This window comes from Plectropomus leopardus, chromosome 5 (genome assembly GCF_008729295.1).
Source record: "Plectropomus leopardus isolate mb chromosome 5, YSFRI_Pleo_2.0, whole genome shotgun sequence".
NCBI classification, from domain to species: Eukaryota; Metazoa; Chordata; class Actinopteri; order Perciformes; family Serranidae; genus Plectropomus; species Plectropomus leopardus.
In genome coordinates, this window is record NC_056467.1 from 24,200,389 (window position 1) to 24,343,421 (window position 143,033).

At 38.7% G+C, this 143,033-nt stretch overlaps 12 protein-coding genes and 2 pseudogenes across 19 annotated transcripts in view; 3 read left to right on the forward strand and 11 right to left on the reverse strand.

The window, feature by feature from the left end:
* Window positions 1-268: 268 nt before the first annotated feature.
* Window positions 269-8,313, reverse strand: LOC121943535 (mitochondrial uncoupling protein 2-like). Of its 2 annotated transcripts, XM_042487075.1 has the most exons (7): window positions 7,801-7,884; window positions 6,804-6,919; window positions 5,751-5,955; window positions 3,688-3,891; window positions 2,724-2,825; window positions 2,209-2,389; window positions 269-2,109 (listed from the first exon to the last, which is right to left on the reverse strand). In XM_042487075.1, exons 3-7 carry the CDS (start codon window positions 5,932-5,934, stop codon window positions 1,986-1,988), a joined length of 795 nt encoding a protein of 264 aa, XP_042343009.1. In that variant the 5' UTR covers window positions 5,935-5,955; window positions 6,804-6,919; window positions 7,801-7,884; the 3' UTR covers window positions 269-1,985. The 2 variants fall into 2 exon arrangements, with proteins under 2 accessions (XP_042343009.1, XP_042343008.1); XM_042487074.1 differs by lacking the exon at window positions 6,804-6,919 and having other exon boundaries at window positions 7,801-8,313.
* Window positions 8,314-8,843: 530 nt separating this feature from the next.
* On the reverse strand, window positions 8,844-29,967 carry c2cd3 (C2 domain containing 3 centriole elongation regulator). The gene is made up of 34 exons (XM_042486723.1): window positions 29,782-29,967; window positions 27,773-28,042; window positions 27,538-27,695; window positions 26,504-26,682; window positions 26,243-26,388; window positions 26,026-26,158; window positions 25,784-25,936; window positions 25,528-25,675; window positions 25,329-25,429; window positions 24,334-24,537; window positions 24,132-24,247; window positions 23,899-24,017; window positions 23,354-23,485; window positions 22,866-23,255; window positions 22,606-22,757; window positions 21,543-21,786; window positions 20,831-21,014; window positions 20,557-20,740; window positions 19,684-19,856; window positions 19,468-19,603; window positions 18,948-19,216; window positions 18,531-18,611; window positions 17,849-18,445; window positions 17,417-17,746; window positions 16,703-16,841; window positions 16,378-16,442; window positions 16,085-16,290; window positions 15,864-15,994; window positions 15,607-15,756; window positions 15,331-15,521; window positions 13,303-14,071; window positions 11,962-12,070; window positions 9,061-9,262; window positions 8,844-8,964 (listed from the first exon to the last, which is right to left on the reverse strand). The coding sequence occupies exons 1-33, from the start codon at window positions 29,831-29,833 to the stop codon at window positions 9,125-9,127; spliced, it is 6,549 nt and encodes a 2,182-aa protein (XP_042342657.1). The 5' UTR covers window positions 29,834-29,967; the 3' UTR covers window positions 8,844-8,964; window positions 9,061-9,124.
* A 2,846-nt stretch (window positions 29,968-32,813) lies between these two features.
* On the reverse strand, window positions 32,814-48,787 carry p4ha3 (prolyl 4-hydroxylase, alpha polypeptide III). 2 transcript variants are annotated; one of them, XM_042487126.1, is made up of 13 exons: window positions 48,560-48,787; window positions 45,639-45,793; window positions 45,295-45,518; window positions 41,900-42,049; window positions 41,770-41,821; window positions 41,477-41,640; window positions 39,448-39,624; window positions 36,841-36,905; window positions 35,457-35,616; window positions 35,309-35,371; window positions 34,723-34,791; window positions 33,922-34,018; window positions 32,814-33,402 (listed from the first exon to the last, which is right to left on the reverse strand). In XM_042487126.1, exons 1-13 carry the CDS (start codon window positions 48,745-48,747, stop codon window positions 33,332-33,334), a joined length of 1,635 nt encoding a protein of 544 aa, XP_042343060.1. In that variant the 5' UTR covers window positions 48,748-48,787; the 3' UTR covers window positions 32,814-33,331. The 2 variants fall into 2 exon arrangements, with proteins under 2 accessions (XP_042343060.1, XP_042343059.1); XM_042487125.1 differs by having other exon boundaries at window positions 39,448-39,627.
* A 2,824-nt stretch (window positions 48,788-51,611) lies between these two features.
* On the reverse strand, window positions 51,612-52,575 carry LOC121943459 (olfactory receptor 13C8-like). Its single transcript, XM_042486979.1, is given in 3 exon segments — window positions 51,612-51,727; window positions 51,730-51,916; window positions 51,919-52,575. Coding segments are annotated over 3 exon segments (960 nt in total).
* Window positions 52,576-55,880: 3,305 nt separating this feature from the next.
* On the reverse strand, window positions 55,881-56,847 carry LOC121943460 (annotated as a pseudogene).
* Window positions 56,848-65,694: 8,847 nt separating this feature from the next.
* Window positions 65,695-66,633, reverse strand: LOC121943461 (odorant receptor 131-2-like). Its single transcript, XM_042486980.1, has one exon. The coding sequence runs from the start codon at window positions 66,631-66,633 to the stop codon at window positions 65,695-65,697; it is 939 nt and encodes a 312-aa protein (XP_042342914.1).
* Window positions 66,634-70,108: 3,475 nt separating this feature from the next.
* LOC121943667 (odorant receptor 131-2-like) lies at window positions 70,109-71,026 on the reverse strand. The gene has a single exon (XM_042487243.1). The coding sequence runs from the start codon at window positions 71,021-71,023 to the stop codon at window positions 70,109-70,111; it is 915 nt and encodes a 304-aa protein (XP_042343177.1). The 5' UTR covers window positions 71,024-71,026.
* A 1,904-nt stretch (window positions 71,027-72,930) lies between these two features.
* Window positions 72,931-75,373, forward strand: LOC121943367 (diablo homolog, mitochondrial-like). Of its 2 annotated transcripts, none has more exons than XM_042486888.1 (6): window positions 72,931-73,237; window positions 73,553-73,685; window positions 73,831-73,956; window positions 74,206-74,316; window positions 74,454-74,550; window positions 74,832-75,373. In XM_042486888.1, the coding sequence occupies exons 1-6, from the start codon at window positions 73,101-73,103 to the stop codon at window positions 75,035-75,037; spliced, it is 810 nt and encodes a 269-aa protein (XP_042342822.1). In that variant the 5' UTR covers window positions 72,931-73,100; the 3' UTR covers window positions 75,038-75,373. The 2 variants fall into 2 exon arrangements, with proteins under 2 accessions (XP_042342822.1, XP_042342824.1); XM_042486890.1 differs by having other exon boundaries at window positions 73,556-73,685.
* Window positions 75,374-81,023: 5,650 nt separating this feature from the next.
* On the reverse strand, window positions 81,024-81,950 carry LOC121943653 (odorant receptor 131-2-like). Its single transcript, XM_042487229.1, has one exon. It carries the CDS (start codon window positions 81,942-81,944, stop codon window positions 81,024-81,026), a length of 921 nt encoding a protein of 306 aa, XP_042343163.1. The 5' UTR covers window positions 81,945-81,950.
* Window positions 81,951-85,355: 3,405 nt separating this feature from the next.
* Window positions 85,356-86,230, reverse strand: LOC121943462 (odorant receptor 131-2-like). Its single transcript, XM_042486981.1, is given in 2 exon segments — window positions 85,356-85,501; window positions 85,504-86,230. Coding segments are annotated over 2 exon segments (873 nt in total).
* Window positions 86,231-93,676: 7,446 nt separating this feature from the next.
* Window positions 93,677-96,209, reverse strand: LOC121943463 (odorant receptor 131-2-like). Its single transcript, XM_042486982.1, has 2 exons — window positions 96,135-96,209; window positions 93,677-94,540 (listed from the first exon to the last, which is right to left on the reverse strand). The coding sequence occupies exons 1-2, from the start codon at window positions 96,207-96,209 to the stop codon at window positions 93,677-93,679; spliced, it is 939 nt and encodes a 312-aa protein (XP_042342916.1).
* An 8,316-nt stretch (window positions 96,210-104,525) lies between these two features.
* Window positions 104,526-105,464, reverse strand: LOC121943464 (annotated as a pseudogene).
* A 3,561-nt stretch (window positions 105,465-109,025) lies between these two features.
* Window positions 109,026-116,828, forward strand: LOC121943816 (diablo homolog, mitochondrial-like). Of its 4 annotated transcripts, XR_006105870.1 has the most exons (8): window positions 109,026-109,105; window positions 109,576-109,702; window positions 109,814-109,936; window positions 112,190-112,300; window positions 112,480-112,576; window positions 112,956-113,179; window positions 115,109-115,162; window positions 116,647-116,828. XR_006105870.1 is itself a non-coding variant. In XM_042487436.1 (7 exons), the coding sequence occupies exons 1-6, from the start codon at window positions 109,062-109,064 to the stop codon at window positions 113,162-113,164; spliced, it is 711 nt and encodes a 236-aa protein (XP_042343370.1). In that variant the 5' UTR covers window positions 109,026-109,061; the 3' UTR covers window positions 113,165-113,179; window positions 113,302-113,566. The 4 variants fall into 4 exon arrangements, 3 of the variants coding, with proteins under 3 accessions (XP_042343370.1, XP_042343371.1, XP_042343369.1); XM_042487436.1 differs by lacking the exons at window positions 115,109-115,162; window positions 116,647-116,828 and adding an exon at window positions 113,302-113,566; XM_042487437.1 differs by lacking the exons at window positions 115,109-115,162; window positions 116,647-116,828 and adding an exon at window positions 113,317-113,566.
* Window positions 116,829-122,043: 5,215 nt separating this feature from the next.
* The window catches only part of LOC121942796 (nectin-3-like protein), a 42,381-nt gene continuing 21,391 nt past the window's right edge, over window positions 122,044-143,033 (forward strand). For both annotated transcript variants that reach the window (XM_042486054.1, XM_042486055.1), the window contains exon 1: window positions 122,044-122,175. In XM_042486054.1, the coding sequence (XP_042341988.1) occupies window positions 122,097-122,175 (79 nt within the window). In that variant the 5' untranslated portion in view covers window positions 122,044-122,096. The remainder of the gene's footprint in view (window positions 122,176-143,033) is intronic.

The window sequence follows — 143,033 nt, forward strand, 5'->3', positions numbered from 1 at the left end:
TGATGAAAAATAGGCAATGCAGTGAAAGAATCTGGATTCATATTTGATCAGCACTGCTCAGTTTGACTGCACCTCACGAGCCGTGATTGAGATGATTAACAGCTGTGTGAGAGACTCCCCTGCTCTGATTGGTTGTTTTCATTAACGACCAGTAAAACTATTAGAAATGCTACAAGGCAATTGAATTTAGAGCTGTGTGAATATAGTGACAATTTCAGTCATTTTTTAAAATACCAATTGCATGTATGATTCACTGCCACACACATGATTTCACATTTTAAAGAGATAAAAAGATATAATATGTAACATATTCGAAGAACATTTTGAGGACTAAGAGACTAACTGATTCATGGTTAAAATAATTGGAATTGGAATTGGAAAAATAAATCCTTAACCTTAACCCATTCATTTTCACCTTAATTCCTAAAGATTCATATGAAACAATGCAAGAAAATTATAAAGTTTCACCTGAAACCAGACATGAAATACAAAACCAAAGGGAACCAGGAAACCAATAAATTACAGCACTTGAAAGACAGCTCTGTAACTAACCCTGCATCCACACCCACACTTTACTTTGTAAACAGGTCCTTTTCTCAGTGGACATTTGAACTTCTCATTGACGGAAAAACACAGGTGTTACTCATATCATTAACAATGGTTCTGTTCTATTCAGGTGTCTCAGTAAGGCCAGATCTACACAGGTACAGATATATTTGCAAAGTGATATTTTCCTCTACATTTTGGCCTCTCGTCCACATGCAAACACATTTTTAGGTAACTAAAATGGAGATATTTTACCTTCCGGGGTGCCCACTAGCTCACCTGGTAGAGTGGGCGCCCCATGTACACAGGTTATGTCCTTGCTGCAGTGGCGGCAGGCTCAATTCTAATCTCAGCTCTTTGCTGCATGTCATCGCCTCTCTCTCACTCTTTCACACTTAAGCTGTCTTATCAAAATTAAGGCCAAAAGCCCCCCCAAAATAATCTTGACAAAAAGAAGGAAAAAAAAACTTTTAAGTTGCAGACTTTTTCATAACCTCAGTTACAGTGTATCTGAGTGGATGTGTAAAATGGAGCATCGAGGACATAATGACTTAATGTCATCAATTTTGTGCATGTCCACTGTTGCTTTGTGCAATAAGCATACACCAGAAACAACAACAACCGCGGGCTGCTGATTTGGTAATGTTTTGTAAGCACTGCTTGGGCCAATGACTACTTTACGCTTAAGTATTGCTGCAACACTTAACCACTAATGTTTTTTGTTCCGCTTGAGCGTCCGTAGTTTAAAGCCAAGAAATGACCATTTTGGATAAGGCCCAGTCAAACCAGACACTTGTCATTATTCTTCAACAGAACATGAATCATCGGTATTGATATCTTCAGTCGTTGTTTTGAAAAAGTTTACATTAGCCAGAAAACCTATTACCTTTATGACAAGGGTAGACTTTGAGAGAGCTAACACTGGCTAACGTTCTGAGTTGTTTTTTGCATTCTCGTTTGAACAGAAATATTTTGTAAAACAAATGTCGTGGAGAGAGCTAATTTTTTTAAACATAGGAAAAATATCAATTTTCAAAAATACCTGTATCCATGTTGACAGCGATGACAGCACACATAATACCAGGACCCTAAAACTGAAGCAGCTAAATGGAATTCAGCCATCACTGATTTTGTTATTTACACCTGTGATTCTCTCACTTAATGTGTCCTTTGTGAAAAAGGCCAATTGAAAACACTATTAGAAACATGACTAGAAAAAAACTAAAAGTGTGCGTAAGTCATTAACAATTCATTGTATAACATCCCTGCAGTTTTTCTTTGAGGTGCAGCTTCATTAAAAAGATGCGGTTTAATCCCTGAGGGAGAGCAGGTCTGAACCAGCAGCAGTCCTCACCACACTGTCTCTCTTCAGCGCATACTGATACAGACACTCCTGGTTTTGCCACACCAATAACATCAATCCAGTGCTAAACCAGCCGTCAGATAGGTCGGGGCGGAGACTCCCAGTACTGTTGAAATCTCGCGACACCTCTCTTGATCTGCTCGTAGCTCACAAACATCACAATGTTCCAGGAACCCAGACGAAGAAACGAGGGAATGAATCTATAAAAAGAGTCAAGAAAAATGTCATTTTCCTTTACTTTGCTAAACCTCTGTGTTAGTGATTCTGACATGCTCGTTTTTGATAGCTACTCCACATACCCCTTGTAGAAAGCTGTGGGTCCCTCTTTCATCAGCATGGTTAAGGCACAGTTAATAGCGCCGCTGTACTTCCCAGGAGGTGAATTCATGTAGCGTGTTTTCACCACATCCACCGGAGACGCTACAATGGTGGTGCAGAAACCTGCTGCAAAGCCTGCTGCAAAGTGACACGGCATGTTGTCTGTTGGGATGAGAAAATATTTGCTTTAGTATTTAAAAAAAAAAACCCGACATAACATAGAAAAAAAACCTTTTATCTACTTCCTTTGGCTTAGGCAAAGAAAGTATGTGGTTTAGTTTAGAAAAAAACAGAAATGTTTTGGCTCTGTTTCAAACATTATATAACATCACTTGACATACCTCACATGCAAAGTCAACATGCAACAACACTGTTGTTAAAACGAACTTTTGCCTTTTGGTTTCAACCGGTATTTTACCAACACTGGATTTTTAGTTGGGAGCTGTGAGACCGGCTTGTAAATTTTGAAGACTTTAAGTAAAGAGTTAGTACTTACCTGTCATCAGGTTGTACTTCAGGATGAGCTCTTTGATGATGTCATAGGTCACCAGCTCGGAGCAGTTTACGATGGCATTGCGAGCTATGTTTGGCAGACAACCTGAAAAGACAGTTTGACAGTTTATACAACAAAAGGATAAAAAAAAAAAAAACAGTGCAGCAAAATCAGATTTTTTTTAATATGCATTCTTCTTTCTTGTCAAAACCTGGTTTCTACATTACCCATAACACAACTCTGACTTCCTACATTTTTAAGAGAGTTGTGTAAATAGCCCCTAATGTAATCTCAAACTGTTAGTCTCAAACAGAGATGAGGAGCAGGTTAACGAGGTCAGGTAAACTTACTTCCTAACAACATCGCCTTGGTTTTATTTCATTTTCAACTTGTAGTCGTCAGCACTAACCTACTGAAAACATAGATGTGTTAAATCGGTGGATATCCCCTTTAAAAAGGTTAATGTTGTGGATAAAAATGTAATAAATATATGTCAAGTCACAGTTCTGTAAAAATCACTTCATTTTTGCTTACTATTTTGAGATAATTACTAATGTAATCTGACGAAATAGTTCATTGAAAACCAACAATGTCAGCATTGATTTTAGGTTAATTTTACCAAATTTAAAAGTGACTGTACTCATACTGTGCCTGCATTATCTGCTATTTGGATTTTTTCCGCTGAGATTGTGTTGTATATTCTTGACTTGTACATGTTTGACTACATTGTGTGCCTTTTATTTTAATGTCGTTTGTCTTAAATTATTATTTTAGGATGCCTTCTGACATCTGGCAAGGGACTACCGATGAAAATTACCTCCACAGCAAACTCGGGTGCATTTGCGTTTGTTTGAATGTGGATTAATGTACATGATCCCTTTTTAAATAAATAAATAACAAATTACTGACATTGCAACAGTAACATTTATTGTATTGTAAAATAACAAATGTCCCAATTTTAATTTACCCTTCCAAAGACCTCTAACACCTTCCTCCCTGGCGATGGTCCTGTAGGCATCAATCGTGCTGTTGTATCTCTTCACAGAGCCACTGTCAGGCAGCCGGGCCTGAGCCTGGAACCTGATTTTCACCACATCGGTGGGCTGAGCAAAGGAAACGGCCATCGCGCCTGTGGTGCTGCCTGCCAGCAGCCGAGCACCAAGTCCTGCATCTGTGGTGAATGCAAATACACTTGTTTTCCTCTGATGCAACGAGCATGTTAAAACAGTCCTTAGAGATTGAACAGGGTGCAGTTTCCATAATGATGATGTTAAACTGTAGACACAAAGGTAAAAGTTTGGCTGTGAAGTTCCCTGTTCAAAATACCTGTTAGGCTTTTACTGTGCCTGTCAATAAAATATTCTAACAACATGTTACATTTGAGATTTTTTCCCCTCAATTCTGAAGCTTCATTTGAAGCTTTTGCATTATTAACTCAAAGAAGTAAGACTGCTGCAGGAGAGAAGCATATTATTTACTTTGAGGACGCACTGCAGAGCAAACTACTCTGCTTGTTAGACTTCTAACTGGTTTAAGTGGTTGTCTGCAGACGTGCACTGAGATGAAAATGGGACCTTGTCTGCAGAAGTCTTTCTAGCTAAAAATGTCTAGTTACACAGATAGATATGGAACAGGTACAGCCTCGGGCATGAACATGAATCTGTTCCCTGAAAGAGGAATCTGACCTGTGTCCTACATCCTGGAACTGGTTTTCTGCAAAACCTTTGGAGCGCACCTTGTGACTTTGTGGAATACAGTCGTTTCCCCACATTATTAATTTTTCGGTCATGCATATTTTATTTTATTTTTTTACAAATATCACCATAAAAACAAGCTGAGAGAATGTGAATCGTTGTATGTACAGTGTCAGTAATTTTCCCTGACATTTGGGGGCAGTGTTTGAACAGTCTCATTTTCTTCTGTAAACTCTGTATAATTTGGTCAAACTGCTTGTTGTTGGAGCAAGCAACAGACATGTTTCTATGTTATGAACATATGTATCTTAATGCAAATTGATTTTACTTTTTTTTTGAGATGACAGTCTGGCTTGCAACATTTGCATTTCAGCATCTTAAAAAGTTGAAAATCTGACAATACCTGAAATATGAGCTATCATTTAGTTACAAAGGCCTGCAGGTAAATATAAGTGATGATTAGAGCTGCAGCAAATAGTTGATTAATTGATGAGTCAATTGACTAAAAATTCATTGGCTATTTGATAATCAATTAATTATTTGAAAGAGCAGTGTGTAAGATTTTGAAGGATTTTGTTGCATCCAGGAGTGAGGATTGCAAACATAAAACATCCATAAACTTTGGCTAGTGAAGATTCTTTCAGTGTTTATTGTTTTGTAGTGGGAGCCGAATCATCTGCAGTGGTCTCTTCCTCTCCAAAAAAACACAAACAAACAACAAAGAAAAGTACCAGGGGTTTTAACTGCTAAAAACACAAAATAAATAAGTTTCATGTTTTAAAAAAAAGAAAGAAAAAAGTCAGTGTTTTTCCAATAGTCTAATCGTCAAAGGGCTGTTAACTACAGTGACCACCAGAAAAACGCAAAAACACGAATGGCCCGATCTAGAGCCAGTGTTTAAAACCAACCATTCCTGTTTTCAGGTGATTAAAGAAAATATAATTATTTTATTTCATTTCTGCCAATATATCCCCCTAAATTATACACACTGGACATTTAAGTCATTTTTTCAAGCAAAAATGCCAAAACATGTGATTATATTATTATAGACATATATTATTTTTATATATATTATTATTATATGTAATATAATAATTATATATTTCTCAAATATTATTGCTTTAATTCATTATCTTACATTCTGTAAACTGAATATATATTTGGGTTAAAAATGATCATGAATTGCAGCCCTATAGCCCCTCTGAATGAATGTGGTCAATGACTTGAACAACATCCCAACTTTGTCTGCTGTAATAGAATTTGCAAAACTACAATTTAACTTTATGCTCAGAAGGGAAAGATTTAATTTGCTCTGTTGAACCATTCTTATACATACTGTCTGACCCTCTGGTGTAGAACTGCTTCATGGTGTCGTACAGGCCGATGCGGACTGAGGCGAAGCCCATCTGTCTCTGCAGCCCGGCCACCAGCCCACTGTACAGACTCCTCGGGCCCTCAGTCTTCACCATGGTGAAGATGGTACCGAACACACCTCTGTATCTGATCTTCTGGCCTTCCATTGGCTTGTTTTCACCTTGAATCTAAAAATGCAAAACAACCAAATGTCAAGCAGAAGTCCCCCACTGCTGCAAGTAACAAAAATGTGCCTTTAGGGTCGCTCTAATGACTACATCAGTCTCTTGTGAAGCTTACATGCCAGTCATAAGGTTTTTTTTCCACTTGTTATGAGTGTTCTGTCATTGGTTTGACATGCAGCAGCATGCAACAAGATTTCCCTCCTGTTCAGTGCCTGCTGAACTCTCTGTGACAGCTACAAGTCCTGCATTCATGCCGAATGACCCATTTAAGAAAATTGTTTATAACTATAATATATTTACGGTTTTATTTGTGTACATCATTTAGAAGTTGCAGCTAGTAAAGCTCAGTGTGATGGATTTATAGACTGCTTGGGAGCTTGAAACTTGATTTGTTATTGTAGCTAAGTAAGTAATTTATTATTTGTATTAATAATCTGAATCTTAAAGGTAAAGATAGGTTTTAGGTAAATTTTGTGGAGTTAAATGCATATTTGCATCCAAAATGAAGCAGAGTAGAAGTTAAAAAGTTCGTTCCATTAAAGCACAAGCACCTCTGGAGACTGGGGGCAATTGTGACATTTTGGGGGTTTTGATGTTATTACTTAAAAACCTCCTCAGAAATCTGGATTCAGTGTTTATCTAAGTAACTTGTATGTGCGTTATGTATATGTTTATTGTGTTCTACTTGTTAACAGTATATATATAATATACATATATGGTTAAAAATACAACTATCAATTAAAAGTTAATTTCAGTTGATCAAAACAGCATTATTAACCATATCAAGTATGAGACATCTGTTTGTCCTTTCGCAAACATTAGTAATATGTAGTTACCTTACATTGCCTTACCACAGAGCATACGCAGAGTTTAATGGTTCTGTCTCATTTCTGATCATCACCTTGCGCATGTCATGCTGAACACAGCTTTAAGCCTGGTTGTGGTGGGGGCCTTAACCCTTTGAAACCTGAAACAAATTGGTTTAATTTCTTTTAAAATTGTGAAGAAGACAATGAGCAATGAATAAATAAATGTCCCCCAAAAATTGAAATGATCTGAAAATTAATTAACAAAATAAGAAGGTATTATTATAATTAAACATTTCCCTAGCTGTTTTTCTTTTTTCCCCTAGACATTTTTTTTCGGTTTTTGGTGGACTTTTTTTCCCTAGCTTTTTTCCTAGTTTCCCTAGCTTTTTAAAAATAATTTTCTAAATCTACTAATGTCTTGCAATTTGTGAAACATGCTTTACATACGTGCTCATTGCCTCTTTCACATTTTTGAAAGAAATCAAACCAATTTGCGCAGGGTTCAAAGGTATGAATACCTATGAAAGGCGTCTAAAAGCAGCACAAGGAGAGTGACGGTTTCAAAGGGTTACAACATGTACTCGTAATGTAGTTCGTTTATACTCAAATGTTAGCTTTTTAGGTCTGACGATTGCATTCAGGCTTCAAAAATCTTAAAATTGGTGTTCATCTGTGAAGATACAAAACACGTATCATAAACATTTGTTTGCCACAGAGTTTACTTTCTGCTGCAATCCTAAACGTCTCTAACGTCATCCCCGGGGCACTCTATCGCCTGCTGTTTCAATTGTCCCCGCTCTCCACTATTTAAGTACAGTACTTGAGTAAATACACTCAGTTACATTCACAAATCGGAAATTAAATTTACAGAAAATATAGCCCTTATTAAGCAGATAACATGTGCAGACATGTATTTATTTTTTTAATACCGCCTTCAGGTGTTTTAGATGGCCATGACAAAGACCTTGGGATGATTATTTGGGGCTTTAATATTGTCAGTATTTCACCACTGTCTCTGTGAACAGGTGATGGTGCTCACCTGCAGTCTGACTTTGGCTGTGTCCAGGGGGAAAGTGACCAGGTCGGCCACACAGCCAGCTGTTCCCGCTGAAAAGATCTTGACAAGGGCTGATGGGGCCAGATCAGCAGCTCCTCCACCCACCATGATTAATGATTGAAACACAAAGTTATAAACAAAATAAAGTGAGCGCAGACAGCAGCTTCTGTCCGCATTTAGGACTTATATCCTACAATTTAAGTATTTGAACAAGTGAATCCTCTGTCCCTGCATGACAGATCGAGGTGGGTTGCAGCCGACGTCAAGATTCAGATAATGACGTTAGTTTGTCCTATGAAAGCGAAGTCCTCCTGTTGCGCCATGAGCCCCAAAACAAGCCCCAAACTCTGGTGTACGTTTTAAAAGCTATAACAGCCCATCTCCGCAAATACCCGCAAAGCAACGCAAATACAAGACCGCAATATCAGCGCACTGGCTGACAGACTGAACCCGCAGGATCCTCTGAGTGCAGCCCTCTCTGCTCCAGTTGCTGACTTTTAAAGAAGCTGCTGCACCGCCCTGCGACAAAACCAGACACGCCTCATGCAAACACGTCGCTCCACGCCTATTTAGAGCCAAAGAGGTGAAAACATGGGTAGAAAGCAACAAACAAACAACTTAAGACATGGTCAAAAAATTGCATGGAATTAGTGAAAAGATAACAAGAAAGTTACATGAAAAAAAGCAAAAAAAAAAAGAAAAAAAGAGTAAAAAACAAAAAAATAATAATTAATTTTTGTAATGTGTGCTAATAATAATAATTATAAAAAGAGTAAGTTAGTTATAAATATAGTTTTTCTGGACATTTTCCCTATGTATTTTTTGTATTTTCCCCCTTTTTAAACCAACTTTCAGGTCATTTTTTGTCACCTTTCTAATTCCATACATTTTGCTGGACATATCTCCAGGTTTCAAAGGGTTAAAATCAGCATTTTACAACCTACCAATATACTGTATATACCAGTTATATCACCAAACTGAAAACCAAACCACTTGTACAGTATATATAGGTACAAATGTGACTCCAGATGAAAGTTTTGTGTATTTCTGAGCTATTTGGCCTTCAGTGAAACAGAAATGTGCAAGTTTGAACAGTCAGGACAGTAAATCTTCATGTAACCTGAGGCTTCTTCCAGAAAGCATGTTCTGTTATAGCAAACAAAAGAATATGTTAAGAAAATTGTCAAAACTGTCAAGTATTGAAAACAGTCAATATTTATTTATAAAAATACAAAATTTTACCTTGATTTACATGATCTGAAACCACTGAGCTGTACAAATGTCTTGCCATCAGAGCCACCACGTGCTAGTGATTGTCATTGAAGTGAGCTGCAAATATTTTTGCTATTCTTTCAGTCTCTTTCTTCATGGATGACGGCGACATGTTGGGACGCTGTCGAGGACCTCTGTGATGTGGAATGCTCTGAGCTGCAGAGCTCGGCCCCTGGAAAGATCAAAACAGAAACACACCTGCAGTGAGAGTGCTGCAGCAAATAAAGAGCCTAAGAATACTATTTTTCACTATTGTACTACTGTACTGTACAAACTGCACGCGTATAGATTCATCAAAGGATAATTCATTGGGTGACTGAGGTGTGTGGTAACACTGACCGCTCAAACAGAACAAGCCTTTCTTTGGTTAATGTTCATGTTAATGGTTTTGAGGCTTGTCGCATGTCACTCTGTATACACTGTGTATACGGTCATCTCCAACTTCCCTTTTGTATATAAACAAACGGTTGCATTTATTAATCTATATGCATCAAAGTGCACCATTTGCACTTTGCAACATGACACTACTGTCTGTTTACAAACTCACTGTATTGTTAATATAAAATGTAATATAAAATGTAGATGATATAACATTTAAATAATTCCCATTTTTTTCACAAGGACAAGTTGAAGATCTCAGACTTTTTATATCCTCACTGTAGATATATTTCTCTCAAATGTTGGTTTCCAATTGTTAAAATACCCCTCACAAATGAGTTTCCCTGAGACAGTTTCTGATGGTTTGTGCAGAAGTTCTTTGGTTGTGCACGATTGTTATTGCATCAACTATCGAGGTAGCTAGTCTGTTGATCTTGCAGGTGAAGACGGTGGATGTGGAGATCCTGAGCTACTGTGGCAACATGTAGTCTGTGGTTATGTGACGAGTTTAATGTACTGTTAAATTCACGGGAACTACACTGAAGAAGTCTTATGGTATCGTGAAATGAAAATCCAGTTCATGCTCAGCACATTTGGTGACAGTCCTGCAGTCAGCATGTCAATGACACACTTCCTCAACACTAAACTGCATATTTTAGAGTGGCCTTTCACTGTGACAATCCCATGGCGTCCCGTGTCGTAATGATGCTGTTTAATCAGCATCTTGATATGCCACACCTGTCAGGTGGTTGCAACACCATTTTAAGCAAAAAATATCTATTGACTGCATGAAAAAAAAGTCTTAGATCTTAAACTTAAATCTGTGAAAAATGGGAGCAAATGTGAAAGTGCTGCATCTAAATTTTTGTTCAGTAAACACACACACAAATACATTTTTTTCTGCTGTGTACATTGAGAAAGCTAATTTGGATCAGCAACAGGTGACTATCTTAAAGCGGCTCTTTAAAAGGTCCTTCCTGCAAACACAGGTACATCAAGTCCCTCCCCAAACATCAGCACCTACTCACATCTGACATCACCACACCCTCCCTGAAACTGCACTTGTACTATATATGAATAGAAAGAAGTATACTATAACAGGGCTCCTGCATCTTAAGGCAAGTGTGATTTAACACTTTTTAAAGACTTTTTTAAAGCTTCTTGGAATTAAATTTAAGGCAAATTTTAAAGAAGCCTGTATTTAAGAAAAAAGTACCCACATCAATAACTTAAGGTTAGGGGGAAATTTAATTTATTTTTCAAGTATTTCTTTTAACATAAAACATGAAACTTTGGTGATGCTAATGCAAAAGGCATTCCCTAAATTATTATTATTATTATTATTATTTAAGTTACCCATTATTTTGTGCTTTTGAAATGCAATGTAGGAAAAAAAAGATTTATAAATTTCCTCTCTCTAAAGTCTAAGCATTTTTAAGACTTCTGAAAGACTGATTTAAGACATTTTAATGCCAATCAAGGCATGGACTTAATTCGTTTTAAGACGTTTTAAGGATCCCAGGGTACCCTGTATAACATCCAACATCAAGTTCAGAGTAAAATTTGAGCATAACTTGGTGGGCTCTTCATAGCAACAGACGAGACTCATTTATATTATGTTGCATACATGCCTGAAAAAATGTTAAAACCTGTTTATGTGATTTTATATGTGTTTTGTTTGTTATTTATTCAGAAAACTAACCAACAAATGGACAACATTAAGTTTAACTCTTGGTGTGACATTCCAAAAACAAAACCACCTGTTACCAGTCTGGTTTTGTTGTGTAGCAATTTTTGTTGAGCACAGATGCCTGAGCCCTGACTGCTGATGGGGTTAACACTCAGGGCGTGAGGCCGTGTTTTGTTCTTGCAATGAAAACACCCACCGCATACCTCTGGTTACGTCATAGCAGTGTCCTTAAATAGAGTGTCCTGGAGGTGAACGGTGGATACAAACACATTATTCTGGTGATCTTACGTACGAGAACATGTGAGGGGGTAAAAACGTAAGCACTGCAACCAATGTTGGATGAGGGCAGATAGATGACACATTTTCCTCTGTAGTGTAAAAAATGGGTGGAACAATGAACACTAAATGTACTCAATATCATCTGACAATGTGTACAGTATCTTTTTAAAATATTTGCACAAATCAGATCATAAAATGCTGGGCGGACCCCAAGCTGCAATTACACTGAACTTCAGTTGGAACACTGGTCTCTGTTCTGTATGCGTCATATGAAGTGTTACCTGATCTATAAATGACACCCTGCTTTTGGTAGTTGGGTCATAATGTCACCTGACTACCAATTCTACTTAAATGACCAAAAAAATCTCTAAAAGTGGGAACAAGTAATAAATTGACATCATAAAACTGTTGGTAATAAAACAAAACGGCTTAAACTGAGACATATTTAAACTGAGATATTCGGGTACTCAATAAGAGGGGAGGAGAGCGAGTGAGTGGAAGTCGAGTTGGTGACAAATACTTACCGGGTCACTGGCTGTCTGGGAGAAAGAAGGAGCCAAACGAATGACTCTCATAGACGCCTCCAGTTGGTGAGAGGGGAGAAAGAAATTAGGGACCTCCACAGGGATTGAGCTTAATGTAGGATGTTAAAAAAAATAAAGAAGTACTGTGCGATGATATCCTGTGTGAGAATCATTAAAGGAAGCTGGTAAAAGTCAAAAAGGCCATTTATAAACTCACCTAACAACATCAAAGTAATAAGCAAAGACACTGTTGGTGATTTTTATGGAGCTCTGCAGTGTCACTGTTTGGTCACCAAAAGGTCACCTTAAATTTCTGTGTTAAAACTGTACAGACATCAGCTGTGAACTAATGCTGTGTTTATACTACAGGCGACACATAAACAGGTGACAATTCATTTTCAAAGGAAGCTGCAAACAGGCATGACATGCTACAAACAAAAGTCGAGCTGTCCTCAACTTTTCTCAGTGCTCAGATAACGGGATGAAGCGTCAACGAATCACAAGTTTTTGTTTTTAGCTGTGGTACCAGGTTATTTATCTTACGCAGCTGATGCTATGCTAACTTAATGTGCACTGCGGTGCACTTGTGGATACAACAGGGGGGTGAAATGTGATGTTAAAATGGGGCTTAGACATTGATCAAAAGCACTTGATTTTTTTTGAGCAAATACAAACTTAACGTCGAGGTGCTTTGTGGCAAGTAACAGACACACACCACCCCACATGACTGCATAACTACTTAACGAGCCCTAAAGCGGCAACTTGGCAACACTAAAGCGGCAACTTGGCAAAAATGTAGCTTTTGGTGTTGTGTTGTTGTCAACTCAGCATAAGACTATATAATAGGAGTGTGTCTGTGTATGTGGTTCTTTCCATCTTTTCCTTCTAGTCTCTCTACTTTCCCACTCTTTCAAAATTAATTCCTAAAGCCGAGAGATATGTGCAAATTCTTTGCTCAAGTTGAAACATTTACAACTCCCTTCACCTCAATCTTCACTTCAATTCACGCCACTCCCTGCAAATTTGCATCTTTCCATTGCCTTCACATGCAAAATTTGCCTTCTGTTAAGTCTGAACAAACAGTTACACCAAACAGTTTCAATCTAAGTCAGAGGGTGACTGCCTGCATCTGTTCATGTGATTACACTGAAGCAAAAAACTACGCGGTGCAAACTATGAGTGTCACAATAGGCAAGACAGGACACTCAAAATTCTCTGCTTGCTGAAGGACAATTGACTCCCCAAACTGGTTTTACAATGACTGACCTTTAAACGCAAACGGTAACAGCGAGAAGCAATCTGACAGCCAGACAAACAACAGCAAATACATGTAAAGGATACGGCTGAAGCTGAATGTCTTCATTGTCCAGACAGCATGAAGCATCATGGGTATCTGTGGCATACTGTGTGCTGGGTGATCTGTCAGCTGACCGCTTGTTGAGGCTGTTGGGCTCTGCTGCTTGTTTCTCATCTACAGCTTGTAGTGTCCTTTCACCGTCTCTTTCTGTATCTGACTCTGAAGTGTCTGATCCTTTCATTCTGTCACTTTCATCTCGTCTGACACATTTGCGTTTCTCGCTGCAGAAGTGAGTTTGCAGATTTACCGTCTGCGTCTTCTCGTCCTCGTCTTCTCTCAGATCCGGCTCCTCCGGTAGCTCCGGGCTCTCCAGAGAAACCAGGTCAGGGTCTGACAGGATGCTGGTCCAAGGGCTGGTTTTGTCTGTTAAAGAGGTCACCTCATTTAGAGCCCTCGGCTTCACAACAACCTCCTCGTAATCTTCGTCTTCCTCTTCATCATCTTCCTCATCCCGTATGCAACCTGTCCCATCTTCATCATCGATTTCGTCTTCAGCTTCGTCCTCAGACACAGTAACTTTGTGGTTTCTTCTGTGCTTTTCTTCATCAGGCTCAGAGTCTTTGTGGTCTTCAGACGTCTTTGGCAATGGCGAGTGCGGAGGAGACACTTCTTCTTCCTGAGAAGAATTTGAAGCTCTGCGTGAACCGAAGATTCTTTCAGGTATAGTTTCATGGTTGTTGTCACCAACGGGGGAACTTGTTGAGCTGCTCTGGTGATCTGAGGGAATTGTTTCCAGGGGGGTTCCTCGTAAACCTTGGTGAAGAGGACAGTGAGGACTTTAGCAACAGTGCTCCTGAGAAAGATAAGGCCCTTTTTTTAAAAAAATTATACTCTTTTTTGTTCAGCTATTATTAAGTGTTTTTTTTCTTTTATTCCAGCAATCAAAGTCAAAATTTTAAAAGTCTAGTGTCTAAATTTTAGTGGCATCTCGCAGTAAGAGAATTACAGGGGTCAACACCAAAATGTGACTGGCCTTATCTAGAGCCAGTGTTTGGTTTGTCGTTCTGGGCAACTGTAGGACAACATGGCGGACTGCGTGGAAAGGGAAACACTCCCTATGAAAATATAAACGGCTCATTCTGAGTTAATGAAAACACAACAATTCTTATTTTCAGATAATCATACTCTAAAACAACATAATGATAAATGTTATATTCCATTTACGCCAATGGATGCTCCTAAATCCGACACGCTAGACTTTTAAAAAACTTTGTTTTCCATGTTAGTAACGTTTAAATCTGGAACTTGGCAGTGGTCTTTATGGATTGTTCACATCTTAAAATTTTAAATTTAAAATCATAAAACCATGCTGTCTGTGTCCACAATTGACAGCAATGATCTAACAAGCACTGTAGAGCTGCAACAATAAGCTGATTAACTGAAAATAAAGCTTTTTTCCCCCAAATAACAGTAATTTTCAAGCAAAAAATAAAATTCAAATGTTAGAATTGAATGCTTTTCCTGAACTTTTATCTTTGAGTTTTTGAGTGGTGGTCAGATAAAATGAGCAATATGACTGCATCACCTTGAAAATTTTACTGACAAATAATAAATAAATCGATTAATCAAGAAAATAATCTACACATTCAGCAATAATAACAATAACTGTTGTTTGCAGCCCTCAAGTACCATATAATACCCTGACTTAAATAGCATTGGCACTTTTAGAGTGAAAGCGATGCAGTGTTGACTTTATTCCTCTGGCTGGCATTTCAACACCACTGGTCCTTCTTCAGAGGACTGAAGAAGTCGAAGGTACAGTGACACCTCCATTTATGGTTAAAGTGTGAAAGCTACACAGTAGACTGTGTCTGCAATGAACTGTGGGTCAAGTGCCAAGGCTGGGTAAACCAGAACAAAGTTTACCTGCCAAGAACAATCTTTAAATGGTAAAATGACTCTTGGACATTTGTAAAAGAAATGCCTCATCCATTGTTCGATGTTTAAATGCTCAAATGTTATATTCATTAAATACTATTGATGGCTGAAATAAAAATGGACAAGAATCTCACCACTAATGATATCGTTGACTTGTCCAACTAACTGGTTGGACTTGAGAAGAAGCTGACATGTGTCTGTCTCTGTGTCCCTCTGCTCTTCATGCTGGGTGTGACAGTCCTGCTCACTCATGGACGGGAATGTGGGAGTTGAAAGTTTACGGCTGAAGTATCTCTGGATGTTGTCCAGCTCGCTTAGTTTTTTCCTGTAAAAGCAAAGAGTTGGAGTCAAAGCTCTGGTTTAAAAATGCAAATAATCAGTGTGTGGACTGTCTATCTGAGGAGTGATACCTGAGTGCTGAAAACAAAAGCGAGCTGGAAGGATGGATATCACCAACACTGCTGCTGCTAACAGAATGAGCCGCTGTTTGCTCCTGCAGACTCTGATGGTAAAGACGTATTTTGTCTACGTGCTCAAAGTGACGGTCTCCCTCACTGAACCTACACAGATGCAAAGACAGGGAATTAATACAATGGTAGACCGTGGAAGCTTTTTCAGCATGTGGGAATAAACTTTAAGTAATTTCTGAATAAAATTGTTCTAAAACCTTTCAGAGAACAGACTGTCCGTGTGGTCAGGTGACGAGATCTTCTGCTCGGTGTGTCGGCTGATGTGAGAGGGGAAGCTGCTGTATGTGGCTGTAGTATGGTAGCTGAGAGGGAGTGCCTGGAATAAAACCTGCAAGTAAAACACATTCATCATAATTAACATAAAACATAAACAAGTTTTGTTTTTTTTTTCACTGTATGAATGAATATTTTCCCTCACCGGTGTGTTTTTGGCGGCATCTTCATTCACAGTTTTTCTCTGCCCTCGGAGGTCTTGGACCCCCTTCAGTGGAGTGATGGACACTTTGAGCTGGCCGTGACACTGACCACTGAAGTCTGTGATGTTGTACCAACCACATACTGACTGGAACCCACAGATTAAGGGAGACAGGTCTACTGAGGCAAACCCAATCACCCTCTCAGTTTCTGTGGAAGTGAAGCGACCCAACAGTGAGTGAATATATCAAACAGATTACTGTTATATACTTTTCAAAGTGAAACTGCTTCCCGTACCTCCTTTGTGCCAAACTTTGAACACGAGAGATTGCTGTGGATCAACTAGTAGCTGCTTTGAAAGCCTGTAAATTTGGAACAAATCATCAGCCTGATATTTGATAAGTAATTGTTTCAGTGTTCACATTACAGGGCTAAATGCTCAATTTCAATAACTTCTCCAGATCGAATCTTTCTGCTTATACTCTTCATCTTCATGTTTAAAGTGACCCATAAATGACATCAGTGCAAATAAATAAAAAATTTAGTCAACATTTGCTTGTAATGTGAACTTAACCATAGATATATTTAGGGATTTATCTTAATATCTGTGATATAACCTGACCTGCACTCATGTTGATGGTCCCACACAGGGCAGTCCGTGTTGGCTACAACAGCTGTGGACACTGGTTCAGCAGAGTCTGCAGTGATGTATGAAACACAGCAGCATGGTGACCCATCGCTACGCTCTACTAGAGGACACCCTGCAAGAGAAACACAACAAGTACATCATCATCAACGTACTGCACGTATAAAAGGAGAGTGGAGAAAAGAAGATTTACCCTTTAAAACCTTAGGCTAATTGGCCTGTTTTCCTTCAAACACATGGACAGAAGGCAATGAGCAACTTAAGAGGAAATTACCTATAAATAGTCAAGAAATAAGGTACAAGAAAATTACCTAAAAAACCCAAAACAATCATACTAACAAAAACAACACAAAAACAAAAAAAACAACAAAAAGCAGGAAATTACCTGAAATAAAGTGCAAAAAATTATAATAATTTTGTAAAATAAGTTTAAATATTTAATTGCGATAATTCTAAATAGAGTTCTCTTTACATTTTATCCTAGCTTATAAAAATATAATAATTTCTTTTTGTTTTTGCAATTTGCAGGACATTTCTTGCCAAGTTGATCATTACCTTTTTCCCCATGTTTCTGAAAGAAATCAGAAGTTCTCAGGGTTTACAGGTTTAAAAACTCATGAAGGGCTGTAAATGCAGCTCAAGGAAAGTAATGACGATCCAGGATTCAAAGGGTTACGGTCACAAGCTCACCTTTCAGATTCAGGTGCATAGCTCGATCCACTGCAATAGTCACAGGGAAACATTCATCTGCGCTTATTGCTGTGTGCTGCACAGATGTGATGTCTGGAGTTGCTCTAAAGGATTTACTCTTGTGTTTGCTTGGTGATTTTTTGAGTGTGGTGGGTGAGGGGGCTTGATCTGCTGCTTCCACTTCTTCTGATGAGAGCTCATCCGAGTCCACAGGAGTGTCAGCTCCAGCAGGAGCCTCCATAGGGACAACACCTGCTGTCATGGTGATGTGCACCCTCAGAGCCGCCCCTTGCAGATCAGCTGCTGAGCGTCTGAACAGCGGATACACTCCTGAAGAAAAACACAAAACTGTGATCACACTCAAGAATGCAGGCATACATTTCCTAAAGCAATAATATCAGTCAAATTATAGCACTATTATTAATTTCTTACCACTGATACTAAGCATCTGCTTGGGCGTCTTTGCAAGAGAGGACAGATCGATAAACGCTGAGCCCACCAGTCTGTCTGTGTTTCTGGGTCTTTGGGCTTTGTCCTTTGTAAAGGCGACCCACACCTGAACCTCCAGCCTTTCCTCTCGTAGATACCACATCAAGGGCTGAGTGCTCCTCAGCTCCACGGTTCTACTTCCCTGGAAAGTCACTGTGGCCTGGCCTCCCTCCTCAGCAGAGGGGTGTTTCATCTGGGAGCAGAAGGCGTCCTGGTCGTAGAACTTGTACCTGAAGTAACAGTAGGTTGAGCGCTCCAGCTCACTGAGGCCTGGCAGAAGCAAGCAGTGGAAAGGAATCCACGCTCTAGGCATCGAAAAAGTCAAAGACATTTTTTTCATGCTGTCTCCCCAAGCATCGTCATCTTGCAATTCATGCTGGGATATTTCCCAGCTCAAACCCTGAGCAGCTTTGATGACTCTTTCCCTGTCTGAGTGATGGGCAAAGTGGATGGAGATCTCGAGGCCCCCGACCAAGATGTGCTGGTGCTGAGAGGAACCTGTTTCCTGAGGTATGTACACTCCAAACCAGCCAGAAATACCTTTAAGTTTGGAGGAAGAAACAAAGTGACTGCATGTTTGTCAGAAAATCTATTTGACCCAGCAGCCAGTAAGAGCGCATTGTACCTGTTCTTTTATGGATGAGATCAGCCAGAGGGATTTTCACGGTACCCAATAAAACATCCTGAGGCTTATGAATGTGCACGGCTGCAACAAATAGCACAAAAAAAGTTGTAACTTGCAGACACATATTATTTACTAACATTAAAAATAAATACTTGCAGAAATACTGCTCCCATACCAGAGGTTTTTACACCAACTAAAAGATAAACTGTGGAACAAAATGATGTCCAAAAACTAGATGCAAAACTTATTAAACATACTTTTGTACAACTTGTGGAAGTTTCAAAGCTCTGTAAACAATAACAAACTAATTATGTGGACCTATAAAAACATCACTTGCATGTAAAGTGTTACTACTATTATAAAAAATGAAAATATGTCATTATGATGAGTAAAATCTAAAAAGAAGCTTTATAAAACCTTTGCGATTGTCTTTGTTCCAGACAGTGAAAACAGCAGAGGCTTCTTCCAGCTGCTCAGCCAGGCTGCAGGTTTCTCCGCTGCTCCCCTGAACCAGCAGATCACAGGACACCTCCATGTGGTGGTCAAACTCGGGGCAGAAGGTTCTGGCAGCTATGCGGGTGCACCTCCTCTCTCTCTCAGGTAAGAAGGAGAGCTGGACTGCGACGTATGTGTTCACTCCCACACTGGAAAAGTAGCCAAATCTTTCATCTTGTTGTGTTACAGCCCTGAAACAGAGAGACAGAAACACAATGGCAGACTGTAGAAGACACTGTAGCAGTACAAATGTTTAGAAGGAGAAACTGAACAATGGCCCTTCACAATAAATGCATTTGTCATTACACATATAGAAAGTGTCACACACATTTACCCCAGCAACTGAGGGGAGTGCGTGTTTTATCTGCATGTGTGTAAATTCCCCCTTGAACCCGTAATTGTGTAAATTTGGTTCACGATCACACGATCAGTGGTGACGTACCTTGCTGCGGCCTGCAGACCTGATGCTCTGTGCACTTGAACCACGAGTGTCACAACACGAGAGGCAGCTCCTCTACCGGTCTGACCCTCAGGTCTGACTGGTCGGTGCTTGTACCGAACGCACACATCCAGCAGGCCTGAGAAACATAAGGCATCAGTCACACCAGATGTGCCAAATGTGCCAATGCAGTACCATAATCTGTGGGTGTCTGTGTACCTGAGGGCTGAGGCTGATGTCTTGTGGGACTGTCCGCCCTGGGAATCAGGGGCAGGGAGAACATTTGAGCCTCATTAGGATGCTGTCTCTGCATGGTGACCATGGCACACAGTTTGGACAATGGAAGCATTCCTTTGGCCACAAGCTGGTCTCGAACATTTGGATAATAGTATCTGAAAAAATAGAAAAATAAAGAAACCCCCCCCCCAAAAAATACAAATGACTTGGACACTTTAGTTTTGCATCGGGCAGTCACATCTTAGATTCGTATTGTCAGGCACTGTTGCAGATTTCTACACATAGTAATGGTGGTTATATTCTTGTGTAAGAGAGTAACAATTGCTGAAAGATGTTTTAGACTTGTTGCTTTAGAAGGTCTCAAATAGGGCTGCAACTACTGATTACTTTCAATGTCAATTAATCTGTCAAGTATGTTTGACTGATTAGCTGTTTGGTCTAAAAATGTCAACCTGATGATATTTAGTTTACTGTAACAGAGGAGTAAATAAACCAGAAAATATTCACATTTAAAAAGCTTGAATCAGAGCATTTTGTCTTTTTTACTTGAAAAACTACTCAAATCAATAAATCAAATTAATTTGCAATTAATTTAATGGTTGGCCACCAATGGGTTATTTGCTGCAGCTCTAGTCAGAAAAACACAACTTTGTATCATTTCACTAAAAAGCAGACCATTTGTGTTTCTTAAAGGTGAAGTCAGTGATTCTGGAAAAAGATTGTTGATATATAAACTCAACCCTTTAAACATGTTATATTCACATGCTGTCTCCCCATAAATCCTGTAACCCTGAAATAAATTTATATTTTTTAGGCACAGGACACAAAATGAACAAAACTGTAAAAACCACAAACCTGCACCACACTTCAAACTGCACACCTCCTCCACTGCTGAGGCCGTGACTGGACAGAGAGCTGAGCAGCAGCCTCTGAACAGGAACTCCTTCAGGAGCCAGAAGCACATGTGTCTCAGTGTGGCCAAACACTGGGTCAGGGACACACAGAGTCGTGGTGGTACGAAACATCTTCAGGTTCACGCCTGTTGGAGATGAGATACGATAAGTGAGAGTGATGCAGAGGAAAGAAACACTTCTTGAGAAAATTGGCAAATACACAAAAATGGCCTTACTACTCTCTATGAGGTTCTGGTCCACTTGTGCAAAGGAGTCACCCTCCTGACAGGGGAAGCTGTACTGGACGTAGCAGTCAGCTTCACCCCACACTGTGGACTGAAGAGGTGTCAACCCATTTACTTTATCCACTCTTACCACAAACAGATGCTCTCTCATACTTCCTGCTTGTGCTGCATTTGCCTGAGGGGGAAACACAAACATGACAGAGACATGACAACTTGTCAGTACAGTCGGTATGTAGTCTTCACAAGAAACAAAGAAGAAATGCACTTAGCTGGAAGATGTGGCACATTTCTTTACTGACAAGTCTGCACACACACAAATACAGCATACAGTACAGTAACACAAGAATTCATTGGGTCTAACCTTTTTTAGATTACATTAATGTCAAACAAGAGATTCTTGATGTGTTTGCGTAACATTTTCATGACTATGCAGTATGATCTTGAATAGTCCATAAATCAAACAAAAACAGCTGGGCATGCTGACCACATACTTTCTAAATATCTAAATAAAAGTCAGCCTAGTTACCTCACAAACTTTTAGTAGTATTTTATCATTGCAGATATAATTTTCTATGGTTTCAGCACTTCAAAAAGATCTTTTGCCAAGGAACTCCCACTGCAGTTATCTATTTTACAAGAACACACACACACACACACACACACACACACACACATGCACGCACACAATAAAACACACACTGACCTTTGTTTGTGAATGAGGCTGATGATCAAGCAGATGAACTGGTCTCACAAGATGAGGCACAGAGTTACAGTCATCATCCCTCGCACGCTGGAGGGCAGATATCTGCTCTGATCGGCCCATAGCCAAAACAACCCTGAGGTGTCCTTTACAATTCCCTGAGAACACATCAACGACTGGCATGTAGCAGTCCACCCCTAAAACGGGATACTGTGCCTGGAGAAGAAGATGGGCGATCCTTGGATCCCTAATGAGGAAGAAAAAAAGAGAAGCGAGGGTTACTAGTCTGACGTGCAGCCTCACTGTGACATTATTTTATGGTGGTGGACTTTCTTGTGGAAAATTCATCAAGTTTCATTCTGAGAGTTCGAGAAATGTATGGCATGTGGGATAAAAGACAAGAACATATTTCATTTGGAGTAGTACACTAGCACCTCCCAGAGGGCAGGATAAATAACAGCGGATGTAAATGATCCCAATTAGCCTTTTGCCTGCTCTGAACCACAGTTATGTTTTTAATTCCTAGTTCTGCAAGTTATGAATATGGTTAATTATTTTCTCTATTAATAATTTGGTCCATACAATGTCAGAAAATTGGGGGGAAAAATGCTTAGAAGCCAACTTGGGTCAAAAACCCAAATTAGATTTACTATCATAGAGGATGAAGAAAACACATTTTAGGTCAGAACCTGAGAATCTCTTGTTTTTATTTTGTATTTATTTGTCTGTTTTCTATCTTGTCTGTAGTTTTGTTTTATGTTTGACCTGCATTTTAATATGCAGGACCCCAGGAAGCCTAGGGGCACATTCAAATGCCCCAAATGGTGCCCCTTGAATAAAAATTAAACAATCATCTATACTTTTGTATAACTGATAATCAAAAAGCTGCAAATAAATGTTCAAACAAATAAATGACTACTTGTTTCAGCTTTAATTTCAGCCTAAAAGTAACCAATTCCGCTTGAAATATTTAATGATCATTCTCTGTCAAATCACTCCTAAACCAAACAAATAACTTTTTTTTTGCTGATTTCTGTTCAAAATAATCAACATTTTTAAAACTTGCCTAAATGACGTGTAGAACTGGTGAAGAGGCAATTTGACAAGGCCAAGGAGTCGATCCTGCCCTGAACTTCCAGTCCTCTGCCACACCTCGATTACCATCACATTATTTTTCATCCGCTCAAGCAGTTTAGTTGTTAAGGCCACAGGAGTCACCTGAGGCAAAGAATGGAGAAAAAAAGAAGTCATACATATGTAAGAGAATCTTTGTACCCTGATTTAAAATTTCTGATCCGGTTATTAGTCTTGATCCCCTGGGCTAACCTGAACAAAGTTGAAAGAAGGATTTGTCTGACCCCAGCTGATGACGGATCTCGCCGTCTCATCACACCACAGTTTACAGTTCAAATACACATTTGGAGCCTGCGTGGGCCCAGAGCTGAAGTTCTTTCCGTCTGGCACCATGAGCAACGTATGCAGCAGAACCTCAGGGTCCTCCTCCACCTGCTGCTGCTGCTCTGTGTGTTTATAAGGAGATGTGCGGAGACCAGGACGTGGAGAGGGTTCTTTTGTGGGTTTCTGTGGACTCCAAACATTGAGTCTGGGAACTTCAAATGTGTCAGCTGGTAACGCCTCCCTGCCAGTGTCCACATGCTGAGATCTGGAACTGGTCCCTCTTTCTGTGGTGTTGTCTGTAACAAGTTCAAGTGTCACCTGGAAAAAAAAATGCTTCCATGAATATAAGAGTCAACTGGGTAACAAATACCAGGCTTGCAAACATTTATTCCTGGTTAAAAGAAGACAAACTAAACCTTGAGGGGTCCTATCTCCTGTGTTTGACTGTTTCCTTCCATGCTCTGCACAGGTAAGATGACAGACTGACTCAGCTGTTTGCTCTGCAGCAGACAGCGCAGCGGATGCATTGACTTGCCGATGGGAACAGGCTGCAACAAAAGAAGCCATGGTCATCACCAGCACTTCATTTCTTAAGGTATTTTATTTCATTAATGTTTTCCTATGTTTAAATCATTTTTTTAGACATAGGAGGCTGTTTTTATTTGTTTTATATGGCAGCTACTTCATAAAAGAGTCACATTAACAAAGAACCTTATTTTTCTCAGTGGTGCTTAGGGAAGTGCCTAGCATCATTACAAAACCATGAATGCATCCCTTAAAATATAATACATTATAAACATCCATTCAAAACCATCAGAACCATGTTGTGCAAACAGAGGAACATTCAGATTTATTATTACCAGATCATCCTACATTACAAAAACTACAAACAAGTCAATATTACACATTACAATATTACAAACAATTGGAAATGAGTAATGTTCAATCAATAGCTACTTACTTTCTTTTGGTTGCTTTTTCGTGAAAAAATCTTGAAAATCAGATCAGTTTCCCACAGTTTTTTGATCGTTGCTGTACTAAAGTGGACAGGAAACACAGAGTGCTGATGGAACTTCACCGCTAAATAACACAAAAGAGGGTATGTCGGATTGAGTCAAACAAAACCAGTGACTATCAAAAATGCTGTTTTTCACTCAGGTGGATTACATAAAAGCAGTTTCTAACAAGTCGTACCTCCCCCTGTGACTTTACAGGCGACAGCTCTGGTCACCTCTCCATTTCCACCCTTACTTCGATCATGTCGGCTTGAGGTAGAAGCCATTGGGAACATATACTCTATAAAATATGTGCTAATGGAAAGACATGGGAGATATCACAAGTTTTTGTTACAAATATTTTTAAATGAGATTAAAATAATGGTTAATGTTTTGCCTACCACTTCTTGCTGTTTAATGGTTGAGGAGGTTTCCCTTTGCTAGAGGTCTTTCTGGGTGTGGTGGTTGTACTGCCTGTAGGTACAGTCAAGGAGTCGATGGTCACTCTCACCAGCCGGATGGAACTCAGCAAAGTCAACTGCTCTGCACTTACACCAGGAGGGAAACCACCAGCATCTGCAGACCGCTGAGGCTCTGAGTTTGGACTGAAAACAGTCAGAAAAAGTATAAATAAATGTATCAAATGTAAAAATAGCTGTATGATTACATCTAGTCTGTTTTCATACTTTGTGTTTTGCCTGTGATATATTCTATCCAAAGCCCCTTTCATATATGCACTGCCAACCAACCTCCAAATCAGTTAAATCTAACATTAAATAGGACCTTACCCCGCCAGCTCCCTAGTACAAAAATCTTACATGAAAGAAACAAGATTCAGGAACTTCTGTCAGTAGGGGTTGAAGTCAGAATCGTCAGACAGATTAGAGGAATGGCAGGAGACGCTGTTTTTTATTACCAAATTATGAACCGGCTACATGATCATGGTGTTAAAATGTGTCAAGTTCTGCCTCCAGGAAGCTCTACACAGGGGGCCACTCCTTGCCTAAACCAAGTACAGTATTTGTTGTAGGTGAATCCTGAAAAAGACAAACTGCTGTTGTGGGCTACATGTGTGAAAGGCAAAACTCCAGACAACGTCCACACCTGATTCTCAAGACATTATCCAGAGTTCATATGAGAAAACATCTCTAGAGCACGTCTCATATATCTGTTGTAAATGGTTTATTAGCTGGTCAGTTACCCAGTGCATTCCTTGTTACTGGCTTATTTATAGATTTTGACCAAATAGAAACCCTTAAAGTGAAGAATTGCTGTTTTAGAGTGGCCACTTTGTAGGTAGAGGGGTAAAACACACACATACAATCCGCACTGATCTTGTTTTTACTTTTTACCGTTTCCTCTTAACACAGCTTAAAGATCATGTAAAGGACCTTACCCTCCACTAATCTTGGGTCCAGACTGTGTGAGCTCTTTTTTACTTGAGGATGCTGTTCCTTGAACTTCGGCCTCTGTGTCATTTGTTCTAACATTTGACAACTGAAACACAAGAGGACAAGTCAATCAGTAAAATGACAATGTTATCACAAAAAAATATGTGCTTAGCTCTGAGAATCATCATAAAGTTGTCTACTTACGGAAGTTTTGTAAAACAAATTTTCCAGCAGGCTTTGATCATATTGGGGATCATTGAGCTCGCTGTCTCCACACACACTACTATGACCAGACAGAGATTCAAGGATGGAGCCATCTCCATCCCAGCGAGGCAGAGGAGACGTGCTCAAGCTAAAATAATAATAATTTTAAAAAAAAAAAGATTTTTAAAAAAGGGTAAAAATCTTGGGGGAAAATGTGAACATTTTCTATGACCTTTCTAAATGTGCCCAAAAGTACCTGCCAAGAAGCAGATCCACAGCTCTGTTATCTATGTCGACATGACAGTCTAAGCTGCAGTCTGGAACTACAGCAACATCATCAGAGTGCTTGAGTGCCGAGTCAGCATGAAGAATATTTTGAAGAAAATTCCCAGAGGGAGAAGGAGAGGGCCTGCAGACAGAGAAATAAAATATTGTGAACTGTTACTTACAGGATGACGGTAAGGATTGTTATTTTTTACAAACTCTTGAGGCACTAACTTTGAAGGTGGCAGAATGTTATCCTTCGGGAGAGGCAGAGGGGTGTCTTTCAGAGCGGAGGCTGAATCCATGTCACATTTCAAAGCTGATACCACCATGGCGTTTCTGAGCTTGTTTCCACGCTCCAGAATTACTGAGATCAGAGTTTGATAAGAAATCGTCATATTTTTGCATTTGTGTTGATGTATATCTGATGTGTAGTCATGCTGCAACCAACCTGAGATGATGTCATTGGTTGTTTGGCCACATGGCTGCTGATTTGAAGGATTCACAGCCGTTTGACTGTTTGGCATCTGATTCTCCACAGACTCGTCTTTACTGCTGTCTTTCTGGGCATTCTGGAAATATAAGTGGTCTCTCCCTCTGAAATCATGACAGCAGTATATACATTAATATTATCATGCTTAGATTTAAAATTACTAGTACCGGTGGGCTCTGGGACACAAGCATTTGATTTTGAATAGCAGCATCATGAAACCTTGGAGTGTTTCCACCGCTGCTCCCTACTGATTCCTTCCCACTGCCAGCTGAGAGCGATCTGGGCTGTGAAGGCACAGTCAGTGTGGTGACTTGTGGTCCTTCGATGCTGATATCTGTGACGGGACCTGAGCTGCTGCTGTCGTAGGCTTCTGTCAGAGGCTCCAAGTTTAGGGACACCTGAGGGAGTAAAAGAAAAAGATAAGATGTGGATTTAACATTGTTTACTACTGAGGATACAAAATTATAAAACATAATTATAAAGGGTGCTTAATAAAAAAAGTCCTATATATTTAACACAGGAGTTAAATGGTTTGTTTGTCAGTGTCACAAATTTAAATGATGATGAAAGCCATAAGTGGATGATTAAGTGGGTCCCAAATTACTGTGTGCACAAGAGGCAGCCTTCAATGACAATCTTGAAAAAAAATCTTGTAAAAATTAAAAAAAAAAAAAAAAAATAAAAAAAAATTAATGTTTGGCTCCCTCTGCTGGGATGTCCTGGTGTTGTTTGCATTTCTGGATATAATTAATCACACCTTTTCTTTGTGTTATTGCCAGTGTACACGTTGAAGAAGGGCGTCTGGCCCAAAACGTCTGTGTGGCAATAATAAAAGACACTATAATTGGAGTACTGTCCTATTTTGACTGTTCTGATGACCATTTTGAGGATTCAGCACCCACTTTCAACAAGTTATTTTGTGAGTGAGTGTGTTGTATTTGGTTTCATTTGAGTGAAATCTAAACCATCACATAGCGCAGCACTGGATTATAAATTAGTAATACAAGAAACATATTTCACACAGCATTAGACATGTGTTGTGACTTTTATGAACACATTTTAAACAATATCCAAAACAGTGTACATTCCAAATGTTTTTTTAAATATAACCTTTTCCAGGCATGAAAACAGTATTACTAATTTAATAACTTTTCCAGGAATTTAATTACCATGGAAACACAACACTACAGTATGCCAAACATTATTCCACAAATGCAATTCACAGGTCGATGTAAATTTTAGTTTCCACTCACCTGTAACTCTCCCAGCTTCTCAGATGTCGGAGATACAAGTGTGTAAAATCCACTGATGGGGTGTGATAGTGAGAGACGGGAGATGCCGACAACCTGAGCTCGTGCAACTGGCAAATGATCGGGTTTTGTCAGAACTTCCAACACCAGAGAGCCCATATCTGTTCATCAGTGACAAGTTAGTGGTTGATTTTAAACATAATTTTAAATTGTGACATATCAGTACCTTCTTTGTTACCTGTAAGATATGAAGTGAACTGCTTTGGCCCACAGCGGATGGGAAAGCGAGCTGTGGTCTTGATGGTCATCTGTGACGGCTTTGATCCATCTCTCGGAAAGAAGTGTGTACCATTGGATGACTCTCCCCACCAGCGCAGCCTGATGAATGTTGCAGATGGCGGCTTGTGAACTGTCCATAATACCCGGCTAATCGTCACCTGCAGGAAGCATCTTAGCTGGCCTTCAACCAGAGGAGGGAGGCTGGTGGCGGGGGACACATCGCTGGGGACTGTAAAATGTCATTTTTGATTACAGCAAAGTCAAGAACAGTTAAGAGTGGTATTTGCTGGAGCGTTAAGCTAGATGTTAGCTGGTGTAACAGTCATAAACTAAACTGTTCATGGGGCTGTGCTTTTGTCCCGTGTAACTGATGTTAATAATAGTAATTATTTATCTGTTGATACTGTGCAACCATGATATTTTCTGATATGGTTATCACATCATAAAAGTCTCATATTGCAACCCTAATAGATGAAAACATTCGTATTTTTATTGTGATAACAGTTACAGCCAAATCACCGAGCTCCACTGTTCAGATAGCTTGCAAATGCATCACACTGCTCACAATAAATCCCCCTATGCTACAGCAATTATTCCTGTTGCAATATCTAAATTTAAAATCAATGAGACACTGACAATAATGCATCAACCCAGGAGTATGTGAAGGTCTTTGAAAGCGTGCCAACACTACTTTGTTGTCACAACACTTTAACTCAGAGCTTGAGAGGAATCAAAACAACAACTATGACTCTAATGCAGGGGCGCCAAACAAACAGCCCGCGGGCCAGAACTGGCCCATCAGATGACTTTGCACACCTAATAGTGATGCATTCAATTTTCAGGAGAACTTTCAACAGTTGGTGAGTACTTGAGTGAGTACTGCTTCAAGGCTTTTCACCCTGATTACAATAGTTCTATGAAAAAAAACCAAACAATTAATACCTACTGTGACATATTTAAACACATTGCAAGATACTGTGAATCAGCATCAGTGTCAGACTTCTATCTTAAAACAACATTGGTGTAAGCCTATCGCTCAGGCACTGCCAAAAACATTTGATTTGTAAATGGTCTGTAAGGTAGGGGATAACTTAACCTGCTTCCTCAAAACCTTTCACTTTACTTTGGTGATGAGATGCCAGCATCACTACACGTGGAAATGCTTGCACATGGGTGAGTGGCAGACTCACTGAATGTGGAAAAACAGACACATTGTTGATACTGAACATGTTTTTCTGTTCATTGTCTGTTTTGTAAAAGGATGAACATTTTTAGAATGCACTGACACTTCTTGACACTAAATATAACAAAACGTTTAAAGGTGTTTTAAATTAAAGGTTTTTCTGCAATGGTATTACAGGTCTGGTCCAGTTAAGATCAAATTGGGCTGTTACTGCCCATGAATTAAAATGGAATTGAATAGTTTGATAAAAGTGTATCCCAATGACGTGAAGCTATTAAGTTCTTTATTTTACCAATATGCTCAGCACTTATCAACAACAAATACAAGAGCGATTTTAGACTTAACGTCCGAAAAAGAATCAGAAATAAGTATTGATCCCCAAAGGGATATTGTGAACAATTAGAAATATCTTTATTATAGTATCATAATAGTAGTAAATACAACTGCAGGAACAAAACACTGTGAGAGACACATTTCCACTAAACAGCTGAGTAAACAGTAACTGTTAAAGACTGATATTTTCATTTAAGTGGAAAGGGTTTGTTGTACTTTGACGCTAGCCCATTGCAAACTCACAAACATCGTTACAAGTTAATTATCAAAAGCTTACGTCCATTTACAACATTGCCAACGCATGCAAAACAACATAAATCAAGAGAAAGTAAAATTATCAACTTAAGAAAACATTAAAAGCTAACATACGAAGCTAATGTCAGACGGACAGCTGACGCAGCTACATGACTTAGCTGTGATGCTAGCAGGTAGCTAAGCTAACAACACTTTACCTTTCTTTTTGCTGCCTCCAGCTCTGACGGACCTCTGTTTCCTGCTCTTCATGCCTCAGCTCAGTAAATACAGAGGGTAAATGACCGCCTGGCCGAAGCAGAGGCTGAACCGTTAGCATACATGATTATTATCACACTCCAGCCGACTAATAATCCGTTTAACAGAGCTGCTTGAGCTACAAACACACACCCACAGCGGCAGCGCGCTAAACTGTTTCCGAGCAACAAAGTCCGAACGTGCCGCGGCTGCCGCCTCCGCTGCCGCTGATTTTCAGAGAGGCATTCTGGGAAATTGAGTTTTTTTTGTAGCGGTGCGGTCACGTTTCTTCAGACTCGTTTCAGCTAGTGCACCAGAACAAACAACTGGTTTCAACCAGTTGTTGCTTTAAGAGATATTCTAGTGCACTAGTTTCAAGAATAGACTGTATGGTTTCAACACATTTAGTGATCTCTGCCTCTTAATAACAGTCTTCCTTTATAAATTAAATAATAAAAATACATATTTACTCTAAATATAATTTCTACATCCATGAACTAATGTGAAATTATACTATAAAAGCACCGCATTCATTTTACCAAAGTGGGAAAAAAAAAGTCACTGGTGTCATGCAGCCTTCTTTTGCATCACCAGCAGAGGGAAGCACTGATCTTTCCATCAAGGCTACAAAGCAGCTTACTGACAGGAGCACATCATACATAGTAATTTTTTTCTGTCTTTCTTGAAGTTGAGATTTAAAAAGGCATGCTGTATTCCTGCAAATTTCTCATTTTCTGTCACTGGACCTCTGTTAGTCTGATATGTATTCAAGTCTATTTTTCCATCAGTCTTGCAAATCAATGACACTGTACCAAATAATCTGTTAGTTCTCAAAATCTTACAGAAGTTAGGGCATTTCCCAACATGTTCAAAAATTATTGGAAGCTTTTGAGGTGCTTTTTGTGGTGATAATAGTAACAGTGAGGGCCACCAAGGGTGTAGCCTATAGAAAGAGTGCAGAAAAAAAACTTTTTACTGAACCTGTAAAAACATCACTTTAAACCTTTCTGCTTTCCTGGATTTCCTAGTTTATTTGTTTCTTGCTATTTTTCAATTCCAAGGGAAAATAATCAAGTCCTGCTGTTTAGCTGCACACAGGAATGTGCAATATGCATCCAGCATATAGCCCCTTCGTATATTTTCTGAGTGTCAGTATGTGCATTGAGAGCATGTCTGTTTGTGCACACTGTGGGAAGCTCAAAAGAAAATGTTTATCACTGTGAGCAAGCAGAGGTATTATTCCTCTGTCACACGCACAGATCCCTTTATTCAATCTGCAGGATGCCTCTAAAAAAAGGTCACATATAAAGGCCCCTTATTGCCTAAGCTTTCAATACTCTGTAAAGTCTACCTCACTCTGTTTTAAGATGGGTTATGACCTATTTAGACACAGAAATCTGATACATCTGGGTGGTATGCAGATAGATTGGGTGTGTGAGTTCAGACACAAAGTCTGGAGAAGACGTGTTCCCGATCACTTGGCGCGTAGAGCGTGATTAATGACGACCAGCCTCTGAAGCTCAATAAGAGGCTGACAGATCTGGTTCATCTGTTCCATTAGGCAGCCAGTTATTGAAAGAGGCAGCAATGACCACATTGTTCAGTCAGCTAGGAATAAACAAGCAAATGCACAATGACTGGCTCCTCTGACTCATAGCACCAGTCTGAAGTGCAGTCATGAGGTCTGCGATGACCCATCACAGAAGAACTTTAACTGAAAGCTCTGTTGTTAATCTGCAGTATTGACCACAGATTTACCTTTAAAGGGGAACTTTTGTATTTTCAACCTTAAATCTGTTTTCCCATGTTCTTTGTCTAATTGACAGTAGAAGACAACAATTTTTTTAAACTGATCCAGTACTGAAGCTAGCAGCGAGGTGAAACAGGATGCAGTGTAACCACTCAGGGCATTTGTGCACTGTCAGTATAGGCCAAATACAAGTGCTTGTTTTTGCCACTGACGGGCTCAAATTGTTATTTTAAGTGTTTGACAACATTATGGAGAGGATTCCTCCAGAGATATAACTTTTTTTGTTAACCCTTTAAAACCTAAGAACAAATGGGTTGATTTCTTACAAAACATGGGAAGAAGGCAATGAGCAACTTAGGAGGATATGACCTAAAAAATAATTTTCTAAATCTATTAATTTTTTGCAATGTGCTGAACATTTCTCACCAAGTTCCTCATTGCCTTTTTTTCCCCCATGTTTAAAAAAAAAAGCAAGCCAATGTCCTCAGATTTAGAGGAACTCCATCTAAACAAACAGTAATAGTATCATCGTAAAACACACTTTAAGTCGACAAAAACAAAATAAATCTCACAAAAGCTATCTTAGTTCATCTTCCCACTGTTTTAACAATCACCACTTCTGATTTGGTTAAAATAAACCCTTAATTCACCTAGCTAGATGTGAATATATGCTGGCTCTATACACACTAAAATAAATGTTGATTTAAATGGAGTCTGGTGAGGTTGGCTGTGGCAATTCTGGGGCTGGTTTCAGTTACACAAAAAAGATTTTACTCTTTAAGAAAAAGGTCTGTCTCTTTAGAGATCATTTCCATAATCCTGTCAGTGACTTAAAATAACAATCTGGGCCTGTCAGTGGCAAAAACAAGAACTTTTAGAAAACATACATTGATGATGCACAAATGCCCTGAGTGGTTACATTGCAGCCTGTGTGACTTCTGCTGTCTGAGGCGCTGGCCCAACACTGGACCAATCTAAAAAAAAAATGTTGTTACCATTAGTCACTCAGACACACAGAAAATGGCAAGATAAGGTTCAGGTGAAAAAGTTACCCTTTAAAATCATAAAACTTTTTCCCACTGTGTATGATAATGTCACTTACTCTGTATCAGCTTGTTCCAGCACTTCATGGAAGCATTATCACATTTAAATTCACTTAAATATTCAAATCCAAAACCAGAATTCTGTCTTTGGCTGCAGCATCACATCAATTAAAAAAATATTCTAGATGCCTTGTGCGTCACTTATTCACTTTTTATTGTGATTCAGGCACATTAGGTAGCTTTGTAAACTTCTTATAGTATGCCAACGTACTTCTGTGTTGATTTGTAATGACAGACCCTAGAGTGGGCCCAGTGTAGAAAAAGGACTGCAACATGTCAGTTTTTGAGCAAGCAGGAGGCAAACAGCCTCACACAGTTAACTGAAACCAGCGCAGTGCGTGAATGCAGAGGCCTCTCTCCATCTGCAGGAACTGGCCAGTAGGAGCCAGAGAGCATTTGGCCTCTGGGGGCTGATTGCCAACTGACCCAGTCCTCCTCTACCCCGCCTCTCTGCCTTGTGCTGTCCGTGTCCACTGCAGTGCTTCAGGCTCCCTGGGGCCCGGGGCTCCAATCACAGGCTGCCCTAAAACGGCTCTCACCTCCCCTGCCTGTGTGCTCACTTTCTGGCTCCCTCCTTCTCTCCGCCTGCAAGCGTGCATGTCAATTGTAGAGGCTGGCTCTTGTATTCCAAAAAGGGGCCCAGCTCTCGCTCCACCCCTCTCACTCCTCAGGATTCAGGCTGCAGCGATGTTGAAACTCCTGGCCATGCTCATGGATCCATTTGTTTGCCACTGCAACATACAGAAAAATATCTTAAATACAGAAAACAAACTACATGAATGAAGGTTTTCTTGCCTTTGCGTCTTTTAAACATTCAGATAATTGTTTTTAAGATTAGTTTCTGCTTTTGTACATGGTTGCTAAAAACAACACAGCCACCTATTGCTTCTGCAGCTGCTCTGCAATGATTAATATCGTTCCCCAACACACATTTCAGGAGTTTGACTGTCTGAGACAACCGGCAGCAGATGTTCATCTTCCAAGATGAGCGATCAGCATTTGAACTGCACTTTCTAACATCTCTAAAATGCATAATGTAGCACAGATGTTGCCTTGCTCTCTGCATTAGCTCCTGTATGACAGGAGAGCTGAACTCTGGACCATGATAAAGATGCAAAAAGCATAATCTGTTTAAAGAGAGCAAGGACGCTGATAAATGACTGTGCCTTGTTCCTATCTTTCTTATTCACATCACTTTCTGGGTCCTGTAGACAGCATCATCATATCATACTGGATCTCTTGACTCTCACCCCATTTGTCCCCGATAAGCACGGGGCAGCCAGCGTGCAGCGTGTCAACATTTCCTTGACCATTTCTGTGGAGATTCCACCAGAAAATGGCAGCTTTCTGTGAATTAAAAAACAAAATAAATCACTTTAATATTAGAAAAGTTACAAGTTTATTTTCATTATCAATTAATCTAACGGTTATTTCCCTGGTTAGCCGATTGACATTTCAATCACTAAAATGTTAGAAATGGTGAAAAATTCCCATTATTCCCACAACTGTCCAAAATATACTCTGTGTACTATAATAAAACACACAGAAAAGTATAAATATTTGGTATTATTTGCTTGTAAATTCAGCTTAATGATTTGTCAGATATCATATTACACTATTTTTCTCTCAATTGACTAATTCAACTTTAAATATCTCAGGCAAGTCGAATTTAAAGCACAAGAGCTACACTATTTTATTTGCAAGTATTTTATTGCGCAGTTTGTTAAGTTCAGTTATTTTCTGTATAAACAGCCAGGAAGTGAGATCTCAATAATATGAAAGGTGAGAGGTTAAACCCCAGGATTGGCCTGGTAAACCTTCCTCTGCTACTCATTTATCAACCAAAAAAACAGCCTCAATCTCCACTGAGACGCAGCTTTATATATAGCAGCATTATGTCATGACTGTTGTTGCTAGGATCTGACCTCTTAGCATTTTGGCAGCTGCACTGGAGACTGTGAGGCGCAGAGTGAAGTGAAAAGGATCTAGCCTGAGGCAAAAATGACATGAGGACCAAAGAGCAGCTCATTTTAGACATTTGCAGTGTTTACCTCCACGACAGGAACGCTGAAGTTGGCGTAGATGAAGGCTGTAGACCCACCTGCCTCAACAGAGCTGAGCTGTGGAAAAGGACATTCTTTCAGAGCTGTGTCTTGTGTTTATGTGCTCATGTTATGAGAAGCCGTTAAGTCTGCTGCACTGTTTTAAAAGCCTCACAAAAGACCGTTCTCAAAAATCACAACTTGGTTGTACTCAAATGTTCACATTAATGAGAATAATAAGCCAAAACACAGTTAAAAATCACTTAAAAGATTAGCTACAAGATAAAAATGAATTAAAAAAATAAATGGAACAAAAAGATAAGGGCAATAATAGATGTACGCTGTATAATGGAAGCCAAAGACAAAATTTAGAGTTTGGATTAAGTCTGTTGTGTGACAGAACATCTATAAAAGCACTGAAGTCACATCTAGTCTGTGTTTCTCCGGCAGATCGTTCCAAAGTCTTGCAGCACTCGTGGCAAAGGCCTGACCTCTGTGTTTTTAATTTAGACTTTGGAGCAGCACGAACAGGAACTTGCCCAAGAACCTCTGGCTGGGGTCATACAGGGTCACAAGATGGTTTGGCTTCACTCACATAAATCATGAAGGTTGCCACTCTGTTCCCAGTTTTCAGCCTGAACACAGGACTTGAAGGCGACTAGAAAATGTTGATTCATTGTTATTAATGGAAGTACAGAAAACATGTAAAGTTTACAGCAATATAATCAAGTGTTGCAACTTACTGTAGCATGGTCAAAGTGAGGCTCATAATGGCCACCAATCCCATAATTCACTACTTGGAGATACTCGCCGTATGGATGCTTCGCATTCAGACCTGTTAGTATGGAGATCTTCTGGTCCAGCTTCTCAACAGTGGAGTGTGCTGAGCCCTTCAGCCATGCACTGAAATAAAACACATATGAATAACAACTTAGAGTGAAAAAGAACATCATTTGCAAGCTGTCAAAAGTCCAGGGTGTAGATATAGAGGGATATATTGGCAGAAATGGAATATAATATAATAAGTGGGTTTTCTTTTGTGTAAAATCACCTTGAAAATCAGAATAGTTGTGTTTTTGTTACCTTAGAATGTCCTGTTAAGTGAGCCAAACAGCATCAGAGAAACACTGATTTGTAACATGAAACTACTTTATTTAGTTTTGCTTTTAAACACCTAGGGCGATGCTCTCAAACATTCTCATAAACTCTCAGGGAGCTCCTGACTTAGCGTAAAAATTTCAAGCAAATAGTCCTAGTTTAGGAGAGATTTAGGAAAATACTCAGAGCAAGGAAGGGACAGAAATGTGACTCTGTGGCTAGGTATGACACATTCTTTTAACAGATGTGATTGGTTGTCGTAGACATGCCCTTTCATGAGCCTGCAAAGTGCAGACACCCAGTGGAAATGAACTGTATAACACTGAGGCTGTGGAAGTCCTTTTTGTGTGATCACAGGCGCACTGTAACATTTTTACAGTTGCAAATATTTTAGGATTGTGATCACTTTATTTGTGGAGCTACAGTGTTACTGCATTGGGTGGGAGATGTTACAGTATCTCTAATGAAATCAACCACAAACATCCCTGCACTTACTTAACTGTAGTACTCATTAACTCACTGTCATTCAGAGTTTGGAGAATATTTCTTCGACCTTTCTGTCTTTCCACCATTTTGTCCTCTGCTTCAGAAACTCTTACACACCTTAAAAGTCCTCCTGTCTGCTCCAAACAGATTTTTACTTTAGGAGCTTAAGGGGCTAATACCCTTTGTGAATTAGTTTTATCTTTCCCAGGACCTAGTCATTACTTAATGGGGATGTTCTTAGAAAATGTCACAATTCTAAGAATTTTCTGAGAATTTTGTCATCAGGACAAACTCTTTTGTACTACGAATCTTTGTGAATACTGCCCTCTCTGAGGAAGAGACATCTGTGGATGATTCGCCTCCCAGTAAAAACCTCCTGAACGATGAACACAGAAGAAAACCAGGAGAAATTTCAGCTGATTGCAATCTGCAGTCCTCAGCGCAAGATGCCACTATATCTAACACTGTTCCTTTAAGTGTTTTAAATTTTATTTTTAACTCCAACAAGTGTTATAAGAAAAAATTGTTGTCAGTAATTTGTACCTCTTGCTGATGCGATACTCTGCTGTTGCTTGTTTCTCTCCAGCTGCCACCACAGATCGTTTCAACTGGTCAGCAAAGACAGAAAAACACCATTTTATGAGCATGTTGTTGTTACTGCAGCCAAGCTCTGATATCCAGCTGCAGGACATAAGGAAATGTGAGTTATAACATGCTGACATGCTACACTGATCTGCTCAAAATAACAACTGAAAGTAGATTCAAGAAAATCAAAAAATGTACATCTTAAAGGCCACAAAGATGTACTTGGATGATTTTTCTAGTCTAGCATAACCGATTTTGGGGGAAATTTCTCCTTCTTCAACTACAGGTATGAGTTTCATTTTATCTTCACCTTGCCAAAGTGCACCTCAAAAAGTCTGGAAGGGAGTCTGGGAAAAGTCAAAAGTCCATATGTTTTGGACAGAGACTGTCCTTCTTAAAACTGAGCCTCTGTGATTTATATGGAGTGCTTTACTTCATATGTGCTTTACAGTTTGCAAAATGTTCTATGCAAAAAACTGTTAACACAATATATCTGATTCACTTTGAAATTCAAACTCATGATGACTTCCAGGCACCCTATGACCAGAAGAGACATTATGTCTCTGTAAAGCACAAAAGAGGCTAAATTGGGGAAAAAACGTATTATTTCTCATATCAATTCCTCATCAAGAAAGCAACACAATGACAGATTTGTTAACTCAGAACAACATGTGCTAAAGGCTCTGGGATCCAGCATGAACAAAGTGTAAACCATGATCATCATGGTTAACAAATGCAGCTCACTGCTCCAAACTAATACCATACCCTGAGCCTGTTTTCAATAAACCCACAGGCTGACATAATGATGAAATAAGTACTGGGGTTTCCATCTGAACAAACGCTGGAAAACTCACTGAACAATGCCAAAACCTCACAGACACTATAGGGCACCAATTGAGTTAGCCCACCAAATATTCCCAAAAGTAACAGAGTCAGCTCTGAGGACCAGACACTGCAGCTTTCCATTAAATGAACCGTAAATTGATAGCTGCTTTCATATAGATACTGAGGCTCTGTGATAGTGGGCTGAATATTTACCAGTGGAGCCGAGCAGGGTTATTTGGACAGTTTGAGGCGCTTCGCCAAGTTTTTATAGTAATGTATCCCTCATTCCTTTAAGCCTTGCTAAATGTTTGGAAGCACACCAACACTTCCTCCATAGGGTTTTTCCAGGATCTTTCCAGGAGAAAAAGGTTGGCTTGCACCCCAGCAGCCAGAGAGCCCCACAGCAGAGCACATTATGTATGTTTCCAAAAATATTCTTTAAAGGCACCTTTACTCATAATACCATAAAATCATTTCAGTCTCAAGGCTGCATAATGTTGCCACTTGACTTCAAGCTAATTATCCTTTTCAAAGCACTTGACAAAGTTTAATCAGCAAAATGCACTACTTTAAGTACTCATTATACAAAATGGCGCGTTTCAGAGCATTATACTGTTATATATGTTATTTTCTTGGATTATTAGTACAAACGCATGCTGTATTTGGGCGAGGTTGAGGCAAACTTTATTGTTTATTTCAAAACAATTTGGGGTTTATTAATAGGGATGCACAAGTACATCATTACATATATCTGTATTTGTATCAATTCAATCAACTAAACTATCTGTATCCATATCTGTACTGTGAATGGGCTGGATGTAACCAGTTGTAGAGGGAACCTAACCAGAGTTAGTTGTTTTAAGCCAGAAATTGATATCAGTTGATCAGAATTTGCTATATTTTTTATTTATTAAAGAACCAGCTTCAGAACAGCCTCAGGATTGAGCTTCAGATCATTTTTGGATTGTTGGAGGAACTGAACAAAGCTACCCAAACTATGATTTTTTTGCCATGACAAGTACGGTTATTGACACACTTTACTCAAATGACACTCATAACGCAACATTTAACATAGTAACAGTGATGAATATGTGGTGGATGAACACTATTATAACATGGCATGTGACACCTTGTGAGGACTGCTCTTGTCTCAGTCAGTAGAGATCAGCTGTAGTGTCAATGCACAGCTTGTACCATGGGACCCTAAAGTGGTTGCACTACAGTCCTGCTCATTTCAGAGTGATGGAAAGCTAACATATGGCCATGTGTTGGAGAACATCCCGAAACAACAATGATACCAGCAAAGCCAGCATCAACAGAGTCTAGTTTCCTGGTGGAAGCTGCAAATAAAAGTTAATATCTGTGGTAACTATAGGTAGTTTTATCTTAATTATTTAGAAAAGACCTGATTTTTCAATGTTGGACTGATTCACAAGGCGTTCACTTGACAAAATGTTAAACTCACTCTCAAACGTGGTTCGTCTATTTGTTGATTTCAACACATTTCAAGAGACTCCCTTAAACTTTTACTTTTGCCAAGAAAAAATACTTTGCAGCTTCACTTTTTGTGAGTCCCATGTGAGAAAACTCAACAAAACATGGGATACAAAACCAATCTGAGGAACTAAAGCACCGACTGTGAAAACATGGCTCTTTTTTTTATTATTCCTAAAAATCTGACGTGTTAGAGACATGGGTTTTTTATTTTTTAACCAAAAGTGATGAGCAAGATGCACTTACTCCTGGCTGGGCCACCCTCTTGATGTCCTCAACCTCTGTGTCGGTGATGAAGTCGTGGTAAAGGACCACATACGGCTGCAGACTCAGCACTTCACGTCTGACTGGCAGCAGGAGCAGCGCAGGATTCCCGTTGGTGAAGTAGTCGCAGAATAGTCTTGGGTTTTCAAAATGCATGTGCTGCTAAGAGAAACAGGCACCTGTTAATCCATTCATCCATTAAAAAGATCAAAACAAGAATTCATGTTTTTCTATTTTTTATCTGCAAACAATTACTCTTAGCATTGTTCTCTCCCCACAAAAGAAAATATGACTTCAGGATAATTAGGGTCTTTCACTGGCGAAGGAAGCCCCAAATACAAACTTGCATCTTAATAAACTTTTGTAGAAAGGCTGAAAAGGCTGAAAAGATTTTTGTCAAATATATGACTAAAAACTTGGGGCTGTTTAAACAGCTTTAAAAAAGAGACTTGATGTGGTTATTTTAGCCAAGCTAGCAGTCGTTTCACTACCTCAGTTCTGGCTGAAACATGTCAACAGCCAGTTTTTGACACACATGGTCCCCAGAGGATGAACCCTTCTGACTTTGGTGAATCCTTGAGGTTTCCTTTATTGCTACCAACTATTGGATGATTGCCATTAAGCTTGGTACAGACATTAATGATACCTTGCCTGTGTCTCACCCAAAAAAGTTGTGTTAAACACACTGCAAAGACTACAGCCAACAGCCAAGTAGAATGTACGCTCTGTGTATGTGTAAAAGGAAATATCTCTCTCTCATACCAGCAAGCAATGGTCATCTGTAACCGTCATTTAAAAAAAGGTAACCAGAACACAGACAGGACACTAGTTAGCACATAAACAACACAATCCAGTGTTGAAAGAACAAGCGTTTTTAATGTGTGACAATGAGTTACAACTAAAACCACCAGGAAACATTTCTGCTAAAGAGTTCAATGCCTAAAATACCATATGTACTAAGTTTGTTTCCATCTCTTTCCCTCTTGAGTTTTGTTGTTATTTTAGGGCCTTAACATAAATGCTGAAGATGATCATTTTCACTCCCGCCACCTAAAAAGGGGCAAAAATGGTCTGTTTTATTACTTTTAAGTTCAATAACATAGGTTGAGTAAGGTATATGAATTTGGTGTAAACAGCATTTCTAATCTTGAAACCTATTTTTGTTATACTCTGCTCGAATAGAGTTCAGTGGATAAATGTTAACTACATATCTGCTACATGTGAATCCATACAATAATAATCTGGGCTGCTAAAATTGCGAAGGGTCCCCAACAATGTCAAGTAAATGTAAACTGAATATAAGGCAAACAGAATACCATTAACTAAATTATGATAGATTTCTTTCGGGCAGTGATACTCAACTTACTGCATGTGGGCCAAATCTGGCCTGCTATGGAGTGCCAGGTGGCCCTTAGACCATTTTCTAATTTACAATGAAAATAAAATGATTCACACTGGGATTTTTTGTGCTTTTGTTGCATTAGAGTGCATAAAAAGCTTTAAAATAGAGCTTGTTTAGCCAATAGAAGCGGTTCCTAATTTCCTGAATTTCTGGCCACCAGACTCTTGACATTTTGCAAAACTGGCATCCACACAAAGCAAGTTGAGTATCCTGCTTTAGAGAGAAGTAGAATATAAATTTGTGGATTCTGAGAAAACATTCAGGGCTGGAGAAGCCTCCCCCTTCTCCGCCCCCCTTCTCTAAACCTCTTTCTACATGTAAGTTGCATCCTTCAACATTACACATCCAGCAGGACATAACTCACTGCTGACTTTACTGAGCATTTTCTCTAAAATCTCAAATGTACAACGGCAGATGAACATCATATGGAACATTTGATTGATTGTACATCCCTAAAGGAAGAGAGTGTAAAAGCAGAATTACTATGCATGTTTGGTTAGCATAATACAATTATAAATACTCTGGTTGTTGTATTAACCATCCCTGATCCCTTCAAGATATTTTCCTAGTTTGCAGTATGTGTTTAAAATGATTAATGGTGATGAATACCTGAGAGCCTTGTGTCTGGCAGAGCCTCTCGTAAGTGTCTCTGGTGGTTAAATGATTGGAGGTGGGTCTCCTCAGCCCAGCGCCCCTCACTGATATGGGTGGACTGGTAACCAGCAACTTCTCATATTTGTCAACATTCTGCAAAACTCTTCCATTCATTGGATCTGAGAAGAAACAAGGAAATAGAGTAATGGCTTGGTGTCTTAGTTGCAGTGTAGCTTTTTAGTTTAGGGACAAGTTTAGCACCACAGACAGGATTAAAGAATAGGGAGAAGTTAAATGAAAAGAATTACCATGATGCAGTAACTCCTGAGATAAACTGAGAGCGTAGGAGATGTTTCCTGTCTAAAACAACGAGAGGAATTTAGGGCAATCCATCATTTGTCTTCCACATGTGCATTTCCAAACTGTCCTTTCACCTACTTTAAAGTGAGAGAAGGCCAGGTGGTCCAGAGCATCCTCTAAAGTGCCTTGATTCTCTGGGCTCCACTCGCCCCCTGATCCTCTGAAGAGACGCACCGACTCCTCCAACCACTGCACCGAATGGTAATAGTCTTCCTGCTCGTAGGCCACCTGCAGAATATAACTCCTAGGTTACAGACAGTCTTTTTTAAGGCAGCTAAGTGTCTGCATGTTTGGATGTGTTCAGGCACTGGCTTTGAGGAACAAATGTCATCATGGCACGGGTCCATGTGCGTGCATGGCTGCCAGATAGGTTTTAGGGTCACATCTAGGTAGCTGATCTTGTCAGGCTAGCTTTGGGTCGACGGCAGAAGCCAGAATCAGTTTCCTCAGCCAGCTCTATCTCATCATTCAGCTGACATAATGCTTTCACCCTGGCATGCTGGATCTAGGCTTTTAGGCCAAACTATTTTGGCTACTTCAACTTAATTTGAATCGAATTACAAAAAATGAGATTTTCCCCTGATGGCATCTTGAAGGAATGCATAAGTGTGATGTGAAATACAGTAGCAACACAGACAATATGAGACTTAAAAACTCTGTTGAATTAATTTAACCTTAAGGCCCTTTTTACATGTTACTGTGATTTTTTCTGATGCTTTGTGTACATGCTGTGTTTTGTTTGTATATCTCTGTACTTATTTCTTATTTCTCTCTTGCAAAACATAACGTGATTTTAATGACAAACTGATTTACTTAAGGTTATAATGTCAGCAACATTACTTGACCTAAATACTAACTTCAGGATGTGATGTAACAGTAACTTGTATTATTTTTTAGAGTACAGCAATAGTTTGATTAAATCCAATATTATTTTTTCATTTGATTTATGGTTTAATCTATAAAATGTCTAGAAAATTGTGGAAAACTGCTCATTACAGTTCACCAGAACCCCAGATTGGATGTTTTTTTCTGTCCACAGAAGATTATCACTGGTGGAAATTGTCTTTTCACAAAACTGGGCCTCCTATGCAGGAGAAAACAGGAAAAAAGTACTGGGGCATTCCATTTTCCTTAAAAGGTAGAAAATCTACAACTACCAGACCGCACTGCGCTGCACCAGACCAATAAACACTCCTGCTGACAGGTCATGTAATGCAAGCTGCTAATCTGAAAACAATTTTGCAGCCAGGTGGCAACAGTCTCATTAAATTTAAGTAAGTTAAAATTGTTTCTAAAAATATTTAAAGAGAGAAACGGGGAACGCAGTAACAGAATCTGCGTTTCTATTTGATCAGCATTGCTTAGTTTTAATGTTTGATCTCAGTTTTCATTTACACAATACAGAAAACATTGTGGTGCCCACTTCCTGTTCACAGATTATCATAATACGGCCAAACAGTGCACTGAAATATGTTTCGGAAGGCATTTTAGGTGAGAAATAGGCAGTACAGTTACCTAATCTTGGTTTATATTTGATTGCAATGCCTAGTTTTAGTTCGCTTCGTTAGATCTGAATTTGGTCCAAGTTTTAGAGAGAGAAACATAGAGAGGCGGGTCTCTCTCTTCATCCACTTTATACTCTTTGTGTCTGTGTTGGCAGGCATATCCAATTTGAGCTGGTAGATGAGCAGGGAGATCTGGACACTGGTATAGTGGAGGTAAGTTTAGCACAGTTCATTTACACATACTGCCCACACTTATGATACAAAGCTGGTTGCAGCTCTAGTCTCTGAACCTTTTAAAAATATATACACTTCTTTCTTAACCTGGTTCACTGTCATCATGCCAATCTATGAGATTACACCTGTCTGATCTCTCAAGCAAGTACACTGTGGACAGAGTCTGTTGATCAGAAACACCTCTAGTGTTGTTTTAACGGTAAGAAAATCATGAACACTAGCTACAGTCTATCTTTTTAGCTGCCATCATACAACATAGCTTTTGTATCTGATTTGAGTAAGTAGGTGCTGACTACAGGCCTGACAGCACCCACACAGACACAGGGTGACATGTGGCTCCCCCCAATCACAGATTATACCCACAACCCCTCCGACACACAAACAAAAATTCCAGTGTACTCTTTGACCCCCCCAAACACACAAACTCACCTCTTAACTGAACTAATCACACACCGACACTTGTCTACCTTATCACACGCCCAGCTCACAACTTTGCACACCATAATTTGTGAGCTGTTAGTCTTTAAAGAACCAATAAATTCTTAAAATAGTTAATATTCTGCAGATCTCAGAAAAGCCTGAATGAAGTATCAGTTGTTATTCTATTTTAAAATGGCTCCAAATTACACAGAAAAGCTACAAACTAATGTTACAGTAACAAACCTCTCTGAGTTGTGGTTGAACAGCCTTATAAAAGCATGTGCAGGCAGCACTTTTACTGAAAACACCCTAAAACTAACTGTTTATAGCGTGTGTCAGATAATCTCAGCGTCACTACAAGCAAAGGCAAGCTCGGCTCTTTGCTCCTTCTGCTGCGTGAGATAATGTCTTTTCCATACAAAAGGATGACTCTCCCACACAGCACCCTGCCCTAACACATCGCCACTGTACATAAACAGTGGCAGTCATAGAGGGGAAACCGTTTTTTTCTTTCATACTTGTATAATAGTATATTTATCTTCACATAAAACAAATTCCCAGGCACGCAATGGGAAAAAAAAATCCACTTTTCCAGGCCACGTGTCTGGATTTCCCACCACATTGACTGACAGGTTGGAGCAGAGGTATTTAGCAGACCTTTTGGAGGAGGATGTTCATCAGGGACATTTTCACATTGTCCAAATATCTGTCAGTCTCATTACTTAACACAAGCACTTTTACACTGAAAGGTGACCGAAAAGGATGGGAGACTTGTTTCAACATAACCTCATAATGTTCACTTGCTGCATTTTAGGAAATGTAGAGGTTACTAATGAGCAACACAGACCTGCACTTGAAGGTAAAGTTAAGATTTTTTGACAAGGGGTTGTTTGGGGGTAATTATCTCTAGAAAATATCTATTACAAACAGTAAATGTCTGTCAGTGTGTCCCCAGTGGGGAGAAGCAGGCTGACACTTAAGGCAACTTACTGCTGTGGAGGGGTTGGCAACAAAACATTTAAATATCAAGTGTACCCTATATTTCAAATACTTTCACTGCTTTACCTTGATGTCAGAAAGTTCATGTTTAAGACATGTCTTGTTGAATTGCTAATTGCCTTCTTTAAAAGGGTTAAATACATTCTTCTAATAATGCATCCGTTCTTCTGGGGAAGGACTTTGAATGAAAGACTTTTACTTGTAACTGAGTATTTTTAGATTGTGGTACTCATCATTTTTCTTAAGTATTTCCACCAAAGGCAAAGAGTAAAAACAACAAGAGGGAGAAATAAAGAGAATTAAGGGATTGTGTACCTTTCCAACCATGAAGCAGTCATCACCAGACAGTGGGACAGACACTGCAGGCAGGTAGATATCAACAGGCTCGCCATCAGTGACTCTCTGGAAACGACCCCTTACGAGGCTCGTGACCTGGAGAGCGTACACATCCTGCAGCCTCATCAGCCCCTTGGCGGCCCCCTGAAGGTCCTCCAGTTTGGGCAGATCAGCCTCTTCTTCCTTGTAACTGGACCTGAGGGCTGGACAGCAGAGGGCCAAAAGGTGAACTGGGGGGGGGGTTGGGTGGTGACAACAGAGAACCGTGGGGGGTGTTTAGTTATCACCACCAGATGTGTCTGTGAAGAAGGCACTGAGCAAACCTTGTATATTCTCCAGGGCCTCGTTGCTGTAGACTACATTCAGCCACTCTGACTGTAGCCGCTTGATCAGGGTGAATGCCACCAGAGGGTTCGCCATCGCAGTCGCAGGGCCTTTGTAAAACTCAGTGTGAAGGTTGGACACTCTGGCATAAAAGCTGTGGGAAAGAATGTGGACATTGGTTACAGAAAGTAGGAAAAGTGCTCAGACAGTTTCACATGTAGAGGTCCCGGGAACAAGGGTGTAGGTTTAGTTTCATCATTGTGGTGGGACACATATGAAACGGTGAAACAGTCCTGCATTGTGGTAAATTTCTATGCACCAATTTGTGTATATTATGCATCAATTTATGGTGTTTTGGACTTAGACAAAAAAAAGGAGGGGGGGGGGTAGAAATTTTCTAAATAATGAGGGAACCTTTCCCCTGCGTCCCCACTGAAGTCTACACCAATGTCACATTAGAGAACAATAAGGTGCTTTTGTGTAAGATAAAAAAAAAAATCTCAGAAAAAAATAGTCCCCCCAGCACAGACAGGCTTTTTTTAAAGTCAAATATAATGGTTTAAAGTAATATAAACAGACTGAATCAAGCTGGTAATAGATGCAGACAATAAAGTGGATATAAACAATGATGCATCACATTATAAAATGACCAGCAGATACAGAGAAAACAGCTGTGACACCAAATGCAAAGATACAGATAATCATATGGGGTTTGGACCTTTGTTGGGGGCTCGTGTGTGTGGAATTTGCATGTTCTCCCCGTGCCAGCGTGGGTTTTCTCTGGGTTCTGTCGGTCCTGTGATAGTCTGGAGACCTGTCCAGGGTGTACCACTCCTCTCGCACAATTATAGACCTTTATTCTATTTTTTAAAATTTTTTTTATGAACAATATTTTTATTTTGTGTTATTTTATTATGATTATTTTTTTTATTATGTTTTTATGTTTAACTGGTAGAAAATAGCACATGGATAAACATATTCATCAACAGTAAAACAAAACCAAAAATGATCAGAACAGCCAATAATAAATTAACAAAAACAGAGAAAAAAGGATAGATAATACCCAAAATATATGTCAAATAACGTAAAATAATTATACACAGTTACAATGTACTGCAGAGCTTAGCTGTCTACCACTGTTTAAATGCCAACACTGAACCATAGGGGCCGCATGCCCACATCGCCAGCTCACGAGTCACTCTACTCCAAATGGAATCAATATAAGATCAATATAATTCCCTCATTTAGTGTGCAGGTCTAGACGATTTACCATCCAGTATGCGAACTCCTCCTAGACTGCCACTACACTTAAATGGGTAAACTATAGACTGGACAGAGGAAGATCCACTGATTTCCATTCTCTAACAAGGAGCAGTTACAGCTGATGGATGAATTAATAAAATGAAATAAATACCATACAAATCATATGTCAGTGTGATGACAATCAGTCAGTACAGTTGAAGCTGCAGTGTGTAGGACGTAGTGGCATCTCGCGTCATTATTTTATTAGCGGCCCCTCTGCAACAAAAAACACTTGATTTTTTAACATGAAACTGCTTTATTGCAATTTCTATTTTAATAGAAATTAATTAGGTTTAAATAAAATTATATTAGATAAAATGCCATTGAATCTCCCTAAATCTTACATATTCCTTCAAAACTGTTGTTTATAAAGAGAGTTTTTAAAGTGCCATGCCATAGAATAATATGGAATTTTAGACTTGACATATTAGGGACAGAAAGCTAACATTATTTCTCTCATCATCATAGATATTGTTAAAACAGATGAATACAGCTGAAGCATGACATTACTCATTTTCCAACCTTACACCACAAAATAGCCCCTGCAATTAACCAATTTCATGGTCAAAAGAGCTCCTCCGCTACATGAGAGGCACACTGTTGAATCATGACCATAAATGAGTGGAAAGTGACTCGTTAGGTCTTGCTTCCCATCAGTCATCATGTTTTCACCATGAAAGCTTCTGAGTGGAAGAGAGCAGCTAATAAAATCTCATCCTCATAAAACACAGCCCAAAATAGAATTTAAACTGTGTTATTCACATGAGTTTGGATGATGACATCACTTTTCTTGTGCTGTGCTCAGGCACCTTTACAAGTATTTAAACTTTTGAACTAATTGAGCTAATTGGTTTGATTTTCTTTCGGAAACAACATGGGGAAAAACTTGGCACGTACTGTCCTGTCAATTGCAAGAAAAAAGTAGATTTAGTCAATTATTTTTTAAAATAAAAGCTAGGGAAAAATGTCCGGAAAACTATATTTCTAATTATAATAGATATATAATTTTTTTTATATCATTTTTTTTCTAGGTCAATTTCTTTTTTTTTTTTACTGTCTCAATGGTTTGTTATTTTTTGTTCTTGTCAATTTTCTGGTCTTTTTTTAATAATTTCTTGCAAATTTTGGGGCCATTTGTGCTCAAGTTGCTCATTGTTTTCTTTCCATTTAAAAAAAAATTAAGCCCTTCAAAAGGTTAAAATCGAAATTAGTCATGAAGTGATGTCATCAAGTGGCCTGTTTTGGTTTAGTGTAACCCTAAATTATGCATGATTTGATCCAAATAAGGTTCATTACAGCTGTGAAAAGGAAAAGCTGTGAAAGGTCTGAAAATGTGACTAGTTAAATCTCCACGTGTGCTCTCATCATCATGCCCCAAAAACTTGCTCCATTATGATTCACTGTCTGTCTGTGGAGGGGCTGCAGGATTTGTCCCAGTCTTGTATCTCTGCTATCAGGAGAAACTTATCTTAAACTGAAACTGTGAATTGAAGCGAAATTGTCCTTTAAACTCCCAGTTCACATGTGCAGTTCTCTTTCTATGGGTTTTGCACACTGAAAACTTGTGAAACAATCAGCAGTTTTCGTGGTGCATCATGCATGCATGCAGGTAACTCACCGCTTGATGTCCTCGAGTCTCTGTAACTCGTGGTCAATGTAAGTTTTCAAGTAATCGATCAGCTTCCGTTCAACACTGATCGCCTGCTTCACGTTCAGCAGCGATGTATACATTTCACCTACAGACACGGGAACCACAGCTACAGTCAGGAGACCCCAAATAAAGTGAACACATGTTGGATACTTCATCTCCGGCGCAGACAATGTTCCTTCTCCTCTGCAGCTGCAGCTTCAGTGACTGAGCTCCTCTCTCTGTCCGTCTGATGGAGCGTCAGGATCTACACACGGGCATCTCCCTCATCTGCTCTGAGATCAGCTTTCTCCGTCTGTTTAGGGGACTGACCTACAGCCTGGATTCAGTCCGGATCACAGCACTATACCGACAGGTTTATTTGCAGTCTTAATACCAGGGATACATTAAACTGAATTGAGTTTTGGATCCAGCGCCAGTTATAAAAGCTGTTTTTGATTAGCTGCACTTTCAGCCTGAGCTTTGAATCACTCGCGTAAATGATAAAAATGTATGTAAACCGTGATGTAATTTATGCATCACTGTCATTTAACTTTTTTAAAAAATTGCTTTTGGAGAGAGAGTGATTAGGGACAATTACAAGTAAGCTGAATAAATCAAGTATTGAGTTTGGAGTCAGTGCGACACCTGCAGGTGAATGTCCTGCACAACAACCAGTCTGCCACCAACGGGCTGCACAGTCAAAAATAATTTTGAGTGACGCCATTGCTATGGTGAATTAAATACATAAATAATATGGGCGGTTCTACCGAATTAGCTCAAACTGCTGTCCCACAATAAACAACAGCTGTCACAACCGGCCCAGTGTGACTCCTGTGTGTCTGCCTGCTTGAGTGTGTAATGATGATGATGATGATGATGATGATGATGATAATGATGATTATTATTATTGTAATAATTATTATTACTAAAACAAAAAACAATGAAGTATTCAGATCCTGGATATTTATTAGGATTATTACAATCTATTCCAACCCAAGGCATTATATGAAATATTAAGCTAAAAATATACAAAATCATCAAAGTGGGGCAGAGAGACTGAGAGAATAAAAACAGACATGGATGACCCAGTGAAGCTAAGGAAAGAAAAATAATAAAGAAGGACAGTTACAATGTATCATAGATTTATCTGACAGGGAGCAGAGAACTGTTAGGAAATCATGGAGGGGGGAGACCTCAATGCTAAGTCCTTTCCAGCAGCCAAGGTTCAATTCCGCCCTGCAGCCCTTTGCTGTGTTTCATTCCTGTACTCTCACCCCTTTTCCTGTCAGTTTCCAGCTATCCTGGAGTAAAGGCAAAAAGCCCTAAAAGATAAAATTTTAAAAAAGAAAGTCATGGAGGAAAAGACAGCAAAACACAGGGTGCAGGTGAAAAGACAAAAAGTTGGTATTTAATCCTCAGTTTCTTTTCAAACCTGGATATAATATAACCAATATATACCAATATAACCAACTTTGGAATTAAGAGGGATTTGCAGTAGGCCTATCAAATTCACTAAAATTTGAATATTTCAGTTCTCTTACAACACATGGTAGGCCTAGTCCATGATGGAGCATGCCCAGAACTGGAGAGACTGGTCCTGAACACTTTCCAGCATCCAGTCACATTCATTCCCGGGCTGTACCCACGCCTAATGGTCCATTTGCTCCCTTCTTTTAATGGATAATCCTACATATTCTGAATTTCATGGGCTAGTCCTGTGCCTTAAAGTATCTTTGTTAACTAATTTGATGTTTCTGTGAACAACATGTGTAACACTTTCTAGTGTCTTAAAGATTTGGAATCTTTGTTACAGACCTTTCAAGGCCTGACAACAATGGCTTAATATGAAAGTGATTGTTGACCTTTTCTTTTTTTATTTTAACTTAAACTATGTAGGTTATTAGTTTCAAGATACTTGTTTGTCCTTAGACAAAATTGAGAAATAATGTTTAGAGAATACAATCTTGCAGACAAAATACAGAGCTCACTACCTGAACAGTGCAGTTACTACTGACTCACTGGGTGTTTTGTCAAAAACAAAGTATGCTCGATTATCTTCTTAAGTGTGTTATAATAATGTCTTTTTTCATTTTATAACTCTGAAATCAATGTATTAAGTGTTGTGCATTTTTACAAGGATGTTTGCATTTAGATTTTGGTGAAAAAAACTTTTTATTGTAGAAATGTGTTAAACTGGAATCATTTCCAAATGAGCTCATATTTATGTAGCTATTTTCTATTGTCTGTATTGATAATATGTATTGTTATTTTTGTCTTCAGATTTCTGCATTTATACCATCATGTTGTCTTGTTTAATGACTTAAAATCTCCAGTATCACTGTTATATAATTTCTCAAAATGCAAACAAGTAAATACATTTTGAAAATAATTTAGTTAAATTTGTCATTTTAATTAATTTACTTGTCAAAAGCATCTAGATTGTGTTGAAATGTAGAGGAGGGATGGTTTTGGGAAGAAAACCTACAATTTTCAAACTGTTTTTAACTCTGATGTCAAACCAGTTTAGAACAGCCCATATTTTCATAATGTGATGTGCTGTAAAGTAACAAAATAAACCAGCAGTCTATAAGAGGAATTAACAGGTGACCACTTTATTATTTTCCATGAAAACAAACTTGTCATTTCTCACTCATCACTTTGAAATGAATTTAGAACAAAAATGCATAAAAACATGAATAAATTATGTGCTATATATGTAGATATCTCTTCACTTTTGTAAATATGAAATCAGTACAAAACATAATTTATATGTACTTTAATGACACATTTTGCATTATGATGGTCCAGTTTGCACTTTTGGAGTCCCCAAGGTTGCTATCTGTATTGTTATTGTCACCACCATACTAGAAGTAGCCTATCCTTCTTTTTTTTTTTGCACCCAGAATCTGCACAGAAATATCAACTAACTAATCTGCTAGAAGGGCTTGAAAAACAACAACAATAGTGTCTTTTTGTGATGAAAGATTTTTAAATATGTGAAATAGTAATAATCAAATTGGATTAAAGAAAGCCAAAAGCATTAGTTTTCCAGCAAGTTGTCCTGCCGCTGGCCTCTAACACCAGGTTTGACTTTGTCTGAGCTGCAGAGGAATGTTTTCCTGATGCAGCCCCTGAGAGTCTGATCTCTGAAGCCGTGAGAGGGCTGAGAAAGCGTGGAATAAGGATGAAACTGAAATAATTAAAAAAGGCAATGTCCGCTGGATTCCAGTCAGCATGCAGCACTATGAGAGTTTCAGTGATGGGGTAACTGAAGGCCAACACACACAGCAGCAGCTGAAAGCCATGCAGCAGCACAGTGTGCATGGCTTTGTTCACAGACACTTTATATCTTGTCTCATCCTCCTGGTTTCCAGCAGGATTCTCACGTATGTAAAAAGGATGACAACAGCCACTACTGCAAAGAAGAGAATATTTTCAGCAGCTCGGAATATGTCCTGGATTGGAGATGAGTTGATAATGCTAGAGCTGCAATACACAGGGGTAGAGAAGATATCCACAGCAGGATCAATTTCCCCAATAGAGTAGTGAATCACAGGGAAAATAGAGCTGATGAGCCACAGAGACAGAATAATGATCCAGATACGGTCTGAGCGCCAGGCAGCCGGACGCTGCAGGGGATAGAAGATGGCAACATAACGCTCCAGTGACATAGTGGCCAAAATTAAAGGTGTGTTCTGGAAAGTGGCACTGGAAACAAACAACAAAGGAATACACAGGATAAAAGCAAATTTCACTTGGCCCATGGCAAAGAGGAAGAGCAGCACAGAGAACAAGAGCTGGATGGTATCATTAATGAGCATGGAGGCAAACAGGTTGTAACGTGAGGTTTCCAGAAACTGCCTGTGAGATGCAAAGATGTGCAGCATGACCATAATGCAGCAGAGGAAGATGCAGAAGAAGGGGACAACCACACACACCTTGATGATCACAGACAGGTTTTTGTTGGAGGTTACATTGCCTGGAAATCCAGTCAGATTCTGCATTGTGCAGTGATGCACTGAAGAAAACCTGCAAAGGACAAGAAAAAGATTTTTAAAAAATCCTTATGCATTGAAATACATCCTCAAAATACTTAATAACTGAGACAAAAACAATACACATCAACTTGTCCAGGTTCTTTTAGCCACTCTTTAAAACACATTATTTTCAGTGTGAATAAATACAAATTCAATATTCAGAATAAAAGAGTAATACTCACTTAAGACTGCCTTCATCAGTCAGAAGAGTTAACAAAGGCTTTAGATATCTGTCATGAAGATCATCGCTGGGATGTCTTATCTGAAATGTTCGGTGCAGTTCAGATCTGTTTTACTTGACCTGATTTGTCCAGAGATACATTATTTACATATTGTCATACAGCATGATGTGTTTCATTACCTGGGGAGATGGGATGCTGTTGTGGAAAAAAGGTAATGAACTAGAGAAAGGATATGTGTAACACACTTGTTAAGCAGACAACCCATTTCACAGTGTAAGGCATGTAAATAACTTGTTTTGATAAAATTGTTTATTACACATATGAAAATAAACTGATAAACCAGAAAAACCTCCTTTATAATTCTCATTGTTTTGGCTAACATCCAATCATCCCATAGTCTTGTAAAATCACATATCTTGGCACCCGGGCCACAAGGTGATTTGCAGTTTCAGAGTTTACACAAAAACATCTGATGTGGTTAAAACATAAAAATTGTTTTCATTGATTGAACGTGACAAAAGTACATAAACCAGTTCTAAATTAGTTCCAAATCATAGTTGCCATTCTCCCTAATTACACTTTTACTCAAGTTTGAATATTGCAGGACTTACCCGGTATCCATGGATCAGATATGTATGAATTTTGGTTCATTACTTTTTGTAGAGAAACAAATACACAGTGCATGAGAATAGCCTGAATTGGGACCAACTAGCAGCAACACAATCTTTAAGTTGACTACAGCAAAATACAGTATTTGTCTACTGCTCCTTCATAAATGGGCCTTCTCAGGGCCCTTGGCTTGATCTTGTTGAAGTTTGATGCATATTGTCGTGTTATTTTTCTCACTGGAAAGGGCTGTATGGCTGAAGAAGAAAAGACATGACACAACCAAAAACATATGATGCACAAGATAACCGTATATTAAAGGATATATATTTATTATATAATATTGTGTAGTCATTTACAGAAATAAAATGAGACAGAAATACAAAAAGGAGCATGTTTAAATAAAATGTTAACTTAAAACTGACAAAGGAAAGGTCGAATTTTATAGTCGTGGGTAAAATGTAAACATTTTGATAGGAACCCAAAAACAAGTAAATAAGCAGTTAGTCTAGAGCACAACTAGTTTTGAAAAACTTTAGGAAAATAGTTCTGTCTTATTTGAATTAAGTGCATTTATTCTTTTATTGATCATTACTACAGTGATCTTTCATATACAAGGGTTTTAAATATGCTTTAAAACTAGTTTATGATTAAACAAGAGCACATTCAGTTTGAGCCTTAATTTATGCAAATAAATGATGGAAATGCATTAAACTATGATGCAATTCATGCACCACTTTCATTTGACTTGTTTTCTTTGCTTTAAAGTGGGTGATGTCAAACATTTGCTTGCTGAAAAAAAAAATGCATTATTGATTTGAAGGTAGTGAGTTAGTGCGACACCTGCAGGTGAATTCCCTGTACAACAACCAAACTGTCATTTTAAAGCTGCAGTTTATGTGTCTGCATTCAAACAACTGTTTTGCATCTGAGAACAGCACACAGATTTGTGAATGCAAATATCAGTGTACAAACCTGCAAGAATCTTCAAGATTTTTATGATCTTAGGCTTTTAAATATCTGCAGTCCAATAACAGTGGATTAAAGTAGGCCAGAAGCATTAGCTGGTATGCAACCCAGTCACACAGTCATCATAAATCCTGCGTGATCAGCACTGCATGCTAATTGGGAGAATGAGAGTTGGAGTCCTAGCAGCAGTTGCCAGAGTTTTTGTAAGACACCTTAAATTCTTTCATATAATTACGTAATTGTCATTGACGCTGCTGGCACAGGAATATGGTCACTGCCTGGTTTATGATTAACAGCAGTCGAGCCATGAAACTGTTGATCTTGTCTCAAAAAATGGTGCCAATGTATCTGAAGATCTAAAAGGTCATGATTGCGTTTTCCAGGGCAGCAGAGGTTACCAGTGATTTAAGCAATGCGTAATACATTTATATTTAATTCATATCAGTTCTTCTCTTATTCAAAACTGTTACTGTAAATATTTAGATTAGAACAACGGACATTGCTGGTAACTGCATTCATGTATGAAGACAGAGAATATTTTAACAGGGTTTCTGCAGGGTTGAGCCAGTTGAATTTAAGACTTTTTAATACCACATTGAGCCAACCCATCAACTATCTGTGCCTGGGCTTCCCTTATCGACAAAGTGAAAGATGCTGTGTGCACAACTACTGGGTTATAAACCCAATATCTCCAATGTAACTTTATTTACTATCAAAGTTTTTATTGATATTTTAAGTGTTCATAAAGGTTTTTTTCTTTCTTTTTCTAAAAGTTTTAAATCTTTTTGTTACTATGTCTGTTTTTTTCCTTAACAATTTCTTTATCTTCTTTTTCAGTACATTTTCTAAGGCCTTTTATAATGCGATATATGACTGGGGTACCGCTGGGGGGGGTGGGGGGACTGTTGTGTGTTATTGTGTTTGTTGTTTTTTACATGTTAAAATTTTTTTAAAATAAAGTTGAGACTAAAAAAATCACAAACATTTAGTACAAATTAATACCTCAAATATTCCCAGGATCCTCAAGCATTCATGACAAGAATTTCCAAGTAATCAATAAGATAAACCAGACTTTTACCCAGATACTGCGTGGATTTACCAATTAAAAATGATTCATCAAATTTAAGTTAATTTCTGCCAAAAATAAACATTTGCCTATTATGAAACAAAGAGCATAGTTTTGCAGGTTTGGCAGTGTTTGCTGCAGGTCTGATGCTGCTGGCTGAAACTTCACACAAAAGAATTTAATCATCTTCCTGTGTGTGCAACACACTGTCAAAATAATCCCATTTGTTTAACAGAATGACAGCTAACATCACTAACTGCAGCAGGCAAGAAAACATTTTAATAAATTGCTGTTTGTTAATTGAAGTCAAGACTTTTAAATACCTTTTAAAAGAAGAGACTGTAATCAGTGCTCTTTTAGACCTGCAGAAACCACTCCAATATCACAAATACATTTTTTGACATTTGTGCATTAGGTTTAAGAGCTCTGTCAAAACTAAATCAGCCACTTCAAGAAGCAGACAAGTTGTCCTGCCGCTGGCCTCTAACACCAGGTTTGACTTTGTCTGAGCTGCAGAGGAATGTTTTCCTGATGCAGCCCCTGAGAGTCTGATCTCTGAAGCCATAGATGAGTGGGCTGAGAAAGCGTGGAATAAGGATGAAACTGAAATAATTAAAAAAGGCAATGTCCGCTGGATTCCAGTCAGCATGCAGCACTATGAGAGTTTCAGTGATGGGGTGAGTAAAGGCCAACATACACAGCAGCAGCTGAAAGCCATGCAGCAGCACAGTGTGCATGGCTTTGTTCACAGACACTTTATCTTGTCTCATCCTCCTGGTTTTCCAGCAGGATTCTTACATATGTAAAAAGGATGACAACAGCCACTACTGCAAAGAAGAGAATATTTACAATGACCAGAAACATTTCTTGAATTGGAGATGAGTTGACAAGGGTGGATTTGCAAAGCACAGAGGTAGAGAGGATATCCATAGCTGGATCAATTTCCCCAATAGAGTAGTGAATCACAGGGAAAATAGAGCTGATGAGCCACAGAGACAGAATAATGATCCAGATACGGTCTGAGCGCCAGGCAGCCGGACGCTGCAGGGGATAGAAGATGGCAACATAACGCTCCAGTGACATAGTGGCCAAAATTAAAGGTGTGTTCTGGAAAGTAGCTGTGGAAATAAACAGTAGAGGAACACAGTAGACAAAAGCAAATTTCACTCGGCCCATGGCAAAGAAGAAGAGCAGCACAGAGAACAAGAGCTGGATGGTATCATTAATGAGCATGGAGGCAAACAGGATGTAACGTGAGGTGTCCAGAAACTGCCTGTGAGATGCAAAGATGTGCAGCATGACCATAATGCAGCAGAGGAAGATGCAGAAGAAGGGGACAACCACACACACCTTGATGATCACAGACAGGCTTTTGTTGGAAGTTGCATATTCTGGAAACTCAGTCAGATTCTGCATTTTGCAACTGTACACTGGAGCAAACCTGTAAAAGACAAAATAAGTTGAAAAGTCAAGATGCTTGATAGCTGATGAAAAAATAACAAAACATTTAAAATTTAGCTTTTCCTCATCCACTCTTTAAAACAGACAATTTACACTGTAACTGAATACAAATCCAACATTAAGACTGAAAGAGCATTACTCACCCAAGAGTCAGATGAGTTAACCAAGCTTTCGCTCTTCTTAAGGTAAATGAAGAACATCTCACAGATGCTCTCCCCCTTATCTGAAGTCTTCGGCACAATTCAGATCTGTTTGACTCGTCCTGAATCCTCCAGAGATGTATCATTTACATGATATTGTCATACAGCATGATGTTTCTCATACATTGATATTTCAGTGGGGAAATGGGATCCTGCTTCTGTACTTGTGCATAGAAACAGACTAGATACAATGTATGCAATGTATGTTTTACAAATCTGTTGAGCAGACAACAACTTCACAGTGTAAGACAGAAAAAAATAACAAGTTTTGTGTGGCCAATACAAAAAAACAGGCTACAAAGTATATATTGTTTTTTATTGATTTACAGGGCTCATGCACATTTTTATCAATAAATTTCCATGACTGAAGAAAATTTTCAAGACTATTCTCTGAAACAACCATTGACACTCCTTATGGGTTCTTTTCTATTGCTATATTAAAAAAATAGTGAATTCAGAACAGAATTTGAACTGAATATTTATATATAACGTGGGACTGTTCATTATTTTTTAAGGACTCGGGAGAGATTTATGTTTTAATTTGGCTTTAGTCAAAGAGCATACAAGTTTAAATGGCTATATTATGTTTCATGTTTCTTTTACTGCCATTTTTTAAAGATTTTTTTTTAAATCACTAAAAATTATTAAAGAAAATTTAAAATGGCAATTTCTTTTTAAAGAAAGCATGTAAGGCATGTTTTCTTTAAAAAAAAATGGAAAAAAGAAAAAATGAGCCATTTAATATTTTCTTTAAAAGTTTTGGGAGATTTTTAAAAAACAATCTTGAAAAAAACTCTGGAGGTTTGGAAGGCATACTTTCTTTTTAAAAATCAATAAAATTTACATAATTTTTTTATTATTTTCTAAAAAACAGAAGTTATCTTTTTCAAATTCCTGACAGTCCTTGAGCACATAATGTGTTATTGTACAGGTGAAACATACCTGTACAATAACAATATATGTGTTATGTATGTATATCTGTATGTATGTATAATAATACCTGCATTAACCCATGCAGTTTAATGCAATTTTGTTCACATACACATGCACATAACACGATTTTTCAAAAACTTTCAGGGTATATTTAGTTTTCCAAAACTTTTCCAGACATCACTATTTTCAAATTATGTGACTTTCCCAGTTTTTGTCATGGCTGTACAAACCCTTGATTTAACAAGCCAAAAGCATAAGTTTATTCCAATATGATCACCTACAACAGAAAACCCTTCTGTCTTTCAATCTAGGACTGACCTCAGACCAAACAGTAAAACTAGGCAGTTCTGGTCAAAAATAAACAAAAATCCTTGCACTGTAATGCCTATTTCTATCTGTAGTATAAGAGTTTGTAATCAGGAAGTGGGCAGCATGCTGATAGAATATAAACAAATATTCTGTCACTACGTTGCCTATATATCTCCTAAAATGATTTCAGAAACATTTTTTTAGCTTACCGTTTAACTGTAATTCCAGATCATTTGTGACCACAAACGTTACAATGCATTGCACTCTGGTAGTTGCAGGCTTTCTATCTCATAAAGAAGACTGCACAGCAGCACCTTTCCCTTGTTTTCTTTGGTCATATAGGCTACCACCAATTTAAAAAGTATTTGCGTCTTTGTAGTGCACAGACAGGCCAAGTTTTTTGAAAACACTATCTTTCCAGGAGTAAGATAATTCTTCAAAATATAATGTAAAGACTGCATCAGTCATGTAGAAGACAGAAATCCTCCAAGACACACCTATGGCGCATTTCCACTACATGGTACCAGCCAGCTCTACTCTACTCTACTCGCCTTTTTTGGTTTTCCATTAGGGAAAAGTACCTTGTACCTGGTGCCTGGTACCGCCTTTTTTGGTAGACTCTCCTGGTGTTCCAAAAAAAAGCCGACCGGGTATACAATGAGGTACTAAAAGATGACGTGAAACACTACAGACCACTGATTTGCACGGACAGAATCGTCACTGTGTCATTAATTTGTGCAAAGGGTAGTCTAATGCTAGTGTTGGGAGGCTAGCTAACATTATTTTGAAAGATTTGCTAGATAATATTTTAAATTATTTCAAACTAGAAGCAGCTGAATTCAGCAAAGTTACCCGAGGAAGACATCTAATTGGATTAATGAAAACTACATAGACTACTTTATTAAAAAAGATCAAATTAACATTAGAAATTGAAAAAAGTCACTCAGTTGAATTTATTGCAAGCAGATATGAATGTAAATGAACTACCCACAAGCTAATATAAGATGCACAACTTACTGCCCTTTTAAGTTTATAGATTGCCAACATGCAGTTGGTATGTTACGTGCAACAGCTGTTCTTTTTGCATGTTTAAAAGGCAAACAGAAAATGTTTATGCAGAGCTTTGCTAACAGTCATCATATAAATACACCAAACTATAAAATATTTCCAACAAAGATCAATAAAATTTATCTGCAAAATTATTTTTAAAGGGTAACCAAACCCTCAAGTTCTGCAAAAACCCTTTTGCCCAGCATATAAAAATGTATGAAAGGCAACAGTCAATGCTAAGTAGCATCACCAGTGTAGCAGTGTGACTGCTGCAGAGTTTGAGATGTGCCCTCACATAAAAAATGACACTTTCACCATAAATTGGTGCATAAAAAAAAATTCACCAGAATGCAGGAAATGAAGTATATGACACCCAAAATACATTGAGAGTACTGCTACAACACTGTGGACACCTTGCAGAAGACTCTGCTGGTTCATGTCTGTGAAAGTGAGGGTTACTGTAGTGGTTAGAGTTTGGGGAACTCCAGGACAGACTGGGCAACTACACTGGCAGCTGCAAAATGTAACTTTAAGTTTTTTCTTTTTGCTGATGCAGAGCCGCACAAAACTGAATGGTTTCCAGCTGGAAGAGGGAGCTCATATTGATTGTTGGCACTGGGTTGCTGTTGCTGAGTAGACACTTTCAGGTGAGCGGGGTCAGTTGTTCCAGCTTTGTCTTGTCCAATGCAGTTTGTGAACAGTTGAGCAAATTGTTTGGCAGTGTCCCTCAACACTTTTTTAGACTGTAGTTTGACCCTTTGAAACCTGGATAGAAATCAGTCTCTTGTGTTACGTTTGGACACCTCTCAGAAGCGTTTTAAATCTTTGAAAAACCTGGGCAAATTGGTTTAATTTCTATTGAAAACACAGGAAAAAGGCAAATGAGCAACTTAATGAGCAATGTCAAGAAAAAAGACGAAAATGAACTGAAAATTAGTAAAAAAACTATCAAAAAAAAGAAATAAATAAAAAGAAAAATATATATAGAGAGAGACAAAGAAAACTATGAGAATATATTATTATAATAATATAAATATAAAATAATATATTTATATATTTAAAGATAATAACATTTACATTTTAGAATTTTGCATGCCATTTCCTTGGTTTTTATTTATTTATTTATTCTTTTTTAAATCTATTTTTCTTTTATTTTTTATGTGCTAATTTTTTAGGCAATTGTTTTCTAACTTTCCTTTTAATTGGGTAATTTCTTGTGAAATTGTTCCTGCCTTACAAGTTTTTGGTTTGAAATCAAGCTTAGGTCAGGTTTCAAGGGGTTAAAGTTAATGGGATTGTGGAAGCTGCTGTGGATGACTGAGTTTGTGAGGTGAAGAAGTCTATCACTGCAGGACTGCCAGAATGGGTCCAGGGCCTAATTAAAGTAGTCTCTCTTGTTTATGTTAGCAGGGGATTGCTTAAAACTTAAAGTTCACCATTGACTCGTAATAAAGACATTCAAGGGTACATTGTACAGTACTTTTTTCACCAGTTACATGATAGAAATTGTGCATCTGAAATCTATTAGTTCAATCTAGGCCACATCCGAAGTCAATAGATAATAAAGACTGTACTGGCCTATAAGGCAGAACAGGCACATGACGGGTTCATGGTTTAAGTCAGGGTTACAGGACATTGCACTTGAGATCGCTGTTAAAATCTGTTTAGTGGAACATGTGTTACCAGACAGAGGAATGTAAACCTTGTTGATACCGATGCAAAGATCAGTACTGAACATTTCATGTAAGAGATAACAGTTTGTTATCCTGAAATTATGCTAATTGTGCAATAACTACAACTAGAATCAAGAAACTATGCAAAATATAAACAGCAGTCTTAGATTCATAGAAACTAATACATCTATTTGTAATAATTACAGTTCATGGTTCTGTGGTTGTAGCTTTTTAAAGAAAGCTTTAGGTTTTAATACAAAAAAACAACAACAACACAACAGTGGGTGACTTTTAATGACACATAATTGATGCTACCAGAATTAAATACAATTTCGCAGAATCTGTCAACTTATGTACATTTTATGCCTCCACACCATACATAAAGATGGAGGATGCATCCTCACTTATCCCCGCTATGCAAAAGTGACGCGAAAATATCCCTGATATGGACGCTGCCATCTTGCACTGGTCATTTAGAGCCAGAGTCGGTGCAACAGCAATCTCCACAATGGTAGATTTGCTGCCCAAACACTTGCCAGCAGCACCATTGAATGCAATCACATGGATGGCAAACACAACTGTCAATCATGGCAGCAAATCCCTTTTTTATAGCATTAAATAGCTCATAAAAACCAAACTTGAACGATTGTTGGGAAAAATGTATTTTATTTTGCATGTTAGTTTGGCCCCTGTCCTATTTATGAACATGGAGGGGGCGGGTTTCTGACATGCACAGCAGCCAGCCGCCATGGGACAACGGAGATGTTTTGGCTACATTTGTGTGGAGCCGTCATTTTGTCCCTCATGTGTGTGAAGCATCTATGTTTTAGAGTACACAGCTTCATTGCAGCGACATTTGAAGCATTCAAGGAACTGTCATGGCTACATACAGACAGACTTGGATGTAAACTAACTTGATTCGTTAATAGAGGCATACAATTGCAAGACAGTATTGCAGTTTTTTTTATTAATTCATTAATTTATCTATTTTTTATTATTTCTTTCTTTTTCAAACCATTTATTCACCATGTAGTGCGTACATAAACCAAAACCAAAACAAAAGTCAACAAAGCAATGATACTGGATTGGATATTGGATAAAAGTAAAATGGCGACAACAATAATGGACATAGAGAAACATAAAAAAATACAAATAAATAAAAAAAGAAAGCAAAAACAAGAGGAAAAACAAAGAAAAGATAATGAAAGCAAACAAAACGTTAATTACCTTGGTTTAGTTACATTTCATGTTAGAGTTTGCAGGAAAAGTCTGGTTTGACGTTATTAATTCTTTCTGCTCATGCCTGCTCACATAGACTTTTTTTTTTGAACCCTGTTTCTTGTTGCGTTTTCTGCTTTCCAGTAATTCTAGTTATGTCAGTATCAATGAAGTAGTGAATATGGTGGTTTCAGGCTTGTACATGCTGTAGGTGTGAGGCTTGGATGTTTGTGAACTGCAGTGCAGTGCAAGCAAGGTACAAAAACACCTTGAAAAACATTGTGACGCATTGCTTTATCTGTTTTGACCTTGTTTCAGTGTCACGCATTAACAAAGTTTTTGAAGTCAGTCATGACATAACTTTTAGATGCAACTCAGTTTTCAATAAGATGCTGAAACCTGTGAGGAGATGTTTAAATGACGTACCTGAGCTGCACTGTAGTGACTCAGTGCGATATCTCCAGAGCACAGTTAGAGGGTATCTTTCGTATTCCCTGCTTAGTAATTTACAGACTTGTTGATTATTAACATAAAGCCCCTGAGTCTTATTGTGCAACCTGAAGTTTTCATTTGTTTGGCAAACAAGTTGGCTCTGTTGAGAGCAGCTTCTGGGGTCTTGTCAGCTCTTTACGCAAGTTCTGCGTCAGTAATCAGGACTGCAGGGGATTGGACCATAATCTGTTTCCAAAGCAAACTTTCTGCGTCTGAACCTCAGCGGACACCACCTTTGCTGGCTGTCAGACAGAGTGAATGATAATGTCAAACTTTTGGCAACAAGAGTTTATGTGAAACATTAAACAGCATAGAGAAGTGACAAAAACAACTAAACTATTTCCAGTAAAGCTGTGTAGCAGTATAAGCATGTCATTTAAGTACTTTATTTAATGAAATTTCCCTGCTATTTATATGCTGTGTGAAGGTAAAATGTTTGTTATGTTTGTAGAAACACACACACAAAAACACACACACACACACACACACACACACACACACACACACACACACAAAACAAAAAACAACCCTTAACAAAAAAATGCTGTTTATGAGACCATCTAAATTTAAAGAGCATCCTTTAGAATGATTCAGCAAGTGTTGTCCATTGCTTGTTGTGTTCTTGTTCAGCATAATGTGGCAGTAGTCCAAAGTTAGTTCAAATATAAAACATACAAACAGGCCTCACAGCACAGGACTTTGCATGTTGTGTCCCCATGTCCTTGGTGACTAATCCATTTGTAGAGATTGTGTGGGAACTGCCTGGTCTGTTTTCCATTCATTCACCTGCTTTAATGCACATTTTCAATTTGTATATAAAAACAGCTGAATAGAAAAAAAAAAAATCCAAAAGTCGAGGTGGAAAAGTTGATTGATAAGAAAAATGCAACAAAGTCAGATAGAAACAGGCATGAAACCAACATGGTTTTCCATTGTCTGACATTTGAGGTGACTGCCACTCTGACAGTTACACCATCACGATGCATCATTTTGCTCTGCAAATGATTTAATGTGGGAACTAGAGATCTGTTGGGTTGTTTTCAGCTCACAGTGAATAAATCATTGTGTTTAAAGGGAACAGTAACTGGTAACATCCAACTGGATGTGCCTTGCCAAGTGCGTCAGTAGTCACCTTTAGTAATTTATCGTCAGGCGCCCTAGGCCCACATGCAGAGCACTTTTTACACAGTGCGGAATCAGAAAGATGCATTATTTTAGGAAGCTTCATTAAATTGGATTAACTGGATGATTTGGCGACACCTGTAGCTATGGTAGTAACAGGAAATGCAGTTACATGCTAAAGGTCAGAGAGTTCTGGGGCAGAAAAATAAAGTATTTTTGTTCTTTATATGAAAGTAAGACAATAACTGGAACTTTTCATCATTCTTTGATCTTATTGCTTCATAATAAAAGTCATCTCATGTCTCCAATGCCGCCATTGATGTGCAAAAGAAACAGTGTAGAATAATTCATCGCTTGGTACGCATAAAAGCATGGGGGCTCTGTGGTTGTTTTACAACAGTCTGGTGCTGGTTTCACAAAATGTAATGGTGGATCTGCAGTTTGTAATTGTGGCTCGACAGTGTAAAGCATCATTCCATTTATAGACTGCGGATGGAACAGATACTTGCTGCCTTTAAATGGCTGTAAAAAGAGTAACCAGTGCAAAGGAAAGGCCTTCAGTATAGCACTAAGGTGCATCAGAGAACAGTGATGATATTTACATGTTGAAATGACCCTTTCCCAGCACCTGCAAGCTGCTATAGCGATAACCACTAAAAACAGCCCAAACTCAGTTAGAGCACACGGTCTCCTCATGACGAGATGTCACCAGATGTTATCTGCATTTTTTTTTGCCTGAAATATTCATAGAAACGTGCATTTATTAAAATATTCATTTTAGAATTTCAGTAAAACAGTTTAAATTTGCACAGCATTGCAATGTAAAATCAGCATGGCTCGTGTGTGTTATGATTTCCCCACCAATTTAGCACGACGCTATATTTTTGCAAGAAAATGCTGTGGTCTTTTGGATCATTGGAGAATATGATCGTTTTTAACGTAAGTGAAAGGAAAAACAAAGCAAGTTACAAGTATTACTTTTTTTTTTTTTTTTTTTTTATCAGATTTTAAAAATATCTTGTCTTTTATTTAGTGTGTGCATTCTTTCGGAAATCTTGACCACAGTTATGAGCCAGATACCTAGAAAATTGGTGGAAGCTGAGAACCTGGAAAATGGAGTTGTGAGTCAAGTTATAGCGGTAAAACAAGGCGAGCTCGACTGGGTTACTTTTTTTTTTTTTAAAAACTGAGCCAAAAATAACCAGCTTACCTAGATGTGTTCTTTTGGAGCAGTCACAGGCACTCTTGTATCAGAAAGAAAAGAAAAGTAGAAAAGAATAGAAAAGTAGGAAAAAATGCAGACACGCTTCAGCACAGTGGTCTTTGTCAGGGGGTTGTGCTGAAACAAATTGGCGTTAGCTGGTTCTTTTTGGCTCTGTTTTTTCAACTGTAAAGTGGATTTAAAAAGAAAAGTGCGATTTCCATAGTTAACACCAAGATAAAAAAAAATAATTAAACACATATATACGTATATACACGTATATATTGGCAGAGCGATTTTCTTTTATATATGTGTATCACAATAATTTATACCTGAGATGGTTGCTGTATAGATCTATAATCAGCTTCATTTAGGGAGCGTAAAACTGATAAATCCAGTAATATAAAATACACAAATGCAAAAAAAAAAAAAAAAAAGTATGCAGTTTAAGTTATAGTTGAACCAGTTAATGCCTTAGGGTTATTGGATTGTTAACGGTGTTTTCCTAATAGCAATGTAATCATAGTCATGCTCATAACAAAAAATACAGAGTGGTCTCATATTAACAGAAATTGAACTTTGTGAGTCTTAACTATAGAGGTACTCAGCTGAGGCCTTTCTCAGTGATTCTCTTATACAGGCCAAAGAGGGCATACTTTTTTAGCTCAAGAAAAAACATTTCATCTCTGAGACCATAAATGAGAGGACTCAGACACTTTGGAGCAAGGCTAAACATAATGTAGTTAAAGTACCTAACCTTGTTAAATATCCTGAAATTGATCTGTAGTACAGCAGCTTCTATGAGAGGACACCACAAACGGAAGAGACAGAGCAGCAGCTGAAAGGCATGAAGAATTACTGTTCTGAGCCCTTTCCATGTTGACTTTTTATCCTCTCCTGATGCAGCTTTTGCCACTGTCATTATCTTAACATAGGAGAATACAATAGTAATACACATCATCAAGAAGTAAAACTGGTGCACAGCTGATCGAATATGATCCTGCCATGTGTACAAAATGAATATCTCCACAGTACATATTCTGTATTGTGTGTAAAAGCTAAGATGGGCTGATGCAAAGAAAGTTGAGAGAATAACAATACAGGGTACAGAGCTGAGGGCATGAATGATGAGGATACAGTACACAGTGCTGCGTGTGGAGCACAGCTCTCCGTGGCGCAGGGGCATGCATATGGCCACATAGCGCTCCAGGGTCATTGCTGTCAGAGTAACCGGTGTGACCATAAGATACAGAAATACTGCAACAGAGATAATGATGCATAACCAAACATCCATAGTAGTAATTTGATAATAGGTTAAGATGAGCAGGACATCAGACATGAATAAGATAAAGCTATCAGACAGTAGGGTAACAGCAAATAAGATGTAGCGCGTAGTTGTGTAGAAGTACTCCTTTTTAAAAAAAGTTATGACAAGCAAAAGGTTGATGCAAAGAAAAATTATCACCAGAAGCTGCACAATTATGACCTGCTCATTGATCTGCTGCTCTGGAGACCCACCAACTAATGAGTTATTATCATACATATCGGTTTTCTAAGTGGACACACAAGTTTTTGAAGGACAGACCAAAGTCAAATCAGTTGTCATTTTGTAATTCTTCTGTCAGTAGAAAAAAATTATTACAAAGTGCTGGTTCAAATGCAGCTATTTACCATACCCCTCATACTGTTCCAACAACGAACTTCTTCTGCTGAGCTCACTGCAGCCTTCTGAGAGACGGCAGTGCACGATGAATTTAAAGACTACACCCTCCAAGAATAACACTGAACGAAACTTAGCGCACCAGTGTCATCACAGCACTTTCCCATTCCCAGGTCACCAAATACCAACCCTTTGTCACTCAACCTCAGCATGTGATATGTCAAATCCTCCCTTTGCCTTCTGTAACTGACACACCAAACTTTCAACCAATTTCAAAGAAAACCCATCCACCCAAGACGGACACCCTAGAGTAGTGTCAACCAGGAGGCGACTGATATTGGTTTTTCAGGGCAGATACCGATTTTTAGTAGTTCATGAGACCGTTGCCGATATTTGGAATCAAAATGCATTTACAATAAAAATGAAAATCTTTCTGTCTGTATTAAGAATTTGGACTTCAACAAACTCCAACACAAAACTTTGTTTATATTTCTTGAGCAAATGTTTAATCAAAACTGAAACATTCAACATCATATACAGCAAGTTCCCAGAAACTTGAAAATTAAAAAAAAAAACGGAATAAATAAAAATGGCTCCCCAAGGTTTTACAAAATAAAAGTTCCTCCCATGCTCACACTTTCTTTGCAATTTTTAATTAATTAATTTCATCAGTGATCATTGAAATATAATGTTGATACAGATGATCTGCAAAATGTCAAATATCGGCCCCAGGCCGATACTCTGTTAACTCATAGTGTCAACAATTCAGGATCCAACCAAATGTCTCACCTTCTGTTATGTTTCTGAGATGTGATGTTGAGTAATGGCCAGAATAGTGTTTTTGCAGAAAACTATGATATCAAGGTGAAGTTGACCTTTGACTTGTTGGATATGAAATTTCATCACTTCATGATAAGTTAAAATGTTTCGTGAGGTCACAGTGACCTTTGACCACCAAATTCAAATCAGTTCATCCCTGAATTCAAGTGGATGTTTGCGCCAAATTTGAGGAAAAGTCCCTCAAGGTGTTCTGAAATAAGGTTGAAATGGTATGAGATTTTCACTGTAGGATAACTGTCTTAGAAAATATTGAGGTTTTGATGGTATTACAGTATTACAGAATGATTATTATTATCAGTCAGAATGACTCTTAAATGAATAAAAACAGAATGATTCGTTTTGGTTAAACAAATGTTTTATTACTATGATGAACACTTGAGACCATTTTTTAATGAAAGTATTTCTCAAAAGTCTCCCTTTTGAAAAAAAATAAAATAAAGGTAAGATTCTCTGTCTAGTTCCATTGTTTTTTTCATCATCAGATACACAAATGTACGTGATATGATAATTGTCAATTTTTATATGACTGTATACCTTAAAACCTGTACATCGCTGTAACCCTGTTCTGAAGATATCACATTTATGAGAATGAAACAGAAAAGTTACAATGACCTTGACCTTTGACCACCAAATTCTAATAAGTTCAATGTTGAAACCAGGTGGACAATGTGCCAAGCTTGAGAGATTGAGATATTATGCATGAGAATGAGATGGGTTCGAGGTTACAGTGAACTTGACCCTTGACCACCAAAATTTAATCAGTTCATCATTGAGGACGTTTGTGCTAATTTGAAGGAAGTCCCTCAAGGAGTTCTAGAGATATCGCGTTCACAAGAATGACATAGATTCAAGGTCACAGTGGCCTTGATTTTTGACCAAAAACATGTTTTATGAGGTCACAGTGACCTTGACCTTTGACCATGAAATTCAAATCAGTTCATCCTTGTGTCTAAGTGGACATTGATGCCAAATTTGAACAAATTTTCTCAAGGTGTTTTTGACCTATTGCACTAAGAATAATAGCACATACATTATTTCTCAGTCTACAGAGGCAGAGGCGTAAAGATTTAGCCCTAGGCCAAGGTGAAAAAGTTAGTCATTATAAGAAAAATGCAACAAAGTCCAATAGAATCAGACATGAAACCAACATGGTCTGCCAGTGTCCAATATGAGGTGACTGCGGTTCTTGTAGTTACACCATCATGTTGCATCCTCTTCCTCTGCAGTGGTTTGATGTGGGGATGTCAGTTTTGGTTCATTTTGCTTGCCATAGCCCAACACTCTCCAACTGGCTACCAAGTTGTTATTTTTTCAGAAAAGGCCTTTTTCCTTAAGTCCGGTGCTCCATTGAATCAGTGAGCATGTGCCACATTTCACGTTGCCATGCTTTTACAGGAGGCTGAATTTTAATATTTTGTGATAGAAATACTTTGTCTTCTATTCTGTTTTCTTTTTTCTTTGCTGACAGTGTTAACGTGTGGAAACATGGTGGACACCCTCTGCAGCTTCATTTTTAGCCACAAAACCCCATTTAGGATTGTTACCTATGTAAGCACCGCTAGCACTGCCTACTGCTAACTTAGTCACCCGGGGCAACCTGGGTCGAGAAGCCGGCTGGCCACTATGTTTCCACAGCAATGTTGCTGGGTCGTGGGTCTGGGGGGTTACTAACGGTTGACACAGAATGAGTGGCACTTCTAGCTAACTCCTACCAGACCCAGGGAACTCAGCAGTACCAGTTACCCTATAGAAAGACATGCCTAATTGGCCAAAATATACTCTCAGAAGTTAATATATTAATGGTTAACCTGTTATATTCAACAGTAGTGGATGGAACTGCTCATTACTTTGCATTTTCCTTTGCAGATTTTCTGTAAAAACAGTTAGAATTTCGACGACATTGTGGTGTAAAACCAGCACAGTACGTGTGTGTTTAGATTACTCCACAGATTTAACACTGCACTATAGTTTTTGCAGGAAGTGCTGTGGTGTTATTGGAAAACTGGAAATTATGATAAAAAACACTGAGAAGAAAAACAGACCAAAACTGATTGTTAGAAAGCTGATGTGTTTCATAGCTTTGTGTGAACGTTATGTCGAAATATAGACCACAGTATGACTCAGATAACCAGATAAGTGGAAACTAAAAAAAACAACAACCAGAAAACAACTAAAAAAACACGAAATGGATTCAAAAGCAACATTCTGCTTTCACTGTTTACGCCAAGTTAACCAATGCAAAATTGGTAGAACAGTTGTCCTTATAATACATGCATCACATTAATTTACAACTGGGTTATTCACTGCACAGATCTATAATCAACTGCATTTAGGAGGCAAAGACCTGTTAAATCCAGTCATGTAAAAGGCTCAAATGCAAGAAAGGAAAAGGTGTTCATTTTCAGTTACAGTTTAAGTTGTTCATGCCTCAGTGTAAACGGTTTGTTAACAGTGTGTTCTTTATAACAACATAGTAATGGTCATTACAAGAAATGAATTGTGGCAATTCTTACTGAATTTATTTATAAAGGCCAAAGAGGACATCTTTTTTCAGTGCATGAAAAAACATTTCATCCCTGAGGCCATAAATTAGAGGAGTGAGACATCTTGGAACAAGACTAAACATAATGTAGTTAAAGTACCTCACATTGATAAATAACCTGAGACTGATCTGTAGTATAGCAGCTTCTATGAGAGGACACCATAAACGGAGGAGACAGAGCAGCAGCTGAAAGGCATGAAGAATTACTGTTCTGAGCCCTTTCCATGTTGACTTTTTATCCTCTCCTGATGCAGCTTTGGCCACTTTCATTATCTTAACATAGGAGAATACAATAATAATACACATAATCAAGAAGTAAAACTGGTGTACAGCTGATCGAATATGATCCTGCCATGTGTACAAAATGAATATCTCCACAGTACATATTCTGTATTGTGTGTAAAAGTTAAGATGGGCTGATGCAAAAAAAGTTGAGAGAATTACAATACAGGGTACAGAGCTGAGGGCATGAATGATGAGGATACAGTACACAGTGCTGCGTGTGGAGCACAGCTCTCTGTGGCGCAGGGGCATGCATATGGCCACATAACGCTCTTGGGTCATTGCTGTCAGAGTAACTGGTGTGACCATAAGATACAGAAATACTGCAACAGAGATAATGATGCATAAGCAAACATCCATAGTAATTTGAAAATAGCTTAAGATGAGCAGGACATTAGACATGAATAAGATAAAGCTATCAGACAGAAGGGTAACAGCAAATAAGATGTAGCGCGTAGTTGTGTAGAAGTACTCCTTTTTAAAGAAGGTTAGGATGAGCAAAAGGTTGATGCAAAGAAAAATCATCACCAGAAGCTGCACAATTATGACCTGCTCATTGATCTGCTGCTCTGAAGACCCACCAACAACCAATGAGCTGTTATCAGCCATATATGTCAGTCAAATCAGGTTTATTTTGTAATTCATCTCTCAATAGAAATTTAGATTATCACAAAAATGACAAATGTTAAGTACAATGTCAAACTTCTCTGAAGTGCTACAATGCTGGTTCAAATGCAGCTTTTTACCATACCCCTCATACTGTTCCAAGAACAAGCGTCTTCTGCTGAGCTCACTGCAGCCTTCTGAGAGACGGCAGTGCGCGATGAATTTAAAGACTACACCCTCCAAGAATAACACTGAACGAAACTTAGTGCACCAGTGTCATCACAGCACTTTCCCATTCCCAGGTCACCAAATACCAACCCTTTGTCACTCAACCTCAGCATGTGATATGTCAAATCCTGTCATGTCCAGGAAATTATGTTGATTTGTTTTTTGTCTTGTGTCTATGTTGTCTCGTGACTTCCTGTTTTATTTTGAAATTCTAACTCTCCTCTCCTTTCAGGTGACTTTTTTCCTTCCTTTGTGTGTTTTCCCGCCAGTGTGATTGTTGGCCAGTTCATCTTGTCTGCTGAGTCAGTGAACCAGCGCTATTTCCATGCCTAGCATCTTAGTCAAGACAAGTTTTGTTTGCTGTTTGTTTCAACTCCTAAGTCAGGTCAAGTACAGTGTTTTGTTTGTTACTTTGTTAACTCTTTATTTTTCTAGTGGTAGTTGTTATTTCCTCATTTGAGTGATTTTCTGTTTTCGCCATTCCTCTGTGTGAGAGTATTTTTGTTGTACTTTGTTTAATAAATCGTTTGTTTGATACTTTTGTCTCTTGAGTCGTGCCTTTAGGTTCTTGTCCAAGTTCGGCCTTGTCAAAACCACGCTTTGCCTTCTGTAGCTGACACACCAAACTTTTAACTAATTCCAAAGAAAACCCATCCACCCAAGATGGACACCCAAAATTAGTGTCAACTAGGAATCAGTATTGTTTTTTCAGGGCAGATACTGATTTTTAGTAGTTAATGAGACCATTACTGATATTTGGAATCAATATGCATTTACAAAGAAAATGAAAATCTTCATGTCAATATATTCAGAATTTGGAAATTTAACAAACTCCAACACAAAACTTTGCTTATATTTCTATAACAAATTTTTAATCAAAACTGATGTATTTAACAACTACAACATCCAAGAATAACGCTGAATGAAACTTTGCTCACCATTGTCATCACATGCCCCTTAGCATGTGATATCAACATCGAAGATGGTGGATGTGTCAAGACACTGCTGTTTGTGTCCCATGTCATTTTAAATCATTGCTCTTTTAATGTTGCATTACATAACTTCCAAGTACGTCAATGACATTCTTAAGTCAGTCACATGTCACATATGAGATGTTTCGTGCTTATTTTAACTCAAATCATGTTTTTGGGCTGTCTGTCCATCCGTCCATCCCATTCTCGTGACTGTGATATCTCAAGAACACTTTGAGAGAATTTCTTAAAATATGGCACAATCATTCTCTCATTCTCTTTCACTCTCTTTCTATTTGCCACTTCCCTGCCATTTTAAGGAAGAAATGATAAATTATACCATTGTCGTCTTTGATTTGTAACAACTTGTACTAATTATATGTGAAAAATGTTGAAAAAATATGCCATGCTACTTTTAATGTCATGCATGATCATGCAAACTTTAACAAACCCCAATATTATTATTATCCAAATTTTTGAATAAAGGTCTATTTTTTACACTTTTACTGGTTCTCTTTCTCATGCACACGGGGGGGGGGGGGGGGGCTGCACGTAATTCCTGTCTCAGTGGGTGTGTTTCAGATAAAGTCAAATACGCACATCTGCAGGCAGAGTCAACAGATCAATGTGTTTTACGCAATGAAATGGTGCCGGGGCCTTACAAATACCCGCAGGACATGGCAGTTGGTCAATGTTAAGCATTCTGAAAGATTACAGGCATCGTACAAGATTGTTTCTCTGATTTGACAAAGACAAGTGTGTAGGTGTGCAGCAAATTAGTTTAAATTGTGGAAAACAGAAGACCGGTGGTCAGCAACTAATTTTGCATACATTATATTAAATACAATCTTCAAGTGCAGCAGATCTAAACAATCTGCAAAATGCAAGCCGTTGGTCAGTGTTCAGTGTGTGCCAGCCGTGCTGCTGCAGGACTTCTGAGAAATCAGACAGACTTTTTACTGCTCCGGACCAACAAGAGTGTCCTCAGAAGGGGAGCAGCCTGTGTCCGTTTCCTAAGGTAGGTTGTGAATAACATGCAACGCCACATTGTGTGTATTTGAAGACAAACTAGATTTCTGCCGCCAAGTACTGCCAATTGAAGCTCTTCAGCTAGCTTGTTTATTTTTCTGTTTTTCTACTGTTTAAAGATTTTAACCTTTTTAGAAGACTGGATGACTTGTTTAGATAAAGGCTTGAATGGACATCACATGTAGATTTGGCAGGCAAATTCAGACTATAAATAGATTAAGTACATCTGCCTATTTATGTGCTAATTCACAGCACGCTAGATTTACTAATAACCTGCTTATATTCTTATCTTCTTTTTCTAAAGCAGTTCTGACAGTGTCCTATTCAACAGCAAGAAACCTGGATTCCACAAAAGGGGGGAACGGACAGATATTGTGCACATGAGCATAGCAAGTTTAAGTGTTGGCCATGGGCTTTATGCTAACCCTTTTACACAGGTGGGTCAGTCTGCTACTTGAGACAAATTATGTCCACAAATCTTGTGTCCCTTTAGAAAAAGTTTGTTCTTATTCTTTGTATTCTTTAGATGGAGAAATTTTGAATGAAAAGGTTAAAACACTAAGTTTGTCCTCTTGTTTGTAGCAATTCGAAAACCTCTCTCATGACTCCCTGATCAGAAGAGCAGCATCAGTGGTTACGGACAGTTCAAGTACTTTTCTTTCCCAGACCTCCTTGGCTCTCATAAATGCCCTTACAGACTACTCAAAGGTAAGTTTCCATCCAATGTGAGACATTTTAACCACTAAGCTCAATGTGAGAATTTTAATTCCTCATTGAGAAGAAAAATGTTCTCATGCTACATTAACAGAAGCATGAGAAAGCACATCATCACAGAAATGACACTGATTACAAATAGAGAGAGAGTTTTTTTCATTTAATAAGATGTTTGCATACTTTCATTTTAAATATTGCCCTGCACTGTCCCTGACTGTTTGTCCTCCCCCTGTTTGCGAACAGGCTGTGCACACACGCATTGCCGTCCAAAGACGATATTTAGCCTCACTGGGAAAACTGACCCCAGCAGAGGTGGATTCTTTCCTGGAGGTGATCAATGGCCAGCGTGCAGAGGTTAGTTTTTGTTGTTGAAAACAAACTTAAATGTAATCTAGCATTCGGGTTTTCCAGTTAAAATCAGCCTTTTCTTTGCTAAAACAAGAAAGATAGATTCCTTATATTGATTTTGTCCCATGTCTTTGTCCCAACAGGTTAGTGACAGACTAAACGAATGCAAACGTTTTGAGTCAAACTGGATCAATGCTGTCAACTTGTGTAAAATGGCAGCTGAGGCAGCACACACTTCAGGTAGGTAAAATGTCTGTCTGAGTACAACTATAGCTCTTGATGTGCTCTCAAAAACTCTTGTTTTTATAATGATGGATCAATGATTGCATAAAAACGTTACTTTTTTGCTGCCCATGTTACACTTTAGAAAGCATACAGATCAGATGGTGTCACTGAGTAGAGCTTTAGATAAAACAAAAATGGATTATGTTGACAGAAGTGCCTTCTACTGCTGTTATCTTAACTCTTGAACTTTTTAATAAATTTGACAAATTGCATTTTGGATCTGTATGTGTTTTCAGGAGCCGAACAGGCATCAATTGCAGTAAAGACAAACATTCAGGTGGCTGAGGCGCAGGTGAAGGAGGCTCGGACACTGTCAGTAGATGCAGATAAGAAACTGGCAGAGACAAAAGTAGAAGAGATCCAAAGGATGGCGGAGTATGCTGCCTTTCTAGAGGATAGTGAGGAGCATGAGGTGCATGAGGCCTATCTACGAGAGGACTAAGCAATAGAGATATCAGAAAACCAGCAGAAAATTGGAATAAGTGCATTTTTACCTTTGAAAGCTTTAGATTTCTATGTTTGATTTCCCTATTATGTCTCTTTTGTCTTTGATGTTTACATATTTTAATTTACACAAAGAAAATTGAAAAGGAAATGATATAAATTGCTTACAATATGCAATGTTCCTTATGTCATTATTTATTTGATTTGTGGATGTCAGCTTCTTTTGGAGCTTCAGGAGAATAATTAATGAATCTCCAGTATATATTGTATAGCAGTGGGGCTTATCCAGCATTTTGTTCCAACAATGACATTTTTTATAAAGATATTGTTTGCATAATTGTGTTTTCATTGTTCACATTATTGCAAAAAATAAAATGAATTGATGAAGATTTGATTTAATATTTGTTTTCATGGGTCCCTCAGGCAGTGTAATACTGCTCACTGTCACTGTTCATCAAGAAGGCAAAAAGCCTTTTTGTCTTTGCCTTTGAAGGTTTCCTACAGATGAATAACTTGTATGACAGCAGCTTTATCAGCAGATATTTAACTGAACATAAAGCATGATCTATTGTCAAAAATGTGGATGGTACCAATAGAATTGTTTTATAGCCCTCTGTTGAGGTACCTAGTACACTGATCAGATACTAAAAGGTCGAGTGAGAGACACTACAGTCCATTGATTGGTCAATAAAGAATTTATACTCTTCCTCATCTACGGTGAACTCTAATCTCTAACACTTGTAAATTTACACACATTTGTCCACTTAAACAATAAAATGAAAGGATGTTTTTCTTCCTTTTCATTTTTTTTCAACTTAACAGTCAGTTGCTATAGACTAAGAAAAAATAACTATACCACTGTGCTGCTCTGCTTGCCAGTAGCTCTTGGCCACTGACAGCATTTGTTAACATGCTGTCCTTGGTTGCCATGTGCTTTTGTTGCCTAAACATAATCACATCCAGCAACATCCCACCATGTGCTTGTGTTGATATCATGGTAGCAGAATCTGAGAACAGCAGATGCAAAAGGATACGTGCTGCAATCTGATATGTAGACGTGATAATCCATTGCAAAGTGGTGACAGGTGATGGCTTACCCTTTGATTCCACCGGCAGTATGTCGATAGCATTACATCCGCAGCACTGTTTTGCTCCGTCCTCCATGCGGCCCCATAATCCACCAGGAGTGTCTGTGAGCATTTCAGAAGTGGAGCATCCTGCCAAATGTCACTTTCCCTTGATTTTGTTGTCATTTTCCCTTGATTTTTGTGATTCTGTCATGGCTGAGTAGGCTTCATATATAAATGCTATCCTTCTCTGTCTGTTTAACCCTTGGTTTACCATTGAACGTAATTCAGCATGGGCCAGGGCTTGCAAGTCAAGTATGGAGGCTAACTGGCTTCATTTCAGACAACTGAGTAATACTTTTATCTCTCTTCTCAGAAAATCAAAAGCTGACTTCTATCTGGCTATGACTTCAGAAAGTCTAAACAATCCAAAGAAATTTTGGAAAACCACTTAGTCATTGTCTGCTTGCTGTAACTCCATTAACTTTCCGTCTAGTATACTCATGGATGGTCTCAGGGTAACTGACAAGAATGATGTAGACAATTGATGTTTTACCCACTTTGTTGTGCTGCAGCCTACAGTCCAGCCGTAAACGATGTAGATCTGTGAATTCTGGCTGTGTTTCAGTACAAAAAAAGATGAAAAAACATCTTAATAATTTTACAGACCAGTATAAATAAATCTAGTTAAACATTGAATAAACAGAAGATTTGTGGCTTTTATTTTTGTTAAAAACATATGAATCTTATTTATTATACAAATTAATAATTATGAAATAGAAAAAAACAACTGTTTTTGTTAAAAAATACAGTGCTGTTGTAAATTCTGATCTACTTTCTGTCTATTTCATGTACAGTGGCTGTTAGCAGGAGCATTAATTCTCCCGCTGGACAGAATACAGATGGCTGCTGGACGGAGGAGGAGCAGATACTGTTGATGTAATGTTTTAGTTAAGTTGAGCATGATCCCAAGTCCATGCAAGGCACTGTATTTTGAAAATTGACTGGATACAATGCTGCTTGACTTGCAGATCTGCTCTGTTCAGCTTTACATAGTTGCTGTTTGTCAAAAAATAGACATGCTGCCTATTACATGCAGAGCAGAGCGGCAAGCTGCTTCTTGGCAGCTGCTGAGACGTTCTGGGGCACACCAGGCGGAATAACGAGCATTGACTAGAATGTCTCCAATCGGCCCCAGAGGCCATGCCGTTGATGCATCTGGTCGAATTTAGGGGTTAGGATGAGAATGTGTTGAGGAGACGCAAAGGATAAACAGAAATCCTACAGTAGATACCTACAGTACTCTGATTTATAGTTACGGATCAGATTTTACTAATTGATAGCCCCATCGCAGCAATAGATGTATGTATTGTATGTGATATTTTGTTTTTACTATATGCACCCACAGCAATTGTGCTTATAGTCTTTCATCTGCTTTGTAATATAAAGTGATGATGCGACTGATTCATAGAGCTGGAATTACATTAGCTTATCTTTGTTTTACCTGTCTCTTTGCTGGAACAGGAACTATTGCTGTGCCTTCATCCAGGCCAACTCAAGGAAAGAGGAAAGTCCAGCACCTATCCAGGTATTTGTTTCCTGAGCCAGGGTTATGCAGGTAAGCCCAATCTAGGAACCCAATGGCTGTCCGTGTACAATGATAAGCCTCAGGGGGATATGGCCAAAAGTTTGGGGGATCTGGTGTAGCCAGCAGATATCTGGGCCAAGACTTCTTCTGTGTACTGGTCATTTTGGCTAATCTATAAACAGATATCTGCATAAGCTAACTGATAACTAAATTGTCATGTGATGATAGCCACTGGGTTGTGAGATGGCATTCAGCCAGTGCATTCTGCATCCTTACATGGACTGTTTACCTTCTGAAACATGCTTGATCAGTACTACTTGGGTGACAAACAGTAACCTACAGATTCTACACACATAGTCAAAAATTTACATATAGAGGTCAAGGTTATTATTATAACCTTTATTTAACCAGGATGGTCCCATTGAGATCAGAGATCTATTTTACAAGGGGCACCTGGCCAAGATCAACAGCAACACAGAGTTTAAACAATAAATGGACATAAAATCACATAAATTAGAATACACTGACACAATCAGGTAAAGCATTTGCACAAAGCCAGGCTGGACTCAATGGATTTCACCACAGTTTTGAACTCATTGAGGGTTACTGAGTTTTGAAGCTTGAGATCAGTCTGGAGATTGTTCCACGTAGCAGGAGCAGAAAACCTGAAGGCCTTCTTTTTCATTTCTGTTCGAACTTTGGGAACTATAAAACAAGTCAGACGATAAATAATAATAATAATAATAATAATAATAATAATAATAATAATAATAATAATAATAATAATAATAATAATAATAATAATAAATGTTCTCCTCTATGGTAGCATGACTATACATTTCCTTAAAAATTTATAAGACTGTATAAGGCTGAGTGAATGCAAAGTTACTTTAAGGTTTTAGTTTTTCTCTGTCTATGCGCATGTGCTCAGAGGCGGGGCTTCCATGGTGGCACGGGGGGGCACCCGCCCCCCTGCAGTCTGATTGGCCCTCGTGTGCCCCCCCAACGGCCATTGACTCATCATAATGTCAATCATTGCGTTGCGTAAAGTTACTGACGCTGCTGCATGATAAAGACGGAAGCAAAGCCGGAACCTTGTTTGATTAGACTATGTTAAAAACTCATGAAGGCTTTTATTTTGGAAAAAGAAGGAAGTGGCTCGTCGGCTCCGCGCATGAACTGCTGTAACTTCACCAGTCACGGACTTTTTTTCGACGTGATGCTGCAGCTGGAATGAAGACGCTAACCAGTTTGCTTGAGTTTACAGGGTTCCTGGAACCTTTTAAAGAGGTCTTCTATGAACTGTTCAAGTTATGCAAAACTGCTTTGGTCCTACCTGTAAGCACAGCTGCCTGTGAGCGCAGTTTTTCTGCATTGAAACTTATCAAAAATCACTTGCGCACCACCATGAACAATGAAAGACTGAGTGATCTTGCTGTGCTAAGTGTGGAGTCCAAGAGAGCCAAGGCCTTGGATATGGACGAGTTTGTAAGGTTGTTCAGCAGCAAACACGGCAATCGCAAAATACAGTTATTTTGAAGTGTCAGCACCTTCAAATGAGTGATACATTGAGTGGTACTTACTCTGATTGTGATACAGAACACATAATTGTTTAAAATACACAGTGTAAAGAGCTGAGCACTAGTGATTTTGAATATTGTTGTTGTTGTCCATTTCACTGTGAGAATTTGAGTGGCTGTGGGGAATTATTTTTCTAAAGAGTAACATGGAGCAACCTGTTCTTTGCAGAGCACTAGTGATTTTGAATATTGTTATTATTGTCCATTTCACTGTGAAATTTGAGTGGCTGTGGGGAATTATTTTTCTAAAGAGTAACATGGAGTAACATGGAGCAACCTGTTCTTTGCAGAGCACTAGTGATTTTGAATATTGTTATTGTTGTCCATTTCACTGTGAAATTTGAGTGGCTGTGGGGAATTATTTTTCTAAAGAGTAACATGGAGCAACCTGTTCTTTGCTGAGCACTAGTGATTTTGAATATTGTTGTTGTTGCCCATTTCACTGTGAAATTTGAGTGGCTGTGGGGAATTATTTTTCTAAAGAATAACTACTACATGGAGCAACCTGTTCTTTGCTGAGCCTTTTTTCCTCTGCTTGAAAATTGCATATAATTAATAAAATGAGTACATCTGGAACCACAAGGTCTGTTTAAATAATTTTGGTGTCATAGGGACCACTTTGAGGATTTGTTGAGATGGGTAATTATTAGTATATGTGTTACTGGTGAATAGTAAATGAAGATGAAGTATACCTAGCAGATTCAATGTGGCCAAGAAAAGCAAGATGAAAACATAAGCAATGTAATATTGAAGTGGGTAGCCTTCATTTTTGTTACTTTTGGGCGGCCCCCCCAGATTTATTGTCGTCACCCCCTGTGCCCCCCACCAGAAAATTCTCTGGACCCGCCCCTGCATGTGCTATGTTGAAAGCTTCTCCAAATGGATCTCTGTTGTAATAAACTTTTACATTCAAGGACAACTAAGGCTCATAAGTTATTCTTTTACTCATCTTAGAGAAGATTGTTCTGATGTATACATTGTTCACAGCATTTTCAATGCTACAAGGGTCAAATCAATATTCAATCAATTCAAATCAATATTACATATAACTTAACATAAAGACAAAAAAACATAGTCACCTAAAAATGAAAACTGATGCAAGAATAAACAGTAGTGACAGAACAACAGTAGTGAGCTTAATTTACTGCTTAAACAGTAATGAAATCGAAAAACATACAAGTTAATTGCAGACAAGCTGGGGTGCCTTGTGGTGTTGTGTAGTGCTTGTGTGTTTTTTGGTGTATGCTTGGGGGGTTCTCTGTGTGTCCACCTTTGTTGCAGGGGCTGGGTGTGGATTTCGGTTGCTGGAGCTCTGTGCACACTTTCTCACCTGCGCCTCATGCTGCGCCTCGTGCTCTATTTGTGCACTCTCCAGTGCCTTCCTTCGCCAAGCTCCAGCGCCTCTCCGCCCAGCCCCTCCCCTCAAGCCAAGTCACTCGCCACCCTCACCACCTCGGACAACACCCGCACCCTTTCCCCGCTTCTCCTCGCCTCCTTCACCACCTCTGACAACCCCCACTCTCTGCTCACACTTCTCCTCGCCTCACCTTCGCCATCAGCACCGCCAGCCTCACCTGCTTCCCCTGCCTTCACGCTCCCTGGCTCCCATCCCCCAGCTCCACTCCCTACCTCACTACATTCACATAATCATTAAAACTTTCAGTACCAAGCAGCATAACACAAGCACAGTAGAATTTCTAGTTGATCAATTAATGCATTCATCTGTTAAAAAATAATTAATCTACCTTGTCAAATATTTCTCTTATACGAGCCAAAGAAGGCATAACTTTTCAGTGTAAGGAAAAACTTTTCATCACGAAGGCCATAAATTAGAGGACTCAGACATCTTGGAACAAGATTAAACACAATGTAGTTAAAGTACCTGACATTCCTAAATAACGTGACATTAATCTGAAGCACAGCAGCTTCTATGAATGGGCACCACAGCTGGATGAGACAGAGCAGCAGCTGGAAAGCATGAAGAATTACTGTTCTGAGCCCTTTCCAAATTGACTTTCTGTTCTCTCCTGATGCAGTTTTGGCTATTTTAATTATTTTAACATAAGAGAATACAATAGTAATACACATAATCAAGAAGTAAAACTGATGTACAGCTGACCTAAGATGACCCTGCCATCTGTGCAAAATGAATATCTCCACAGAACAGATTTGGTACTGTTTGTAAAATTTAAGATAGGCTGATGCAAAGAAGACAGCGAGGACAATAAAACAGGGTACAGAGCTGAGGGCATGAATGATGAGGATGCAGTAAACAGTCCTGCGTGTGGTGCACAGCTCTCCATGGCGCAGGGGCATGCATATGGCCACATAACGCTCTAGAGTCATTGCTGTCAGAGTAACTGGTGTGATTATAAGATACACAAGCACCACAACAGAGATAATGATGCATAACCAAACATGCATAGCAATTTGAAAATAGCTTAAGATGAGCAGGACATTAGACATAAATAACATAAAGCTATCAGACAGCAGTGTAACAGCAAATAAGATATAGCGAGTAGTTCTGTAGAAGCACTCCTTTTTAAAGACGGTTACAATAAGCAGGAAATTGATGCAAAGAAAAATCATCACCAAAATCTGTACAATAATGACCTGGCCATTGATTTGTTGCCGTGAAGAATTGCCAACAAATGAGTTGTTATTAGCCATCAATTTTCTAAGCAAATACACAAGTTCAAGCAAAGTACCCTATCTTCTCTGCAGTGGCATGTCATTGTGGCACAGATTTCTACTGGCAAATGTTGTCGGCCCTCTCTGTGCTCTGAGTGAGGGCTGTGCTGTGCATGAAGATTTTATAGAAGTGAATAGAGTATGAGCAGAGGAATTGCAAATGAAAATTTGCTCTCCACAGTTTCTGTTCCTGTAAAAATAGTGAGGTATCTGAATGATCCATTTTGCTCTTTTTTGGAAAATAGAAAGTGAGTGTGATGAACTTTTGTAGTTACCCCAAACTCTCTGCACAGTAATTTAAATATGGTAAAACTATTGAACATTAGGGAATGTGAGGTGATTTCTGATCCAGAACCTGCTTTGCTTTTATTAGTGCTGAGAAACATCTAGACAGTTTAGTAAGTACATGTTTAGTGTGTGATTTCAAGCTGGTTCTATCAACTGTTGGAAACCCAAGAAATGTATTTTCATGAACTCTTTCCATTTCAGCCCTGTCTAACTGTGTTTTTACTTGCATATTAATTCTACAGTTACCAAATCACATCATTTTTGTTTAGTTTAAGTTTAATGATAATGAGTTTCCATCAAACCATACCTTTAAATTGCTCATTTCCTTGGTTACATCCTACAATAGTTGTTTTAAATTCTCCCCAGAAATGAAAATATTTGTATCATCTACAAACAATACTAGCTTCAGTACACTGGATACTTTGCATCCATCCATGATATACTGAAATATACAACTTAAGACCCAACACTGACTCCTGGGGGACACCACAAGCAATGTCGAAAAAAATGATGAGCAGAAATTACCTTTCTAACTTCACAAACTGTTGTCTCTTACTTAAAAAAAAACTTTTAACCAAATCTAATGCTATAAACCTGATACCATACCTTTCCGGTTTATTAATTAATATCTCATAATTAATTGTGTCAAAAGCTTTTTGGAGATCAATAAATATCTCAACTGCATATTTTTTGTGATCTATAGTAACGGTGATTTCCACAACTGACTCTATTATTGCCAGTGACGTCAGTCTGTTTCATATGAATCTGTATTGGCAGTCAGAGACTAATTTGTGCTTTTCAAAGAATGTGTCCAATCTGGTGCTGAAGAGTTTTTCTAGTATTTTGAGGAACAATGGAAGTAAGTGTAACTTAAGCTATTTTTATTTTTTTTGGAGATGAACCGATTTGGAACCATAAACTAGAGATGTATGTAATTTTCAAAATCCCCTCAATTACCTTTTTCACTAATGTCAGTAAAATCAATAGACATTTTTTGACAATATCCACTATTTCTTTCTCATCTGCTGCTTTAAGAAACACTGAGCTGAGATTTCTCTCTAACAAGCCAGATTTTGTTCAGATGTTACAGGATAAGGGAGGTCAGGTCCAACATTTAAAAAGAACTGATTGAAACGATTAGCCACATCATCCATTTTCATTATCCTTATCAATAAAATACTTAGGATAGCTTGGATTTCTAGAGTTGTTTCTTATAGTACTATTTAGTATACGCCATATTCCTTTGGTATTGTTTTTTATTACCATATTTTCTTATGACATGTTTCTGACTTGTCCTTATAATATGGTTATCTTATTTTTATAAATAAGTAGGGCGGCATGGTGGCGTCGTGGTTAGCGCTCCCTAGTTCGAAACCCAGTTGGAACGGGGTTCAGTCCAGGGTCAGGGGCCCTTCTGTGCGGAGTTTGCATGTTCTCCCCGTGTCTGCGTGAGTTCTCTCCGGGGTCTCCGGCTTCCTCCCACAGTCCAAAGACATGCAGCTTACATGCAGCCCTTAGGTGTGACTGTGAGCGCGTATGGTTGTCTGTCTGTATGTGTTGGCACTGCGATAGTCTGGCGACCTGTCCAGGGTGTACCCCGCCTTCCGCCCGATGTCAGCTTGGATTGGCTCCAGCCCCCCGCCACCCTTACAAGGACAGGCGGTTACAGAAAATGACTGATGACTTATTTTTAGATTTTTTGATTTTTTTTTTTCTGCCTCTTTAGTTACCTGTCTTACTTTGCTTTTTGCAGACATTTTGTAATCCCCTTGAGATCGATGGAAAATAAGTATATTTTAGTTTTCTGCTATATTCTTTTGTGGGGTAGTGTACTAATGATGGCACTCTGGTTTGTTTTTCTCCATTGGCATCTAGATCACACATTCCAGTATGACTAATAAACCTGCAAAACTCATTAAAGCTTATGGGAGCCTGAATCATAAATTATTTATACTATACTCTGCTCAATTTCGCTGTGACTGATGACAGTTAAATCTCTTTAAACGTTGTGAAATTACCAGCAGTCCAACTGCCTTGATGTTTTATTTTGAACCATAAATAATGACTGACATGAAAGGGGAGAGGTTTTTGACCTTAGGTGCAGCCACCTTCTGGGGACTATCAAGATGTTATGGATTCACTTTTGGGGAGCTATCCTGTTGTCCATCTCTATATGCAGTCATTTATATAAACATCCATGTTCCCCTCAGGATTACTTGTAATCGCTTTGATGACCCAGTGACTTTTTATGTGCCAACAACAGTTCAAAATCTCAATTGGCCCAGTATATTCTGATTTCTAACTAAATATTTTCCTCAGCTATACTTTGTGTTGAGTGCTAATTTGAAAATGTTAGTGAATAACATATGTTCATATAGCAGCTAGCTGAAAAGGGGCATGTCATCAGCTGCTGTGGCAGAGTCGGACATACTTCTATCAATAACTGAGTTCTTTGATTCTTCTGTGCTTGTATACTGGTACAAGGACAGTCATCCAAATCAATGACCTAATTGAGCTATAACCGTAATTTGACTAAATTGTGCATGTGAACGTACTGACTGTCTTTTTTGATACAACCACTTGAAGTCTCTCCCTCATCTGAAACAACCAGGGATTCCAGAATCTAAGAAAAGACAGTATCCAACCAGTAAAAAACATACTTTTTGTGCAATCAACAAAAATTGTATTGAACAAAATACAACATTGAAAATGATACAAGTCAAAAAAGATGAACATCTGAATGAATGATTTTTTGTGCAAGTGGTTACTAGAATTTCTCAGTGACATTTTCAAAGAAAAAGAGCCATCACAAAACAAAATTATAAACAGGGGTAATAATTCATCAAAAGCCACAAGACCTAAAGAAGGAATTTCCATACCAGGTGGGATAAGGTACCACAGGATATAATCTGCATGATGGGCCATTAAATTTGCCCAAAAGATTATGTGGATTAAGTATCACTTATACAATATAAATACAGTCATGGACCAATAAAAGTGATTTTAGTTAGAATTTATGGAAACAGTAACACAATTTTAATTATTAGTTAACATTTTATGCTAAAAAGAATACATTATTAATTTCTGTAGCAAATTTGGGCCCTAATTTGTCAAATGAAAAGAATTGCTCTTCACAAAGCCACAGAAAACATAGTACTTCAGTGCCAGAAAAAACTTTTCATCTCTGAGGCCATAAATTAGAGGACTAAGACATCTTGGAGTAAGGTAAAATATAATGTAATTAAATACCTGACATTAATAAATAACCTAAAATCAATCTGAAGTACAGCAGCATCTATGAATGGGCACCACAGCTGGATGAGACAGAGCAGCAGCTGGAAAGCATGAAGAATTACTGTTCTGAGCCCTTTCCATGTTGACTTTTTATTTTCTCCTGATGCAGCTTTGGCCACTTTCATTATCTTAATATAGGAGAATACAATAGTAATACACATAATCAAGAAGTAAAGCTGTTTCATAGCTGACATCAGATAAATCAGCCAAGTCTGCGAGATGAAAAGCAGAGCTGAACATATTCTGTATTGTGTGTAAAAGCGGAGAGGAGATGATGCAAAGAAGATTAAGAGTACAATAAAAACAGGTACAGAGCTGAGACCGTGAATGATGAGGATACAGTGCATAGTGCTGCGTGTGGAGCACAGCTCTCTGTGGCGCAGGGGCATGCATATGGCCACATAACGCTCCAGGGTCATTGCTGTCAGAGTAACTGGTGTGACCACAGTGTACACAGCTAACAAAATGTAGAATATGAGACAGTGCCATATTTGCATGGTTAAATGAAAATAGTCATAAATTAGCAAGATATTTGTCATAATCAAGATTAGACAATCAGACAGGAGGGTTACAGCAAATAAGATGTAGCGCATGGTCATGTAGAAAAATTCCTTCATAAAAAAGGTTATGATCAGCAAAAAGTTGATGCAGAGGAAAAGTGCTATCAAAACCTGAACTAACATGACCCGATAATCAATCTTTTTCATTATGGATTCAGCACTATCTAATGAGTTGTTGTTAGCCATATATTTCTCTCTTTTTCTGAAAAAATTCTGATATCATATTTTTCTGTGGTGATTTGGTCAAATAAGTTCAATATGAAGGACATCCCAGCTGCAACTGGTAAAATTTGCATAGACCAAAATCAAAACAATACACACCAGCAGCATCTGACATACATGTACAATGAATTTAACAGAAACATTACAACATGTCGAATTTAAAAAGATCTTTAAGTTTACCAAACCATCCCTGCAGTAATGTGACATGTTGGTATGCAGCTCCACAGATGAAGGTCTTCTTCTGAGTTCTGAGAGAGAGAGGACTGTGCAGGAAGACTTTATATATATGTCCTTTGAACCAGCCTTTACCTATAATTCATCCAGGTGTGTTTGTGGACAGAAGGTTGTCTAAAATGTAACTAATGCCTGCCTCTGCCCCTGACTGTTGTTGAAATCCTGCAAATGTTTTTCTTAAAGAAAAATTCCTTGTTTTTCCCCAATCTGGCTCTTATTTTTAGTTGTTCTGCGGTTTGGTACATTTGCGGTTTGTCACTCGTCATTTGTCCAACTAATATCAAAAACCATTGGATGAATTGCCATAAAATGTGTGACAAACCGTAGATTTTAGATTAAGACTGACGATGCATATCGATCTCTTCTCATTGTACAAAAATGAGGCCAAAATATTCTGGACAAGGCCACTAGGATTGATTTTGAAGCAAGACTCTGTGCAGTAGAAATCCAGAAGTGGAGTTATGGTATCAGTTTGCTGCCCATACACCTTTCCGACCCAATCACGAGCAGCACCATTGATTGTTTGCACACCAAATGAGACACACAGCCGTCAGTCACGACCTCACACCCCCTTTGATAGCCTAAAATGAAAAGAAAAATTTTAAATTAACCAAAGCATTTGAAGATTCACCAGCATGATGAGAAATATAAAATTTAGTTCAGTATGAAGCCACATCTCTGCTGAATGCTCTTCATAACCATCTGCTGCAAACCTTTCCTTTGTTTAGGCCTTTGAAAGCATTGTCAGGAGGTATTCGGCCATAGAACAACACCTGGACAGTATTTTGTGTTTATTTATAAAGCCTCATTACTTTATAATAGAAAAAAATATTTTTTGTAACTTGTTGTGCATCTGACTTATTGTATTTTTTATAGTTTCACTTCTTTTCATATTGTATATGAGGGTGCGCCCAGTAAAGTGCCAGGGGCTTGGACACTATGTCCTGACTCCTGTATTCATTACATGGTTAACTGAAAATAGTCTTAAATTAGCAAGATATTTGTCACAATCAAGATCAGACAATCAGACAGGAGTGTTAGAGCAAATTAGATGTCGTGCATGGTTCTGTAGAAAAACGTGCAAAAGTTTGTGCAAAGGAAAACTGACATCAATACCTGTACTACAATAACCCAATAATTAATCTTTCACATTACACATTTACCACCATCTAATGAGATGTTGTCAGCCATATATCTCTCTGGTTTAATTTGGACACCAACTTTTCTGTGGTGAGTCTGTCAAATAAGTTTATTATCAAGGACCTCACAGCTGCAACTAATAGAATTTGGATAGACCAAAATAAAAACAATACACACCAGTGGCTTGTGTTTTTAATTTTGGCTTAGGTAAAGCAGTCCCAGCTCCCGGCGGCATGGGCGGGCATTGGGGGGCTGTGCCCCCCCACAGAGTGAGCTGTGCCCGCCTCGCCCTGGTGTCGGCTCAGTGGGCTGGAAACTGTTTATTTTTATTTGGGTTTTGTTTTTTTCCTCAGAGTGTGTGGTCAACTCTCTATTATTCCTATCTCGATTTGTCAATCATACGATACAATTCAACCAATCCAACCACCGAACGAAGGTTCTGCTAGCCAATTACAGGTAGCGGTGGGCGGGTCACTTCGCCATGCTCACGAGAAGGTATTAACGCTAGACGTCTACTGTCGCTGTCGTGTGTAGTCGCTATTTCAGCGTGGCATGGATATTCGCAATTTTTTTCCAAAACAACCCCATACAAGGACAAGAATTGATGACAGGAGCAAGCGGGAAGCAGCTACATCTTCTGTAAGCATAAGCACTGAAGACACCTGTAATACTGAGGTCAACATTCATGCTAGGAGAGGTAGCTACAGCAGCTAGGGAGCACAGGGAGCAGCACAGCATGAGAGAAACGTGACGTGAGTGAGGAGGACACCGACGACAACAACAACAACGGACTATTGCAGCCTACTGACCTTGGCACAGAAAAGCCCCAAAGACCACTCATGCAGAGCTTTCCTTCGCGCCTTTTCTCAGGGAAAAAAAGGTCATTCTGCAGTTCCTGGTATGGAAACTTTCACTGGCTGGAGTATTCTGTTCAAACAGATGCTGCATACTGCTACCCATGCAGAATGTTTAAGGGAGCCAGTCTCAGTGATAAAACTTTCAGTGTAACTGGTTTCCATGACTGGAAACATGCAATAGAAACTGGAAAGGGACTAAACAAGCATGCTGCATCCAAAGAGCACCTGATTTGTGAGGCCATGTGGAGGGACAAGGAAAGACGGATTCACACAAGTAAGGAAATCTCAACGCTAATCAACAATGATCAACTGCAGCGCAACAGATATTATCTGTCTGCAATTATTGATGTTGTGGAGTTCCTTGCTGTGAACCAACTGCCCTTCAGAGGTGACCATGATGCATACAGTGGAATGAATGATGATGGATGTGGGCTATTTTTTTGTCTCTATTTGAGTTTGCACTAAGGAAAGATGCTGAATTAGCAAAGATAGCAAAAACTATTCCTCGTAATGCAACATACACAAGTCATGACATTCAAAATAACTTAATAGATGTGATGAGTGCTTTAGTAAGAGAGCACATTGTGAAAGAAGTCAGTGAATCATTCTACACGTTAAAAGTGGATGGAACCAGAGACCCAACAGGGAGAGAGAATATATATCCATAGTTCTCCGCTTTCTGAATGAACTGTGTGAACCAACTGAGCGCCTCCTGACAATAGCCACTGCTGACCAGGGAGATGCAGTCACATTGACTGACACCATCATAGAAGAACTGACCACAGCTGGTCTGAGCCCTCAGAAAATCCTCAGTCAGGTGTATGATGGGGCCTCGCTCATGTCGGGTAAACATGGAGGGGTACAGAAACTGCTGCAGCAAAAACTGGACAGAGAGATACCATATGTCCACTGTTATAATCACCAGCTGCATTTGGTGGTCACCCATGCCCTGGCAGTTGAAACAGCTGTGATGGACTTCTTCAGTGTGTGTAACATGCTGTACAAATTCTGCAGAAAACCAACTGTTGCCATTCTCTACAAAGGAGAGACACTCAAGCGCCTATTGGACCAACGCTGGACTGGACATTTTGCTACAGGTATGTTAATTTGGATTTATTAAGCTGATAAGATGATGATGCTGCTGTATTGTGTGAATGACTCCCCCACCTGAAGATATTAAGATATTTCTTTTCTCTATTCTACAGTCTCAGTTATTCTGAAATCACTTGATGACCTATCCACACTCTCAGAGAGATCACTAGCAACCGGGCATTTGGAGCAGATCTGCGCATTGAAGCAACAGGACTGTGGCAGAGCATGTCTGAGCCCAGCTTTAATTTCATTGCTGAGATGGTGCACAAGATCCTTGCATATCTTGATCCCCCAAACAAGTTGTTGCAGTCCGAAGACATGGATCTACTTACAGGTGACTTTTTTAATGTAGATGGTGAAAAAAGTATATACCTACTTCTGAGCAAAATAGTAATACTAATACCACTAATACAACTACTAATAATAAACCATTTATTGATCCTTACAAGTAATGCAAGTTAAAGCACTTTACAAAAAAGAGTTACATGCACCAAGTGCTTCACAATGAACATAAAACATGTTTAAAAGAGATGAATAATTGTTGTGGGCATCCCAACAGAAACAATTATTTTTTGATAAAAATGTTACACAATATTTTAGAACTTAAGGATTTGTTTGTTTTGTTTCATTTCCCTGTCTTTTCATGCAATGCTGTGCTTTCAGTTGTGTTATATTCTGTGCGGTAACAAAAAGGTTTTTTTTTTCTTTTTCTTCTAGGTTTGCAGCTTATCAGCAGTGCATGTACCTGTCTTGAGAATATGCGCACTGAGACTGAATTCCAGGCAATCCTAGCACATTGTGACAGTGTCACAACAAGGCCATCAAAGAGAAGACGCTCACAAAACTCTGCCTTTGCTGACTACGTAGTTGAGGAAATCAGCACACATGTAGATTGTAATGATGAAACAGAACTACGCAGGATTTATTACAGTTGCATTGACTCAGTGTGCGGAGAAATGAAAAATCGCTTCGGGAAACATAACTGTGACCTGATGGAGGCACTAAATGCCCTGGATCCTGTGCAAGCCACATTCTTGGATGTCAGAAAGGTGAAGCCTTTACTTGACCTCACCAACACACCTGCTCTGGACTCTGAATTCGAGGTGGCCCGCAACTTCCTCAGGACACAAATGCAAGAGTCTTTTCCACCGGATGGGCAGAAGTGGACAATGAAACAGGTGATTAAGGCTAGGCAAAAGTTCAGTATTGTTTTTATTGTATTCAAATCTCAAAAAGCTACAAGACTCCTTTAGAATTATCAAATAGCCTATATTGTCATGGCCTGGTCATTTGGGACCTTTAAAACAAACTGATATTTTACAGGATCAAGGTTTCATCAAGCAGTCAAACAGATCACACATCACACCTAACATGATTTAGTTCAATGAGATGAGAATTTATTTGATTGTTCAACATGATGTTGCATACAATTTATATTGTTATCTGGGGAATAATTATGGTTGTAATGATATTGATTTCAACCTTATTTCTCCCTCAGATTTTAAACCAGTTCCAGAAGCCACTGGAAAGCAATGCCTACCGTCTTGACTGCATTTAAACATGGCCTGACTTTCGGAGCCAGTACTGCATCCTGTGAAAATTCATTTTCCACTCTGAAAAATATCTTCAGCAGATCGCCAAACCATGCTTCATCAACGCAAGGCCAACCTGATCCAATTGGCATTTGAGAAGGACTTGACTCGGAAATTTAGGAATGAGTGGAAGGACATTGTTTTAAAAAGGTTTCACACAGTCCACAGACGCCGCCTGCCACTCTACTGAAAGTGATTAAACCTTTCACTCACACACACACACACACACACACACACACACACACACACACACACTTGCAGGCAGAAGGGTAACACTGCTTTGTGATGCTCCCTGTGCTCCCTAGCTGCTGTAGTTACCTCTCCTAGCATGAATGTATACCTCAGTGTTCAGCTTGACATCATCATTATATTTCCAGAAGTTGCAGCTGTATCCCGCTTGTTCCAATCATCAATTCATGTCCTTTTATGCTTGAGTTTGCTGAAAAAAAATGGTCTTTTCATTAAACTAGGAATAAATGGACACAGCACCACACTGTTGTTTGTTTGTTTTTTAGATTTTGAGATAAACTGCCCATTTTTAGAGAGAGGAAAATATCTCTCAGCACTGTAGGAGTGGTCACAGAGCAGTTGGTCAGCCTGAAGCCAAAAAAAAAAAAAGTAGGTTGAAAAAGTTTGCCCCCCCCAAAAAAATGTAAGCCCCCCCTTAGATTTGTTTCTGCAGCCGGGTCTGGTTTAATTGTACATTATATTTGAATGTTTGCTTCTCTTAATCTTTGACAATCGCTGATCAAGGAAGCAGTAGAGCAGCAACTTTGCTGTTCAGTAAGGACTGTGTAAAGACAAGGTAAAGCAGTATAAATATTCTAAATATTGCATAAAATTAAAAGAATATTGACTTTTTTTGATTGCTCAAACTAATCACTAAAGGTAGAGTTTACTCAGCGTCGTTTGAATAGATGTAGCCTAAGTGTTGCATCATTTCTAAACCAAAATTATTAAAAAATTATGTTTATGATTGTGATTTGGTCTTTATCATAGACTGTATCAATAATATAGGTTCATATAGCAGCGAGCTGAAAAGGGGCATGTCATCAGCTGCTGTGGCAGAGTTGAACATACTTTTGTCAATGAAACCAATTTTTTGACTCTTCAGTGCTTGTATACTGGGACACGGACAGCCGTCCAATTAAATTGGCAACTAAATTGTGCATGTAGCATATTGACTGTCTTTTTTGATACAACCACTTGAAGTCTCTCCCTTATCTCAAACAACCAGAGAAGCAAGAATCAAGAAAAGAGAGTATCCAGCCAATAAAAAACATCATACTTTTTGTGCAATAAACAGTTATTAACATATAAAAAAAAAAATTAACGTTATATTGAAACAAATACAACACTGAGAATGATGAAGTTACAACTGATATTTTTTTTTTAATTTTAAAAATGTGAAAACAGGAGTAACAATGCATCAACAGCCACAAACAGACTTAAAGATGGCATTTGCATTTATAAAAAGAAATCTTCAAATCACACTCACTGAAAAGTTTTTAATTCTGTTTTTTAATGCACAGCAGCAGATACATGCATTTTTCTTAAAACATTCTTATGGAAATCAGTGGGTCTCCTACATAGTTGTTATATTTTTTTATGATATACAAGGAATTTAATATAAAGATTTAAATAATTGCTGCTTGTGAGTTAAAAAATATTCAGTGGTTCTACAGGGATGTGGCAAGTGCAGAAAACACTAAAAACATCTTCTTAATACTGATTATTTGATTAATGTTGTTATCTGCTGTTGATGTGCATATAAGTGTATTTTCCTCTGCACATCTATACATGGAATCACTTGTATTTTTCCTGCAATTAGGTTCAATAGTTTTTACTTGTCTTCATGGATTTAGCACAAAGATTATTTTCTTGTATCATTTTTTCATATTATGAATTTGTTTTCAAAGCTTATATTGTTTCTTAAGATTATTATGTTGATTTGTATCAGCTGGTGATCAATCACTGGCAGGTTTCTGGTCTTTGTTTGATAAGGGTCACACTGAAAATGACACAATAACGCTGAAGAAAAGTGTCCATTTCTGTCTGCTGCTGTGCATTAATAAACAGTATTAAACACTTATAGCTGAGTGCTGACGACTTCCTTTCACAATTGTGACTTTCGGGTCGGCACTGAAAACATTTTAAAGGATTTTTGAGTGAGCATGCCACTTCTTTTGTTTGAGGGCATTTCCATACCAGGTGGATATAATCTGCACGATGGATCATAAAGTTTGCCCAAGAGATGTAGATTATGTGCATTTAGTATCACTTGTAAATACAATGTACATATAGTCATTGACCAATAAAAGTGTTTTTAATTAGAATTTATAGAGACAATACCACATTCTTAATCATTAATTGACATTTTACAATAAAAGGAAAAGTGTGTGTGTTATTAATTTCTGTAGCAAATTTGGGCCCTAATTTGTCAAATGAAAAGAACTGTTCTCAACAAGGCCACAGAAAACATAGTACTTCAGTGCCAGAAAAAACTTTTCATCCCTGAGGCCATAAATAAGAGGACTCAGACATCTTGGAGTAAGGTAAAATATAATGTAATTAAAGTACCTGACATTAATATATAACCTAACATCAATCTGAAGTACAGCAGCTTCTATGAATGGGCACCACAGTTGGATGAGACAGAGCAGCAGCTGGAAAGCATGAAGAATTACTGTTCTGAGCCCTTTCCATGTTGACTTTTTATTTTCTCCTGATGCAGCTTTGGCCACTTTCATTATCTTAATATAGGAGAATACAATAGTGATACACATAATTAAGAAGTAAAACTGATATATCGCTGACCAGATATGACCCTGCCAACTGTACAAAATGAATATCTCAGCTGAACATACTCTGTATTGTCTGTAGAAGCTGAGAGGAGCTGATGCAAAGAAGATTAAGACATTAACAAAACAGGGTACAGAGCTGAGGCCGTGAATGATGAAGATACAGTGCACAGTGCTGCGTGTGGAGCACAGCTCTCCGTGGCGCAGGGGCATGCATATGGCCACATAGCGCTCCAGGGTCATTGCTGTCAGAGTAAGTGGTGTGACGACAGTGTACACAAATGACAAAATGCAGAAAATGAGACATAACAATATTTGCATGGTCCACTGAAAATTGTCAAAGATGGCCAAGATATTTGATAGAATCAAGATCAGACAATCAGACAGTAATGTAGTAGCAAATAAGATGTAGCGCATGTTTGTGTAGAAAAATTCCTTCATAAAAAAGGTTGTGAGCAGCAAAAAGTTGATGCATAGGAAAACTGACACTAGTACCTGTACCACAATGGCCCGATCAGTGATCTTTTGCATTACAGATTCACCGGCAACCGAGGAGTTGTTGTTAGCCATATATCTCTCTGCTGTTTAATTCTGATATGGTGCTGGTAATACAGGAAAATACGTTCGATATGAAGGACCTCACAGCTGCAACTGGTAGAATTTACATAGAACAAAACAAAAACAATACACCAGTAACATATGACATATATGTACAATTCATTTCACAGAAACAGGCCAAAGCTAAAAAGATCTTAAGGTATACCAAACCATCCCTGTAGTAACATGGACTTGTGACCGAAAGCTCCACAGACGAAGGTCTTCTGCTGAGTTCTGAGAGGACTGTGCATGAAGACTTTATACAGTATGTCCTTTGAGCCAGCCTTAGCCTATAATCATACAGCTGTGTTTGTGAGGGTTGTCTTAAATGTTACTATTAACCTCTCCCCTTTCTCGATGCTGAATTCCTACAAATGTTGCTCTTAAGAAGTATTTCAGTGCTGAAAAGATGGTCTTTTCATTAAACTAGGCTGTCTATGCAGTAGAAAGATACTAATACTTTTGAAACTGGTGCTACACGAACACAGAAAACAGGAAAAAGTCCTGTGGCCTTCACTTTTGTTCACGGGGTAGAAATCCTGCAACTACCAGAATGCAATGTGCCTCAACAAACCAATACAAACTCTGCTGTCAGCTTGCAAAAGGTGAACTCATCCGTTTAACACCGTGGTGGCCACCTCGTCACGTTTTTTAGTCCCTGTTTTCTTGGAACTAACTATGTGAAAGTACAGGATGGATAATAAAGAAATCTGGGTCAGTCAGACAGCCATTTATTTCTTAAGAATTACTGTTTGTATGAAGATAAAAGTCTGCTATTAATTCTTCGGAATTGTGATTGAATTATAATCCCGGTTTGGCTTAATTTTTGATAAAATCATGACTTTTTTTTCTCTTCCAGATTCACTGTTAAACCAACAAGATATGCTGTTTTATTTGTTGTGTTCATCCATGGTATTTTTTTGTAAGAGTGTATGAATGTATTTGTGTGAACTTCAGGAAGAATAGCTAATGCTTGTGCATTAAAAAAGTTGGTTTTGAAAAGCTAAACACCATATAATATAGATTTAAGGAAAATACATCATTAGATAACAACCTGTTATGAATTTAAAAATGATTACATCTATCTTTCTTCTCATTAATTGTGACTTTTGGACTTTACTATTCTCTTGAGTTATTGAAAATGTTTGGCATCCTCTGGTATCCTCCATCAGATGCCCCAATGACACAGTGCAGTAAACTTAAAAATGCAAGTGAAGTTTGGAGATGTAGTTAAATCTGTATATGGAAAAAAGAAATGTTTTTTTTCAGCAGGTACCTTTAAAAGGTTGAGCTAGCAAGGAAGTTTTGTGTTCATATCTGTGGTACTAATTTAGTTTGGAATACCCCACAATTTTTAGATAATATGAGCTCAAGTTGGCCAGTGGACTCAGCAAAGTCCAGAAAACGTCTCTGTTGCTAGGTTGAAACTAATGCTCGACCCACTTGCCGGAGCAAAAACTAAATTGATGCATAGGAAAACATACACCAAAACCTGTATTACAATGATCATGTCACTGTTACGCCGTGTCACAGGTTCACCACCAACTAATGAGTTGTTGTTAGCCATATATTTATCTGGTTTTGAATTCAGATACCCAAATTTTCAGAGTTGATTCGGTCAAGTAGGTTTGATATGAAGAACCTCACAGCTGTAATTGGTAGAATTTGCATAGACCAAAATAAAACCAATACACACCAGCAGCATATGTACGATGAATATAACAGAACGATATCAACAGGTCAAAGGACAGAAGATCTATAAATTCACCATGGCATAGTGACACACAGCTACACAGACAGTGGTCTTCTGCTGAAAGAGGACTGTGTGAGGACCTTTTATGGGCAACTATAACACAAGAGGAAAACCAAATGACATCAGCAAACAGTGTCGTCATCAACTGTAAACATCATTGCTTTTGTAACTATGATTATACACATTATATTCTGTACAAATTCTTAATGTCCTCAGGCTTCTCCAAATAAGTTTACCCACAAAATGAACCTAGACAGCACAAAGAAACACGCTAACTGTACAGGCTTCTGAGTAAGAGGCTTAGCTCATTCTGTTAGACCCAAAAACTCTTAAAGACCAGTACTTGTCAGGATGGTCCAATTCCTTCGTACACCCATTTTTTTCCAGCACCGTTAGTGATGCATTCACGGACCTCACCACTGGTTCAGCCCTCTCCTCTTTATGGTCCTCACACACTTCAGGCCCCTGACATGGGGGGAGGCATGTGTTGGTGAGGACAAACAACATCACCACAGTGGCCTCCATTAACAGGTAGGGTGGAGTTTGGTCTGCTGCCCTGTTGATGATGGTGAAAAGCCTTTGGCCTCCACAATCCAGCACTGCAGAACATAATTTTTGGCCTCATTTTGAGGGCCATACCCCTACCAGATGAGTGGGGGCTTCACCTTAAGCATCACTGCCTGATGTAGATATGCAGAAATGGCTCTAAAGGTGGTGGCCTAGCCCTTGACCATCCTCCAGTGGTGGGGGTCTCTGTCTGGTACAACAGACATGTTGCCCACTCTAGATTAACCTCTCCAGGCCTTGCTTCTGAGACAAACAGGCTGAAGAGGGCTGGACTGTCTGTGCAGGTTGCGTAGACTATCCTGGCAGCAAAAGCAGGATCTATTACTGTCTGCTCCAAGACAAGGCAGTTGAGGTTCCAGTGCTGGTTCAAGGAAAGGAGGCTAGATACTTTGTAGTGAGCAGGTGGTTCTATTCTTGTCTTTCTGCAGAGTTTATGGGTGGATAGAGCAGTCTCATTTCAATATTAAAGTGTATGCAGCAGCTTTCTTTTCCTTCCATGAAAAGTTTTGGTGACAGACCAGTCTTTGCCCACCATCTTGAGAAGCGGTTCTTGCACAGGGTCAGGAGACAATGCCTGGTCATGTATTTCTCCACTCAAATAGGGTCTGGCATTGGTGCTCAAGGCCTTGGTGAAGGATCCCTTTGAGCCTCTGGAGAACTCCTCTCTGAAGGCTTTGTCATTGAAGACAGCTTTGCTGCTTGCACTGATCTCAGACTGTGTGTACTGACAGCTCTTTGCACTCCAGGTGCTTGCAGCACTGGAATGTTATGTTAAAATGATCAGATGCATTTGACAGCTGTGTGTGTACTTCAGGTAGACAGGGACCCTGCCGCTGTGGTCCACACATACACCCGACCCACAGTGCTGCAGAGTTAGCTACATATGTACAGCAATGCTGTGTGTGATTATGCCGTTCTATCTCTTGGACATGTTGGGCTTCTTTTCAAGGTCTGTGTTCACTGTAATGACACAGGACTGGTGAAAATGGTTCGGTGCATTTCAGGTGTGTGCACCTGATGCCACTCTGGGCATGATACATCTACATCTTCCTGTGCTCAAGATGATCTTGAGAACATGGTTGCAGTGTGTCTATTGCTTGTGCTTTGATCCCTGCAAGGTTAGGCCATGGCACCACCAGGTTCAGTTGCATACCTGGGTTTGCTGGGAGCCCCTGCTTCTCCATTGTTGTGGCCTAGGTTTTAAAGAATTAAGCCAGCTGTGTGACTAACTTTTAGTCAGTAAGGATCAGTGTTACTAGGTTGATGTCATGTTGCAACAAGGCTCCGCTCTGGGCTCCATCCATGTCTTTCTCATTCTTATAAATGCAATATCTGAAGAATTCCTTTTCCTTCAAACTAATTGACGCTTTGCTAAGTTCTGCCCCTCGCACACAGACTGGCCGATCATGGCCTACCATTGGTTAGCTCCAACAAGAGTCCGACCTGCAAGGTTGGAAGAAGATAAACATATCTTCCCTGTTTCAAAACCAAAATCAAACCCTGAAAATTGTAGTGTTTTCTTGCTAGCTAGCTACTGAAGCTGCTAACCCTGAATGAATGTGTTTTGCATTTTAATAATATAACACACTAAGTAAAGACCTACCCTGCTTTTCAACCAGTAAAGGGAAATAAGGAAACTTGGCCAATATTACAACAGCTATGTGTTATCTCACAGTGTGCTGGTGAACAGGGTTCGGCTCGCTTGCCGCCCCCAGCTGGCAGCATTTTCTTCTGTCTTGGTTGTCAGACACTGTGATCTGAACAATAGGCTTTAGCTTGTAGCTACGTTTATCTTTTAATGTGTTTTTGCTTCTGAGTGAGTTTAAAATTGCAGATATATCCTTCAAACACATATTATAGACCCATCTGTGTTCGTCTATCTGAAATCACTTTTTTGTTTTTCTAAAATTAATAATGTTTCTTCAGGGATTGCAGTTTGTGACAGTCAAGGCTCCATGTCCCAAGAGCTTGATGGACATTCACAAAGTAGAGGGGCTTATTGGTAAATGGTAAATGGACTGTACTTGTACAGCACTTTTTTCAGTATCTTACCTAAGGATACTTTGACATGTTGCCTGGAGAAGTCGGGGACTGAACCATTGACCTTCCGATTAGAGGACAACCCGCTCTATCTCTGAGCCACAGCCGCCAATTAAGGGTCCATTACAACAACATTTTACACAAATGTCTTAAGTCATTTGGTCAGATACTGAATTTTTTCACTAATCTTGGGAGCTCTCATCGAGACTGTTGTTATTGCATAGATCTGTGGATGAAGACGTATAAAGCAACCATATGTCACCCCAAAAATACACAAAATACCTTTTATTAAAATCCTTCTTTACCACATGTATTACACGACTCTGTAAACTGCAACATGACTGGTTGGTGGAGGCAAACAACCACAAGATGGTAATTCTAGTTTAATACAACACATTGGTCTTTAAATCATGCTCTCAAATCATTAGGTCAAGGATACACGTTTTGAGTTCAAGTAGAGTTTAACAGGACAATAAATAAAAGTGGTTGTAAAAAGCTCAAAGTTAAGCTGAATTAATCTAAACCACCCATTTGAGCATGAAAGCAAAAGTCAGTGCACCTGAAGTGCTAATTTGACAACACTTTGCACAACTGCACAATACTTTTTACCTATGAGACAGTTTGTTCTGCAATCAAGTTTCAGATTGTTGTTGTTGTCTGGTCTGTGCACTTAGTTACTAGCACTTAGTAATTAGCAGCAGCTAACACTGAGGTATCATGGGGAATACGACACTATTTGTTTTTCTTCATGTGAATTTAGACTCCAAATAGAGCGGTGACACTAATGAGCCAATCTTCAGTATTCTCTTATGGCAAATAAACTCCTGTGAAACTCATTAAGGGTTCATTGGTTTATTAATTATTTAAACTTTCCTTTGTTGATTTGGGCTCTGAGTGAAAATGGATGACTTAACCTTTGAAAACCTTTGATTTGTCTTGCAGTTTGTATAAGAATCCATTGTTTTTCTTAAATAAAATGATCAAGATGTTTGTATTGGACATCTTACACTTAAAGATGAAATAGTATTTAAATGTCTATGTCTTGATTTTTAGTGTGAATGCAAACCGCAAAAGTGTGGCCTCACGACCCTTTCATTGTTTTTTTATTGTTTTATTTTTTGTTTGTTTTCTTGGAGGTGCTGGAGGTGTCAGAAAAGTTACCTTCATGTTGATGTTAAGCTCTTGTTGATGTTTAATGCATAAAATGTTTGCCATCTCGGTTTTGTGTGTTGGTAGGTTTACATTTGCTGATAAGCACTGAACACAAACATCTGAAGCACCTGATGGGAATGTCATTAGTTTTGTTTGTGCCACATGAAAGAACAGGGGGGTAAATGTTTTGACAATTCATCCTTTGAAGACAATGAATGCTTGTACTAAATGTCACCATAATCCATCCAGTAGTTGAGATATTGTGTGACGGTTCCGGGAACTGTGGGTGGGAGAGGTACCAGGAGCAAACACACAGACAGGTTGAGGGAACAATTAACAACGTGTTTAATGAAGTGTGGAGGAAGGGAATGGCAGAGGAGAGAGGAGCCAGGGATCGTATGGGCAGAGGTGGCAGGAGAGGCAGGGGCTCGTGAAGGCGGCACGAGCTGGTGAGGCTGCTGAGGTGGAAGGTGGCGGTGATCCAGAGGTGTGGTGGATGCGGCGAGGACTGTGCACGACGACGAGGGGCTGAGCGAGGAGGCGCTGGAGCTTGGAGATGGGAGGCACTGGAGAAAACACAAAAAAATACACCATAAGCAAAAATCCAAAAACACGAGAGAGTCACAAGAATGAAAATTTAATGGGAATGCACTCAATAGTCTTTTAGTATTTCAGTCTGGACCTGAGTGGTGGACTGACTGACCAACAGACACACTAACAAAACAACACTGCCATTCCTAGAGATATGCCACTTGCATGACTAAACATCATTCAAAATATATTTTATTAAATCTTCTTTTGGTTGCATGTGGATCAGCTGGTGACGTGCATAACATTGATTATTTCAGTACAAAGCAATGTTTTTCTGGGAAACCTTGGGTGTAGGCATTCATGTGGATACCACCTGACACACTCCACCCACCCAAACACCATTGCAGACCAAGGACGTACCCCTCATGACAACAACACTCCCCGATGGCAGTGGACCCCCCCTAGCAGGACAAAGCGCTCTGTCACACCATAGAAAAATGTTCAGGAATGGCCTGAGGAATGTGACAAAGAGCAAGATGTCACCTTTAGCCTCCAAATGCCTGTGATACCAATCTGATCAAACATTTGTGGGTGGATGTGCTGGTACCCCACAGATGCCCTGATCCACAGTGGGGCCTCCTTGGATTGGACTTGACTCTGACTTGTAGAGGCATGGACACAGGACCTCTATTGGGTGATAGATAGATAGATAGATAGATAGATAGATAGATAGATAGATAGATAGATAGATAGATAGATAGATAGATAGATAGATATACTTTATTGATCTCAAAACTGAGAAATTGGGGTAGCAGCGCCATACAGTAAGAACAAAGAGAATAAAGAGAGCAAACAATATTAATAGAATATAAAAGGAATACGCTTAGGAAACTAAAAACTAAGAGACTAAACATATATACATATATACAAGTGTAAAGTGCGGAGTGACTGCAGTTGCAGAGGTACAGTAAGCAAAATTTGACCGGAATAAGATAAATAGACTGTAGGTGCAAGAGTCAGCAGTGTAGAGTGACATGGAGTTTAAAGACCAGAGTTTAAAGCGCAGACAGAGGTGAGTTATTGTACAGGTGGATGGCTTGTGGCAGGAAAGATTTCCTGTATCTGTCCTTTCGACAGCGAAGCTGAATCAGTCTGTTGGAGAAGGTGCTCCGCTGTCGGTCCAGTGTGCGGTGGAGGGGTGCTCAGCATTGTTCATGATGGTGAGCAGTTTTTTAAGTGTCCTCCTCTCCACCACAGTCTCCACGGTCTCCAGCCTGAAACCCACCACAGAGCCAGCTTTCTTAATGATTTTATTAAGTCTGTTGGTGTCACTGGCTCTGATGCTGCTACCCCAACAGACAGCAGCAAAAGATGGCACTGGAGACAAACAGACTGGTAGAAGATCTCCAACATTTTGCTGCACATGTTGAAGGATCGTAGCTTCCTCAGGAAGAGTCTGCTCATCCCCTTCTTGTACACAGCGTCAGTGTTAGATTTCCAGTCCAGTCTGTTGTTGATCACCACACCCAGATATTTGTAGGCCTCCACCTCCTCCACAGTCTCCCCCCTGATCTGTAAAGGCTGTGAAGACGTCCTCTTCTTCCTGAAGTCAACCTACTGATGCTGTAAGGCAGGCGCAGTGGTACAGGTGTTATCATCACTTCCCTCCACCCCTTCAAGTGGATCCGTCCATCTTGTAATGTCAGGTCAAACAGGAGAGAAGCATTAAAAAAAGGCAATATGGCACATAATTTGATGAATGTTTTATGAAAAATAGGAAAAGAAAAAAAAGAAATGCCAACTCTCTTTGAGCCAGCCTTTACCTATAACTCAACCCGGTGTGTTTGTGGACAGAAGGTTGTCGAAGGAAGGATAGACATTTTGCTGAGGTCCACTGTTTGAAATGTGGTATATTTCGCACCGTCCATCAGTATCAGCCACTCTCACCTCAGCTCAGCACTGACACTGCGACAGACAGCACTGTGATTCTTATTATTATTTTGTTATTCTAACAAGACTTTTTAATATTTTGACTGAAAGTTGTGCCCTTCCCCAGGGCAACTGCATTTTAAATAATGGACTGGGTGCATACAATGGGCAGGTCCAGAAGAAAAAACGCCAGGGCCAAATTTTGTTCCCAGCCCAAGCCTGACTGTAGTTGTGGCTGTTTTTCAGCCAGCTTGTATACAGATAATCATGCCTACATTTGAATGAAATCAAACCACAATCCTTGTAGGCCTTATTTATTTCTGTTACAATACTGTTAATTTTTCCCCAATACAAAACAATTTCTTCATGTTGCTGTTTTTCCAATATGCAGGAAAGCTTTGCCACAGTGTGACAGAACACTCCAAGATCATCATTTACTGAGAAATAATGAGGTAAAAAGCTATGTGTTAATAATTATATTGGAATAAGAAAAGATCCAGTCAAGAGAAAATGTTCAACTCTCAGCTGTGGCTAAAAATGACAACATTATCAGACTGTGTTGAAATACACCGTCTTAGTTAACCGTGGACAAGTAATAACAAGTTGGTTTTTTTTTTACAGCCTCTTCTCATTCTGAACTCATCAAATATTGCCGCTTTTGCAGTAATTTCAGCATAAAATCTATACAACAAAAGCTGACTTTTGTGGCTATATGACACACCGTCAGGGTGTCAGCTGAGAACGCAGCCAGAGAGAACCAGTTGTGATGTTATTAAAAGCTGCTGGACAGCATCTGCTGCGGCAGCATGATACGCACACAAGCAAGCTGATAAAGCAGCCGGACGGAACCTCTCGTGTTAGCATGATATGCCACCGGACGGCATCAGGTTGAAATGCTTCCAGTAACAACGCAGTAGAAGGAGCACAACTTTACCCGGGAGGGTGGTGTTTGCTTCCAATCTGAATGTGATGTTTTTTTACTACACCTCAGCATGTAACCCTTTTTGCCGAAACCTAACCATCCGTGCCTTTGTTACCTAATTCTAAGCATGTGCTTTTTTTGACATCCTGGTGTCAGTAGAAGCATGACAGAAATGTGAACATCATAGCAGAATGATACCTAGTGTAATATGTAGATGTGGAAGTATGCTGACAAAGTGGCGATATGTCACGATTTATGATGAGAACGTGTGGGATTTTACGGTAAAACAGAGAAGGTGGGGGTGTGTTAATGCAATTTGTATTGGTAACAGACAAAGAAAAAAGGCCACAGCTAACTTGCAAAAAGCAGCTGAACTTGAGGACTTAAAAATATCTGATGAGAGAGAAAGTATCACTTTCTTAGCTGCTATGATCCATGTAGTAAAGTGCAGTGGCATGCAAAGCTCCGAATGATCATTTAATATCAAAACAGGCCAACACTGATATTTTAAAGCTACATATTATGCATACATTTATCCTGATGGCCAGGATATCCAGATGGAGACACAAAATACGATGCTTTTAAGGGTATGTCATATTCATTTATTGTGCAAAATAAGAAACATACTTATCACTTAACAACATTTCTGCTTGTGATATCGGCAGGAATCAGCATGTTGGCTGGTTCAGATATTTCATTTTAAAGCCAGTACCTGCAGATACCAATGGTGCATGCCAGTATTATCATGCATCCTTAGACAACTGCATGATGGATCAATCATACTCATCAGATGGGGTCTATATGGTGTCAAAATAATGCAGAGACTGGAAATTTTTTTGGCTTCACGTTAATGCTGGAATTGATCAATGTAATCACAGTCATGCTCATAGAAAGAAATAGGCCAATGTGTGAACACACACTGAGATATTGAACAGAGGGCATATTTACTGATTGCTTGTTCACTGAATGATAAGGTACATTCATTTCTTTCAGTTAAATGAATTTAAAGATTTTTTCTTGTACAAGCCAGAGAGAGCATAGTATTTCAGTGCATGAAAAAACATTTCATCTCTGAGGCCATAAATGAGAGGGCTCAGACACCTTGGAGCAAGAAAAAAAGTAATGTAATTAAAGTACCTGATGTTAATGTATAACATGAAATTAATTTGAAGGACAGCATTGTTTATGAATGGGCACCACAGCTGGATGAGACAGAGCAGAAGCTGGAAAGCATGAAGAATTACTGTTCTGAGCCCTTTCCATGTTGACTTTTTATTTTCTCCTGATGCAGCTTTGGCCACTTTCATTATCTTAATATAGGAGAAAACAATAATAATACACATAATCAAGAAGTAAAACTGATATACAGCTGACCTAAGATGACCCTGCCATTTCTGCAAAAATTAATATCTCAGCTGAACATGCATTATATTGTGTGTAAACGCTATTAGAGGCAGATGCAAAGAAGGTGGAGAGGACAATAAAACAGGGTACAGAGCTGAGGCCGTGAATGATGAAGATACAGTGCATAGTGCTGCGTGTGGAGCACAGCTCTCCGTGGCGCAGGGGCATGCATATGGCCACATAGCGCTCCAGGGTCATTGCTGTCAGAGTAAGTGGTGTGACGACAGTGTACACCGCTGACAAAATGTAGAAAATGAGACACAGCCATATTTGCATGGTTAAATGAAAATAGTCAAAAATAAGCATAAAATTTGTCACAATCAAGTTCAGACAATCAGACAGGAGTGTTACAGCAAATAAGATGTAGCGCATGGTTGTGTAAAAGAAATCCTTCATAAAGAAGGTTATGATCAGCAAAAAGTTGATGCAGAGGAAAAGTGCTATCAAAACCTGACTAAAATGACTCGATAATTAATCTTTCGCACTGAGGATCCACCACCAACCAATGAGTTGTTGTTAGCCATATATTTCAGTGTTGTGCATAAACACAGAGTGATGAAGACAGAGTGTCAAGTGTCATGATCTAAACTGTGTCAAAATAAATTTGATCAGGCTTTTCATAAACCATCTAAAAGTTGCAACCAGCAGATTTTGCACATATTAACACACATGAACACAGCAGGTTAAAAACATCCTTTAGTTTCTCAAACCCTACCTGTACTTACATGGCACTATTGCTCACAGTTACAAAGGCAGATGTTTTCTGCTGAGCTCTGTGTCGCCCCTGAGAGGACCTTTTAAGCTGTGAGTGGCTGGTACATGACAACTATTGCTGTCATCATTGTACACTTCCAGTGCTCCTCATACTGTGATCAATTAGATTACACTCATTGCTGAGAAAATATTTTATTATGCCTCTGGTCTACACAACCATGTTTTTGGGTTGTCTGTACGTACATACGTCTGTCTGTCTGTATGTATGTATGCCCATTCTAGTGAACACAATATCTCAAGAACACCTCAAGGGAGTTTGTTCAAATTTGACACAAACATTCACAGGGACTCAATGATGAGCTGATCAGATTTTGGTGGTCACAGATCAAAGGTTAAGGTTACTGTGGCCTCGTACGCTTCATTCTTGTGAAAGCGATATGTCACAAAACCCTTGAGAGAATTTCTACAAATTTGGCACAAACGTTAAAAGGATTAGCTCATTAGATTTTGATGGTCAAAGGTGAAGGTCACAGTGATCTTGTGTGTAAAGCGTGTATGTTGTTCACAGATATGGATGTAAATGCTCTCTGTGACCCCATGTGTACAGTAAATAAATAAATATTTAGAATTATATTAACACACCTGCAGTATGAAATATCTTTAAAAATAAAAATAAGACAAGATGCTTAGGGTTCCTTTAAAAAAAAAAAAAAACCCTATCGTACAAACAGTCTGTAAAAACGTCTGCACACTATGATGCAGTTGTACTACAATCGCAGTATATCAATTAAGTGGTAGGTGTGTAACGATACATTGACCTGGATCAATATATCAATTCCATGATCAATGATCCAGTAGTACTGATGCAAAGTAAAAATTCCCAAGATACGTCTATTTCACCATTTCTGTCCATGCACACATCCTTTCTAAACATTTAAGCAGTGCTAGCACCAGGCAGATTGTGGTAAGTAGCCAAGATAAACTTTCAGATGTTTCAGAAGTTGTGATTTACACCCCAAAAGAGAACCCCAGTAACGAGTGCTAAAACCCAGAAATCAGTTAGCATTTCAGCACCTCTGGATCCCTCATCTCAAACACAATGGGTTTGTTTGAGTGGGTTTTCAGTTAGAAGCCAAAAATAAGGTCTGTGGTTAATACAGCTTAAGAGACTTTCACATTTTGCTCTACAACATAAAATACATCAGTAAATACCCCACTAAGAACTTTGAAGCTTTTGTGTTGCTTACAAGTGGCTTTGCAGAAGGCAAAGTGAGTTCAGTTTTAATGTACGTTATTTTCCTGAAAATATGTATATGTATATAAATATGTGTATGTGTTTAGAAAGCACTGAGCATATGACAGAATAAAATGAGACTTGGATTATGCAGCAGGAGTTGTGATGAAGTTTGTAGGTTTAAATGTACTTGTTAATTGTGTGTGTGTGTGTGTGTGTGTGTGTGTGTGTGTGTGTGTGTGTGTGTGTGTGTGTGTGATTTTTTTGTTTGCATGCATATACAGAATAAAGCAACAAACATTAGGGAAAAAAAACATGTCACTTTAAAACAAATAACTTTGACTTGTACTTTGCTGACAGTTTGTTTCCTGAACAATCAACTTCTGATAGTTAACTTTGAGATGTCATGAGGGGATAAAACACTGAAAGTTTTTACTTGTCTTTCATCATCAGTTTATGTTGTCTTCAACATAATGGTGAAGATAATTAGCCAGTTGTCTGTATTCCTGTGTGTAATAATAATAAACACCAGTGAAACTAATTAAAGGTAATGATTAATGGCATCATTAATTATTTAAGGACTTCTCTGTTGATGTTTGCTTGACTAATGAATTCATCTAAGATCCTTTGTCAGTCCAACTTTATTAACAAACTTTAATCTTGTCTAAATGGATGTTTAAACATGTTTTAAGGTTATATATATATATATATATATATATATATATATATATATATATATATATATATATATATATATTGTAAAATCAGTTTTGGTGACATCCACATTAACAGTTGCCCTTTGAGCAAATACTGCCAGATTTTTTATAGTCCCTAATATATCCCACATATATTTTATGACTTTACTCATAAATTATCTCACTGGTATAATGAAATCAGTGGATGACCCACATAATCCTTTGGCTTGATGTTTTTCAAATCATGGGAAGGCATTGAAGGCATTGATCAACCTAACAAGAAATGGCCCTAAAGTTTGTAAAAAGTTAGAAGAAAAGTAACTTAAAAAAAAGCAACAAAAAGGGAATAGTAAAAAACAACATAACAAAAAGTGAGCTGAAGAAAGTGGAACAAAGGAAAAGAATAAATAACTTGAAATCTATCTATAATTATAAGAATTAAAAATACAGGTTTTATGACTTTTTCGGGATAATATTTAATAATCCCCAAGCTAATTTTCTTTTCTTTTTTCAAATTTGTGAGACATTTCTTGCAATGTGGCTCATTGCCTTTTCCCCCATGTTTTCAAAAGAAATCATATCAAAAATTTCTCAGGCTTCAGAAATGTAAATGCTTGCGAATACAGCACAAGAAAACTGAGGCCGATCCAAGTGTAAAAGGATTAACCCCTCAGAGTTCTTGAAAATTATAGTTTAACCCTAAAAACTGTGCAAACAATCAATATTTTTGGGAGTACAATCATGAAGCTGCTGTTGCTGCTGCAGAGAAGTAGTAATAATTTAAGGCCAGGTTCTGATGCTCTTCGCTGTATGGGAAGATTTTACAAATCCTTTTTTCCTGACATTAGATGTTAAAATCTGAAAATAATTAGTAACATATATCTCTATGTATCTCTTATATCTTTTTTTTATTATTATTTTTAAATTATTTAAATGTCCCTCGCATTAACCTCAGGCAGATCAGGGTAGCAGAACCAACAAAAATTATATTTTAAATCACAATAAACATTTGGGTAAAATTATTTGTAATCCACGTTTGTTTTGTTTTGTTTTTGGAAAACTGGTCTTAAATTTAATTCAGAGTAGCATTAAAAAGGTATAAAAAAAAAAAAGGTGTAGAAAAAAAAAGAAGAAGTCTTAAATCTAATATGCCTTAAGCTGTGTAAACTCTGCTATAATAATAACTGATAAATGATCATTATTATTATTATTATTATTATTATTGTTATTATTATTATTATTATTATTATATTATTTTGTTGTTTTATGTTGTTGTTGTTGTTGTTGTTACTATTAGCAGTAGTAGTATAGTAGTAGTTTAATAGTATTTGTTAAAGAAAAAAGAAAGAGGTTGTTGAGCAGAAGAAGTCATGCGTAGTTTTCCTCCAGGAGAGGGCGACAGTGTCCAGTGTGTGACAGCTCCACAGCAGGGGAACCTTTGCTCAGTGACGACGAACGTTTTATTGTGGCGGACCAACATGGCCGCGCTGAGGAGTGCGACAACCTGCTTCCGTCTGCTCAGGTAAGCTGTGTATTACGGTGAGATAAAATTATCCAAGTAAAGTTTGTAACTGAGTGAATATACGATCACAAAGCTAAACGTATCTTAAAAAGAAACGTCGTCCTCGACTTAAATGTGGGGAAATGAGGATGTTTTGCTCCATAACAGTGCTAGCATCGGCAACCGGAAGTTATCAGAGCACGCGTTAAACTTGTTTTTCTTGCTTAAAAGTAGCATTAGCTAATTAGGTAAGCTGTCAAATTAGCTTTGAGTTTTGAGTCCCCAGTTGATAGTTAGGTCTGTGGTCAGTGGTTAGAGCAAGATAGCGAGGCAACAGGCGATATAAGATCAATAAATTGATCGTATACCGCCTATAGACTCGCTTATTATTTCAACGAGGCAACGTAACACTGCGTCGATACTTAAATATAAATTTCCTTGATGAAACAGCACGTGTTTTTAACTGACATTGGTTATATTGTGTTGCTCAGGAGTTCAGCTCGTGTCCTGTTCAGGATACCTGCTGTCCATAAACCGGGGAAATGGACCAATATCTTGTACAAAAGTATCGCGTCTTTAACTGTGGGCGGTGGACTTTGTGCTGTACCTTTCAAACAGGTGAGTCTGTCACCTTGTCAGCGGCAAACACATGCTGGTATATAAGAATGACAGCAGACATCTACGGCAGATTCTTACAGTGTTGCTTGTTTCTCTGTGTATCTGTTGCAGGTTGAAAACCTCTCTCATGACTCTCTGATCAGACGAGCCGCCTCTCTGGTCACAGACAGTTCAAGCACTTTTCTCTCTCAGACCACTTTGGGGCTCATAGATGCCATCACAGAGTACTCAAAAGTAAGTTTGTGGCAACCATTTTAACTAAATCCAAGGTTTGCAAAATGACTTGTGGCAAGTTTAATATGTGTACAAGTCAAGTTCTTATAGCCAAATATCACAAATTGGAAATTTGCCTCAAGGGACATTACAATCTGTACAGCATACAGCATCCTCTGTCCTTAGACTAGGCATGTCCAAAATCCAACCCAGGGGCCATCACAGCTCTCACTTTGACTTTTAAACTGTACTGTATGTGGCCAACAACACAAATTTGGTTAATTAGATCACTATGCAGTTTGTAGACATGCATCAAGTAGGAGCTATGCTGACAAACTAATGTGTTTTCATAAACAGACGGCAGTCAAGCAAACAGAACGGTTACTTAACAGCAGACATTTCCTGCGAGGTAGCAGACATGGCCAAAGCAAACGAGTGTAAAGTTGACAGTAAGGACAGCAACTTTTAGGAGTGGAAAGTTGAAGATAAAACAGTTGCGTTTGTCTTGTTTGTTTGGGATTTTTTGTTTTGTTTGTTTCTTCAGTGACCCATTTGATATAAGAAGCGGTGAGCAGCTGGCCCCTACGTGTTTTCACATAGTCTAATCTGGCGTCCATTCTAAAAAGTCTGCACACATCTGCCCTAGACCCTCAATTTGGATAAGTAACACAAGCAGCGGGAGCACGCTCTCAGTTTACAGTTGATTGGCATTCATGAATTACACGTGTACCTACAATCAAATCCGATTTTTCCATATCATTCATGAATCCGGTGTGGGTTTATAGTACAGAGCTGATTTATTGCAGATTGCAGATTTTCTCAGGTTTTGAGAATGAGACCCAGTGAACTGAAGTTAACAGTTTATTTTTATTTATTACAGGGTTCTGACAGTCATGAAAAACATCTTTTAGGCCTGGAAAAATAATGGAATTAGTAAAAGCATAGATAATTTTGCAGAAGTCATGAAATTTTGTTGTGTGTAGTGAAATTGTTACAGTAATCTTTAATTAATAACCTTGCACATTATGTAGAGTGATGGCAAATTTATATTCTGTAGCTGTCGATGTAACGTAGTTTTAATATGCGTCTCTTGTGACGTTTTGTTTACCTTTGCGTAGGTTTCTTCATTTATCCTGTGCTCCATGTCTCCCTTTAACGCCAGCTGAAATTTATTGTTTCAAGAAAATAAGAATCCGTTTTGTTTGAAAAACGGCAGGCAAGTTGGACAAAGAGACAAAGTTATTATGGGTTCTTTAAAAGTCATGGGAAAGTTTTTAAATTTTGTCCATGAAAATATGTAGGTACTCTGTTATTAGCATCCCCATTAGTTGATGCAGAAAAATCAGTAACTCCTCTTGGGGGCCACACATAATTATAACAAAATAAAAAGACATAAACACATGGGGAAAAAAACATGCAAAAAAAAAAAGACATAAAAAAGTGCTAAAACTTTTGAGGTTGTACAGTACACAAATTCCAAATTAATTCATTCTTATTCATATGGCTATACTCTAAGATTAACCCTTACAACAGAACATTTATGTCATTTAAAGGCTTAATATAGGTCACCGCACATCCATATCTAGTATGAACAGTCATGGACATTCACCTTAGTTCACAGTGAAGGGTTACTGTAGGTCAGTGATGCACTATGTGATGACACTGAGCTGCACCAGGCAGAAATATTGGATACAAAGAATATTTTGTCATTGGCTGTATGTACATATGAATACTATGTATTGGACAGCGATTGGATGAGTAAGATGACAGTTTTTTTTTCCATTAGTCTATGTTGAAGTAGACCAGGGATGAAGGTTCAGCGTGAAACAGGTATAGAGTTGCCCATGTCCAGATGCAGCAATGTTGACACATCTCCACACAAACTGCAATGGATTTTTTAACGATGGCCAAAAACCTTAAAAGGCCAGTTCATCTAAAGCACACAAAGACATACCATTTGTCCTGCTTACTTCAGTGAAATATACGCAGTGTCGTCTTGGTGACTTCTGCTTTCACTCCGATACAACAGAGGTGAATGGTATTTTATTTATGGCACTCAAAGAATTCAAATACATTTCTTTTCAGAAACACTGACCTGAGTAGTGTTAGGGATAATATACAGACCTCTACAGGCCTGTTTTACAGCCGTTTGTTTCAGCCCGAATATCATTTCATAAGTATTCATACTCCAGAAAACCCTCCTCTGAGCCTCTCTGCCTCCAAAGTTGGTCCTTTGTTTTTTTAGTGTGTTTTTCTTCCTGTTTTTGCTAACAGGCTGTGCACACACTCATTGCCCTCCAAAGACGATATCTGGACTCAATTGGAAAACTGACTCCAGCAGAAGAGGATACAATCTGGCAGGTGATCATTGGCCAGCGTTCAGAGGTTAGTTTGTTTTGTCCTCTCCTGTGAAAAGTACTCCAAAACAAACCTGAGCCTCGCATTCAGTTTCTCGGTTGATTTATAGATTGCTGCGCTATAAATATTACAGCAGACTTACAAAACGAACAGCTGTAGATCTGTTTGAGTCTTACTCTGCTTCATAATTATCTCTATCCTGACAGGTTAATGACAGACAAGATGAATGCAAGCGCTTTGAGTCCACCTGGATGAGCGCAGTCAAGCTTTGTGAAACGGCAGCCGAGGCAGCGTACAGCTCAGGTGTGTAAAAGACGATATGTGTGTGTGGTTGTGCGGCTGTGTGATCTAATGGTTGGGATGTCATGGTCGGGGCAAGTTTTCTTAGGGTTTCTGTAATGATGAATAAAAGTGTTTTCTTGTGAATCATCTTCCCAAAGCTTTGTACTTGGCTTTCTGTTCCTGTTCCTATTCAGCTGCTGTCAGTGTTACACTTAAGACTGTGTAGGGATCATTTGTTGTCACTCAGTCGGGCTTTGTGCAAAACTAAATGGAGATGATGGACAAGAGTACCTTCTTAATGACCGGACCTAATGTCTGAACTTAAGGTGGTGTTGTGTCAACCATGTTTACAGTTTTTAACAATATGACAGAGTGTGTGTTTGCGTCTGTGTGTGTCCAGGAGCTGAACATGCGTGCATCACAGTGAGGACAAATATTCAGGTGGCCCTGTCGCAGGTGGAGGAGGCACAGAAACTGTCAGCTGATGCAGATAAGAAGTTGGCCGAGGCTAAAGTGATGGAGATTGAAAGGGTGGCACAATACGCTGCCTCATTAGAGAATAACAGTGATGAGGAAGAGGTGCCTGAGGCTTATCTCAGAGAAGACTAAAACCAACACCAAAAGGTATCAGAAAACAAGAAAAGGTTTATTTGCTTTCAAAGAAAATAATGTCTTTTTATCATCCTTTGAATGTCTTCTCTCTTTTCCAGTCTGTAACATGTCTGGCTCTGTGATATGTCATCTAGATTGTGCTCATTTAGGCGCTGATTTCTGCACAGAAATTCCCACACTGGAAAAGTGAATCACACAAAGTGAGGACGCCATCTGTCTTCACAATAGTGTTTGGTCATGGAAGACTATTTATTTGAATAATGGCACCTGCTTCTGCTGTAACGAGGATTATGTTTTTGATCTGTTGTTTATTGTATTGTTACTGGACGAACATCATATTTTTGTGCACTTTCCATAATTCAATTTAATAAAGACAAAACACATACGTTTTGTTTCAAATCGTGTACTTTTGCTTTTTACTTTTAGTAGGTACTGCTGCGGCCCTTACAAAGTACGTTCTGTTTCATGCAGTATGCGCCCAATCAGGACATACTACTTACTCATAACCTGAACTTTGATCCTCTTGCTTATATATATCCATCAATTCATAAAGCAATCAAATGCTGTTATTAACACAACCTTCAGGCATGGATTAGTGTTCATTTGGAGTTGTTTCTGACCACCTGATGAATGATTGTTTTCTTTTTAGCTCTATTTTTCGTCAATATGTGTCTCTTTAACTACTAAATGCTCCATGTTTCCCAGCTAATCGCAAACTTAATCTGTGTTCCAAATTGCATACTTTTTACTTTTACTGCAGCTGCCTTATCAAAATATGCACTGTTGCATGCAGTGACTGTCACCTGTCAATGAGCTGTTATCTGTTTGTGGCTCAGTCTATGTGACATATTTACCACTTCACAAAGGATTGTGGGTCAGAATAGCTAGAAAAGCATGTTCGCTAGCTTGCATACTGCAAAATGCCACGAGATGCAGGAGAACATACTGTTACATTTAACATACTACAGTATGTATTGGGACATACTAAATATTTTCTGGTATACTAATAGGATGGTAGTGTGGGTACTGAAACACACAGAGAGTATTAAAACTGTTTATTTTTGCTCTTCACTTGTTAAAATAGCATCAAAAAATAAAATAAAGCTTTTTTTTCTTCATGTTTATCAGACGACTGTTTACTGAAGCCACCAGTGGATCAGATTCAGTGTTGTCTTGTAAGGTCATGTTTTTGACATTGATCCAAAAGACTGAAAAACATTCAACCAGTACTAAAAATGGAGGGGAAACAAAGTGTCCACTTCATATGGTTGCCAAAGCATGAAAGTTGATTGAAACCAGCATTTGCCAGATGTGTTCTGACTTAATTGTTGGTGTTATATGGACGTTGCACATGAAAGCTGTCTGTGCCAACTATGTGAACAGAATGTCCCCTTGTGGTCTTCTTTGGAAATATTCTGTTTACTAAAGTAACCAGAAGCTGCTTTGTAAACACTTAAAAACCCAGAGACACCAAACAACAGGCTGACTAACGCTGTGTTTGTGAAATTCAGCCAACTGGCTACTTGTATCACATATTATACATGTTACTCTGAAGTTATGTATGAAGTAAACACAAATTTCAATTTGAAAATTTGTGAATTTACCAGAGTCCCTCTCACATAGCTCTGAGAACATCTTTAAGTCAATGCTTTTTCTTACTTGTTATTTGTATCTCTCTTTTTCACTCAGCACCTCCAACTTCTCTGCAAATTACCCATGTCCTCACCCTCCTGTTGAGCTTTTAGGCTGTTTCTCAACTCCTTTTCACTGTCATCACTTCATCTACAGCATCAACTCTTTCCACACAGTCACAGGACAAAAAACAAAACAGTCTTCCTCCTTTCAAAGAAACTGTGTGGTTGTGATGTTTTAATGAGACTTTTTTTTAAAAACAGAACATAATAATGCCAGTAAATTTCATGGCTGAATATTTTTTTTCAGAATCGGAAATACTTAATTGATCCATGGAGGGGATTGTGTCTTGTGAATTACTTGGTGAGTATATGATCATGAAGATAACTAAAACTTAGAAAGAAGTAAAAGCACAAAGTATTAAGAAAAAAAGAAAATAGAAATACACTAATATGAAAAACAATTGGTAATAGTATGTACATATTTAAATTATAAATATGTATAATGTGCTGAGTGTGTAAAGTGTGTTAAAAATATAAAAGTATGTGCCTTATGCTGCAATACGAATAAAACAAGTCAGTAAAGTGGGAAATAGAACACATGTATGATGCAATAACGTACAACACATTATATGCACAAGTAAGCAAAAAAAAATAAATGATACAGATTTTGCAAACTTAGGCTCAGGTGTAGGCAGGGGGGTATACTTGTAAATGAATTGAATGCAGACTGACCTCATATATACATATGACTTCACAGACCAACAATATTGACCAGACACTTTAAAAAATGATCAGCCTATCCCTTATTTCCAGCAGATGGCGAGCTAAATCCATTGCAACACGTTTTCATTTGTTATTGCTACAGTTTAATGCAGTATTTGTAGTTTTATTCTCAGTCAGTATACTTTTATTTATAGAAGTCACCATTTCACATTGTATTTACTTTTTTATTACAATGGTTTTGACCTATTTTCTTTGGTGTTTGTGGTCATAATTAAACTCCAGATTGTTAGAAAATCCTTCATGTAAATAAACTGTACTCTGCTGCATTTGCATGTGGCATTTTGTCTCTATACCAGCACATGCAGTACAATGTGATTGTGCATACATTTTTAATCAACCTTTAACACTCATTTCTGCCACCTTATGTTCCTACTTACCGGCAGTGGCGTAATGTACCAAAACTGTTGCAGTACTTGGGTATTTTTGTGAGTATCTGTGCTTAACTTGAGTTTTTATATCTCTGTCAACATTCTCTTTTACTCCACTACACTTACCCTATGCATCTTAGTTACTTACTACAAAGTAGAGAAGGCAGGGATGGGCTGGAAGGGAAAACAGGATTTTGTTCTTTAAATTCCTTAAGTTGTGAAAAAAAACAACCATGTTTTTTTTCAATTATATTAAAGGCTCCATGTCCTTATTCTAAAAATTCTGACTGCTTGCATTTTTATTATGAGCATTTACTTGTATGTTACTTTCAATACTAAGTACATTTAATATCATAAAATTACCTTTGATACTTAAGTACAGTAAATATAAGATACTTAAGACTTTTACTCAAGTGATTTTCTGATAAGTGACTTTCAACCAAAGTCATTGTCTGGAACAATATCTGTACTTTTAACTCAAGTGTGGCTTTCCAGTATTTCATTCACCACTGCTTATGTGCATGTTATCATATTATATTAAATACTGCAGAAATGTTTAACCACACTTTAAAAACATAAACCTAACCTGCAAGGCTATTTCCAAATCTACTCACTGTAGAAGCTTTATCCTTCAGTAATGTGAGCTCTGTAACATGTACGTTGTCTTAATTGTCTTCTCTTATGCCTTCCAAAGGTCAGTGTGCACTGCAGAGGGTCACTTCAGAGGGAGCTCATTATGGGGGAGACCTGTGTGGAGCTGCAAACACAAGTGTGTAGCGTCAGCAGTGAGGTGACCTTTCCCGACTCTAGATGGTCAAGCCTCGGCAGGGGATGGGACTGAGAGTGGCGGCTACAGAAAAAGGGGGGCAAGAGTGGGAGGTTTTGAGGTGTGCAAGGACCGGCTCACCAATGTGACTAGTGAGGAATGTTGTGTTTAACAAAGGCTGTTTTCACAGACTGTAAAACCAAATGTCCCAGACAGTCTGTGTGGATGTGCACCCACTAGTCATAGGGGAGGTGGTGCCAGTGCAGCCTTCGCTTGCCTGGAAGAAAATGTAATAGAGCTTACTGAGAAGTATTTTTGCTGCATAAAACCTCAGTGAGGTAACCACAATTACAAAGGTCATGGGTTGTAAATGCTCATAAACTATTTAGTGCTACTGAGGGGGTTTCTGCAGCATAAATTATATCAGTGGTGTAAAATAACCCATAGCTGAAACTATTTTGCCCAAATTGGTGATATCATTAACAGACAGTAGTATAATGTAACATTAGTATTAATTACATTCATTCATTACATTACTTAAGTATTTCTGTGAGTATTTGTACTTTACTTGTTATAATTCTTTCAACTTTCACTTTTACTCCACTACTTTTGCATTTTACTACAAAATAGGGAAGGATGGAAAAATTGGATTTTGCCTTTTAAATCCTTAAAGTTACATTTAGAAAGAGGCCTAATTTCTCTTCAAGTGTAATGAAAGCTCCATTTTAAAGGTGGTGTAGATATTGCAAAGATAAAAGCTTTATAATTCTCAAAACTCAGACTGCCTGTTTTTTTTATTTAAAGCATTTACTTGTACTTTTACTTTCAATACTCAAGTGCATTTCATATAATAAAATTATATCTGATACTTACGTACTTTAAATATAATTTCTTTTAAGTCTTTTACTGAAGTAATATTCTAATAGCTTCTACCAGAGTCATTTTCTGGTAAGAAATATGTATTTTTACTCAAGGATGGTTTTCCACCAATGTTAACAGATTAACAGATGTTAACTGTTTTGTGGGAGAAAATAAGATGTGATTCATAATCTCATAAATACTTGAGCCTCCTCACTGCTGTTCCAATGCAAAGTGGCCCATGAGGGGAGATTGATTGGTGAAAAGGGCAGCACTTTCTCCTGGGGATTTATGGCTCTTTAAGGATATAAATAAACCACCGGAGGGTATAGAGGCAGGGGGTACGGTGTTGTGACATATCATGGGTCATGCTTTAATCACAGAGATGCTGAACTGTAGCACCGGGGGAGAGAGCGGGTTAAATTTTGCAGGAGATGGAGGCTCCCTGTAGAGTTCATGTCCTCCTGATGAGGACTGCGGGCCATGAGGACGTCACAGCACAGTGAAATGGGAAGCTCCACATGAGGGAATCACATCGAGACGAGCGTTTTTGCTTATCTTCAGTGAATAAATATGATGTGTGCCTAAAACTGCTGAGGGAGCATGATTATCAGTTCAAGCTGCAGCGCGTGATAATAACACCATGCTGCACACAACGCCAGATTCCTGCATGTGTAAAAGCTGTAATTATCTCAAAGAAAAGAACAATGCAAGGGAGCGCTTCATTACCACTTTGTTTTAGGACTGGCGTCACACTGTGCACACCTTTTTTCAGAAGCAGAAAGCGGTGGAGCTTTCCTGCATGTTACTGCTGTGTCCTTCACAAATGTATCTCCTGGGCTTTGTATTAACTTTCACATTCACTTCCTTGTTTTTTTCCCCCCACACTCTTAGAATAGTTAAAATTGGTTGTCTAGAAAATATGCAACATAAAGCTGAACAATATTTCTGTAGAATTAGGCATGGTTAGTGGTACAAAAAATGTTAGTATTTCTTCTTTGTGAAAGTTTATTTCTCAAATAAGAGAAGTGCTCAATACGCTGTGACAAAGGTGACAGCCTTTTTATGCTCAAAACTGTGCATTTCTATATTAAAATCAATGTGCACTGAATGTAGCTGCATGGAAGCATTGTGTTTTCAAACTAATGTTATCATTTTTTTACTGATTGATTGAATCTGCTACAGGAGTCTGTGACAAATGTGTAAAGTAACCAACATTATTCAACACCTGCTTATGAAAACTTGATCTATAAATAGGCCAGGTCTGGTGGATAGAGAGACTGCTGTGTTGCAGGCCTGATCTCCTTGATGAAGGCAATGAATCTTTACCTGCTCAGACACTGCTGTGGAGAAGATAATTGTGCTTAAAAGGTAAAAACGGTTATTTGGACGATTGATGGTTTCATTGCAGTTTAGTGTGCGTGTTTTCACAAGTGTGCTCTCAGAACAAGGGGATCCCCCACTGATCCATGCAAAATTTCACTTTTATTTTAATTTTATCAAATGAAAACTCCATCCACAAAGTGAACATTTGTATATCAATATGTCAATCTGTGGTTCCTTGAATTTGTAAGGAAATTTTTCTTCTTGCATTACTCCACAGAAAACAGCATGGATTGATTTATTAATTGACTGGGGACAACATTTATCAATAGCAAAAAATATATCACAATATCCATTTACAAACTCTTACACAACTCATGCTGTATTATCCAAGTCTCATTAATTCAGTCGTACACTTAGTACATCACAAAGTACATTTCTGCTAAAAAAAATACCATTGAAAACTGAACTGAAAGTAAAATGTATGTGCTCTTTTCAACGGCAAACGAAAGATTTTTCGTAAGCAAAAAATGTAAGTGTATGGGAAGTACTTAGCATGCAACTGGTTAAATGAGACTTAATTTATACCGCACAAGTTGCGTGAGAGTTGGTGAACAGATGTTTCAATATGGTGTTCCATGGAGGAATGCAAAAGAAATTATGTTTTCATCAAAAATTCAAGGTAACACAACATGACTTGATGATATACAAATCGTAATTTTGTGAGTGAAATATTCTTTGAAGGATGAAAACATGCATAAAGATCACTATTTTATAATTGCTGCATGTAAATGTTCAGCAGTTATCCACTCATGTTCTAGCTAGGGTCAGATTAACTCTCTATGGGGCTCCTACAGGCCCTCCCAACCCTGTTTTTCTCATTTTCTCTAAACTCTGTATTAGTTAGAAATCAATATTGTTTTGGAAAATTGATTAAGCAAATTCTCTTAAGAAAATGCATGGTTTAAGTGAAATATAAACTGACATTATAAAGATCGTAAAACTAAATTTTAGGGCCCCTCTTCAAGGATGGCCGTAAAATGATGTAACAAAGCCGGTGTGACTTTAGGGTCCTTATCATGGCAGTCTATGTTGTGCTTTAGTGTTGCAACCATATTACTAAACAAATGTTTGATTAATCAAGTCACCAAAAACCTATTGCCAGGGCATCTGGTGGCTTAGTGGATTAAGCAGGCACCCCATGTATAATGGCACTGCCATGCTGCAGCAGCCACAACAGTTGCAGGTTCAAGTCCAGCTTGCAGCCTTTTGCTGCATGTCATCCCCTTTCTCTCCCCCTTTCACAATGCTGATCTGTCCTATCTAATAAAGGCAAAAATGCCAAAAAATAATCTTTTAAAAAAAAAACAACATATAGCCACGTGGTGAACCTGGGGCCTTCGGGCCCCCTTTGGTTTAGGGGCCTCAGGGCAGCTGCTCACTTTGTCCAGCTGGTTATCTAGTCTGGGTCCAATTCAACAACTACAGCCCTCTCTGATGTTTTTACAAAGTCTCATGTATGACAATCTAATGACCAATGTTAAGATTTTTTAGCAATCTTTGTTAACAGAATTTTTGTGACTCCCTCTGCTACTGCCCTTCTGCAACTACAACAGACAGTAATATGGCCTACTACAGTTACTCTGATGACTACTACCACTGATAGAACTACTGCTAGGCTACTAGTGGTGGTAGCTAAGTACAATTATGTGTACTTTACTTGTCTGCCCATGTCATGCAACTTTATACCACAACACTACACTTCAGAGACATACTGGATTGCATGTTTTACTATCATGCATTCTGCATTAAAACTGTTACTTGAAGACTTACAGAATGGCCAGTTGTATGTCAATAAGTCATACTCTGTTACCTTAAATTCATTAAGAAAATGTTTTCCTCACATGCCTTCACGGAAAATGGCCAACATATTGATTCACTGATTGAATGGGGACCACGTTCAACAACTGCAAAACTACATCAAAACATCCATTTACAAACTCTCACACAACTCGTGTAGTATAAGCAAAGTCTCATGTATCCAGTCATATGCTCAGTGATTCACAAACACATGTATTTTTACAAAAAAACCCCTCTCAGTTTTAGTGAAAAAAAAAAATTCTGCTGTTGTTGAACATGGACCTAATCAATCAATAAATCAGTCAGTTAATACTGATGTGTCAAAGTAACATGGTGTGACTAATTGATATAAAAATGGCCAGTTTATAGGGTGAAGTATTCCTTCCAGTTAATGTTTCAATGCAGATTTTTACTTCACTGTACTACTAATACAGAGCAGAGGAAGAGGTACTTAAGTAAAAGTAGCAACACCACAGTGTAGAAATGCTCTGTTTCAAGTATTCAAAAAGTACAAACATATAAGCATCAGAATGCACTTAAAAGTATCCAAAGTAAACATTTGTCACTTTTATGTTGCAGCTGACAAAAGTGTTGCTATTTTTAACTACTTTATAAACTATGAGGCAGTTTAATTTATATATCATAATTTATTAGCCAGATTATTTGTTTTAATAATCTGGATCTGCAAAGTGAAAGATGCCAGATAAACAAAGTTGTGTAAAAAGTACAATATTTTCCTCTTAAATGTATTCTAGTGGTGTAGAAGCAGAAAGTGCCATGAAAGGAAAAGACTCAAGCCAAGTACAAGCACCTCAAATGTGTATTTAAGTACAGCACTTAGGTAAATGCACTTAGTGACTTTGCACTAGTGCTAATCCACAGCCTACTAGCTCAGTTCCAGTCTACTAACATACTATGGTAACAGCCAGTTTTCATGTTTTTTTTGTTTTTTTTTTTTCCACACTTTTGGATCAGAGGAGATCTGAACAGTTTCTGTAGTGCTTTATGCAGCAATACGACTGCTGCAATGCCACCAAGTTACCACAACAAATTCTGATACAACTCTATTACATCTCAGAGGTGTCCTGTGTTCAAATAGAACAATTGAAATCAAATGGGCATGATTGGGACCGTGTGTGTGTGTGTGTGTGTGTGTGTGCGTAGGCTTCGTGTGTGTCTGTTTGTTGTCCTGCAGAAGTGGTACAGCCCACGCGGATCGGTCGCTATGGAGAGAGCAGCTCCCCAGGAGCTCGAGCCAGCAGCAGCCAGAGAGAGCAGGGACGAGCGAGGAGGAGGACGGACCAGAGAGTGCCGGAGCGCACAAACAGACGGGAATCATGGAGAAAAGATCACCGCTCAGGAGGACTAACGGACTGCGACTTTTAACAACATTTATCACCTTTTACGGACTTACCTGTGAGTTAACTATTCCTTTGTCATTTGCTACTTTAGAGGCCACTGATAAGTTGCAGTGGAGTCACCGATTCATAACGCCAAAACCGGCTGCTCCTCATTGTGTTGCTCCGTTCAAAGCCAGCTAGCTTCATTTAAGCTAACGGTTCATGTCTGTGGACACAGTTATCCCAAAATTACGTCGGTAGGAAAGTAAGTTAGCTCCTGACGTCAGTTCACGGTTAGCTAAACCTCGCTTTCATATTTGAATACAACTTCGTAAACGTTTCACACAGTAGTTAAATGACAAGTTACCCCACTGAGCAACTGTTTATTTCACACAAGCTAGCTCAATTAGACTTTCATACCAAATCCCTCCACTCGGGACAGAAGATAACTGATTTTTTTGGTAATTACATGCACATTTTGTAGCTTACGCTACTCCCAGTGTGTGACAAAGTCATGACCAGCGGCTGAAGAAGTATTCAGATCCCTCACTTAAGTAAAAGTACGCTACTAATACCAGACGCTGTTACAAGTAAATGCCTCTCAAGTAAATGTAATTAGTATAATGAAGAATATGTGCTTAAAGTACCAAATGCAGAAAAATATAAGAACAACAAAAACCAAACAAAAACCACATTCAAAGATACCTCCGAATTATAGAAAAAAAGAAAAGAAAAACAAGCACTCACAAAACGCAATAACTTCAAAAATGAAAAAACACACCCCCAAACTCAAACGATTTTGAAAAAAGAGGGAAAAAAAACATCAAAAATACTCACAATTTAAAAAAGGGGAAAATAACACCCAAAATTCTAAATAAAATCTGTGTTTTTCATAGTGGTCACTTTTCTGTGGATTGACTGATTGATTAATTAACTATTGTCGCAGCTGTATGTTTAAACGGTTTACTAATTTAACTTATGACAAAACATCATATTTCATAAACTCTTCTTATGTTTTTTTTTTTCAAATTCCTAATATTAAAGTAACTAAAGCTGTCAGATTGATGCAGTGAAGTAAAAAGTACAATACATCTCTCTGAAATGCAGTGGAGGAAAGTATACAGTTGCATAGAAAAGAAAATCTCAAGTAAAGAGCAAGTACATTAAGTTCATACTTTATTACAATATTTGAGTAAATGTACTTAGTCACATTCCACCACTGGTCATGACTAAACTGACATTACTAAGAGGGAAGTACCGGCTGGTTTTTCTTTCACTCAGATTGAAACTCATTGAGGGACAGCATTGATTCATGGTGTACAAAAACAGAGTATTGTGGGTGTCACTCAGCAAAGAGGAGCTCCTTTGTGAAAAGTTTGCCAAGTGGTTGTTGGACACAGATGGGGGGGATAAACGTTATGTGATACAGGAGAGGAGAAGCAGACTTCTCTGCTTTGGGGCGTGAGGGGTGGCAGGGGAAATGAAGACATATTTCAAGAGAGGCACTGCAGTCGCAGAGTCTCTGGAAGTATTGACCTGCAGTTGGGCTGCATGCCAGCCAGAGCACCTTCCAGTCTCTAAACTGTCCCGAGCAGTGCAGCTGGAGAGCTTTGCTGTATCCCATTCCTGAGCTGGGATTACAATACATGACATGCCTACTATGACAAAAGAAGAGACAAACATTGATGGATACTAAGGTAAATAGTACCCAGGAATGCACCATTTGTTTTTTTTTACTGAATGCAAGGGCAATAAAAGCATTGCAGATGTTCCATGGTAGCAGTTTCTGAAAAAGGACAGTAAAACCTTTCCACCATTGCTGACTGTAATAAGTAACCAAACCAAGTATAACAGTCACAGATATTACTTTTAAAGGTAATACCTTAGGTATGGGGATGCAACTAATGATTATTTTTGACTGATTAATTTGCAGATTATTTTCTCAAATACTTGATACTCTCTTGGTATATAAAATATTAGAAATTATCTAAAAAACAAAATTAGTCAATAACTGTGTAAGATTAAGGAAATTAACTAATATTCCCATTTAAGAAACAAGACTATAGTGAATTACTTGACATTTTTCCCCAAAAAACTACTCAAAAACAAATATTTGATCATTAAAATTGTTGCCAAATAATGTTATGTTGATCAGCTGATTAGACTGAAATCTAATCTTTGCAATTCTCTTTTGGTATAGCCAGAGCTGCACTCGATTTCTTAGGCTGATATAGCCAAGACCAGTGGTTTCAAGTGAATTGCCAACATGTCAAGTTTCGAAAGAAATATACTTTATTTTAAAATAGACCTACAGTGAATTTCCAGCTCAGAGCTTTTATTTTGAAGTGCAGTTTTCTGCCATAGGATGAGAGTTTTTTCCCTAGTATTTTACTGCCCTGTTCTTGGTAATGTTTGGCCTTTTAACATGCTCTTCCTTTGCAGTATTTTTGCCACTGAACTTGAAGCAATAATATTCAATAATAATATACTTTGTTGGTTCCAGTGCTATTTATTTACATTTTTTTAGCTAACTGCACTGCATTGTGTAATGTGTTCTAAGCCCACGTGTTGTTGACATTTTCTCAAATAAATGAAATATGCTGTAATTTGTCAATTTCGTGGACTTTAAACTAATGACTATGGAGAAATTTGGACCCTGTGGCTGGAACACTTGGGAAGCACTGGCCTAGGTATTGATATTTTACAAGATTTTTGATAATGATACATGGGCAAATATTTATTTAATATTTTTACTAAGACACATACTATAATGACGCATTTTGGATAAGCGTCACAAAAAATAGGTTTTATATGAACTGTGACCATGTTCTCAGCCGTGCATTGAAAGATATACTATCCAGGATTTTCCTTAAAAAAAGCAATATATAGACTCACGTAAATGTAATCCCTCTCAGTCATCACCTATGACCCAAAGTGTGTGGCGATGTATTTTTATGCAAACTTTGCTCTCCTCCTGTATTGTATTTTTTTCTATGTTGGGGACGTTTATGGGCATGAAACCCCACAGCACTCAAGTGAGATTTAGACTATAAAAATAAGGTAGCAACCAGGTGTCAGACCATAAGAAGCTAGTATCCAAGAGACACAACGCCAAAAAAACAGCTTTTTTTTGGTATTGTGAGGTGAAACATCAAACAAGAGTGAATCTGGGGTTGGTTTAAACTTCCACTTTCGCTGGTGAGCATGTTTACAAACAGTAACCTACAATCCTGCATAGTGTACCTTTAAATACACTTCCAAGTGCTCATTTGTGGACAAACTCTAAAGGAGACAGTGTTTCTAAATGACCTCAAACATATATTTGGCATTTCCATACTGCAGTTTCTTGTTGCATATCACACCACAAACGGATAAATCTATGATAAGATTATAGTGGCTCATATATTGGCCTTGCAGACTCATCGGTCATGCTCCAGTATGTGTGTTTCTGTGGCTGGCACTATTGTCATCTTTGTCATGCGTACACACGCACTTGCAGCACATACTTTTACAGAGTCCTGTTCATACCATTCTTTTTCTGTCTGTACCCACAAAACATCGGGTCATAAATCAACACAGGGAACTTATAAACAATGCACTGTTGCAAACTAAGCTGATTAGCCTCCAAATGTGTGCTGCAAGTGCCATGTGTGTGCACCTCATCAGCCAAACTAGCTGATTATTAACACAGGGTACAAATGAGCCAGTGAAGGTTACTTTTGGTGTCGTGTTTGGAACAGAAATGTGTGCAGCTTTTTGACTCTCAACAACATATGGTTGGAGCCCATGTGGCCTAGCCTGCTGTTGTGTCTTTAGCAGACCACAAGTGTGCAGGGGGACTTTGTGTCAAAACGCTTCCTTGACTGTGTCATTTTCAGATTCCCTGTAGTGTACACAGCTTTGTGAGGAGGGGATTCGTTCAAGGCGTGGCTACGGGCTGTGAGGTCTGTAATTGAAGACCGTAGTTTTGTGGTTTCTTCTCTTGGGCCGCATGATTCATAATCTAAATAAATAATGTTGTAATGGAGCCGCCAAAATTACAGACTCAAAACAGAAATAGATTTTAAAAAGCAGGGCACTGACTGAGCAGATTGGTTCCTGTTAGGAATTAATGTGCTTCACTGGTTATTAATTGACAGCAAGATGTACCCAAGAAAGTAGGTTTGTCATTACTTTAAAAGATACAGCTTTGTAGCAGCAGCACAGAGGGCAGATCAGGTCAAAACACTTTTTTGGGGACTTTTTGTGTGTGGGAGGTCATTGACTAACTTAATGTCATTGGCTACAGTTACATGCACACCAGTATTCCCCTATTCCAAAAATGACAATAATGCCCCAGGGATGACGTTTTTATTTAGGCCAACCCAGAAGTTAGCGTCTCCCTCTTCAAAAAGCCCATGGCTGTTGTACTTCTTCATGTTTTGACGTGTAAACGGGTGTGTTAATGGAATATTAATTTGCCATGTAAACAGCTTAGTAGGAGTATTGCTTTTTTTAGAATAAGGGCAAAAAACAAATTATTTTGCGCATGTAAACGTACTCACTGTCAGTCTCAGCATTGCAATTGTTTTAAAGATGTAGAGATTTAGGTGTGTGGCAACCTTCCAGGCTTCTCTGGGAAATTACAATGTTTTATGGCATCAGAAAAATTGTCTTTAACAATGAATTTTACTCAGTTCACTTTTACTTTTTTTACCAGTCCTGATTCTTTAAACAATGATTTGTTTAAGCTTAAGCTTGACTTTGTGAAGTCGACCAACTTGTGGTCCACTGACTAAATATGCCTGCAGATGCCATTTCGCTGATGTCTGGTGTTAATTATCCACACTGGTTATTTGCTTTTAGAATTATATGCAAGAAAGGGCTTTTTAAGTAAGTTTTAGCATTTGGATTCACATCTGTGGGTGGCAGCTGTGGCATTCATCTGATCCTCTCATTTGATCTTAAATCTCAGCTGTGAAGCAGCAGACTGAAAACTCCTAATCACATTAAATGCATGCAGTGTTTTCTTTTTGAAGGAGGGCCATCAGCAGATGAGTGTGCTGCTTTATTGTGGGACATGGAGGCAGTGTGCGTGTGGGGATCGGGGAGCAGGCTGTGGTCACCAGCTTCTGTTGACTCCACCCTTTGCTTCCTCTTCCTCGACAGATGTGACTGACTGTCGGAGGCTTTGTATGGTAGGCTCCTCCCTGGTGGTCCATCAGTTACTTCAGAGCTGTAACACCCAGTTTTAGCTTATCCCCAGACTCCTCTGTAACCAGGACGAATGAAAAGACACCAGTGTGATCTGCAGTCAAATTGTTGATTACTTTCAACCTATTGCTTTCACAAGTCCACAAAGGACTGCCTGCACTAAAACATTCTAACCTCAATTACCCTGACTAAAGGTTTTGTATATTATTTGTTATAACAGGGGATCTGGAGATGGCACAGATTCCCATTCATTCCAATGAAAGTTACTTTCACAGCAGTTACTCTCGTTTGCTTCTGTGTTGAGCTACCCTCAAGTGACATGAAGGTTTTACGAATATTAAGTCTTCATGGTTTTAAAATAGGGTTCAACTGACTTGGGGGTCTTTTAGGGCCGATGCTGATCATTAATAGATAATGAGACAGATAACCAATATTTGGAACTGATGTGCATTTCCGATAAAAATATTTAGAATTTGGAATATAACTAACTCCAACACAAAATTTTGTTTAAATGCAAATGTTTAATCAAAACTGAAACATTCAAGATCATATACAGTTCCTAGAAACTTTTTAAAAAGTCCAGAAAAAAATTTAATAAAAAATGAATAAATAAAAATAACTCCTTGAGGTTTCACAAAGTAAAAGTTTCTCACATTCTGACACTTTCTTTAAACGTTTCAATTAATTAATTTTATCGAAAATAAAATACGACACAGATAATTGGCAAAAAGCCAAATATCAGCCCCAATAACCAGCCAGGCTTATAATCTGTTCAATGAGCCACTTCACAAGGACTTCACCCAAAGAAAATACTGATAAAGAAAAATTTAAATAACCTCTTTGATACGAAGAACTTTAGGAGTTATTTAAATTATTCAATTTGTACCATTACTGTTTGACTCTGATGAAGGTGCAGTGCCAAGAAACATTGCTTTTTTTGCACCTTATTAAATATTTAAGTGAATCGTGTACTGTAGTATTTTCTTTGGGTGCATTCATTGTGAAGTGGCCCACTGAATTGTGTGCTGTAATTCGTCCATTCTGTAAGCACCGACCGCCGAATGTGGAGGGGCTGAGGTGGAAGGGATTCCCTCTCCTCCTAAAATTGACCTCTTTGCATTCGTAGTGTCAACAGTTTTACAGACATCTCTGGACAAGGATTTTAATGCGTAGTCACACCAAACAGACATCAAAAAACTATTGATGACAAAGGCCAACTGTTTTGTCGCCTCCCGTTGCCTCGTATCACCTCACGTTGTAAAGACCACAGCCAATGACCAACTATCACGGTGGTACTCTATAGTCGTCATTCATTCATTCATTCATTCATTCATTCATTCATTCATTCATTCATTCATTCATTCCTCACTTCTGTTTATCTTACCATGCACAAAGCTGAACTGCCTATCAGACTGATTTCACCTGCCAATGAGCGCCGCCAGCTTTAACACCAACTGAAAAATAGCTGACCAAGGCTGACTAGTGCCATTGGTGTGAGACAAAACACAAAATCTAGGGCATCAGACGCTCAACAACGGCCTGATATTGACCGACAGCTGACCGTCCAGCTGCTTAGTATGTCAGGGCCCTTAAACTACCCAGGCATTTTAAATCTTATGCCAAGAGGGATGAGGCTGGTGATATTTTCTTAGTGTCAATAAATCCCTTGAAAAGAAAAACCAACAATGAATTAAAGGTCAAGCCTGACATGGCTTTTATTTTTGCTGTTCTCCAAATAAATAAATAAATAAATAAGAACACGAGCCACACCACTGCACGTGGTGACATTTACCTACATTACCATGAACATGGCCTCTGTAAGTTATTTTGAGTCAGTCCCACATACACAATGCAGAATAAATACTTATTAAATTTGAGGTTATAGCCATCAACAATTGCACTGCACATTAAGCCCTGATGGAGCTGCTAAAACTACAGTGCCCAACTGTTTTAGGAAAAAACCTTTTTTTCCAATGAAACTTAATATTTATGACCCACCTTTTAAAGATAGGCATCTTCTTTAGGAATGAATGGGCTTGGAGCTGAATGCCACATACAGGGATGGGGAGTTGGAAAGCATTGACAGTCAGACTTTGTTGAATTGGGTTTTTCCATGTGATTTAATGATGAGGACACCAATATAGAATCGCGCCAGCCTCAACTTTTAACCCAATAGTCTGTTTCTTGAGCCAACCATAGTACTTCTGGTGGCATTCATTATTTTGTGTTTGCTTCCTCCCAGGCCAACACTGGGAGTTACCCGTCATTAGGAGCACAGTGCATGGGTAATTAGCCATTCAAAATTGGGAGGAAAAGGAGTAACATGCAAAAATACATAGAAAATTCTGTTATTAGGTATGTTTTTTTCACTGAGTGTTAGCTGCTTTGTCTTGTCTACAGAATAAATCTTGGATAGACAGGAATTGACTGTTTTAATCACTGACTCATAGGAAACTGCACTGTAAAAATGGCTTCCAGATATTTCCATGGTTAATTACCTACTGTGAATGAACACAGGGAAACCTTTTAAACCGTTTTTTGCCTGCTGTTTGCAGGAATCAGGGTTTTTCCGTGAGGTTAGGGTCACTCAGATACACTGTGGCTCCACAGTCCATGTTAAAGAGGTATACATGCAGGATGTGCACAGTCAGCAGTTGAATCCCCCCAGGAGGGGAGCGCCGGGGTTATGGGAAACAGGTGTGGCTGGCTGCTTTTCAAGACTCACTCTTATTTGTTTCACTCATTCAGCTGTCAGGTGGTTATGATGTTTGGGATGAGCACACAGTCAGTTGTATACACTGACAGGCCTCCTACCACCCAAGTGGAAGATTATTGACACCCACCGTTCAAATACTGGGAGGTGCAGACTGTAGCAAGTAAACTATCAGTGGTGTTGTCTTACTTGCTGGTACACAAGGAGCTGTGACATCCATTATACTATAGTTAATGTACGGCATCTCTCTTTCTATCGATAGTATTGGCACACCCGCAGCTTGGATTCCTCAGTACCAGGGCAAGCTCACACATTACAGGCAAATACAGATGAGTGACTTGCCGAGTTGATAATTTAGGCAGCACCTGTTGTGACATATACGGAAAGCTACCTTGCTAATAGATGTGATGTTTTTGGTGTATTTTCTGTTTTCTTGCTTTCTATGCCTTTTTTCTGACTTACTGCAACAGTCAGTGTCTCCTCCACACTTACCACTTTACTATTGGTTTAGGTGGCAACTTCGCAGATCAAATTTTATCAAAGTTGGAATACATGTGATGCGAAGATTAGGGGTAGGGGAAGACAGTGAATCAATATAGTATTGCAATATTTTTGCATGACAATATTGTACTGATACACAGAATCCAAGTCATTTTTTAAATTATATTAATTATTAATATTAAAAACACAAAATAAAGTCTTGCAGGCCTACTACAAATAATAAAATCAATTCCTTTTACAGTCCGCTAGATACATTTTGCTGTAATAAGAATGGGGATTCCCCTTGAAACTCTGAGATTAGAACCATCAGAGATCCTCAGTTGACTGAGATTGCTTCAAGTCAGCAGTCTTTTTTTGTGTGTGCAGTGTACTTCTGGGGACATTTTGGTCCCTAGATTTTGCTGTAGAGTGACCACTCTTGACTTCCAAGCTACTCTTTGATGTAGAGGAGCTGGAACTGGAGGCAAATATTATTGCTCATGTGTGACCACACCCTTACATTCACATACATCCCTCCTATAAAACCTCTATCTACTCTTACCACCTGTGTCTTTTATATCTAATCAACAAACATTTGTAATCTATGACATACAACTAAATCTATCGGTAGAAAGACAGAAAGTGTTACTATCCCAGATTAAAGCTGCATAACCACAAGTGAGTAGGAAATGTTTACTGCATGCATTATTTACAATGATGGTCTTACAGATGAATGACAGTCCAAAACTGCCTCTTGTAGTACTCAGGGTACAGTTTTAATATTCCTTTACTTCAATGGGGAATACTCACAATCACTTGAAGCAGACAAAAAGAATCAGATGTGAAACTGTTAGATTTTACAGAGTTTTTACTATTTTATCAGAACTGTAGTTTAAGTTTTCGAGGTTTCAGCAGCACCCACCCTCTGGCGTCATTGTATGCGAGATAACATCAGACACCCAAACCCAGGGAAAGAAAGACATGTCCCCTGACTCAGAGTTCCCTGATTTGGCTTGCTGAGCAGCCCCAGTACTTGATGCAGATATATTGCAGTAATGGCTTGAACAGGATTTTGCACAACTGTATCCCTGCTGGTATTCAGCCAAATTATTCTGTATTCCCCTGCCATCCCTGCTGCACCCCTAATGTCCACATTACCCCCTCTACTATTAAATTCTCCTGCTTTAGTTGCTGATGCTCTCTTCATTTTCAGTAAAGCTAAACACATTTCCCCTCTTTAATTAAAGCTGTTGCAAATAATACCAAAAAGATTGCATGTTTTGTTTCTGTTTAGTATTAATGAGGGACTGCTGCTCTGTCACATAAGGGAAGAGCCACAGATTACTGCTCACTGCTGACAAACTTGATAGGTCAATATGAGTGTTATTTTTTTTGCCTCTACTTGGATTGCGAAAAAGGATCATAACAAAACAAGTAGCCACTTCTATTTAGGGCTTAAAAACAGTGTTGGAATATCAGATATTACATGGATTGATTTAGCTCTAGCCTAGAGCTGTCAGCAATAAATGGGGTATTACTGCATTAATGTACTCAAAATATTTGTCTTTTACATCCAAGTTAGCTTCATATTATGGGAACACTATTTCAAACCAGACATGTAACCTGAGACGCAGAAGAAATACACTTGGATGTTGTCTTACAGACTTTTTGTTGAATCTCTGTGGACTTCACAGTGTGGGAGTGAGGTGTGTAGTACATTGCAAAGAGGGGTGTTAACAATATTCGCCTTTGATTGAAGTCTAGATGAAGTTGTTCAGCATGTAGGGCGGTGTAATGTCAATCACAAAGCAGTTGGCTTCGCGTTTCGCATTGGCATGTTGTCGGATACACGTAGTTACATTTTTCTGTGAGGTCACTATAGATGTGTTGTAGTCAGCTGTGAATTTTTTTTTTGTTTTGTTTTTAATCCCAAGTGACCTAGGCACCTAAATCTCCTTGTTCTCACAGTTCAGAGTGGGTGGTAAGTGTAAATCAAGAGTAGCGTTTTAATCTGTTGCAGAAACAGGGTGAGAGTACATGCCGGGAAAAGTGGGTATGCCGGGGAAATGAGCTCCCACTGACCAGGATAATGCTGCTGAAATGCCACACTGACCAAGCTACTTACTGTTTTTATTGACCACCGGGTAGACACAGTTCAGAGGCAAATTTTTGTTGGACTACTTAACTTCCTCTGTTGTTGTGAAGTGGTGATTGCTGACATGCAGTGGTGTTGATTGCTCAAGAGTTCAAATCAGCTTCCTCTATCAATGTGTTTCTATAGTGTAGCTGGGTTGTGGAGTCTATATTGATGAAGAGTCGCATCATTACTGATATCATAAAAGAAAAAACCTTGATATGTAAAGTAGCTTGGTGAACACAGACTCAAAATACAAGTAGCACTCTCTAGTGTTACTTGTATTTTTTAACAACTGATTTGGTGCAAATTCCATGTAAATTTGCTACTTGGGGAACATACTATTCTAGCTATTTGAGTAATGTATTAAATAGGAAAAACTAACAAATAATGATTTGCTGTGCCCCATGTTTACTCTGTTGCTATTCAATGAATGGGCAGATATTAAACAAAGCAAATAATCCCACTTCGAGACACCATAAATAAGATAAGATGCATGCTGGGCAGGTATAGCCCTTAAAACAAGCCCGGAAAACATCAAACATAGCGATTTATTGCTTTATTGGAAACCACTATAACAACAGCAAAACTATGTCAATACATCTGTTTAAAAACTCTCACACAATGGTATAATCCAAGTTTCATTTATCCAGTTGTGTGCCCACAAGTGCTTTCCAAACACATGCATTTTTGATAGAAAACCTCAGTATTGGGGAAGTACTGGTGTTGAAGAGAGCATAGATAAGTTCCACTTTCAGTTCAGTTTTAACTAATGGCTTTTATGAAAATGCATGTATTTAGGAAGTACTGAGCATACGACTGGATAAATAAGAGTTGGATAATACTGAACCAGTTGTGTGAGAGTTCGGAAAGGGATGTTTTGATATAGTTTTGCTGTTGTGAAATGTGGTCCCTGATCAATCAAAATATTCACAATCTTCTAAGAAGGCATGCAGCGGTATTCTTCACGAATTCAAGTTAACACGGCATGACTTATTGAAACACAAATGGTCATTTTGTGGGTGAAGTATTCCTATAAAGTTGTTTGTTCTTATTTTGTCATGCATCTTACTTGATAGCAGTGCAATGTTTACCACTTACCAGTATTCTATTACACCTGTACATACAGAATCACAATTTTCTGCAGTTCTGTACATAATACCAGTCCAGTGTTTGCAGCCTACATGTGAAAATCACTGGCATAAAATAGATCCCCTTAAAAAAAAAGGTTGAAACAGGCATCACACATTAATCTAAAATTGGACAATGATGGGAATAATTTTCAAGAAAAACAGTCTAATTCCCTCTGGGGTTTCTGTGGCATGTGGGAAACTATGTTTCCATTATGTTAGATTGGCCTAATGAAAGTACAGTAGCCCATTTAGACCAAGTGAAGGGCAGTGGAGTCTGTGATTAGTACAGAACCCATTCTCTCTCCTCTGCAAACCCCCACCCACTACCACCACAGCCACCAAACAAGTGCCTGATCTACTTCTGTCCTAATGAATGAAAAATGAGCTTGGTTTTATATGATTTTGGTCAAAAGAAAGTGATATGTAGATGTGGTGAAAACAACATGCATCTAAAATCAATGCACAATGTCCACGTGCGTGTCTGTGTGGTTCATAGTGAGGTTTATACTTGAGCACTGACTGCTGTTAGCATAGATGTGTGGGACATGATACTGGTGTTTTAGCAGTCGGTATGAAAGCCTACAGATGCAACTGCAGTGAGTCAAATGCCAGTTTTAGCATTATGATGTCAAATTTGTTTTTGACATCTGACCTGTATGAGAGCAACATATAATTTGTCTTTATTATCATTGAATAATGTGGAGGGTTGGACCTTGATTTATCCTTGTTAGCTTCTCTAAGCTGTCTTTGCTCGGCTTGATGGTAGATTTTAGTGGATGCTGTAAATAATTTACTAAAATCAATTAAACAGATACTAGGCCAACTATAATACAGCACTTGTTCTTGTGCTGTATTGTCTTTGTTTTATGTAGTAAATATTCATTCATGGCTGTCAGCTTCAGAGATAAGATGAAGGTTTTTTAGCCTTCACACTAACACTGAACACTCATCTATCTAAAAGAGAACAAGAGCAGTATGGATGTACTTGATGAGCAAGCAGACCCTGACACAAACATTTCTACTCCAGTGCAATTTTCAACACTACTGTGGTGTGGTGGTAAGCGCAGTGCAGTCTCTATTAGCATTAATGTGTCAGAGATGTCATACACTTAAGCTCTAATTTAGAAAGGTTCCCATTGTAGCTTCTCCCTTTAGAAAAAAACCCTCCAAAATTAAGTTACTTATTCACATGGCAGCTTGAAAAATCCTTGCTTTTTGTGACCATCTGTGACTTTTTCAGTTGTCTTTTCTGCTCCAAAATGGTACATTTGTTTTCTACTTACATGGAAAAAAATGCACTGCTGCCCATCTCTAGGTCCACAGCACTGTGTTCACATACTGAAATGCCTCAAACCCCCACAACAAACAATAACAAATCCCACACAATGCAACAGGATGCTGTAGGAGTGTTTGTGTAGCCTTGATACACAGTGGCAGACATTGTCCTTCACAAGTTGTACAGCTCAGCTGTAGTTGACTCTGACGTGAGGTTGTAACCTACCCTGACACACTGTATGTCAACACTATTGATCTTTTTCTTTTAAGCATGGATCTTTAATCAAATGTGACCTGGACGAGAAGGACACAGAAGTCCACATTACTATGGGGGAGCAATGAGAAAAGGGTTTTGAAGAGGACGGTGACATGTGAAAGAGGCCCGGCACCCACCCCTTTTTAAAGACCTGTCAGCCTGTGTTTGTCTCCACCATGAATTAGCCCACTGAAAAAGCCTCACACCCTCACAGGATACAATGCTTGGAAGGAAGGGGGTAGATTAGAGCTGGTGTTAGGAGTAATGTTTTCTTCACACTGCACAAATATTTCTTACGATAAAGACATGCTATAAAACAGGCAATACACCACTTGGCCTATCCTGTCTCTGATTGGGACTGAGTTTATACGCCTCACAAAAATAAAGCAAATGTCTGGGAGCCTGTGTGAGGAATTTAGGCATTGTGTGTGGGGTTTTTTTCCTGGTCACCTCTTTAGAGAGTAACAATACCAAACAAATGGCTCCACACTGACTATTGACTTTAAAAGCGCAAATGACTCTCAGAAAATGCACGCCCCAGTGGAAGATTTATTGATAAAATTCTCACTTGCAAATTAACAAGTGTTTGGTCATTTTCCACCTTCTGTTATCTGCAGCCGCTGCACAAAAGGAATGGTTAAAATGTTGTTTTTTTTCTCCCTGTTCACTTAAAAAATCTGACAAGTTGATCTTAAAATAATCTTGGAAACTGATTGCTCTGAAAAAGGAAAGTAAATATGAATATCAATCTTAATTTATGTTTACTTGATATCTAACTGTTAGTTTACTTGAAATTTAGCTGTATTTACTTCATTTTGTGCAGTTGTTGCTGCTCAAAGAGGACATGTGAATTACTTTGTTCCTTTTAAGTGTTAGCTGTTCCAGCGAACCAAGTTAGTTGTAAACTTAACAATTATATATAGGGAACAAATTAAGACTATTAGTTATATTTAGTTGCATTTTTCCAGGTAATCTGTCTTTGTGGATTTTTGTAAAGTAACATCAGCTTATCAGATTTTAGAGTGTGGTGAGGGTTGGGAACAGTTGCTGTTGTGGGCTTTAGCCAAATGAGTCATTATTAAATAATTGTTTTATGGCTATATTTAATAGACATATATTTATCCATAATCATTGATTGTTTTGTCTGAGGTTGGCAGAGTTTGCCAAAGCAGTTTTCAAATGCATGTTAGTGAACATTTTTAAATGCGACCTTGAGAATCAGATGGAAGTTTAATAGTCAGCTAATGTTTCCACTGGGCTATGCTAGACCAAGGGACTTTAGTGCCTGGAATGAGTATGAATTACTGCACTCATTAAACAGTAATGAAACACTGCCCTTCAGCCTGTGTTCACCTCCTACACACACTTGAGAATTACCCAAGCATGGAAGAAGCTGAGGACTAGACCAGGTCTGATGCACACCAGATTACTTGGAGGGGAGAAAGAAAGGGGTAGCTGACCTCAGTTAAACTTTTACCCATTCAGGATGTGCTTCTTTTTTGATTTTTTTTAAGAGGGGGCGGGTCACACCAATATTTTGACAACTTTCTGCCCAAACATTTATTTTATTTTTAATCTTCCTTACAGTTAGATTTTAATGCAGTTGCTCTTTAAAGGTTAGTAGTGGCTCATTAACGTGGATCTTATGTTCATAGGGTTTGCCATCAGTTCCATATATTATGATAACATTGTTTCCCCCAGAGCCCTTTTTGCAGGGGCAATGTCTCTGATTGTGACTGGAACAAAAATAAGCCAGAGCATTTTTTCCCGCTCTAGCAGAATGGTAATTTGTTGATTCGAGACTTTTTTTAAGAGCAGAGATAATGCTATGGAGAGAGGTCTAGCTAAGCAAGACTTGTGAGAACATAAACAACGTGTGTTATTATCACAGACTATATAAATAATGGACATAGCTACTGTGATGTCACCCATTGGTTTTTGGCCTGCAGTTTTAAAGCCTCAAATTCGGCATTTCGACTGTCGCCATCTTGGCTTTTTGGAGCTAGAAGTAAACATATTTGGATGACAGGCTGGGACTGTTAAAGAACAAGGGGTAGATCTGATATAAGGACACTATTGACAGCCAGCCTGTCACTCAAGCAGCCCTGCCCTTGAATATATATAATTTTGGGCCTGGGTGTTATATGACAATGTATACAGAGACCAAACAGGCTCTAATCATGTTAATTTCTGCTGTAAAATTTATCATTTTAACACAGGGGATCATAGAGAACCCCAGTAGTGAGTCCTAAAACACGTAAATCTGGTAGCATTTCAGCACCTTGGGGTCCCTTGTCTCAAAGTCACTGGGTTGTTCTTTTTTATGGGTTTTTGGTAAGAAGCCTTAAATAAGTAGTTAACACTGCTTAAGAGACTTTCATGCTTTGTTCTTCAACATAAAATATATCAGTAAATACCCCATGCATGTACTTTGAAGCTTTCATGTGTCTTAAAAAAGACAGTTGATAACAAGTGGCTTACATTTCAGCCTCGTAGCTGTGATGACGCAACTGTAGTGTAGTTCATTTTAACCTAGAAATAGCTTTTTACTTCTGGCATTTGCATTTAGGCTTAAAAAATCCTGGAAGTGGTTTGTCTGTGAAGATTATCTCACTGAACAAAACGTGTAAGTACCATAAAGGTTTGTTCGTCTCAGAGCTTATTTTCTGTAGTGATCCAAAATCCAATGGAAAAATGCCATAGGCTTTTTGACTAGGGAACTAGGGCGAAATTAGCTTCCGGATTGACCAACAGAAAACAGCATTCCTGGGGCACTCTATCGGACATTTCTCTGTTGCGGAGTAAGCCTCAAAAGGCCATTCATTTAACTACAATTTTTGGCACTTGCGCATTGGCTTCATTGTACAGCCCTGGATGTTGCCACGTGGCTTTAAGAAACGATTGACATGATGGCCAAAGAAAAAAACGGAAGTCTCCTTTCTGAAATGTGTTCTCCGTCATCAATTACTCCATGACCTAAATACTGCAGCTGAAGTCAGATAACAAGGATCACATCATTTCAAATGCAGACTCTCACATCTGCACAAATCAGCCATCCCGTCTTTGTAGTGCATACTGTACATGTGTTTCAGTACTTTTGACTTGATGGTCTGACCCATACTGTCAAATGTTCTAATATCAGCTTGTAAAAATGATTGACCCAGCCTTGTTGCATTTTTATGTCCTTACATAGTTCCCTCTGTTGTTAAGGTCTTTTCTTCTGTCCATCTCACTGCTGTGCTCCCTCACAATAACTGCCCTATTTCTTGCTTTGTGTCCTTATTCATCCTCGCCTCACTGTATTCATTTCTGAATGCTGAGCAGTCAAAGTTTCCTCTTGCTTTAGTCCTAAACCACAGTCCCTACTGCACAGATCTCATGTCTGCATTCTTCTCCTGTGAGGTCTTCAGATCAGTCCCTCATGAGTGCTGTTTGACATGATAATCTATGCACACAGTTTGTCTACATGAACATGACATATTGTCTATTTTGTTGCTGCGTGTGAATGTTTTTGGCCTTGGACCCTTCCTGTCTCACACAGTTCTGACATGCACTGCAGGCTTTGTTGCGAGGAAATCCAGCCAGGAGACAGCCTCGTCCTTTGGGGAGGTCAGGGCTGAAGCTCGGTCAGGTCTGGGTAGGTGGAGATCTTGGCTCATCAAGTGGCCGACGTGGAATGTTTGAGCCTGTTGCTAGGCAAAGAGGAAGGTTTTGATTTACCATTGCGTCTTTCGAGCAGCTTGTCGCAATTAGTGATGTCAGGAGGGAAAGAAACAAATATGAAGCATTTCTTCAAAGGGCAAGCATATCCTTCCCATGAGTTCATTCTTTCCTTGGATTTCTCAGGGAAAAAGGGGGCAAAAGTGCAGCCTATTTCTCTCTGGTCAAATTAGGTGTTTGCAGGCTGGGGCTCTTCTTGTTCTCTGGTGCAGCGTGTTACACTTTGAGCTGACTAAATGGGTTGCAAAGAATTCAAACAGTGACGCAGCATAAAGATGGCCACGGATACAAAGTTTTTCATGTTTATCTTATTAAAAATCTTATTTGTTTACAGGATAAGATGGATAACCAGTAATGAAACTAGTGACAGAGCTGTGCCTCTGCTCTGCAGCCTATTTCCTTGATGAAACAGCATGACAGCTTTGTTTAACGCACTGCTTACATTTCATTTGCCTGCAGTATTTTAGATAATATTTCACGGAGCTCTAGTTTGCGAGCGCTGGCTGTGTTCGTCATGGTCTCAGCTAGCAGTGCCAAGTTTCCCCACTCTCCTCCTGGCTGTAGGTATCCCATGCAGAGGCCATCTGTCTCGCCTCCCATAATGGTAAGGGTGGAGTCCTCTTTAAGCACTTCCCCCCTTTCTCTCCCTCCTTTCTTACGTACTCCCAAATGCTTACTGTAAAACAAACAGAACATAGCACGGATGGAGTCTAGTTTCTTTGTATGCTTTGACAGGCCTGAAAGCTGACACACAGCGATAGACAAACTGCGTACGGTAGCAGTTGGAGTGTCGTGTCAGGTAGCTGCAGTATGTAGAGTATGTTCGGGAGAAGGCTGGTCTGAGACACGTGTCTGCATGCATCAACACAATGTCACGCATGCCAAGCATGTTAGTTTACCACTGCTGCAAGAAGATTTTTATCAGCGTGATATTCTTGAATCAGTTATAGAGATATATTTGCAAATGTTAATCTCACCATCAAGATTTTATCATGGCAGTATAGTTTAATTATAATTTTCAAGCAAAGAAACTGTGTTGCACCAGTAAGGTGACAACAAACAGCTGTTGTGTCAGCTCAGATGACCGTGGAGTGCAGAATGTAAAACCCACATGGCTCTGACCCTGATTCTCCCTCACACCAGTGCACCCAGAGGACTCCAGCAGACGCAATGCAAACACAGAGCAACACATGCACTGCTAAGCACATTATAGCAGTGTGGGCTTTTTTTAGACCAGGTCATCATTCAAAGGTGGGAAGAAGATGTAAATAGATGCCTAAATTATCTTGGAGAGATGAACTTACAATCAAAAGTGACTTTACCAAGTGTCTTTTCAATGAATGACAAGTAAGTCAGACTGATTTTATACTTAAGCTTAATAGGTTAAGAGCATCAGTACAGTGCAGAACCCCAGTTTACAACAACCCATCTAAAAAGATTTAGGTTGTTAATTATGATTAAGATCAGAGTTCTTTAGTTGTCATTTATACCCCTTTTCCACCAAAATTGGCGCCTGTAAACTCCTCTCCCGTGTCCATTAGACCAAAGCTATGTACACGGCTCTGTAGCAAAGGAGTATGCCTTTCTCTGTGTTAATTTGTTTTTTTCTGGTGTGTCCCATCTGACGTCACAAGTAGGCTGGAAAACAAGTTTGTAAACAGTAGAATGCAGCAGGGAGGCTAATTTTTTATGTCTCTTACTTATTTAGTCTCTCTCTCAAACTCGGCGCCAACTTAGTTTGGAATGATGTTTGAGCGCTGCTTGGGCAGAGACGGACGGTGTTTTGTGGTGTCCTGTCATTGCATTGCATTGCGCCGGTCTGGGGGCTAAAATCAGCATGTCCACCCAAGTTTTGTATTTCCATCACTGCCGATGGAAGCCGATCAGTGCTGGACCCATGACTACTGCAGAGTAATTTGATCCAAGAGTGAATGCCGATTGTAACCTTTCCCAGCAAATAAAAAAGCCAGATGTTAACAGGCATCTGATTATTGTTTGATTTTTTAGCTCAGAGCTTCATGCTGGAGGCTGGGCGTTTCTTTTTTTCTGAGCGCCGAAATTTGAAAAATGCCACACTTGGGGTAAAAACAATGTGTTCATGACTGTCTCTTCAGCTGCTCAGTCAATGTGAAGGAGGAACAAATATCACAAGGACAAATCATCACATTACATGAATAAGTGCTAAACAACAACAATAGCGGTGAAATCTGTGAATATACTGTATATATTAAGTTTCCTCTCATTAACCCATTCAGACCAGTGGGTCCGTCCTCTCTCCCTGCATTCTTCACCCAGAGCACGTACTCCAGCCTACCTTGTGCCTTGTTACTTTCATAAATTTTCCACGTCGCATCAACCAGACGAAACCAATACTTTCTCGGCTGATGAAACGCTGTGCCTCCTAAGCGCTCTCAAACGCTCCCAGCTGGGCGTTTCCTGAGGAGGGCCTGGTGTTTTCAGCTAGGAATAACACGCTTTAGTGGACATGGCCACTTGTGACTCTTATTCACATTGGGATCATCTCTATAGTAAATTAAATAATGAGAATAAACTATTCCTCATTTTTCTGGGGACCCCCTGGAACTCCCTCAAAGACTCCTGGGGGTCCCGGCCCCCTGGTTGAGAATCACTGGTTTACGCAGTAAGGCAAGAAACACATGGAAAATATTTTGAAAATGTGGGTCGGCAGAGAAAAAAACAAACAGGAAAGCCCAAGTATTATAGTACAGCATGAAACTTCCCAACACAATGCAACATACATTTAGGGCTCAGCAGCCATTCAAACAAAATGCCTGACTCTTACACACATGGGAAGAGATGCACATTTGGACAAGAGAGATTCTGTGTGTGTGTGTGTAATCACTAAAATTACAGGGGACGTAATGGAGCGCAGGGAGCCTCAGCCTCCTTTGGCTATATTCCTCACAAACCAAGATAGCATTGCTGTGGCTCACCACTCACATTCATGCCAAAGACTCAAAATACCAGCCAGTGGACCACTTTTATGAGCTTTACTCCATACACATCCGAGGCTACGTACAAAGTGGAAATTTATGGCTCCCAATATAGCTTACTCTGACTGCAACTGTGTTAAGAAAACTGAGGCATATTGTTTGAATATTTTGAATGAAATCAACTTTTTTCATTTTATCTGCTAAACAAATATTTCCACAAGGCTTTCTGTTGATCTACTCCATAAAATTCACATTTGAAATTTGTAGTGCCCCTTAAAATGTTTAAACGTATATGTTTCTATCAATGACTCATTTGTTGGATTTGTCTCACAAAAAAATGAGCTTGGATGGATGCCCCCCCTCCCCCCCCCCCCATTCAGGGCTGCTGTAGCCACAGCCTGTAATTTAGGATTTATTTCAGGTTAGGTTTGCAAGATACAGGATTCATTCTCACAGACTTGGTTGTTTTGCTTTGTTTTTGTTTTTGTTTTTTTTTTCTACAACCCAGAAGCCCATTTGTCAACTGTGACATGCAGATTACTATGCATACAGCTCACACATCATGGACACTGAATTAAATTACACTCTCTACAGTGTCAATTTCTCAAAAGCCCTTTTTACACAGAGATAACGCTATAGAGACACAAAGTCTCTTTATGCCGCCGTTGCATTTTTACACAGAATCAAACAATGGCAGCATCGCTACCTCTCCTGTTTGTGATTTTAGACAGCATGCCGGCATTACAGAACCAAAACAGGCATGGCGGACGTGACAGATGTGACATGTACCCAACAGTTTCTAGTGTGACTTATAATGTGTTATCACCGCTTTCTAAACAATATATATACATACATACATATATATATATATATATATATATATATATATATATATATATAGATGGCATAAAATGGGAATAACAACCATTTACCGCCCCTGTGATATGGTGACTGATGACGTCCTCTGTTTGGAGGGTAAGGAGCTCACAGACCTCATTATTTTTTCACCAATTTGCGGACATTTTCAGCTGCTGTTCTTCTTTGAGCTAGCTGCTAACTGCTCTCCTTTAAACCTT

Bases quoted from the DNA above. Each gene is read 5' to 3' on its own strand.
- LOC121943367 (XM_042486888.1), top strand. From the start codon at position 73,101: ATGCAAGCCGTTGGTCAGTGTTCAGTGTGTGCCAGCCGTGCTGCTGCA. The intron at 73,686-73,830 runs GTGGGTCAGTCT...TCTTGTTTGTAG, and splicing joins ATGCTAACCCTTTTACACAG to CAATTCGAAAACCTCTCTCA. The intron at 73,957-74,205 runs GTAAGTTTCCAT...GTTTGCGAACAG, and splicing joins CCCTTACAGACTACTCAAAG to GCTGTGCACACACGCATTGC.
- LOC121943535 (XM_042487074.1), bottom strand. From the start codon at position 7,926: ATGGTGGGTGGAGGAGCTGCTGATCTGGCCCCATCAGCCCTTGTCAAG. The intron at 2,390-2,723 runs GTAAGTACTAAC...TCATCCCAACAG, and splicing joins GAAGTACAACCTGATGACAG to ACAACATGCCGTGTCACTTT. The intron at 2,110-2,208 runs GTATGTGGAGTA...CTCTTTTTATAG, and splicing joins CCCACAGCTTTCTACAAGGG to ATTCATTCCCTCGTTTCTTC.
- LOC121943816 (XM_042487435.1), top strand. From the start codon at position 109,062: ATGGCCGCGCTGAGGAGTGCGACAACCTGCTTCCGTCTGCTCAG. The intron at 109,937-112,189 runs GTAAGTTTGTGG...TTTTGCTAACAG, and splicing joins CCATCACAGAGTACTCAAAA to GCTGTGCACACACTCATTGC. The intron at 112,577-112,955 runs GTGTGTAAAAGA...GTGTGTGTCCAG, and splicing joins CGAGGCAGCGTACAGCTCAG to GAGCTGAACATGCGTGCATC.
- c2cd3 (XM_042486723.1), bottom strand. From the start codon at position 29,833: ATGAAGAGCAGGAAACAGAGGTCCGTCAGAGCTGGAGGCAGCAAAAAG. The intron at 25,937-26,025 runs GTTAGTGCCTCA...CTCTGTCTGCAG, and splicing joins AACATTCTGCCACCTTCAAA to GCCCTCTCCTTCTCCCTCTG. The intron at 22,758-22,865 runs GTTAGCCCAGGG...TCTTTGCCTCAG, and splicing joins CTTCTTTCAACTTTGTTCAG to GTGACTCCTGTGGCCTTAAC.
- p4ha3 (XM_042487125.1), bottom strand. From the start codon at position 48,747: ATGAAGTATCCAACATGTGTTCACTTTATTTGGGGTCTCCTGACTGTA. The intron at 36,906-39,447 runs GTAAGTGCATCT...TTTGCTGACCAG, and splicing joins AGAGGGTGGCCCAGCCAGGA to TTGAAACGATCTGTGGTGGC. The intron at 34,019-34,722 runs GTAAACACTGCA...TTTAATTCACAG, and splicing joins TCAGCGTTCCTGTCGTGGAG to AAAGCTGCCATTTTCTGGTG.
- LOC121943461 (XM_042486980.1), bottom strand. From the start codon at position 66,633: ATGTATGATAATAACTCATTAGTTGGTGGGTCTCCAGAGCAGCAGATC.
- LOC121943653 (XM_042487229.1), bottom strand. From the start codon at position 81,944: ATGGCTAATAACAACTCATTTGTTGGCAATTCTTCACGGCAACAAATC.
- LOC121943463 (XM_042486982.1), bottom strand. From the start codon at position 96,209: ATGGCTAACAACAACTCATTAGTTGGTGGTGAACCTGTGACACGGCGT. The intron at 94,541-96,134 runs GTTTTGGTGTAT...ATTGTGGTACAG, and splicing joins ACATGATCATTGTAATACAG to GTACTAGTGTCAGTTTTCCT.
- LOC121943667 (XM_042487243.1), bottom strand. From the start codon at position 71,023: ATGGCTGATAACAGCTCATTGGTTGTTGGTGGGTCTTCAGAGCAGCAG.